The 121896-nt window shown below is 55.1% G+C and overlaps 5 protein-coding genes across 5 annotated transcripts; 1 reads left to right on the top strand and 4 right to left on the bottom strand.

Moving 5' to 3' along the window:
• Positions 1-441: 441 nt before the first annotated feature.
• Positions 442-29418, bottom strand: NKAIN1 (sodium/potassium transporting ATPase interacting 1; the record flags this gene model as incomplete). Its single annotated transcript, XM_084274102.1, has 6 exons — positions 442-527; positions 3364-3424; positions 4154-4351; positions 6283-6363; positions 6557-6694; positions 29365-29418. 6 exons carry the CDS (start codon positions 29416-29418, stop codon positions 442-444), a joined length of 618 nt encoding a protein of 205 aa, XP_084130228.1.
• A 9831-nt stretch (positions 29419-39249) lies between these two features.
• SNRNP40 (small nuclear ribonucleoprotein U5 subunit 40) lies at positions 39250-51222 on the bottom strand (the record flags this gene model as incomplete). Its single annotated transcript, XM_084274139.1, has 10 exons — positions 39250-39847; positions 42053-42156; positions 45468-45529; positions 45956-46038; positions 47064-47184; positions 48139-48261; positions 48708-48873; positions 49861-49954; positions 50638-50770; positions 50959-51222. The coding sequence occupies 10 exons, from the start codon at positions 51220-51222 to the stop codon at positions 39798-39800; spliced, it is 1200 nt and encodes a 399-aa protein (XP_084130265.1). The 3' UTR covers positions 39250-39797.
• A 353-nt stretch (positions 51223-51575) lies between these two features.
• Positions 51576-68285, top strand: ZCCHC17 (zinc finger CCHC-type containing 17). Its single transcript, XM_084274304.1, has 7 exons — positions 51576-51883; positions 53497-53554; positions 54240-54340; positions 56511-56602; positions 57299-57399; positions 58800-58948; positions 67586-68285. Exons 1-7 carry the CDS (start codon positions 51842-51844, stop codon positions 67763-67765), a joined length of 723 nt encoding a protein of 240 aa, XP_084130430.1. The 5' UTR covers positions 51576-51841; the 3' UTR covers positions 67766-68285.
• An 889-nt stretch (positions 68286-69174) lies between these two features.
• FABP3 (fatty acid binding protein 3) lies at positions 69175-72473 on the bottom strand. Its single transcript, XM_084274404.1, has 4 exons — positions 72284-72473; positions 71483-71655; positions 69587-69688; positions 69175-69467 (listed from the first exon to the last, which is right to left on the bottom strand). Exons 1-4 carry the CDS (start codon positions 72354-72356, stop codon positions 69414-69416), a joined length of 402 nt encoding a protein of 133 aa, XP_084130530.1. The 5' UTR covers positions 72357-72473; the 3' UTR covers positions 69175-69413.
• Positions 72474-76235: 3762 nt separating this feature from the next.
• On the bottom strand, positions 76236-76552 carry LOC311200139 (cAMP-dependent protein kinase inhibitor alpha-like; the record flags this gene model as incomplete). The annotated part of the gene is made up of 2 exons (XM_084274317.1): positions 76236-76318; positions 76408-76552. 2 exons carry the CDS (start codon positions 76550-76552, stop codon positions 76236-76238), a joined length of 228 nt encoding a protein of 75 aa, XP_084130443.1.
• Between the last annotated feature and the right edge of the window lie 45344 nt (positions 76553-121896).

Below are 121896 nucleotides of genomic sequence, written 5' to 3'. Positions count from 1 at the left end.
TTCCACCACAGCCCTCTCTTTGCATCTCTAATTGCCTGGTGTGCCCTTGAATTTGCATAGAAGGCTTAAAATATAATTAATTTTTGGCACCCGGCAAAGCTAATCCCTTTAGACTCTGCAGCCTTATCGCCTTGGAGCCTTTATCTAGTTAAGCTTAATGGGTGAGGGAGAGGAAGGAAAAAACTCAGCTGCACTTATCTGAAGAGCTGCTGCTCCCCTGGGCAGCCCTGGCACGTCCAGGCTCAGCAGACAAGAAGCAGCAAAAAGCAAAGCAAGGGCAGGACATCACCCTCCCACCCCCCAAAAACAACCATCCCAGCCCTGCCAGAGCCTTGGGGCTTTACAGCAAGGCCCCAAATGCTGTGGGTTAGGATGGTGTGATGAAGATCCTGCATCCTGGAGCATCCCTGAGCATCCCCAGGACAGCCCCTGGCTGTGGACTCACGTGTAGAGCGGCTGTAGCTGTAGGTGTGACGTCTTCTGTGGCGCCTGGTAGCCGTAGGAGTCAAACCCGCCAATGAAGTCAACTGAGGAGAGGGGGAAGAGCAGTGAGGTGAGCTGGGGAGGGCAGTGGGGCAATTTCCCCACCTCCCCCTGTCCCGGTGGCATCCACAGGTCATGCTGTACCCTGAGCTGGTGCAGCACCCCCAGGGAAGCACAGGATTAGAGTTTGCAGCTGCATCCCAGGGAAGCGCAGCATCCCAGGGCAATGCACCATCTATCTCAGTTTGCAGTAGCATCCTGCATCACCCTGGGGATTTGCAGCATCCAGTGTCCCAGCAGCATGCCAGAGATGTGCAGCACCCCAGGTTGCTGCAACAACCCAGGACACCACATCCTTGGGGCACTGCAGCATCCTGGGCCACCACAGCATCCTTGGGGCACTGCAGCATCCTGGGCCACCACAGCATCCTTGGGCCACCACAGCATCCCAGGTCCTGGCAGCATGTCAGGAAAACGCAGCAGCCCAGGGAAGCACAGCATCCTGCATCCCCAGAGCATCCCAGGTTGCAGCAACATCCCATGTCACGGCAGCACCCTGGGTGACTGCAGCATCCCAGCAAAGTACCAGTGCAAGTCAGAGGAAAGGAGCTGGAGTGACTTGTAAAGATCTCTCAGGCTCTCTTCTCCTCACCACAACAGCCCTTGCGTTTCAGGCTGGTCAAAGTGGGTAAAATTACCCTATCATTGTCTCCTGAGTGGGCATTTAAGGAGAATTATGGGGGAATTACGGCTTGTTTAAAGCCTGTCATTGAGGGGAATTGCAGACACCAATATATCAGTTTCCATGGCTGTGATTTCCAGCCCAGCAGTTCATGCCCCTCCAGCTGGCAGAGCCCATCACCCACCCAACCAGCCCTGGGGCACTCGCTGGACACAGTGCCAGACCCCCCAGACCCTGGCTTGATGCAATGGGTGGTTACCCCAACTTGTCCCACGATCATCCTATGTGCCCCTAGACCCCAACTCTCAACCAGGGGTTTGCCAGCGCTGGGACAAGCACCACGCACAGCCAAGCTGGGGTTTCCAAACTACTGTGGGCACCCCAGCACAACCCATCTCCCCAAAACAAACACATTGATCCCCATGGAGCCATCATCTGGGTGAGTCCCCACATGGGTGTCCATGAAACAGCAGCGAGGTGTGTGGGTGGGGGGGGGGAGCCCAGTTCTCCCAGCATATTTATCTTCCCAACTTAATATTCAGCCAGCTCTCAATTTTGATGCCATCCATCCATTTCCAAATCTAATAAGATATTCCATTAAAAAAGATGCATTTGAATCTCGGGCTCCAGCAGCATTAATATTAACAGTGTATTGAATGCAGGGGTTTGTTGGAATGCAAACACGCTCCAGAGCCGGCGGCGGGAGATAAACCCTTTTGCCAGCTCCCTGGGTGCAGAAACAAGTCATTACCTCAGGCAGTGTCCAATTTCACAGGGAGATTTTCCTTTTCCACTACACTGCTTCCCAGCAGGGGGGGAAAGCAAAAACATGGGGATGCTGAACCCCAACATCTCCTGGGCTGGGACCATCTGTGGGTCCGCGGCATCGATGGAGATGCTGAGCCTGATGCTGTGGGGATGGAGCTCGGTGCTGAGCGCATCTCGGTGCCTTTTGCTGTGCCATGGTTGTGGCACATCCCTGCCTGGGGTTGGGTGCTGGGAGCTGCCAGCTGGTGAGAATTAATTAATGGCAGATGAGCATTTAATGCAGTTGGATGGCGACAACCTTAACGGCCTGGTTAATTGGGGCTGGGGTGCTCAGTGCTTCTGGAAGGGTGTTTGTGGGGATCGTTAGGGCCTGGAACAGGCTGCGCAGGGAGGGGCTGAGTCACCTTCCCTGGGTGTGTTTAAAATAAGGGTGGATGAGGTGCTCAGGGGTCTGGTTTAGCTTAGGATGGGAATGGTTGGACTTGATGATCTTAAAGGTCTCTTCCAACCTTGGGATTCTGTGAAAGCACAATACAGCTTGTATAAAAATCAGCCTGGAATTGTGCTTAAATTGTTGGGTTTACCCCTCAGACCTCAAGGTGGGAAGGAGAGACCAGCCACTCCACTGTCTGCAGGGATCCTGGCCAGGGAGGATGTAATATTCCCATTCCATGGCCTGGGTGGCTGTCAAAAGGATGAGGCAGATGATGGCTGGTGCTGGGAGATGGGAGCGGTGAGGACAGGACTCCCACATCCCCCACGGGCCAGATCCACTCTTGGAGGAGCACTGCTGTGGCGTGGGAGTGGCTCTTTACAGCAAGGGCCATTCTCCCTGCTGCCAGGCTGGACCTGGGGGGGGATGCTCTGTCCTGGAGGAGATGCTCTAAATTTGGGTCAGAGGGGAGTAGCGGGAGAGATGCTGGCCCTAAACCCAGCCCTGAGCAGCTGCACATGGGGATGAGCATCCTGGCTTCAAGAGGAGCTGGGCTTCTGCCATGGTGCTGGTGTGCAGACTGGGGATGCTGGTGTGCAGCCCAGGAAGTGGGGACCATCTCCACCTCTTGTGTGCTGGTGTGGGGATGAACCCTGACCCCAGCCCCATCCCACTCCTGCAGCTGAAGGCTCTAAGCACTGCAGTCCCGTGGCAGCTCAGGGCTTGGTGTCCCCGTCCCACTCCTCTTCCAGCCCTGGCCAGGGTGCAGCACCCTCCCAGAGGCAGATCAGGGGGACCACTGGTGACATGGGCTGGCACCTCGCACATCCCTGGCATCAGGGATGGAAAAACGGGGCAAGAAACCCAACTAAAGGGATCCCTTTGCCTGCCTGTGACCCAGCCATTGCTCCCCTGTCCCTGGGGAGGTGCTGGCCGAGGCTGTTGGGCAGCGCTGCATCGCTCCCCCCTCCCCAGGACCGACAGCCAGGGCACTCACAGCTGTCTTCTTCCTCCAGGAACACTTTGCTGACGTAGCAGGCGTAGACAAAGCCAAAGAGCTGCAAAACAACAGTGGGCAGAGAGAAACGGGTTATCAGGGTGATGGGCAGCACAGCATTGGGAGGGGATGAGGGTGGGTGCTGCGAGGAGCCTGGGAGCATACTGGGGGGACTGGGAGCATCCTGGGGAGGGTCAGGGCTGCCTCCAGGCTGGCAGTGCTGGAGCCCATCTCTGGTGGGTCCACATGCAGTGAGATTGATGGTTTCAGCTGCTGCAGCAGGACAAGGTTGGTGGCTCTTGGGAGGATGAGGAGGCATTGGACTGGGACGGGAACACAGAGGGTGCTGAGCCCCGTTAGTGCTGGGTGCCCCTTTGGTGGGTGTGTGGCAGCTTCTCCAGACCCCAATTCCCTTTAAAGCTTGATTTTCCCACAGAGCTCACCAAGAGCTTTGCTTCCAGGTACATCTCCTTCCCACCTTTCCAGGGAGTGAGACAGCCACCGGGAAAGGGCCCCCTCCCCTTTCTAGCCAGCAGCATCCATCCCACAGCCAGGTTTTGGGCTGGGCAGCACCCCTAGAGTGCTGGCACAGGCTCCAGCTGCTCCTTTCTTCCCAACCCCGAGCCAACACCACCACCCTCCATGCTCTAAAACGGATGCGTGATGATGGGGCATCTCCAGCCAGGCCACAGCAGCTCTGCCCACCCCAGGCCCTGCCATCATTCCTCCCCTCAAGCTTCCCAGTTTGGGATGAGGGATGAGGAGGAAAGGTGCCTGCAGCTGCCCTTACCGCCAGGAATATCTGTGTGGCGCTGCTCACTACCTCAATGTACTGGTAGTCGAGCAGGCAGCCGCTGACGGTGATGACGTGGTGGTCCTCAGGAGCCAGGTTGGAGTTCATCACCGGTGTCACCAGGCAGCCCGGCCCGTTCTCCATCCACCACGAGCGATGCAGTGAGGTATTGAAGGTCATGATGAAGTCTCGGTCCTGTGGGAGGGGAGTGGATGAGACACAGGATGGGGCTGGGGCTCTGTGCAGACCAGGTGGACACAGGGTGGCCATTCCCCACCCAAGGATGCTCCAGGCACCCAGACCATGTTAATGCCTGCACATCTCCTGAACCTGCAGCCAGCATCCCCAGGGGCTGTGGCTTCCTCCCATCCCAGTGTCACAGACCCTTTGGTCACACAGCACCCAGACCAGGTGTCCAGGTGACATCACGGATGTCACAGCACAGTCCCCAGTGATCCATTCATCTGAAACATGGGACCACAGCATCACCTCACCAGCGTGGTCCAGGGGTGCAGAGCAGAGAGGGTTTCAGGGTGCCACCTTGCAGGGCCCCCCTCACTCCATCCCCTCCTTGTCAGCCCATCACCAGGCTTTAGAGGACTCCCTGTTTGATCCATGCCAGCTTTTAGGTGGCTGTGCAGCATGCAGCAGCAGCCTCCCTGTCCCAAGGGCTGTCACTGGGGTCAGGTAAGACACAGCGCTCACCCCCAGCCCCTGCCTGCCCCCTCCCTGTACCAGGCTCACACAAAACTGAGCTGCAATTTAATAAGCAGCAAGATGGGGTGTGGGCTTGATCCCAGGAGGCAACACATACCAATGCCCCCCAGATCTGGCAAGGAAACAGGGGTTGAGTGGGTTGGGATGCAGCTCCAGCACAGGGCTCTTGCAGGCAGCAGCAGCATGGCTGGGTGAGCACCCATCTTGTGGAGGGTCTCCCCAGCATGGCAGGGTGTGTGCCCACCCCACAGAGGGTCCTCTCAGCCCCTCTCTGCACCGCCAGCCCCTGGGGCTGTAAGGGGGCTGGGAAACCCACTGAGCATCTCTGGTAGGAAATCACCGATCTGGGATTCAAAGATTTTTGTGGGTGGGGGGTGGAAAATATAGAAAGAAAGTGGGTTTGGGTTTCTAAAACCAAAGGATGTGGGTTTAAGTGCTGGGAAGCACAACGAGGGGGTGTGCTGGCATTGCAGCATCACTGGGAAACAGGGGATTTCCACCAAAACCACTCAGTGGGAGCAAATTCTCTGTGCCTGCTGCACGTATCCGGCATTTCAGCTTGTTAGAAGAGCCTCAAACGACCTGTAGCAACACAGGAAGGTGGTTTTGTCCTTACAGCCCCCCTCTGAAGCCCCCTTCCCTGCTGCAGCAGCTGCAGAGCAAACTGGAGCCTGTTGCCCCGAGCCCTCTGTCATGCTGTGAGCACAGCACAGGGAACAGCATCCTCGGAGCCCAGAGCAGGACGCCAGAGTGGGGCTCACCCCAGCCATGGGCTGAGGATGCTCACACCATGTAAGGGTGCATCATTGCTGCCTTAAGTTGTGCTTTTCTCTGTGTGTATGAGCTGTAATTTAATAGCCCAGTGTGGGGTGGGGTGGGGAGACCCGCAGAGGCACAACTCCCATCACATCCTCACCCCCATCGCCCCTGGGAGACTTTTCAAGGCCATTAATGCTGTCTAGCCACTATCCTGACACTGCTGGGTGCTCCAGGGCTGAGCAGAGCCCCAGAAAAACCTCCCATCATGGCCCTTCTCCACTCTATCTCCTTGCTGGCATGTTGGGGAACGCTGCTGTCTGGTTTCTGCACCCCATAAACCCCAGCAGTGCCAGGGGTGTGCCACGACTAACGAGCGCCCTGACTCATCAGCCTCATTAATTTTGCACTCCAGCTTCAAAGCCCACCTCCACCCACCAAACTGTCCATCTGTCTGTCCCATGCATGCCCTGGGTGCTTGGTGCTGTGGCTGGGACCCCCCCCATGGAGGCATCCCCAGCACCCAAGTGGGTGCTCAGCGGCCAGGGTGGGGGCACCCACAGGCTTTTAGGGAGAGAGGAGGAGGAGAGAACAGCAGGAAAGGTGGAGGGAAGGTGGATGGGGAGGAAGAGGAGGCAGGCAGGGGGTGTTACCTGCGACAAGCGTCCGACCTCCAGGTAGAAGCAGATGATGAAGGCGTTCCAGCCGACCCACAGCACCAGCCACACCGCGTACTGCCGAGAGGAGAGGCGGTCAGGGCATGCCATGCCAAACCTCACCCCCCATCCACACCCCTCTCCACCCTGCTCCCTGGATCCCAACAGGGATTTGGGGTTGGATACGGGAGGGGGACGTGGGCCTGTGCCATCCCCGGGGATGAAGGTGCTGCACCCAGGCGTGGGGAGCAGCCCCTGCAGTGGTACCTACCATCATGAGGTATCTGGATCTGTACTGGATGGTCCCAAAAATACCCAAAATAACAGCCATGATGTGTAAAAAATTAGCCAGGATGGGTGCCCACTGGTAGCCCAGGAAATCAAAGATCTGCCTCTCCAGCGCCGCTACCTGCAAGAGAGCAAAGAGGGGGGGCTGGTGTTAAAGAGGGGGGGCTGGTGTTAGAGCAAAGAGGGGGGGGCTGGTGTTAGAGCAAAGAGGGGGTGCAGGTATTTAAGCAGGGCTGGTCACCACAGCAGCTCCTGGGATGCTACAGGCAAAGAGCAGCCAGTAATTCCTGGGAAATCCCATGGAGGAATAGTTGCAATATGCTGCAGCTATTGCAGCTATCACAGCTATCACAGACTAATTATCCCACGGGTAATTAGCGGCAATAGCCTGTGGGATGCACCGGTCAGCAAGGCAGCAAGGGATGGGTTATTAGGAATAACTGGAGCTCAAGGGGGAGCAGAGGGGTGCCAGCACCCTCCAAGACTCAGTTTCCCCCACTGCTCAGATCTCAGACACTGCTGAAAATCACCCTCCAGGCTGAGCTTATCCCTGAGCTCAGCTTACCCAGGGAAAGGCTCCTGCCCAGGTCATGCTCAGGGTCCCTTGGGATCTTCCAAGTGATTTTTCTGCCTCCTCACATACCTCCCCATTGGATGCTGTGGGGTTTTGGTCACTGTTACCTTTTGTAACCCACAAACAAGGCCATGCTGCAGCTTAATTAACCTCAGGGCAATCAGAGAATGCAGCCAGTGTGATCCTCCTGTTACCCCAGTGCTGGTTTATGGCTCTATTTCCTACTGGCTTGGGGTCCATTACTCTTAATTACAGGATTAAAGAAAGCTGAGGCAGGAGTGCTGGAGCATTCACCAGCAGTTTTAAGTTAAAAAATGGAGATTTGATGGGGCTATGTTTTTTAGAGGGAACTTTGAGGGAACTTAGGGGTGAGTGAGATGCCACACAGGGACAGGACTGCAGCAACATGAGCCTCCAGCAGCCTTGAAAACAGAAAACCCTCTTTACATTTATCTTTCTGACAGCCCAGCCCTGTCTCATCACTCTTTGAGATGCCCCAGATTCACCTGATAAATCCCATGAGCTCTGGGGACCCAAGTCCTCCCCATGGCACCATGCCTCAGTTTCCCCTCCCAGTGCCATGACTGTCATCCTGGCAGCGAAGTAGGAGTTTATCCAGAAAAAGCACAGGAGGAAATGAGCTTTACATCCCCTCTCTGCTCACCAGCAGCTTCCCCTGGTTATCTGGATTTAGGGGAGCTCCATCCTGGTCCTCCCTGAAGATCCCATGGGTGTTACAGCCGCAGGGCTGCCCCAGGGCCCCGCAGCATCCCTGCCCATCCAGCCCGACTTAATGTGTCCTAATTACAGGAGGGAAGTAAATGAGGTGGCAAAAGTCCTTCCCTGAGCATTTTGTGAGGATGCACCATGGGTAATGCCTCTGTGTGCACAACTGCCAGCCGTGCCTCAGTTTCCCCACCCATTGAGCATCACACACTCATTGAATTGGCTTAACGAGGGTTCTAATTAATGCCTATCTTAGCCCAGCTCCATCCTGCCAGTAAGGAGGAAAGGCAGAGCCGAGGACTGGGGTATCCCACCTGTCCTTATCCCCAGGACAGGATCAGCTGGCCCCAAGGATCCCAAGTTCAATGAGAGGCAATATAAAGCCGCAGAGCAGCCGAGCCCCAGGCAGCTCCTGGCTCCGCAGGGCTGGGGCTGTTTGCATGGAGGTTTAATTCACTTCCGTGCTGTTTAAACTCTCTGAGGAAACAGCCTTTGGAAATACTTACAACTGGCCCGTAAATCTTTTCAATTGAGGGATGTAAATAATAAATGATACAAGGAGCGTGGTGCTCGGGGCTTTCCAGCCATCCATCGATCTGCTGCCTGGTGACAGAGCTGCTTAGCAGGGCAGGACACAGAGGCTGTGAGTTTTGGGTACCAGTGAGTCTGTGAGGCGAAGGATGGGGCTGGGAAGAGCCTCGGGAGCATCCCGTGGAGCCATGGACTGTGACACCTCCATTCCAGCCCCTCAAGCAGGGAGAGGCTGAAGGAGAAGGGGCTGGGAAGAGGCTTGTTCAGCCTGGAGAAGAGAAGGCTGTGGGGGGACCTCATTGCAGCCTTCCAGTCCCTGAAGGGAGCAGAGGAACAGGAGGGGAATCAGCTTGTTAAAGGGTGGATAATGGCAGGACAAGGGGGATGGAGTGAAGCTGAAGGAGGGAAGGGTGAGATGAGATATTGGGGGGAAGTTCTTTCCGGAGAGAGTGGTGAGGGGCTGGAACAGGCTGCCCAGAGAGGGGGTGGGTGCCCCATCCCTGGGGGTGTTCAAGGCCAGGTTGGATGGTGCCCTGCGCAACCTTGTGTAGCTCCAGGCCTGGAGGTTGGTGTCCCTGCCTGTGGCAGGGGGTTGGAGCTCTGTGACCCTTGGGGTCCCTCCCAACCCAGCCCAGTCTGGGATTCTATGATTCTAAGAGCCTCATTGGGCCAAATCCTTCTTCATCCCAAGGAGAGGGCAAACACCGTGGTCTCCCCACAGATAAGCAAGGGCTGCTAATTGCACCTAAAGGCTTTGCCAGAGCCACCCAGCAAGGGGAACGCTGCTCTGTGTGTGCCAGAGTGTGAGCACATCCATGTGAGCAGCAGATCCTGGGGGGATGTTCAGCCTGCTGGGATCCTGCTTGAGGTTAAGGGAAATATGGAGACGTAGCACAAACATGGCTGGATGGTGGCTGCAGCTCCCTGGCACTTGCTGAGCACCAAGGGCATCCCCAGCACACCTCAGCAGCCTTATGCCCAGTTTCACAAGTGGGTAAACTGAGGCACAGCCACACTCCAGGCAGAGGTTCAACAATTCTCACACGGGGCATGGCAAGGCTGAGAGAGCATCTTCTTCAGCTCAGCCCCATGCTCCTGGCTTGCCCCAAGTGTTTTCTTGTGGGTCCAGCACCTGGGACATCCTCACCCCATCTTTTGGGGGTAAGATGACACCCGGGCTTGGCCACTGTTCATCAGCAGTGGCCCCAAATGAAGCAAGAGCAGTGAGCAAGCTTGTCCCCAAGCAAGCAAGGCCATGGGGCTCAGCACTGCTGGCGAGCACAGCAAGGGGCTACTCCACAGCCACTTGGGGACAGGCAGCACCCAATCTCCCCCCCAGACCGAGGTGACTTACAGAGCTCAGAGCATCCTCCCCAGGCTGTCCTGGGGTATGTCCCATGCTAATAGCAGCCCCATTAGCCACACACCCCTCATTAACACCCTGTTCTCCCATTCCAGTGCTTACTGGAAGCCTGCTGGCTCCCAGGGGGGTGCAGAGCTGGGAACCACACACACCACCCCGCTGCTAATTAAGATAAACCATTGCAGCCGATCAATGCAACGAGTTTTAGGGCTCCCTCTTAATTAAACACTCTCTGGTTTATTGATCGGCCCCAAAAGTTCCCTTTGCCAGCAAATCATATCAATTAGTCGGGGGCAGGCACACGCCAGGGCTCTGCTAATTGAAGCTTGCTGCCTGCAATGATTTCATTTTAATCAAGAAATCGAAGCAGGAGAGATGCAGGGACCAGGCACCATCTGTGTGTGGCAGCCCCCAGGGAGGAGGGGACCAACAGCCCCCTCCCTGGGCTCAGCCCTGAGGCTCTGGATCTGCAGATCCAGCGAGGAAAATGGGGTTTTTTAGGAGTGCTGATGGCAAATTCCTGTAGGAAGGAGCTCGCCTGTCCCTGGATTCACCTCTTGGTTCACAGAATCACACAGAATCACAGGGGTTGGAAAGGACCTCCAGAGCCCATGGGGTCCAACCCCCTGCCAAAGCAGGGTCCCTAGGACAGGTCACACAGGTCGGTGTCCAGATGGGGCTGGAATCTCTCCAGAGAAGGAGACTCCACACCCCCTGGGCAGCCTGTCCCAGGGCTCCCTCACCCTCACCAGGAAGAAGTTCTTCCACATGTTGGTGCAGAACTCCCTGTGCTCCAACTTGAAACCATTGCCCCTTGTCCTGTCTCAATGTGTTCATGTTGCCTCTGTGTCAGTGGAGAAGCACCGTCTAGGTGCACCTCAGTGCCCAGGAGAGGACACTGGCCTGGCTGTGGCTCTTGCTGCCCCGGGCTCTGTGGGGGAGGTGGCACTTTGTCCCTCCCCGTGCTCCATCCTCTTGCCTTGGCTGTGATGGGGATGACACATTTGCTGACACAGATGCATAAATACATTACTGCATCCCTAAAGCCTCAATAATTAATGGCTGGGGAGAGATGGGAGCTCACTCCAGTGCTGGGGCTGGGGGGGGCACCTCCTGGAGCTGGGGAGGGGACAGTCCCTCCATCCTGCTCACTCATGGCTTGTCCCTCCTGCCTCTCCCTGCTGCCCCTCCCCAAAGCTGCAGGGTGATGTGGTTGGGTGCTGGGTGATGCTCTGGGGACATCCCCACTGCACCCTCGCCCAGCCAAGCATCACCCCAGGGTGCACCAACACCCCAGGGCGCAGCGGCAGGGAGTGATGCCTGGGAACATGGGGCAGTGCCTCCCCCAGCTGCATCACAAACTGTGCACCCCCAACCAGGACACCCCTCAGCACTCCCCCCCCCCGTTCACCAAAACCACAGCTTTTCTGCTGCTGGCTCCTTGGGGATGCAGCTCCCTCACCCTTCTGAGGGGCTTCCCCGAGCCACAAGGTTGGAAAAGACCTTTAAGATCAAGTCCAACCATTCCCATCCTGAGCCAAACCAGATCCCTGAGCACCTCATCTACCCTTTTTTTAAACACACTCAGGGGGTGACTCAGCCCCTCCCTGGGCAGCCTGTGCCACAGCCCCACAACTCTGCCAGGGAAGAACTTTTCCCTCCCATCTGCTCTGCCCCTGCCCTGGCACAGCTTGAGCCCATTGCCCCTTGTCCCATCTCCTGTCCCCTGGCTGAAGAGACCATCACCCACCTCTCTGCACCCTCCTGGCAGGGCAGGGGAGGTGGGGAGAAGGTCTCCCCTCAGCCTCCTCTTCTCCAGGCTCAACACCCCCAGCTCCCTCAGCTGCTCCTCAGAGGATTTGCCCTCCAGCCCCTTCCCCAGCCTGGTTGCCCTTCTCTGGACTCGCTGCAGGAGACAGGTGACATTGCCCCCCAGAATGGGAAAAATCAGGGGGTAAATATCACCTTTCCCCTGCAGAATGGGAAAAATCCCTTTTTTGGGGGGTGGGGATATTCCTCCCTTGCAAATATCACTGCCTAAAGACTGAGAAGCCCAGACAATCCAGCTGCGTATTGTTTCCTGGAGTTGGCGAGGCCAGAGGAGGCAGCACAGGCAGGATGCTCCTCCCGGCCGCCTGCTGCCCTTGATCTCAGCAGCAGCATCTGTGCGCCGGGTTTAAATAAACCCTCTGCCCTCCACTCCACACGCTGCGGCGTGGCAGGAGCCGAGCGGGGCTTTCCATACCCCCCGGTGGGTTATTATCCTTCAGCCGGGTGATTCTCTCCCGCACACCATATGCCTGGGGCTCGCTGGGGATTTAACTTTTCATCTCGCTGCATTTTGAAGAGATTTGGGGGGTGGGGAGGGGGAATAGGGGGTTTATTCCACCTCCAATTCCCCTCTGCGCTGCGGCTGAAGATGTTATGAGAGCATCTCTCCCCGCCCTGCTGAGCTTGTCCTGGCTGTTTGGAGCAGAAATGGCTTTTTAGAGAGTTTTGGATTCAAGAAAAAAGGTGGTTTAGGGAGAAAACATCCTCTGGGCAGAGCCACAGGGCAGGATGTGGCCCATAGCAGGATGCAGCCCATAGCAGGATGCTCAATGCTGTCGGTCCCCATAAGGGAAATTTCCCATGGCAGATGGAGCATCACTGAGGAAGCTCACTGGGCTCCCAGGATCCAGTGAGATCCTGTCCCCAGTTCCCAGGAGGTAATGCAAAGCCCAGCTCCCAGCCCAGTTCACAACCAAAGGATGCTCCACATCCCCACCCTGAGCCTGCACAGCACCTGAGAACCCCCTCATAGGTTCACCCAACCCCCCCTCCAAACTCTCTTTTTGAGGCTGTTGAAGGTGTTTTGCTGATTTTCACTCCTCCAGCACCTTCCCCCTGTTCCTGGGGAGCTGGAGGAGCCATCAGAAGCATTTTCATCGTGCGGTACCCAGGAGCTGCCCATCTCCATGGAGGGAAATTGGCTGGGGTTTCAATGAATGGCAAGTGAGCGAACTGACTATTAAGAAGGTGCAAACACCGCTGTGAACCCAGGGACTTCATTTAATGACTTGGAAACAAGTTCTTGACCTACTTCCAACTTGCAAAAACCTTCGTGAAATCGCAGAAGAAAAGGAAATTAAAAGGCACCGGAGCCTTGATCCCTCTTGTGTCAGGCTGTAACGCTCAGGATGTGGCCCTTGCCTGGCAAGATGCTCTGGGACCAAGCAGCCCCAGTGTAAAATGTGGCAGGAGCAAGAAGTGGGGTGAAAGAGGCACAAATTGGGTCTTTCCCTGGGTGTTGTACACACACACACACACATGCACTGCTCCCCGTTGATGCCAGCAGGATTGGGAGGGGGGGCTGGCCTCTGTGCAGCACCTTGCTGCCCTCCAACAGCATCATCACTGGATTTAGGGCCTCCCAGCACGTGGCTCAAGCATCCCAGATCTCTGGGATGTGGCTGCGAACACTGGGGGCACAAGCAGAAGAAACTTGGGGTGCACAGGGTCCCTCATCACATCCCCCAGCACCCCCCACCCATCCGATGGGCTTTCCTTCCTCTCGCCTCATACACCCCCCCCAACCCCCCATCCCTGGTTATTTATTTCATTTCCCGCATCCGGCAGCGTTGCCATGGCAACGCAGCGGCAGCCCCGGCTGGATGCACTTGTCTAGACTCTGCGCCCTGGGAGCCCACTGCCAGCAACCTGCTCCGTGGGCTGGATACAGCCCTGGGGCAGGCTGCACCCTTGGGTGTCTGGTCACCCACTGCACCCCTCCCCAGGAGACCCCAGCACCTGTAGTGCTGGGTCCCCTCCAAGCCCTGCACCCCAGATTTGTGTTCTCAGCTCCAATCTGGGCCTGGGAGGTTCCTCCACTGTACAAGGAGGGCTGGGAAATGCAGCCTGGGGGCAGCTAACGGCAGGAATAGTGATAAATAATAACAGTAATAATGATAACAATCCCCTAAACCCAGCCTGAGGGTGGCAAAGTGCCCTTTGCATGAGGCAGATTGAACCCAGCCCCCTCCCATTTTCTCCATCCTAGAGAAGGGAAACTGAGGCATGGCACAAGGAGACACCCCAACACCTCTGCAGTGCTCCGAGATGCTGGGAACACCAACAGCCAGAGCACTGCCTGTCCCCCCACGCAGAGGGATGCTCCATCACCGTCCCAGGCTCCTGATTTACACACACTCTAACAAAGCCCCGAGGCACTTGTGGGGCCTCTCTGCTCCCCAAAGTGTGGATTTGGGGTGGGTTTGGCTCTCAGTGGCTCCCATGTCGCCAGTGAGGACCCGCAGCAGGTCAGGACCCCTGAAGGAATTTCAATAGGGTGGGTTTGTCTCCAGTAAACATCACAAATCCCACATTTCCCCACAAGTGGGCTGGAAAGACCTCGATGCTGAGGGAAAGCCGAGGTGGTTTATTCACCTTGTCACCCATCCCGAGCCATGGCCTCCTCTATTCCCACTGGGAATTGCTCCATCCCCTCAGGAACTGCTCAGGAGCCACAAACCCCCTTAAGTGCCCCCGCAAATGGGAGATGGGATGATCCCATTAACCCCAAGCTTGACCTTGCAAACGACCTTGAGAGGACCCAGGACTCTGGGGTGCCCTGACTGGGGAGGACATGGGGTGGTGGCACCCATGATGTGGAGTCAGGAGGCACCAGTGTTCCCAGGGGGAAGAATGGGCACTGGCAGCAGCAGTGCCTGAGGAGATGCCTGCTGTGGAGGGGAAACTGAGGCACGGGGCTGCAGACCCAGCAGAACCCATCACTGTGAGCTTGGGGTGCTTTTAGACCTGCAAGGGTGAGGCACCAAGGTTGCCTGGGTGTGTGCACTGCTTGCCGTGCCTCAGTTTACCTGGAAAATGGGGCAAAGCTTGCCTGGCCCTGCTGAGCTCTGTGCTGGGAAGTGATGTCGTGGTCTGAGTGACCAGCTCCACCAGAGCAGGGAAACTGAGGCACAGCATAGGAAATCCCTCTGAATCACAGCCTTCAGCCTAAGGAGAGATCCAGAGGTTGAGAGACGTGAGCAATGGGCATCACCACGGGGCTGGAGGAGGAGTGGGCTCAGGGGAGGGGTGGGACCCAGGGCCAGAGCCTGGCCATGCTGCCTCTGGATTGGAGGAAATCCATCTGGAAGCAGAGGGGGATGTGAAGGGGCTGTACAGCCCCGTGCTGTGCCCAAATAACCCAGCTTGTGTCTGGGATGGAGCCTGAAGGGGAGAACCTGCTATCCCATCAGTCCCGTCTGCCTCACCCCATCTCACTGAATCCCACCCCATCCCTATCCCATCACACCCCACCCCATCCCACCCCCATTCCCTTCCCTACCTCATCCCACCCCACCCCAATCCCATCCCTATCCCATCCCACCTAATCCCACAGCACGTAGCCCCTGTCCAACACAAACCCTCCATCCCTGGCCCAGCCTTGGAGGCACTTGCTGTCTCCAAACCATGGGCAGAAGTCCCCCTCCTCCCCAGCTTCAACAGCCTTTCCCATACAGAGAACCAGGATTAATCAAGCGCCTCAATTAGCCACAACGAGCCATCACGCTGGAGACTCACAGCAGAGAGCACATTAGCAGCACGGCCACTGAGAGGCTGAAAATTAATTAAAATGGAGAAAAAAAACCCTAAAAAAACCCCACCAGCAAATGGGGAATCGCTCTGAGCAGGGGGATTTCTCCCTGTGAATCCCAAGGTGCTGAGTGGAGCCTCAGCCTGACCCTGGCAGAGCATCTCCAGCACCCAGACTGGCATCTCCTCTGGTGATGCTTGTCCATGGGATATCCCCCACTGCCCATGGAGACCCCACAGCTCACCCATCCCCTTGACCCACCATCAGTTGGGAGGGTACCCGAAGCTCAGTGGTGATGGAGCAATCAACACCCCGCAGGGGAGGATGGTCCTGCCCCACACAGCTCAGGGGGAGCTGGGGCTTAGACTTGGGGGACCTTGGGTTTGAACCTGGGATAGCTTGGGCTTAGATGTGGAGGATTTGGGGCTAAATGTGGGGATCTTGGGCTTAAATTTGGGAGATCTTGGTCTTAAATCTGGGGGATCTTCAGTTTAAATCTGGGAGACTTTGGGTTTAAATCTGGGAGACCTTGGGTTAAATCTGGAGAATCTTGAGCTTAAACTTGGGAGATCTTGGGCTTAAATTTGAGAGACCTTGGGCTTAAATCTGGGGGATCTTCAGTTTAAATCTGGGAGACCTTGGGCTTAAATCTGGAGGATCTTCAGTTTAAATCTGAGAGACTTTGGGCTTAAATCTAGGAGACCTTGGGTAAAATCTGGAGAATCTTGAGCTTAAATTTGGGAGATCTTGGTCTTAAGTCTGGGGGATCTTGGGCTTAAATTTGGGGTCTCTTGGGCTTAGATCTGCAGTATATTTGGCTTAAATTTGGGAAGCACAGGGGAACAGCAAACAAGATGAGGAGCCAGTAGAGATACAGGGAGTCTAACCCCATAAAAAAACTCAAATCCTGGGGTTGGACTGGTATGGGGAGTGAGCAGGAACTGTGTGCTCCAGGAAAAAGCAGCTTTGGGCTATTGGAAAGAGCAGGAGTGGGACAACCAGGAGGAAGGACCCCAGGCACTGCGCTGGGATGGATCCTGTCCCCTCCACAGCCTTCGGTGACTGAGCCCATTTGGACAGGGATTAAGCCAGAGGCAATTTCGATGCTAATTCTCCCAGTTAAAGTTCTTTAGCCCAACGTCTGCGAGAAGCAAGAGGTAATTTCCCCGGGATCACAAACGGCGCCTCAAAGATGCTGTTAACATAATCCCATAGAGGGGAGGGAAAAAAATATATATAAAAATAAATATATATATAAAAGAATCCAATTTACTGACTTATTTAGTGACACCTTTCGTAATCAATTCTCCCAGGGAAGAAATACTGATTAAAGCCAAGCACATTGCTATGGAAACCGGCGGTCCCTCCTCCCACGACCCCGCAGGCTGGGAAGGAGAAAATGGGGTGAGGAAATCTGCCTGGTAACAACCCCGTTAATGAGCTGGGGAGCAAAAATAATCCCTGGGAGCGATGGTGCTGTGAAAGGAGCAGCCGGCAGCAGCCGGTGGGGAGGCGAAACCGCCCGGCTCCCGAGATGTTTGTCTTTATGGGAGGGTTAGAGGTGTTCTGGAGGAGGAGGGGATGCTCCTGCAGCCGGGGGGGATGAAGGGAGGTGGTACCCAGGGTGAACTGGGTGCGCCCACCAAGCCCTGCACTGAGTGTGGGTGTTTCTTCCAGCGTTTATCCGAATTTGTAGCCTCAAAATACAGGATGAACCCACGCTGAGATGGGAGTTTAAGAGATTCACCTGCCCTGTGGCCAAGGAGAAGAGAGCTGCCAGCACAAAAGGGTTTGATAGCATAAACCCCTGGGGGGGACTCCTCAACCCACAGGCAGCCACGATGCCTGGTGAGGGGCATCACTGCTGGGGTTTGATATCATAAACCCTTGGGGGGGCTCCTCAATGCACAGGCAGCCACGATGCCTGGTGAGGGGCACTGCTGCTGGCAGGGCTGTCATGCCCATGCTCATCTCCCGGCGAGCGAAATCCCCACGGGCCAGAGATATTGGGAGAACTGAGGATTTATTCTTATGTCTACACTGAATAATGTCCCTGAGCTCCTGAAGGCTCTGGAGGTCTCTTCCTGGCTGGATATGGACAAGGGTCTCCTAGCACCCTGCTAGGAGATGCTCGAAGCACCCATGGGTGCATCTTCCCATGGGCTGAACACAAAAGCACCCAGGCAGTGGGCAGCAGCTGGGCTGGCAGTGAGTGGCATGGGAGAGACCTGGCTGTCTCCACAAGTGCCCACGATGCTTTTTTGGGGTGCTTTATGGACATCATTAGTGCTGCTCATTATCTATTGAGGGATTTAACAACAATCCCATCCGGCACTGTCCTGACATTGCCCCCATCACCATCACTGTCCCCACTACCAGGGGTGGGAGTGGAGCTCCACTGCTCTGGACACAGGTTCAGCCCAGAGCTGCGATCCCACAGGACCAGAGCATCCAACTGCTGCCATCACCCAATCCACAGCATCCCAGGGCACTCCTGAGGCCCCAGCTGGAGTCCTGTGTCCAGAGATGGGGCCCCAGGACAAGAAAGATGTGGGACTGGTGGAGAGGGGTCAGAGGAGCCACGGAGATGATCAGAGGGCTGGAGCAGCTCCCCTGTGGAGAGAGGCTGAGGGAGCTGGGCTGGGTCAGCCTGGAGAAGAGAAGGCTGTGGGGGGACCTCATTGCAGCCTTCCAGTCCCTGAAGGGAGCAGAGGAACAGGAGGGGAATCAGCTTGTTAAAGGGTGGATAATGGCAGGACAAGGGGGATGGAGTGAAGCTGAAGGAGGGAAGGGTGAGATGAGATATTGGGGGGAAGTTCTTTCCAGAGAGAGTGGTGAGGGGCTGGAACAGGCTGCCCAGAGAGGGGGTGGGTGCCCCATCCCTGGGGGTGTTCAAGGCCAGGTTGGCTGGGGCCCTGGGCAACCTTGTGTGGCTCCAGGCCTGGAGGTTGGTGTCCCTGCCTGTGGCAGGGGGTTGGAGCTCTGTGATCCTTGGGGTCCCTCCCAACCCAGCCCAGCCTGGGATTCTGGGATTCTAAGAATGCAAAGCGAGTAGCAGAGCGGAGAGGCATCCGAAGGGATGAACTGTCCTAATAAAATCAGACACCTGAATGTTTGGAACAATTCCTTTGGTGAAGGAGCTGCTCAACCCCACCATCCTTTTCCCATTCATGGCAGAGAGGATTTAATAAGGTGCCTGAGCAGAGCGTGCCGTGACCACCGGCGCTTTATTAAACGCAGCGATTAGCAGCTGCCACGGATGGGAGCTCATTAGAGACTTCTTAAACATCCATAAAAATTGCTTTTATTAATTGGTTCGTCCTCTCTCTATACCCACCACACACAGGGTGGGGGGAGGCAGTTTTGAGGTTGATTTTTATGAACCCCTTTGTTGCATGATGGGGAGCTCCCAGGGCCGTATCCGTCCCAGTGCCTGCCCTGGGGCCATCCAGCTCTGCTTGGTCCCATCCTTTAAGGACAAGGGGTGACACTGGGATGGGTGACAAGGCTGTGGCTGAGCAAGCAAGGGGACAATGCTGCCCCAAGCATCCCAAACCCTGCAGCGGGACTGCGGCACAGCCATCAGTCCTCTGCATCCAACAGGGATGTGAGCCCATCCCCCTGGCATCCGGGCCAGCCCCACATCAGGGAATCCAGGATTTTCCCTAAAATCCCATTTCTCCCCCCATAACCACATGGGATGGCTCTGCTGGCTGGGAAATGGGGGTTGCCCATTAATTTGGCACCCGCAGGGTGCTGACCCCAAGCCATCCCCCCTCTGTTGCTGCACCCACAGGGGAAATGAGGATTTCCATCCCAAAATGTGGGGGGTAAAAATGATCCCAGCAGCACCCACAGCCTGGACACAAGGCTGGGAGGGGACTCCCCATGGCATCTCCTATGAGAAATGGGGCTCTGGGGATCTCCCTGTGTCCCCCTGCTACCTGCTCCCCCCCCTCCCAGGAGAGGGGGGAACACCAACTCTGCCATCCACCCCGTTAACGAGGGTGCTGCTAATTGCAGAGCAGGCAGTGAGCCCGTGCCCCATGTATAATTCAAGCCCCTTCATTAGGGCTGGCTTTGCTTTGTCTGCCCAGTGCTGCTTCCCTGCGGGACCCCCCTGTTCCCCCCAGTCCCCGTCCCATCCCAACCTGGCTGCCACGTAGCTCCTTCTTTGGGGAAGGCTTGATTAAAAATAATTAGGGCCTGGGGCCATTGCAAGGCAGGAGGTGGTGTTGTTAGTGGGGCTGGGGTCGTTAGTGGGGTCAGAAGCTCCCTAGGCAGAGGAGAAGATGGAGCAAGAGGGCACAGATCCCTAGAGATCCATTTCCCAAGGGGGGTATCCACATGGGCACCCCAGGAGCTGGGGGGAGCATCAGTCGTCTGCCCAGGCTACGGGTGCTGCTGAGCTGGGTCTTCCCCTGAATTTGGAGATGTGTGCACCCATCCCTCCTGAGGGTGCACACCAAGGGGCAGCAGCACCCTGTGGGTGCCAAAGCTGGGGGCAGCACCCATCTCCTGGATGGTGGGGTGGGAGTGCTCATGGGATGATGGGGAGCATCTGCACCTGGTGGGGCATAAACCAGCCCAAAATGGATGAGTGTGTCCCTAAGCAGGGACTGACCCCCCCACACTGACACCCCAAATTCACCGCAGCATCGCTCACCTGCGCTCCCCGACCCAGCCATCCCCAGGAGCAGGCAGTGCCAGCACCCCGGTCCTGAGCTCAGCCCTGCAGCCCCAGGGCCAAATCCAGGCTGCAGAGCCCTGGCAGGGGCTGCCTTGAGATGGAGGAAGGATGCTGGCCCTGGGCATGGCACTGGGATGTCCTGGAAGGGACCATGGGGACCTGCCCCAGCCTCCACTCCCCATCACCCACCCAACTGCTGGGCTTCAGGGAGGGGAAGGAAAATAACTTAAAATATATAAGAAATTAATTGAAAATATGTTCAAAAATAAAATACATAATATATATAAAATATATATCTATAGATTTTAAATGTGTAATTACACCTTCAGTGCTCAACGGGTGTTTGTGGAGCGGGTGTAACAGCCAGTCTGCTGCTGCCAAAGTAAATCCCTGTTTGGAGCCACCGGGTCAGAGAAACGATGCAGATTCCCAGGAGGAGCAAACCAAGTCCTGGCACTGATCCTGCAGACACTTCCCTGCCCCTCTGGGCTCAGCCCCGTGTCCTTCTCAGCAGAGAGGGAGGTGACAGCCTGGGCATCCCCAGGACACGGGGTAAGGGGATGTGACCACATCCAGTGGGAGGGTTGGGAGACAGAGGGGATGGAGGCACTGCCAGGGCATGGGGACTCCCAGCCCTTGGGGACTGTCACACCCTGTGAGCTCCACGCCTAGTCCCAGCCCCACAATGTTGTCCCCACCATGTCCCCACCGCAGCCTGGCTCTTGTACTTCTGGCCACAGGGCTCCAGGTAGCCACAGTGCCATGCTAGGGGATGCCACCACCAATACACATGTGCCACCTCCAGCCCTGGTCAGCAAACAGGCACCCCCAGGCTCCCCCAAACCTCGCTGCACTCTGAGCACCCCAGCAGCCACCCTGCCAGAGGTAACCACAATGCCATAGGGACTCAGTGACAGCCCAGTGCCACCCCAGAGCCGGCCATGGGGCTTGCTGTGTCCCCAGCCAAAGGAAAGCTGTGCTGGGAGCTGTGACATGGATGGCTTCACCCCAGAGTCCTGGGAATTGTGAGGGGAATTGGCACCCAGCTGGTGGTGGGCTGGGAGTGGAGGTGTAGGAGACAGGAGGGGATGGGAGCAAAGAGGGGTCCAGGAGGTGCAGGTGGGGGTGCCGTGTCCCCAGGGTGGGTAAGGGGAACAGAGCTGCCAAAGCTGGGCAGGTGAAGAGAAAATACAGATTGGAGCCTGCAAAGGGCTCTTGTACAGCTGCTTGCACCCTGCCTGGCTGCTGCACCTGCAGGGTGGGCGCCAGGTCCCTTCCTTGGGGCAGGGAGGTGGTTCAAGGAGCAGGGACCCCAGTTGAACCCCACTGTGCTGCCCAGCCCCCCACAGCTCCTGGCCATTTGGTGGAGAGGAAGAGGAGGGGGAGGATGAGCATGCGGGAGACAGCCCTGAGGGGGATGGGACTAGGACTCTCAGCCTGACATTTGCAGGCAGTGGCTGAGGACCACCATTAATCTGAGCCATCACTGCACAGCAGCAGCCAGCAGCCAGGTTTTCCCATGGGCTCCTGTTCCCCTCAGCACTGCTGTGCTGCCCCAGCATGCTCCACTCACACTCCAAGCATCCCCCATGCCCACCCCCGAGCACTCTCCACTCTCGTGCAGAGCATCCTCTGCTCCCACCCCAAATATCCTCCATGCTCACCTCAAGCACCCTTCACTTCCCAAGCAACCTCCACAATCACCCTGAGTACCCCTTGACTCCCACCTGAGCATCCTCCATGACGACCCCAAACATGCTCAACTCCACCCGGAGCACCCACCACTCTCACCCCAAGCCCACTCCACTCCCACCCTGAGCATCCTCCTGCACCAGCTCCCCTCTGCTCCCAGGTGCCCACGGTGTGCCCCCAGCATGGGCTCTGCCCCATGCAGAGCAGTGGGAGAGACTTCCCTATCAACCCAGTTATGGGACAAGACCAGACTGACCCAGAGCACTAATTAGCCCTGATCACATTAATTAGCCTGAGCGCCAAGCATCAGGCCAGCTCTCAGAGCTTGGTCCCTTCAGTTGAGTCCTGCGTGGCCGTGACCCTGGACAGGCATGGTGTGTCCCCTGCTGGGATGACACCCAGTCTGGGCAGGGAGGATGATGAGAGTGCCAGGACACAGCCAGGCTGGCAGCACAACAGCTCAGCCAGCACCAGTACCTTTGCAGTCCCCAGGGTGCCCAAGGGATGCTCAGCACTGGGGGCTGCACCACCTGGCAGTGCTGCCTCCCTCAGCATCCTCCCAAGGGGAACAGGTCCCTGCTGCAGGGCTGGAGCCAGGATGCAGTGGTGACCAACAGCTCTGGATCTACCCCTCCAAACCCAACCTGCACCCCCCCTAGGCTCCTGCTCCCTAAAGCCTCCCCAGCATCACCAGCCCATGCTGAGCCCCCTGTGCAGGGGGCACATCCTGCCCTGCCTCTCCCACACAGCAATTGCCTTTTTCCCCCCCAAATCTCCTTCTGCCACAGCACAAAACCCCAAGATGGGTGAAAATTCCCAGCCAAGCACACGGGACCTGTCATTAATCTTCTTAATAACCCACTTGGGGTTTAATGTCCTGTTTAAATATGGCCAGGGCTGCTCCCTGCCAACTTTGCCTTCCTGTTTTTCCAGGCCATTACATATGTATTTGGAAAATGGAAACAAATAGCTGCTTTCAAATGGAGGGAAGGGGAAAAAAAGCCCACCAAGGGGGCTATACTGAGCCCCCTCTGCCCTGCTATGCATCCCTTCAGGATCTGGGCAGGATATGTCCTTCCCACTCAACCCCAATGCTCCAGCACTTTCAGCCAAAAACCACCCCCAGCTCCACACTGCAATGGGGACAAGGACATCCCTGGGCATCCCAGGAGGATGAGGGATGGGAATACAACCTGGACCACTGGGAAGAGAAGTGACCCACCCACTCACTTGCCGCTCAGCTTGGCCAGGCACTGTAGTGATCAATACATCATGAGCTGCATCACTGGAGGAGCTGTTATGATGGGGACATCAGGGGTTTGTGGGTCTTTCACCCCTGCTTTGTGCTCCTGGCCATTTTCTCCCTGTTCCATAGAGACATTCCCTTCTCATAAGGATACCTCCCAAGCCTCAGTATCCAGGAACAGCTGCAGCATCCAAGGGGTCCCCAGCCCCGCAGAGGGAGGTGGTGCTGGCAGAACCCTGTTCCACAGGAGATGTGCAGCAGCTGCCAGCTTACAGAGCCCTTTTCCAGCCTTGGAGCACCAAAGCCAGGCTGGGAGGATGCTGGTACCACAGCACCCCGTGCCCAGCATCCTCCCAACAGCCTTAACCCACCACCAAATTGACATTGGTGGGCAAAGCAGGATGAGAGCAGGGCTGGGCCTGATTCCCAGAGAGAGATGTGGGTCTCCCATCAGGAACTGAATTGCTCTGCGATGAGTTTTGAATCATGTGTGCCCTGAATCCTTCCCCCTATTGCATTTCTCAGCCCCAAAGAGGCTCCCAGTGCTTCCCAGCTGGAGGATCCAGGCAGAGAGGAGCTGATGGATCCATTGCAGGGGGAGCAAGAGGTGGGAGCCATCAGCCTCCGGGCTGGGCAGAGCATCCCTGGGGGGCTCTGAGCCTGTAAACACAGAAACCCAGGAGGAGCTCGGCTGAGATGAGATGCTCATCGATCCACAAGCAGTGAGTCCCCACAGCAAAACTAACCAGCTCACTGCTGATACACAGCCCAGGGCACTCAGCACCTGCCAGACGTGTCTGCTTCTCCCCAGCACCTCTCTGCCATCCCCTGCTTTCCCCCCCAGAGATGCACACAGCATCACTGGCTGAAGGCAGCAGGGAAAAGCACCCTGAGGTAACTCCTGCTGCAGCCCATCCCCATCCTGGGTGGGCAGTGGCTTCTCTCCCACGCCGCTGTGCTCTCCACCTTCCTTCTCCTGCGTTAAGGGTGGCTGTACTGGGAATATCCTCCACCTCTGCCTTCCCTCAGCCCAGCCACAGGGATTGAACACCTCCAGAAGCAGCTTTCCCTCACCTTCCAACCTCAGATCTCTCTTCCCATCCCCCCTCCCAACATCTCAAGGGTATGTTCTGGGATGGGAGAGCCAGCTGCCCCGGGGCTGGTAGGGATGGGGTACCGGGGTGGGGGTGGGGTACCCATCCCCGACTCACCCTGCACCAGGCAATGCTTGTCACCACCCCATCCGCCCGTGTGTTGTCTCCAGCAGTGATTTTTCTCCCTCCTCTCCTTCCTTCCTACCACCGAAATGAGCATCATTGATTTTTTATAGCGCTAATTCCTCTCCTAACAGAAAGCCACCTGGGATTAAACCAAATTGCTTATCGGCATCTAAACACTATTACGGCAGCTGAGTCCCTTTCAGCAGCCAAACTTGGGAGGCTGAGGAAGAAACAAGATCAAGTTTGCTACACGAGACTCCTTCTCCCAGACATCAACTAGGCCACCGGCCTTTCGGCTTCGCTGATCACATCATGCATCAGCCTTCCCTTCCCCTGGTCTCACGCCTTTGGTGTCAGGTCAGGCTGTTTCCTGGCTCATCTTCTTTATTTTCTCTACAGCCCAGCCCCCTGAGACATTTATTTCCCAGTCCCCATCGCTCCCAGCTCTGTTATGAGCCACCATGAATGATTTAGAGAGTTCTTCAACCAGCCTCGTTAATACTCTTGGGTGCACATTAGCTGGTCCTGCAAATTTAGATGTACTGCACTTTAATGGTGGTTTTAATTGCAAGTGGTAACGCTCTGCCTTCCCAAACGTGCACCAATAAACCTTTATAGTGGCCTGTCAAGCAAAGCTCTGCCTGTGAATAATGAGGATGCACTGGAGGATGCACATCCACACGGAGGTCTCGCCAGGCTGAGATGCTTCTCCACCCCCACCCTCCTGTGGCTCTCAGGGTGGTCACCCAGCAGAGGGGGGGGATAAGGTGATTTGGGGGGTTTTCATGCCTCTAACCCACACAGTTTTCCACCCCTGAGATGTCTGCAGATCCAGCCCTGGAGCATCCCCATCCCTCCACAACAGCACCCACCACTCTGCAGCATCCCCAGGCACGGGGGCATCACCGCACCCATCGCGTCCCATCCCATGGAGATGGGGTGCAGGGAACCGAGGGGCTCAGCATCCCCGATGCTGCTGTCAGCCCCCCATTGCCATGGCAACCATGCAAATGTGAAAGCTTTCCATAATCATTAGGGAGCGGAGCTGAGCAGTATAAACAGTGACTGCAGTAGATTACATGCCTATTATGAACAGTCGCGCCTTCTGAGCGCTGGTAATTATACCTAATTGTGCATTTAATTGTGTAATTGAAAACCCCCATCCAGAGTTCAGCCCGGGCTCCTTTCCCCCCCTTTCCCCAGTGGTGGGAAGGTGGCTGGGGGCAGCCCCCAGCCCCGCTGTCCTCGTGCCGTCTCCGCGCCAGGGTTCGGGCACGGTGGGAACCGCGCGAGGACAAAAGAGGCTGGCAGATGTCGGAGGCAGCCACCTCCCACCAGTGCTGGAGAGGGAGGGTTGGTGGCCCAAATCAGGCAAACCAGGACAGGAGGGGTGGTGGGGACGGTGGGGTGGGGGCACCTGTGATGCTTCAAGGGTGCAGTGGGATCCCCTTGGGAAGAGGATGGCACACAGGGCTGGGGGGTGATTGAGGGATGCAAGGGATGGGACCAGCCTCTCTCCCTTCACTCATCCTCATTGAGCCGACCCCGTTAGCTCCTTGTCCAGGGTCAGTGATGGGGATTCACATGGGGCACTAAGAGCCTCCAGGATGCTCATCCCAGAGGCTCTTGGTGCCCCATGCGAACCTCACAGTTTGAACAGGCAGGATGGGGTGGACCTTTGTCCCCTCTCCCTGCACCCCGGCCCTTGGGAGGAAGGATGCCAGTCCCAGCATGGCACAGCACCCCACACAGCACCCCACACAGCACCCCACCAGGCAGGTGGTGCCAATGAGCTTTGCTTTTCTGGCCAATGAAAGGAGAAGGGGAGAAACAAAGAAGGAAATGAAACCCTGGTCCAGAGCTCCACCAGGCAGAGGTGGGAGTGCTCAGCACCTCCTGCCCCCACCCAGCTGTATCTCACCCCCCACGGAGACCCACACAATGGGGTCACCACCTTGGGATGGAGAAGGAGCCCATCTGACCAAGCCAGTCCCATGCCAACGCCCAAGCGTGGCCCTAGCACCCCAGGGGACAGACTGGGATGGCCAAGGGGCACGTCACAGCAGCCAGACCTCTGCAGCCAGACCCCCTGTACCACCGCCCTGAGGGTGGGTACAACCCCCCTGCCACAGCACCGCTGTCCCGATCCGCAACCGACACCACTCAGCTCCAGAGTTAACAGGAGCTGCAGCTCACAGCTCACACCCCTGTGCGGGCACCCAGGTTCATTTACCACCCAACCACCACAGCAGCTTTCGTCTCCCCATAAAGAGAAACCCCCCCAACAACAACAGGCACATGGGGAAAGGTTTAATAAGGCACCACGAACCCCCACAGCTGGTTCTTCACCACCCTGTGCAACAGGGTTTTGATTTCGTCCCACCTCATCATCCCACCTCCTATCTCCCAGCAGCCCATGTCAGGGTGGGGCAGGGCTGGTATGTGCCTGGTAAGGGGATCCTTCAGCTTTTTCCAGAGAAAAAAACATCAATGGAGGCAAAATCTGGTGGATGCTGCTCGCCCCCTGGGAGCAGAGGCACCCAGCACTTGCAGCATCACCTCCAAGTGCAGCAGGAGCACATAGGATATTTGGAAACTCCACGGCAGCTGCCCAGGCTCCCAGCTGTGTCGTGGCCCAAAAACCAGTTTCCCACACTGGTTGAGGTGCAACTGCTGCCCTGAGGTCTGGGCTGTGCTGAGGGGAGCAGGCAGGGCTCTGCCAGCACTGGGCAGGGTGGGTGGCCTCTCCAGACCTTCTTTCTCCCACCCAGCACTGGGATCTCATGCCCTGTGGGTGCCAGCAGCATCCCAGCACCCTGCAGCCATGGAGCATCCTCTGCCACCATGAGCATCCCCAGTATCCCAGAGGGACAAGGCACCAAGGGTGCATTCCCTGGGGATGCAAATACCAGGGAAGCCAGTGGGGACACAGACGGTGCCCACAGGGAGAAGGGCTGTGGGAAGGTGCCCACGGGAAGGTGACCTGGCAGCGAGGACCAACCAGAGGGGGTGGCATCACCCCAGGGCAGGCTGTGTCACACCCATACATGTCACACTGGTCTTTTCAGGGAAGATGAAGCACCACTGTGTTCAGCAAGCCAGCGTGCTCGCTGGGTAGCCCTGGCACAAACCAACCCCACAGCAACGGGGCACAGTTTCCTGGGCAGCCCCAGCACACACCAGTCCAACCCCAGCCCCAGCTGCTGGGGGCACTGGGAGGACAGCTGTCCCCTCCCAGAGGGCCCAGTTACAGGCATCTGGGCTACCTGGATTTGGGGGCCGCCCATCATCCCCTCCCAGGCCTTGGCATCAGCTGTTCCCCCACCTTGGGGATGAACATTGGCCTCAGTCATGCAAGGGACACCCTGATGGCACCTTTCCCCTCTCCAGCACCTTTCCCAGATTGGTGCCACTGCTGTGGGATAGGGTGCTGGGGGTGGGGGACATCTCCCTACAGCCAACAGGATGCAAGCTGCTGGCTCCAGGGCCAGAAGGGAGGGTGGGAGAGCATCCAGCAGGCTTGGGGGGCAGTGGCGGGGGGGGAGGGCGGGTGATGTGAGGGTGGGGGATGTGTAGGGCTACAGGGAGAGCCTGGGGTGGAAAGACGACCAGAAAGGAACAATTCTGGAGCCAAGCCTCTGGGGACCCCATCCTTGCTGCAGTACACCAGGAGGGATGGAGAGGAAAGTGTGACCCCAACCTGCAGCACAAAGTTTCCCTGGGCATGAGCAGGAGCTGCTCTCCCAGCCGGGAGTTCACACGGTTCCTCCCCTAAAACAAACAGGTTAAAGCCCCTTGGATCTGGGTTTTGTCCGTGAATAAATGCCAACAAACCTGTCTGGGAGCTGAGTGGCAAAAATCAAGTGACTGAAACCCAGGAAACTCCCGACACACCCGGCAAAGGCTGGGTTGGATTCGTCCTGCCCCAGGGGGAAGGTGAGCGAAGCGCAAAGCAACCGCGGGGACAGCTGGGGACACGAGAGGCTGTTCCCGCTGGGAACGGCGGGACTCCAGCCCGGGGATGAGCCCACCCCGGCTCCGCTCCCTGGGGTTGGGAACCGGCTTTGAAGCTTCCCCTGTTCCCCCGCCTCCCAGGGAAGCTGGATGCCCTCCCCTCCCACCACCACCCCTATCCAAAAGTGGGGACCCCTCCCCACTCACTGCTTTCCGAAGGATGGAGAATGAACAAGAGCAACGCCAGGAAGAAAGTGCCGGTCAGCAGGATGCCACCATCATCTCCAGAGCGGCTGCAGAGCCCGTCTCCATCGGTGCCTCCATCACCCCCCCCCCCCCCCCCCCCGCAGCCCCCGGGGACACGGCGAGCTGACCACCACTCATCTTCCCAAACACCCCCCTTTTCCTCGCCCCGACAAGCCCCGGCATGGCCGCAGGGGCGAGTTGTAGGATGCTGATTCCCCGTTAACAAACCACCTGGCCGGGATAATTAACCGCGACCTCATCAGCGCCGGTTTTAACAGGAACCCCCCCAAAATACCCCACACGCTCCCTTTCGCCTGCTCCTCTGCCAGCAGCCTGCTGAAGATTGATTCGTGGGCGACGGCAAGAACGGTACCTAATTATTACGAGGATTGACAACCCCTCCCAAATGAAACCTCTCCCTTCTCTCTGCCCCAGCATCCCGGCGCCCCCCGGCCGCAGGCGGGGAGGTCCCGCTCGGAAGCGGGAGAGTTTACAAAGTGCTGGCAGCAGCTCCAAGTTTCCCCTCTTGCCCCGAGTCGGGGGACCAGCACCCCCTAAGAAACATCCTCGGAGTCACCGGGACGTGAAACCGCTGGCGGGGAAGAACTCGGAGGGGAGGGATTGCAGTTGGAAACAAAGCTCACACCTGCTGGAGACGCATCCCCAGGCGCTGACAGCACAGGGAAACTGGTCGGCATCCATCTCCCCAGCCGCAACTCCAGGGTTGAGGCAGGGGACGGGGTGGCATTTCGTTCCTCGCGGTTGTTTGGGTGGGGTTTTCCTTCTTTTTTTAAGGGTTTTTTGGGTTTTTTTTTTTTGTTGTTGTTAAATCGGGTGGCAGTGGAGCATCCCTAAGCCGCTCCCACAGCAAGGTCACCGCCAAGACAGAGTGTGTACCGGTGACAGCCAACATCTCGCACAAAGCACAACCCGGCATGCTGATGAGCGCAGACGGCCCCTCGCCTTACCAGCTGCAGGCAGCAGAATCCGACCAGCGTACATCTCCCATTGCATCTCCCCATGGTTTCCCAGCCGGAGCCTCGGCTTTCCCTCACCGTGGCCTCGCGTCGCCGTCCTCCGGCTCCTCACCAGCCGCCCCTTCGCCAGCAGAGCCGCCACCCGGGGAGCATCAGGGGGGCACCAGCAACATGTCCCGCTCTCCAGCCTCCGGCCAGCCCCGGCACTTTCTTCACAGCAGCAGCCCTGCCGCCTCCCGCATCCTGCCAGGTTAGCACAGAGGCGGGCTGGGCTCAGAAAGGGGCATCGCCCCCCTTCTCCGCCTTCTCCCCACGCCAAACCCCGCTCCCCCCCCCCACCCCAGCTCCAGAGCCCGCTACGGCCCCATCATCCCTCGGCGCGGGGACCCCGGGGCCGCGCACACCTCGCCATCCATCCCCGGGGCGCGCAGGTTTGCGCGGAGCCCGCCCGGCCGCTCTATTGTCTCTCCCGCACAGCCGCGCTCCGCGCCCCGGGGGCGGGCGGGAGGGAGGCGGCGGCGGCGGGTGGGGTCGGGGGCGCGCCGGGCAGGGCGGGCCGCGGCCGCCGGAACAAGGCGAGACGCGCTCCCGGCGGGGGCCCGACGGGCGGCGCGGCCGGGCGGGGGGAGGCGAGGCCGGGACACGCCGCGCCGCGCCGAGCCCTTGGCGGCTTCCGGGGGCAGCGCGGCCCCTTCGCCGCAGCCGGCGGCAGCGCGGCTCCCGGCCGGGCTCGCTCCTGCTTACCGCCCGCTTCTCCTTACCGCCGCGTTCGGCGTTATTAGTCGCGGGTTTATTGTTTTACTGGGGTCGTTCCCCTCCTCCTCCCCCGGCCGGCCCGAGCCAAGGGGCGCTGGGGTAGATCCCGGCCGTTGCCGACGCGCAGAGGGCAGGTGAGCCGCTGCCCTCCCCCTTCCCACAGCCCTGCGGCCCGTGGGTGGTGCCTGGACCCGCCGCGCAGGGACCCCGCAGCCCCCATGGCTGCGGAGGGGGATGGGGGTGGGTTACACACCCACCCACCCACGGGCCGGCGCTGCCCGGGCAGCAGCTGGGCTGGCAGCGAGGACAGATGGCCCAGCCCGGGAGGGGAAACCCCGCCACCCCCCTCCCCATCCCCTGCGGAGCCCTGTTCTCAGCCGGCACATGCGGCTCCGGGGCGGGGAGTGATGCCGGGCGGGAGGCGAGACGGCCCCCGGGCATCCTGCACCGGGGCTCTGCCCCCGGAGGGATCTCAGGCTCTGATCCGGTGGGTCTGGGTGAGGCTGTGGGTGCCGGCGGAACTGGCAGGGTCCGGCCCCGACCGCCCACCCAGCCGGCTCGCCTTTGTTCTTGTTTCGCAGCGCACCTTCGGGGCAGCGCGTCTGCCGGGGGAGCAACTGGGATGCTGCTTTTCCAGCGCTTCAGAAAGCTCATCCTGCAGCCACCCAGCACGAGGACTTGGGAATAGTTTGCTGCTTTTCAGTTCTGGGATTTCTTAATCCTCAGCCCTGATTTTTATAAGGATGTGTCTCCTAAACCAGCCCCACACACCCTTAGGTACCAGTGCAGCTCTGCACGGGAACCCAGGGCTGCAGCCTTCCCTGTGCTTTGTGTGTGAGTGTCCCTCTGGTCATGGTCTAGCCTGGCCCATCCAAGCTTTCGAGGGATCACTCATCCCTGTGTGCTGCTGGGACCAGCCCACAGCACCTACCCCACTGGGAGCTTTTCCTTCTCCCTCTGGGGTGGGGATTTCTCTCCCTCCCAGTTGTTCCTGCTCCCAGGAGCGGTTTGGGGGACTTTGCAGAAGGGGCTGGGCTTCCATGAACGCAAACCCCAAGCTGCAAGCATGTGGTGGGTTGCCCAAGCAATGCCCTTAACCAGGTCTGGGGTGGTTGAATCCCCACAGAGACCGTGTGTGTTCCCACTGCCGGGAGCTCTGTGTCTGCTCTCTGCTGTGCCAGGCTGGTTCAGTGGGCACATGGTGAGCTGCAGCCTGTCAGTCCTGTGTACACCCCTGTCCTGCTCCAGGGATCCCACCCATGGATCTGCCCCCCCCTATGACCCCTCCACCCAAGGCTTGGCTCCATCACCTCCGTGGTCCTGGCTCCATAGAGTCCCAGACTGGTCTGGGTTGGAAGGGACCCAAAGGATCACAGAGCTCCAACCCCCTGCCACAGGCAGGGACACCAACCTCCAGGCCTGGAGCTACACAAGGCTGCCCAGGGCCCCATCCAACCTGGCCTTGAACACCCCCAGGAATGGGGCACCCACCCCCTCTCTGGGCAGCCTGTTCCAGCACCATCATCTCCATCTCCTCACCAAGAGCCTGAGAGAGGTTGTGTCACCCCAGAGGGACCAGTTTCACCCCACGGGGCAGAAGAAGGTGAGGATGTGATTGCCCCACAGCACCTTGTTGGCAATGGCTGGGCAGATCTGCTCTGCTCAGCCCTCTCCACAAGCTCCAAAAAATGCCCAAGGCCAAACAGCCCGATGTAGAACGCTGGAGCCCGATGCAATGGCACTGAGCCCCTGCCTGGCTCCTGACCTGGTGGGTTTTTGTGAGGAATCAATTTTAGATTAAAACAGGTCAATATAACATGTCAAGGCGCTGCCTGAGAAGGAGAGGAGATAACTTCATTTGCCAGAGGTGGGAAAGGAGCCCAATGTGTTGCCTCCAGACCCCTGAGCTTTGACTTTTCTTATTTTTGCAAGAAAAAAAAAAAACAATGACCAAAATAACAGAGGAAGTGTGAAGAGGACATGGAGCCCAGGGCAGGTTATGTGTTCAAGGGGATGGGATGCTTTGATGTGCACCTGGGGTTGCCTCAGTTTCCCCACCACCCATTGTGATGGCCACACCAGAGCCTCATCCCAAGTCCTGCATCCCTTGCAGGACAAGGGGGATGGAGTGAAGCTGGAGGAGGGAAGGGTTAGATGAGGTATTAGGGGGAAGTTCTTTCCAGAGAGAGTGGTGAGGGGCTGGAACAGGCTGCTCAGAGAGGGGGTGGGTGCCCCATCCCTGGGGGTGTTCAAGGCCAGGTTGGATGGGGCCCTGGGCAACCTTGTGTAGCTCCAGGCCTGGAGGTTGGTGTCCCTGCCTGTGGCAGGGGGTTGGAGCTCTGTGATCCTTGGGGTCCCTCCCAACCCAGACCAGTCTGGGATTCTATGATCCCTGCCCTGCAGGAGCCTGGCATGGCTCTGGCCCTTCATGATGGAGATGGAGAGGAGCTGAACCCCCCCCCAAGGGCTGCAGCTCTCCACCACCCAGGGGGGGCTCACAGGAGATGTGCCCCAGCTATGGGCAGATCACCTCTCCGCTCACCCAGGGATGCTGGCAGTGCCCTGGGACCAGCAGCGGGGATGAATCCAGCAGGGCCAAGCCCTCCACCCCCAGGGCAGGAGGAGCCAGGTGGGGTCATGGCCCCAGCTACACAAAATCACCTGCTTTAGCAAAAAATCATCTCCTTCCATGAAAAAGGGTCATTTTAAATAACCCCCCTCCTGGAACCTCCAGAACACATAGAAACAGGGCTTTTTCACTAAACTGGTGTTTTTACCCCCAAATTTCTATTTTACCCCCAAATATCTATTTTTTGCTCAGGAAAATAAAAAAACCAACACAAGGGTTTATTCCCCCTCCCCTTAGTTCCCCTCAAAGAATTTTGGAGTGGAAAAAAAATCACCCCACTGGCAGCTTTTGCTGCCCTTCCTCAGGTGAGGGCAGGGATGTGCTATGGTGAGCTGAGCTCCTCCAGGACACCAGGACTTCGGGTGCTTCCTCACTGGAATTACTCAGTTACTTTCAGATAGAGCCAAAATACAACCCCTAAGTATGAGCATCAGGGACATTCCCCATGCAGCCAGCAAGGAGTTGTTTGAGGGAAGAAGGAGGCACAATGCTGCTGCAGGGTAAGCCAGGCTGGGGAGGCTGTTTGCTGCCTTAAAAAAGATAAAAAAGGGGAAAAAAAGGGGGTTTAGGTTAATGGAAAGCACCCAGGGGATGCCACAGTTCTGTAGCCCTGAGCTCTGGCATTGGAGTTGTCCTTTTTTCCCCCTTTTTTGACTCATGGGTTTGATTTTTTTTTCCTTTCTTTTGGGCTGACACCCTTGCCCAGGTTTGGTGATGATTTGGAACATGAATTTTGGGGGTAAATTTATACTGAATCTCTGCTCAGGGATGTTCTCAGCAGGGATGCTCCATCCCATGGGAGCTGCTGTGGAGACAAAGCCAAGGGAGCTGGTGAGCATCTCTCACCCATTCAGGCAGTAATTAACAGCACTAAGTCATCAGAACAAGACAGAATGATGATTTTTGGCATGTTTATTAGCAAAGAAATCTTCAAAGGGACCCCATCTATCTGGGTTATGGTGATGGGGAGAAGATATTTATCCTGATGCATTATGGAAATCATGCGGGGTAAATATGTGCAAATCACCAGCACAGGCTGCACGTAATTAAGCTGGATGGGTAATTCCCCTTAATGAGGAGGAGCAGGGAGGGGGTTTGTGCTCTGCTCAGGCTGAATCCCTCCAGAGCTGATGGGTGGCTGGATGTTGGCTGAGGAGTCATGATACGCACACCTCTGCTGCTCAAGGGATGAAGGTATCTGGGACTCATGTTAACGAGCCTCTAATTAATTGGAGTGGCAGAGCAGCCCAGGGAGTGTGAGGGAGAGCCAGAGAATCCCAGAATCTCCTGAGCTGGGAGGGACCCATCAGGAGCATCAGTCCAGCTCCTGGCTCCACACAGCCCAGCCCAGTCAGAGCTGCACTGAGGGCATCGTCCAGATGCTTCCTGACCTCAGCCCAGCTCAGGGCTGGGACCCCTTCCCTGGGGAGCCTGTGCCAGTGCCTGACCCCCCTCTCAGCACAGAGTCTCTTCCTGCCACCCAGCCTGTCCTAACACAGGACTCCAGCTGGGGCCTCAGGAGGGCAGAGCAGAGAGGGACAATCCCCTCCCTGTCCCTGCTGCCACCCCTCTGCTGATGGAGCCCAGGATCCCATCGCCCTTCCAAAACTCCAAGAGCACACTGCTGGAAAGAAGCTATTTAACATCTATTTAACCCCCCTTTCCCCTGATTTTAACATAATTAGCCATCAGCCTGCCAATCAACGTCAGGCCCCGTGGATCACTGTTAATGGGTTGCTGCTGTTCAGCCTCTTACCCAATCGATACAGAAACTACACTGCATTCACCCCATTCTTCCTCAGTTGTCATCTTATCTCAGGGTATAGTGAAAAGTGCAGCAGATTACAAAACCCATCATCATTTAGCCTTTGTAGCTCGCAAAATTCATAATTAACAAAAAACTTCTATTCACTTGCTCATGTAATTTAATCAGTTTCCCATTAAATGGAGACTAAATATCATCTAATCCCCCAGCAGAGCAAATAATTGTTTTCCATTCTGTTAGAAATTATCACTTGCTTATTGTAACTATCAAAATTCATTAGAAGCCTGGGAGCAGCAGTGGGAAAAGGTGGGAAGAGTGCCCAAGGAAGGACAAGGAGGGAATTAGAGGGGATGGCAGAGGGGGACAGGCTGCTCCTGCCCCAGCTGGGACCTCCCAGTGAGGCTGGTGTGGGGATCACCAGCACACAGTGCAGGATCCCAGGTGCTCTGGGTACCACATCCCCCTCCAGCTGAGAGTATTTGCTGATGCTCCCAGCCATGGATACAGCCTGGGAGAGGAGCCCCTGGAGAGCAGCCCTGCTGAGAAGGACCTGGGGGTTCTGGTGGATGAGAAACTTCCCATGAGCAGCAGTGGCTCTGGCAGCTGGGAAAGGCGATGGGATCCTGGGCTCCATCAGCAGAGGGGTGGCAGCAGGGACAGGGAGGGGATTGTCCCTCTCTGCTCTGCCCTCCTGAGGCCCCAGCTGGAGTCCTGTGGCCAGAGCTGGGGCCCCAGGACAAGAAAGATGTGGGACTGGTGGAGAGGGGTCAGAGGAGCCACGGGGATGATCAGAGGGCTGGAGCAGCTCCCCTATGGAGAGAGGCTGAGGGAGCTGGGCTGGGTCAGCCTGGAGAAGAGAAGGCTGTGGGGGGACCTCATTGCAGCCTTCCAGTCCCTGAAGGGAGCAGAGGAACAGTAGGGGAATCAGCTTGTTAAAGGGTGGATAATGGCCGGACAAGGGGGATGGAGTGAAGCTGGAGGAGGGAAGGGTTAGATGAGATACTGGGGGGAAGTTCTTTCCAGAGAGAGTGGTGAGGGGCTGGAACAGGCTGCCCAGAGAGGGGGTGGGTGCCCCATCCCTGGGGGTGTTCAAGGCCAGGTTGGCTGGGTCCCTGGGCAACCTTGTGTAGCTCCAGGCCTGGAGGTTGGTGTCCCTGCCTGTGGCAGGGGGGTTGAGCTCTGTGACCCTTGGGGTCCCTTCCAACCCAGACCAGTCTGGAATTCTGTGATTCTATGCTTGTGTTGCTGAAGGGTCAAGGAGCAGGATGGGGATAGTGTTTGGGACAGCCACACAGAACCATGGCAGGGGGTCACTGACAGCTCCCCCCACGCCCACGGAGAGGCAGGGAAGCAGCTGGCAGCCCCCAGCTCAAATCCACAGAGGTTGTTTATCTGGATCCTGGGACAGATTTAATTTACAGTGGAAATCTCTCAAGCAAATACCTCCCTTGGAGGAATGAACCTGTTTAAGAAAACAATTTTCTCTACGCTGGGATTATGCCTGTAACAGTTTGAGGCTGCAGTGCCCTGGAGCTGGCACAGCTCCACGTGGGATGGGAGCCAAGAGGGGCCCACACTCGCCTGGGGGCAGCCAGCAGGGGTGGGGAACCAAGGGGAACTGAGGGGAAACTGGTCCCTGGAGCTGCTGAGCCCCACAGCTCCCCTACCCTCTGCTGCCCAGGGGCATTGCCCTGTCCTGAGGGCTGCTGGAGGTGGCCCCTCACAGCATCTGTGGGGACATATGGGTGCACCTATGTGGGTGCCTGTGCCTGTGCACGTGTGGGCACACGTGTGTGTGTGTGTGCACCAGTGTGCAGGGGTGTGTGCACACCCTGACAGAGGTATTTGTGCAGGTACATACACGTATGTGCTTGCAGGGAGCAGCACCTACTTGGCACAGCAAGGGTTTGCCACAGCCCTGTGCCAGCCAGCCCCACAGAGGGTGCTTGGCTCCCCTGGCAGCCCCCCACCACCCCCAGCAGCGAGCCCAGGGCAAGGCCAAGCCAGGGGAGGGCACACAGAGCCAGCTGTGCCTGGGTTGGGCTCTGCAGAGCACTAAACCTGCTCAGCTCCCAGGAACCCCCACAGCAAATGACATTAAATCCACATCCTGTCCTGATGGTGCCTGTTGGGATCCACCAAACCCATCTGCTGTTAGGAGCAGGTAGGTGCTTCTCCTGAATTGGCTTTCACCTCTCCCCAAGGGCTGGGATGTCAGCCCATGGCCTGATCCATCACCAGCACAGGCAGGTGGGCATCAATCCAGCCCTGACCATAGGGGGGAATTGGGGGCTGCCCCCCACCAGCACCTCACTCCCCACCCCCCATCTTGACCCAACGTGTGTTTGATCCACAAGCTGCCTGGCACTGGAGAGCAGAGATTTCTCTCACAGCACTAGGATGGGCACAGAGTCCTGCCTGGGAAGCTGGGCTGTGTGCTCACTGCTGCAGTGAGTTTGCTAGTACTCAGGTGGCCGTGGGGCATGCAGCAGGGAGATGCCCTGGAAGCAAACCCTGCGCCTGCCCCAGCCCCAGGCTCACACTGCCCCGCTGCTGCTTCAGGGCTGGGGATTTAGTGCTAATCCAGATCATTTCCTGGATCTGGGTCACAGTTCCACTCATGCTGGAGGGGTGTCTGAGGGCACCAGGGGTGGCACCCACTCACCCCAAGGTGAGGTGGGATCCATCCAGCCCCCACTGCCTCATGCTGGGAGCTGCCAGCTGCTGAGCATCCTGCTCTGGACCCCTAGGTGCTGCAGGACCCTGGGATGCAGCAACCGCTGCCCAACAAAACCTTCCAGGATGCAGGGCAGGGGGAAGAGCAATGCCCTTCCCTGGCTTCCCTGCAGATTCCTGGGATGGGAATCAGGAAAAAATCCCCCATTTCCTTGTTTTAAATAAGCAAGATTCAATAAACTGATAACCAGGGTTATCGTCCTGGCACCGCTGGCTTGGCTCTGAGTCTCTCTTCCCTCTGACACCCAGGCATACACTCAAAGGAAACCATAAAACCCAGGAGGATTGCAGCTCTAATTAAGCTCTAAATCCACATGCTGGCACCCTCCTGGCTGGACAGCCCCTGGTGAGGGGGCAGAGACACACTGTCAGTCCCCAGGCACGGGGCTCCCACGCCAGCAGCTCTTGGAAAGTCTGTCCCAAATCACAGTGCTCCCAGCTGGAGTCTCAGCTCTCATTTACAGGGCATGTTATTTAATACTCTGAGGAGTTAAAAATAAACCTCCCCCCCCCCCAGTTTCCAGCTCTCCCCCCCCACCTCTTCAGCTGAATGGTGATTTGTTTGTGTTCAGATACATTCATTCTCTGTGACCTGGCCACAGGTCTTTCCCCCACCCCTCCATGTGCCTTCCCCAACCCCTGGTTACAGCTGGACACAGCTGTGTCCTCCCTGGGGACAGATGTAGGGACAAGAGGGCTGCAAGCAGCCCATCCTGTGGGCTCACACTCACTGGGAATCAGGGGGAGGATGGGAGGTGGATGTTGGCAGCAGAGCAGGACCAGGCTGATGTTCCTTCCCTGCCTTTGGAGCTGGAGCTCTGCTGAGTGTGAACATTCAGAGCTGATGCTCAGCTCCATCATCCTGTGGATGGAGAGGGGCAGTGAGGGAGGCACCAGCAGGTCCATGGTTTCCTGAGACTTAAACCCAGCTGCTCCCTCCAGCCCAGCCCTGTCTGCACCCAAAGCCACTTTGGCTGTGATGATTTAGGAACCAGGACCAAGACCAGCTCTGAAACAGCCCCAGGGCCCCAAAAGAAACACCGTGGGATGTGGGCAGCCTGCAGCCATCTGCTGAAAGGACACCGTGCTGGGACAGGAGCCATCCTAGGTGCTGGGGACAGAGATCATCCCACACCCAGGAGACATCACCTTGCCTCCTGGGGAATGTGCAGCCACATTTCCCTGCCTTTTCAAAAGCTGATGGATCTGTTTTGACACCACGTGCCACCCTCAAGCTCTATTCTCCCCACCACAGGGAATGCAGGGACAAGAAACGCTACCAAGGGGACCCTGTGCTTCTTCCCTTTCCCCTGCACAAACTGTCCCAATTTCCCAGCTCTTAAATACCTGGAGGCTGCAGCAGGTTCCTCCTTGTCAAATGCTGGCCAAGACCTTGCAGGACAGTCCTACAGCACCATCCTGCTGGGCTGGGAGCATCCTGTGTCCACACTCCATCGTCCTGCTGAGCTGCAGCCTCCTCTGGGATGGGGCAGAGGGGTGAGAAACGGCTGATATGGCAAGTTAATTAATGTCAACAAGGACCTGGGGAGCACAGGAGGAACCCCCCACCTCCTTGTGTGTTCTCCCAAAGGCCAGCCAAGGCTCAGACCCACGTCAAGAGCTCGAGGCTGGTTTCACCCTTGGCAAGAAAAAAAGCCAGGGCAGACTGCTCCCCTCTGGCCTAAACCCTGGGGGACTGGAGCACAGCAAGCTGTGAGCCAGACAGAAGGGCAGGACCTGGCAGAATAAATCCCCTAAATACACCCCCCAACACACACCCCCCATCCAGCAATCAGCCACGAGACCTGAGCTGCTCCAGGAGCTGCCACCATCTCCTGCCACCAGCCTGGGTACAGTTCCCCCACTGCCAAGCACTGAAAACACTGTGCCTGTCCCAGAAAACTCACTCCCTTTACAGTTATTTATAGGAGGAGGCTGGATTTTACTCCAAACCACAGGAATAGGATTCAGCAGTAGCCCAATAATTATTTCAAGTGAGGTCATTTTTATTGCCATGAATAAAAAATAAAGCTGCTCCTCTGAAGTGAATGTCTGTGGGTTCCCTGGGTTGTATATGAGTGAGGGACTTGATTTAGTACTGTACAATAGAAAAGTAAACCTGAACAATAAATCCCATCCACACAGTTCTTGTAAAAAGCTATCTATTTCAGTTCTGACCATATAAAAAGGAAAAGCAAGAGAAACTTGACAAGGAATATACAAACCACATAGGGAATTTAAACAAATTTTACCAATTTCAAGTGATCTGGGTAAGGGTTTGGTACAGCTGAAATTAAAATCTTTACAATTCCCAATTTTCCTGCCTCCCCAAAGGAGGGAGGGAGTGGAAAAAGAGCTGTATGGTGTGACCACCCAGACACTGCAGCCTGTGAGGGTGGCTCATCTCAGCAAGCTGCTTTGTTTCCCCACTGCCACGAGCAATGAGGGGGACTGGCACTGGTGAGAAGCCAAGTGGATCCCACTTCTTGTAAACCAAGGATCTCCAGGGCATGAATCCCACCAACTCCTTGGTCAGCATCACTGGATCTCCCCCATGTAGAGTCTTTTGTCACTGGATGCAGAGAGGACTGTGAGAGAGAGGGGAGGAATATGGAAGTTAAACCACAATACCTAGTTTTGAGCCCCTCATTGATGCCACACTACTTCAACTCCTCTTGCTGTGACCCAGAAAGCCAAATTTCACTCACTCCACAACCCCCCCCAAATGGAATCACTCTTCTGACACCTAATCACACACCGTGGGCCATTCCCCTGTCCCAGGGATGGTGTAACAGTGTGTAAGGTCGGAGCGTTGCAGTGGCAAAGGGAGCAGCACAGACAGGCTGTGGGGATGCTGGAGTTACAGTGGGATTGTGCCGGGTGCCGCTAGAGGGCACAGGCTGCCCAGGGAAACCTCACCCGCTGGAATCACAGCATCACCAGGTTGGAAGAGACCTTTAAGATCATCAAGTCCAACCATTCCCATCCTAAGCTAAACCACATCCCTGAGCACCTCATCTACCCTTTTTTAAACACACCCAGGGGGGTGACTCAGCCCCTCCCTGGGCAGCCTGTGCCACAGCCCCACAACTCTGCCAGGGAAGAACTTTTCCCTCCCATCTGCTCTGCCCCTGCCCTGGCACAGCTTGAGCCCATTGCCCCTTGTCCCATCTCCTGTCCCCTGGCTGCAGAGACCATCGCCCACCTCTCTGCACCCTCCTGGCAGGGCAGGGGAGGTGGGGAGAAGGTCTCCCCTCAGCCTCCTCTTCTCCAGGCTCAACACCCCCAGCTCCCTCAGCTGCTCCTCAGAGGATTTGCCCTCCAGCCCCTTCCCCAGCCTGGTTGCCCTTCTCTGGACTCACTCCAGGACCTCCATGTCCTTCTGATGGTGAGGAGCCCAGAACTGGACCCAGCACTCGAGCTGCAGCCTCACCAGTGCCCAGTCCAGGGGCACAATCCCCTCCCCAGACCCACTGGCCACACTATTTCTGACACAAGCCAGAATGCCATTGGCTTTCCTGGCCACCTGGGCACACTGCTGGCTCATATTCAGCCTGCAGTCACCCAACACCCCCAGGTCCTTCTCTGCCTGACAGCTCCCCAGCCAGTCTCCCCCAAAATTATATCAGAACAGGCAAAATGCAGCCAGCACCCAGCTCCCAACACACCCCCTGAACTCACAACCAGCTCACTGGGGAACTGAAGACAGGAGCACCAGGAGTGCTGCTCTTGGTACCGGCTTCCTTCGAGCCCAGGAGGTTTGAGATGTCTACACCAAGCAGCAGGCTGGTGCCTGCTCCCCACAGCACCCAGACAAGCACCAGGGGGTGGGTGTGGTGGTGTGCACGATTAACACTCCCAGACTCTGACAGGAATCAATCATGTAACTTGTCTGCAACACCCAGACAGGTTTTTAATTTGTATTTTAAGCTCAGTGATCGATTCTCAGGGAGGAGCTCAGCACCACTGTGTGCCACCCTCTCCAAACTGGAGGAGAGATCGTGCTGCTCTCCCAGCACAACCTCTGATCTGAAGGCAGGACAATGAATTACCAAGGAACAAACCCATAACTCACTGCCCTGCTGCACAGACTGTCATCCCAGGCACAGACAAGCTCTTGGCTCTGCTCTGGGGTTGACTCTTGTCAGTTTTTGGCTGGAACAATGTGGTGACCTGGCTGTTGGTGCAAGTGTTTCCACAGAAACAACCCCCCTGTGGTCCTGCCTGGGCCACACACCACAACACAAAACCTGGTCTTGGCTAATCCATGGCTGGTAACATGGTTCTGAAACAGCCACCACGAGGGTTGTCTCACCCAGTGCTGGTAACACAGTGCCAGACACCTCTAACAGGGACAAATCCTGCTGCACACAGAACCTTCTTTGCTTCCTACAGCTTTTGGGTAAGCCCAAAAAGGCTGGAGACACACTCTGGGTCATCACTCTGGGTGATTGCTGTCCTCATGCTGTCACCAAATGTACAGTGTCCAAACTGGGGTAGCCCAAAACCTTTTGCACAGCCCTTGGTGAGTCAGGACAAGCTCAAGGATGGCTCACAGCTCACGGACACCCAGAGGCCCCCACCCAGGCATCCCCCCAGGCAGGAAGCAGCAGCACAGCACCCCAGGGCACATCCAGCCCAACTCCTGGCTATAGGAGAGAAGCAAGCAGGAGTCCACTACCCCTCCATTTGTCTGATGCTCAGGGCAATTTTGGGGTCATTTTCCAGAGGATCAGCAGTTCAGCCAGCCCTGAAACTATTTCCCCAGCTGACTTGAGGAGGGGAGGACTTACTAATGGGTTCCTCTGGATGGAAAGCCAGTTCGTTCACAGACCCAGCATGGCCTGGCAGCTTGTACAAAATCCTCCTGGATGTGGTGTCCCACACGTAGACAAACCTACAGAAGAATAACAAGAGCAGGTGTTTGAGAAGGGAAAGCAGCTGCCCCCACCCACTAACGGCTTCTTCCTGCAGTGGTTCACCACCACCCGGGCTGTAAGAGCTGCAACTGTTAGTGTGGATAAACAAGGAGCCTCTCAGGAGTGAAATACAGCACTGCCAAACCCAGAAGAGCAGAGGGCTGAGGAAGTCAGCTCAGAGTTAGTGGCCTTGCTGCTGTCATGGCGTGGCAGCCCCATCCCATCCCATCCCATCCCATCCCATCCCATCCCATCCCATCCCATCCCATCCCTCACAGCACAGAGATGGATTTGAGACCCTACAGACCCTCATATGGCAGCAACTGTGGGCTCAGGGAGAAAAACAGCATGGGGAGTGGGGAGGAGGGGTCTCACCTTCACAGATCCCTGCCTGCAAGCCCAGCAGTCATCCTTGGTTTGACAAGCAACAAGGAGGAGCCCAGGTGATCTGCCAGCCCCCAGCACCGTGTAACCCCTCACAGCCACCAGCTTTCTAGGTGTTTTTCTTCCTGCTGTGCTGCTACAAAGCCATGGTTCACTTCCAGCCTTTACCAGGCAGCTGCTCAGATCACATCACACCCTTTGCTTAGCCCCCAGCAGCCGAGCTCTACCCGAGCACCACGCCTTGGCTACAGGGAGTACAGAAGCCACCAAGGTCCCTCAGGAGCCTCCAGGGTCCCTCAGGAGCCACCAGGGTCCCTCAAACAGGACAGAAACAAAACTGTGGGCACAAGGCACAGAGCAGCTTTCAGGTTCCTCTTACAAACCGTCTCAGAGTGGGGGGGAAGGGTGTCTTGCTGTACATCACACCGTACCCCAGCTCACTGCTGGGTCCCTGCAGACACCACTGCACATCTCCATGTCTTGCCTGCACAAATTCAAACATGTTGGGGTTCACCAGCCCGTTCACCAGCTCCCCCCACAGTCCAAGCTCTGAATTAACCACGGCTGGACCCTTTCAGGCCCATGCAACGCTACCACTGATGGGTTCCAGTTTCACCTGGGCCTGTCCATTTGTCAGGGCTTTGCAGATCAGATGAAGAACAAGATCTGCTTTTTACAACTAGCCCTTTGATTGAACTGACCTACTTTCCCCCCCAAAAAAGCCCCCCACTGAATCATTTCTAACACCTGCTGGGTTGTTAGGGAGGACACTGGGTACACACACAGGGCTGCTTGTTAGGAGTGCTCAGTTTTCAGGCTGGTGATATTCTTTGACTTATTTTCTTGAAACACATGAAAGAGAAAAATTCAAGCCTGCAGCTTAAGTCATGACTGGAAGCAGCACTTCCTCAAGCCCAACTGTTTTATCTAGCAGGCCAGAACTGTATTGGATGCTATCTCAAAGCACTTGGCTGCTGTGGGTTTAATTTGGCATTGCAAAGTGGGCAAGCACTTGAAGCAGCTGATTTGAGTATAACCCTTCTGAAGGGCTCAACAGCAAGTAAGATATGTTTGGGTAATCATCCCTGTGACATAGGCACACTCCAAGCAATGCAGGAGAGACTCATCGCTGGGGTGCTGCTTTGTACTCAGACAAGTGGAAGGTTTGTTCCAGCTCACTTTGTTTTCCCAGCAGAGCCTTTCCTCAAAACAAAACAAAAATAAACCATGAAAAGCTCAGAGATTGCAGAAAGATTTGGACAGCCTGGTCTAACCTGTCCTGGACCTTCCAGTACTTGAAGGAACCTACAGGAAAGCTGGGGAGGGCCTTATTAGAAGGGTCTGGAGTGACAGGATGAGGGGGAATGGGTTTAAATTGGAAGGGGAGAGATTTAGACTGGGTATTAGGAAGAAATTCTTCACTCTGAGGGTGGTGAGGCCCTGGCACAGGGTGCTCAGGGGGGTGGTGGCTGCCCCCTCCCTGGAGGTGTTCCAGGCCAGGTTGGATGGGGTCTTGAGCAGCCTGGTCTGGTGAGAGGTGTCCCTGCAGGGGGGTGGGAATGGATGATCTTTGGGGTCCCTTCCAACCCAAACCAGGCTGAGATTCTATGACCCAGCTGCATGCTGGTCCCCACGAGTTGTCATCACACCAGAGAGCTCCATCAGCATCTGCAGGGCCACCCAACAGCCCAGGATGTCACAGAGCTGCCACGGCCCCACAGGGGAACACGCAGGACTCTATCCCCCACCCTGGCACAGCCGGGATTGCGCAGAGGGACTGGAAAGGAGAGTCACCTCTCAGCCACTTGCTGTGACAGCTGGCCCCACCATATCTGGGCAGTGAGAACTAAAGTCCTCCCTACCCTCTATCAGAAACTCATTAATTTGCTGGTTACTACTGCTCCGTGCCCTGGACTCCAGCCTGCAGGAATTCCTGTCTCCATGTCACCGACAGCGTGCCTGGATCTGCTCCAGCAGAGGTTGGTATCCTTCAGGGTGACCTTCAGTGCCTGGCACAGACCCCTTCTGCTGGGTCCCTCCCTACACATCTTTTACTCCTCATTATAGAATATCTCATTATATTCTCATTATAGAATATCTCATTTCAAAGTCCAATAGGTGCACATTTAGTCCCATCTGAATTTCTTCTTACTCGTTAATTAAAGTAAGGATCTAGAACGATCCTTGCAACACCAGTGGTGCCCCTTGCAAGGCACCAAGCAGTGATTTAAATGGTATCTGTGGTCCTTACCAGTGTGACCCCCCCCAACACACACTTCCCAGACTCCCTGCTTCCAGAAGAGTCTCCCAAATACATGCCAAACTGCCACAAGGCACCCTAGCTGCTGACAGCCACACTCCTGTCATCTCCTGGACCTGGCACTAGATCCTGAGGTTGAACATAAGCAGTAACACACTTCTCCAGTCAGCTTTGGACAATCATAGCAAAGATTTTACACCTAGACGGTGCTTCTCCACACAACATGAACATATTGAGACAGGACAAGGGGCAATGGTTTCAAGTTGGAGCACAGGGAGTTCCACACCAACATGGGGAAGAACTTTTCCCCAGTGAGGGTGAGGGAGCCCTGGGACAGGCTGCCCAGGGGGTGTGGAGTCTCCTTCTCTGGAGAGATTCCAGCCCCATCTGGACACCGACCTGTGTGACCTGTCCTAGGGACCCTGCTTTGGCAGGGGGTTGGACCTGATGAGCTCTGGAGGTCCCTTCCAACCCCTACCATTCTGTGATCGCAGACAGAGCTCACAGAAGACCACAAAGGCTTGTTTGGGTCTTCACACCTCTGTGCACAACTCTGAGTCTTTGGATCAGGATCCTACTCAGTCCAGGAGTGCCTGCAAAGCCATTAGGGATTCACAGCACCGGAGGAAGACAGTGGCAACTCACCTGTCAGCTGATCCCCCGGCGATTTTACTCCCATCTGGGGACCAAGAGCACCTCAGAAGATTCTAAAATAAAAAGAGCAGGCACAGATCTATTTCTAAAGGAAGATTTAGTTTTCCCCTTGTACTTGAATTAAAATTGCCATGAGGCTTTAAATATCACGAGCCCCACTTCAGTGATCTCCCTTTGGAAGAGGAGATGGTGATTACAGATTTTATTGTATCACTAGAAACATCCAGTGCCTTGTTATGTTATACAAAGTAGATAGTAAATGTAGAAAATACTTAATTTACAGCTAATTATAGCTGAACAGAGCAAAGAAATCTTGTTACTGAGGCTTTAATTGGAATCCCACTTTGTGCATTAATCTTTGTTTGAGTTCTTATTAAAGCCTTTGTGGTTTAAAGCTGGATTTAAAAAATCAACTCCAAAGAATTTACAGAGGAAATGAATAGCAGCAGCACCTCCCAAACAGCCTGCAGGACACTCACCTTCTCAAAATTATGTACGTTCCCCTGGAAGATCTTTACACATCTCTCTTTAGGGGCAAAGGGTCGCACATCCCAGATACGAACTGCAAGAGAGAGCTCACAGTGACCAGCTGGAGGTGGCAGAGGCACCAGGGCAAGGGCAGCTTCTGGCAGCATTCCTGCTCTTCAGACTCACTGCTAAAGGGCAAAGACCTGCTCGTGCTCCTTGTTCTCCTCATCCCTAAGTTTCCTCTGCAGCAAAAGGAAACCACCAGCTTTTCCCAGTAGAAGCTTTGACACAGAAGGTCAAATGCAGATATTCATAATTACCCCAAGCCCACTGCTGACAGGAGAGGGGGGAAATCCTAATCTATCATACAAACGAGCCACCACCTCCTTACATGAGGATCTGCTTTATTCTAACACCCTCCACGATCACGTTTCTCATCAGAAACGTTCCAAACTGCCCATCTCCTGGCTTGGGGCTGCTGAGAAAGCTCTCCATGCCACAGAGGGCGTGCCTGGATTTGCTCCAGCAGAGGTTGGTATCCTTCAGGGTGACCTTCAGTGTCTGGCACAGACCTCTTCTTTAAACATCTCTCTTTAGGGGCAAAAGGTCGCTGAGAAAGCAGCCTCAAGCCAGGAGAGGGGCGGTTTGGAACAGTGCTGCCAAACCACCATGACAAGAGCCAGACTGAGACTGCATTTAGCTGTCTGTGCAAGTTACATGGGCCACAGCTTGCACCCTCACTGCCCATCTGGAGACACAACCAACCCTTCTGATGAAGCTGCTCCCTCCCTGCAAGGGACGTGACTGTCACCAGCATCACAAGAAATATTCCAGCTGTCTCTCTGGAGACAAACTCCCTTCAGCCCATCCCCACGGCTGGTTCTTGGTTCTTAATGTTGAACACTTTAAGCTGTTCCTTCTTGCATCATCAGGACACAGGGTGAACCTAATGAGGTTCAACACTGCCAAGTGCTCAAGGCCAGGTTGGATGGGGCCCTGGGCAACCTTGTGTAGCTCCAGGCCTGGAGGTTGGTGTCCCTGCCTGTGGCAGGGGGGTTGGAGCTCTGTGATCCTTGGGGTCCCTTCCAACCCAGACCATTCTATGATTCCATGACATACCTGTGTTGTCCATGGCGTTGGAGAGCAGGTAGGAGCCTTCTGAACTCAGGCTGAGGCCTGTCACCGAATCCGCGTGTCCTCTCATCGTGTAGGTGAGCTTGTTCTGGCGAAGGTCCCACACCTGCAGACACAACACCAGGGTTTAACAAAAAGACAGCCAAGACCAGTGGAACTGCCACCTCCAAAGCAGCCATCAGGCAGCTGAGGACAGCAGCTTTCCATTCTGGTTGGAATGGCTACAATGGAAGGCTAGAATTTCATGTGTCTTGTAGGGAAAATGGAATTTGTCCCTTCAAAGGCTTCTTACCTAACAGTTCAACCACCAAGGTGTTAAATGTCAGCAGCTCTGTGATCACAGAGCTCTCTCTCTCTGGCTATAGTTCCCCCTGCTCCCAAATTCCATTGACTGATGGCACAGAGCAGTTGTCCAGTCCCCAAAATTTCACACTGTTCTCTTCCCAAGAGTCGCTGCCTTTCCGGGGCAGTTGGAACAGATCTCATGTCAGCGCTACACTTAGCTGTGGCTCTCTGACAAGCACGTGGTCCCCACACCTACGTAACACTAAAGCCTGAAGCTGAAAGGACAGTATTACAGCCTGAACCACACAGCCATCAGGAGAATCTCAGTCACCAGCTGAAAGAAACACTGAGCTCACTCTTAACTACAAACTTTCCACACTAGCAGGTGTCAAAGTAAGTTGCAAACTGGAGCAGAGGGCAGATAGCGTGGATGTGTCACCACATCTTCTTTAGTTTACCTCATACATGGCTCTGGGACAGGCACAAGCTGCCAGAAGAGCCAGCACACTGCATTGGGTGACAGCCATGCTGGGATGCCTGGCCAGGAATGCCAGGGATGCCCAGGCTGTCACATGGTAATCAGCCCTGGAGCAACGCCCTCAGAGTTTACTGGCTTTGTAGCAACAGTGAGGTCGGACACAGCAGGTCCACAAGGCTCTTGTGACTGTGAAACTAACCAACAGGCTTCCAGGTTTGTCCCTGACCAACACATGATGTGAGGGGATGGAAGAGGCACAGGCAGTAGGAAAGGCACATGAGGACACAGGAGACTCACCTTAATATCGTTGTCGATGCCTCCGGATATGATCTGATCACTGGTGTCATTGAAGGTCACAGCCAGGACCTGGTATGTGTTTTGGAATGTCTGGACAGCAGCTTTTTTCCTGATATCCCACAGCTGAAAAGACAAGGCAGTTGTAAAGTCACAGAGATACTTGGGAGAGGCTCAGACTGCTCTCCTGAAATTCCTTCTTTTACATTTCGGGGTCTAAACTAAATATTAATAATAAATGTCTTGGGGGGGTGGGGGAAGAAGGGGCTAGTGGTGAGATTTCATCAACAGTTTGCCTTCCTCATGCTTTGTTAATGCAGATGGGCAGAAAAAGTACAATGGAGAGGATGAACCTTCTTACACCACCCCCAAAGAACTACAGAAAAAAGGAGCAGACAAATTCAACTTCAACCTTTTTTACTTCTGAAATCAAATTTATCAGGTGGTGAGGTTACTAAGTGAAACATATTTATAAACAAATTTACTCCACACAAATGGAAAGACGCCTCAAATCCTTTCAAAGGCCCAATCTCACTTCCATTCCAGACCATCTCCTTACCCAACACACTGACCTTCACTGTCCCATCATCGCTGCCTGTACACACGAGCTGGGGTCCCCGTCGCGCTGGGTAACAGGAGTTAACGAACGACGTGTGGCCCTTGAGTCTCTTCACTCTCTCTCCAGTCTCACTGTCCCACACAGCCACAGTTTTGTCTGTCGATGCTGAGAAGAGCATGCTGCAGAGGAGGATCATGGAATCACACACTGGTCTGGATTGGAAGAGATCCCAAGGATCACAGAGCTCCAACCCCCTGCCACAGGCAGGGACACCAACCTCCAGGCCTGGAGCTACACAAGGTTGCCCAGGGCCCCATCCAACCTGGCCTTGAACACCCCCAGGGATGAGGCACCCACCCCCTCTCTGGGCAGCCTGTTCCAGCCCCTCACCACTCTCTCTGCAAAGAACTTCCCCCTGATATCTAATTAAACCCTTCCCCCCTCCAGCTTCACTCCATCCCCCTTGTCCTGCTATTATCTACCCTTCAACAAGCTGATTCCCCTCCTGTTTCTCTGCTCCCTTCAGGGCTGGGAGGGCTACAATGAAGTCTCTCTTCTCCCTCTTCTCTCCTCTCCCTCTTCTCTTCCTCTTCCTTTCACTGACCCAGCCCAGCTCCCTCAGCCTCTCTCCGTAGGGGAGCTGCTCCAGCCCCTCTGATCATCTCCGTGGCTCCTCTGACCCCTCTCCACCAGTCCCACATCTTTCTTGTCCTGGGGCCCCAGCTCTGGCCACAGGACTCCAGCTGGGGCCTCAGGAGGGCAGAGCAGAGAGGGACAATCCCCTCCCTGTCCCTGCTGCCACCCCTCTGCTGATGGAGCCCAGGATCCCATCGCCCTTCCCAGCTGCAAGAGCCACTGCTGGCTCACGTTAAGCTTCTCCCCAACCAGTTTTCTTTCCCTCCCCAGTGCATCCCACATGACTGATAGTAACTCTCCTCCATTCCTCAAGACTGAAATCAAGTGGCTCACAGGTGCCCTGACATCTTTTGCTCAAGCTCAGGAAGGCAGCACTGCTCACCTGGGAAACCCACACTGCAAACATTCACTGTGCATGGAGTGGGGTTGTGCTCGAGGGACTCCAGCCAGCAGAAAGCCCCTTCCTCCAGAAAGCCCTTCCCTCCAGAAAGAGCCAGGCCTGACACCAACAGCCCCTGCTCCCTGCTCACCTGCCGTCCGTGTTGTAGTGCAGCTCCATCACGGCCCCGCTGTGGCCCTTCAGCGTGGCGTAGTTGTCACAGTCACCGTAGACGTTCCACAGCACTGGGGGAAAGGAGGGGAGAGGTCAGGGCAGAAAACGTGGAGACACCTCCCTGGAAGGGATGGAATGATGTTCTGGGAATCCAGCACAGGGCTCCATCAGCAGAGGGGTGTAAAGAGTGAGAGTCAGGAGGCTGGAGCCAGGCTCTGCTCAGGGGTGGCAGCGACAGGACAAGGGGCAGCGGGTGCAGCTGGAGCAGAGGAAGTTCCATGAGAATATAAGGAGGAACTTTTCTCCTATGAGGGTGTTGGAGCCCTGGGACAGGCTGCCCAGAGAGGGTGTGGAGTCTCCTTCTCTGGAGACATCCAAACCCCACCTGGATGTGTTCCTGTGGGATTTAGTCTGGGGGATCCTGCTCTGGCAGCGGGACTGGATGATCTTTCCAGGTCCCTGACAACCTCCACCCCTCAGTGAGTCTGTGATTCACACTTCTAGGTCACGAGGAGTTCTTTTAAAAAGAACAATAACGACTGCACTTCTGCAGCCAAACACAACCCACCCGTGACCTCTGCGAGGGACCCGGGAACACAGGGCTGGGACGAGCGAGGCGTGGGAAGGCCCCGCAGGACAGCGACCTGCTGGGGGAGCAGCAAGACTGAGGCAGAGATGAAACCTGTCACGGCACAACCTCCCCCCGTCCACAAGCCCAGCGCAGCGCCGGCTGGCAGAGGCGCCCGGTACTCACGGATGAGCCTGTCGAAGCCGGCGGAGGCCAGGGTGTTGCCGTTGGGGTGGAACTTGCAGCAGTACACCTCTCCTTCGTGCCCCGACAGCAGCATGATGGGGGCCTGGAGGGACGAGCAGCGCGGCGGGCCCTGCTGGAGGCAACGGCAGAGGGGGATGGCAGGGAGGGGAAGCGGCATGAACCCCGCGGCCCGGCCGCTGGGCCCCGCCGGCCCCTCCCGGGCCGGTTCCCTTCACCCTTCACACCCGCCGGGCCCTCCCTCCTCCCCACAGGCCTTCCCCCCCGCCCCGGCCCCCGCCAGCCCGTTCCCACCCGCCGTACCGCCTGCAGCAGGGCCCCGGGGGGCGGCTGCCCGGCCCCGCCAGTGCCCGGCGCCCCCGGCCCCTCATGGCGGGGCCGCTTGGCCGCCACCGGCACCAGCGGGAGGTCGGGGCTGGGGGCGGGGGCGGGGCCTGGGGCGGGCCCGGGGCCGGGAGCGGCGCCGGGAAGGGCGGCGGGAGCGGGGGGGGCGGCGCCGGGAGCGGCGGGGCCGGGGCCGGGGCCGGGGCTGCCGCCCGGGGCTTTGCGCTTCTGCTGCTCGATCATCGCCGCCGCCGCCGCCCGCCCGCGCTCCCGCCCGCTCCGCCCCGCCCCCGCCGCTCCCCCATTGGCCGGCCGGGCCGCTTTCTGCCGCGCTGATTGGCGGGGTGCGGCCGCTTGACCCGCCCTCTTTCGTCGTACTTCCCGTGCGCGTGTGACGGGAGGAGGAAGCGTCGCGCGCCGGCAGGCGCCCCCCGCGAGGATTGGCGGGGGGGGGGGTGGAGCCGGAGGTGAGGGAGAGAGTGAGACGCCGCCTAACACGCGTAGCGCTGATTGGCTCAGAGCTGCCACCCGCCATCATTGCGAGCGGTGATTGGCCGAGCGGAAGATGAGGCGGGGTGTGGAGGCGTCGAGCGATGGCGGCGCCTGAGGGCTGCTGCTGGGCCCCGGCTCCCCCCGCGGCCTGAGGGCAGCGGCCGCCCCAGGCTGGGCCCCGCGGGGTCCCCGCTCCTTCCCCGGCCTGCGGGCGCGGGGAGCTCTCCGCGGCTGCCCGGGAGGAGCCGCTCGGCCGCCCGCGCTGCCCGGGCGTTTCTCTGCAGGGCGCCTCTCGGCCCTGGGCCCGCCTTGGCCGCCCTGAGTTCAGCCGGGACCGTCGGAGCGGCTTTCGCCTGAGGGCCCCGCGGCGATGGAGGCGCTGCCCGAGCTCTACGCCATCTTCCAGGGAGAGGTGCGCGGCGCTCAGCCTGCGGGCCTGGCCCCGTGGGCGTTGCAGCGGGCGGCTCCGGCTGCTCCCTTTGCTGGCTGCGGGCTGAATATGAGCCAGCAGCGTGACCAGGAGAGCCAACGGCATCCTGGCTTGTGTCAGACACAGTATGGCCAGTGGGTCTAGGGAGGGGATTGTGCCCCTGCACTGGGCACTGGTGAGGCTGCACCTCGAGTGCTGGGCCCAGTTCTGGGCTCCTCACCATCAGAAGGATATTGAGGTCCTGGAGCGAGTCCAGAGAAGGGCAACCAGGCTGGGGAAGGGGCTGGAGGGCAAATCCTCTGAGGAGCAGCTGAGGAAGCTGGGGGTGTTGAGCCTGGAGAAGAGGAGGCTGAGGGGAGACCTTCTCCCCACCTCCCCTGCCCTGGCAGGAGGGTGCAGAGAGGTGGGCGATGGTCTCTTCAGCCAGGGGACAGGAGATGGGACAAGGGGCACTGGGCTTAAGCTGTGCCAGGGCAGGGGCAGAGCAGATAGTAGAAAAAAATTGTTGCTGAAAGAGTTTTTGTGGCCTGGAACAGGCTGCCCAGGGAGGGGCTGAGTCACTTTTCCTGGGTGTGTTTAACAGAGGGGAGATGAGGTGCTCAGGGGTCTGGTTTAGCTTAGACTGGGAATGGTTGGACTTGATGGTCTTCAAAGGTCTCTTCCAACCCTGTGACTGTGATTTGCCTCAGTGGTGGTTGGGGTGGGCAGGTGCCGTGCGGGTCAGCAAGTGGTTGAAGTTGATCTGGGTTCCCAGAAGCCATAGGCTCTGGCTTTCCCAGGGCTGGGGCTCCTAGGTCCTCTGCTGTGTGGAGCTAACTACACACTGGTGCTGTGAGTCTGGGGACAGACCAGCTGAAAAGCTGGAAGAGATAAAAATGGCTTTGCTTCTGGTGTGGAATTAGATTGGCTGGAGTGACTGTCAGACTGCAGTCTGACCCTGCAACGTGGTCAAAGCTGAGCCAGAAGCACCTCACCTTTCTTCACACCAGAGCTGTATAACACAGGCATGTGATAAATGGGGCTGGGCAGGTGATGGAGTTCAGAGGGTGAATGAATCCTGTCAGATGTGAGCGTAAACTCAGCCCTACCACCCTTCAGCTGGGTTCTCACATGCCTTGAGAATGGAATAGATCAGCTGTCAGTGACCCCAGAGACAATCTGCACTAACATCAGCTGTAAATCCACCTTACTAAACTGGTGTCATTGTCCCTTCTGCCCCCACATTCCTCATGGCAGAAAGATACCAAGGACTGGGTATCCCTGGCTGGCCCTGTGTGGAGCCAGGAGTTGGACTCAGTGATCCTTACGGGTCCCTTCCACCTCAGGAGGTTCTAGGGTTGGTATACACACCTGTGTCCAAGCTTCCCTACAGCTGTATCAGCTTATACATCCAAGATGAGATAGGATTTGTTGGCTGGCCACACCCACTCCATATTTATGGAACACTGCAGTGCTTAACCTGCCTTAAAATCCAAGACTGAAGGAAAGCAGGAGTACCATGTAGATTCTTTTGCATGTATTCTAACTTGTGGTTTGCAGGGAGGGCTTTTTGTGAAGGGCTTTGCTTTAGGTGATGTGTTGGGTTTTCTTCCCAGGTTGCTACAGTGACTGAATATGGGGCGTTCATAAAAATCCCAGGCTGCAGGAAACAAGGTTGGTTTCTCCTGTTTTATTCAGGTGTAACTTTATGTTGGTTTCTTTGAGCCAGGTGGTTGTTCTCAGAGTTAACAGATTGCCAGATTTTTAAAAAAAAAAGCTCAGAAAAGGTGGGTTTGAGGGGTTTTTTTTTCCCTAAATGAGGAGGAAATTGAGCTTCTCAGTATTTAGAATATGGGGGGGTGTTTGCATAAAGAAACCACTCAGAGGGTGACTTTAGGGAATCACCTTCAGGTATTGGAGAAATAGAGAAGCTTTCAATAATTAGGTAGTTTGTTCCACTTACTCCTTTTATGGCCACCATAAACAAGTTAAAAGAGAAAAAGAAGCTGAAGTAAAAAATAAACCAGAAAAGTTGACTTAAAGCTCTGCCAGTGGGAATCTGCAGTCAGACAGGGAGGGGATTGTCCCTCTCTGCTCTGCCCTCCTGAGGCCCCAGCTGGGGCTGTGTATGTTATAAAACCTACTCAGAAATTAAAAAGCATCAGCTAAAGATGAAATAAGAGTTAATTATTTTTTGTAGATTTTATTTATTAAAGGTACAGAAAATACTTTATCCCTGAGGATTGTCCCCCCACACTTTGGAGATCACTGTCCCAGAGGACACAACTTTGATTCAATAGAGACTTTTCTTCATATTTTTGTTTTTTTTCCCTTTCTTCTCTTCCAAAACCACTCTCAGGCCTCGTTCACAGGACTCACATGTCCTCCTGCCGTGTGGATAAACCCTCAGAGATCGTGGATGTTGGAGACAAAGTGTGGGTGAAGCTCATTGGAAAGGAGGTAATGCTGATTCTTGTTCCTTTGGTGCTGTGGAAGGGAATTGTACTGCAAAACCAGGGACCTGAGAACTCCTGAGCACAGAGGCTGTGTGTGGCTGTGGCTTTGTCGGGCTCTGTTTCACAGAGGGGTGAATTCTCCTTACCTCCAGGTATGACTTTGGGCCCTGACCTTCTGTGACTCAACAGAGAAAGGGAGCTTGGAAAAGCTGTGGTTTAAAAGCAACAAACTGCTCCCCTTCCTTCCCCTGTGCTGCTTGTATCACCTTAACCACGTGTTTTGGTGGCTAAGTGAGCAACTGGAGAGGATCCCAGGGTAAGAGCTGGTACAAACACATTTCATTACTTGTTTTGAGAGACAGGTGTGTTCTTGGCAGATGAGACTTGGGTTTGCTTTCAAGAAAGCATCAGGAGCATTGGTTTGGAGTAAGAGCATTACACATCCCCCCCTCTACAGTCTGCATTGCCCTGTCCCCTACAGAAGAGGTGAACATAGGCAGAGTGTCTGTATCAGCAGAGGGGTGGCAGCAGGGACAGGGAGGGGATTGTCCCTCTCTGCTCTGCCCTCCTGAGGCCCCAGCTGGAGTCCTGTGTCCAGAGCTGGGGCCCCAGGACAAGAAAGATGTGGGACTGGTGGGGAGGGGTCAGAGGAGCCACGGAGATGATCAGAGGGCTGGAGCAGCTCCCCTATGGAGAGAGGCTGAGGCAGCTGGGCTGGGTCAGCCTGGAGAAGAGAAGGCTGTGGGGGGACCTCATTGCAGCCTTCCAGTCCCTGAAGGGAGCAGAGGAACAGGAGGAGAATCAGCTTGTTAAAGGGTGGATAATGGCAGGACAAGGGGGATGGAGTGAAGCTGAAGGAGGGAAGGGTTACATGAGATATTAGGGGGAAGTTCTTTGCAGAGAGAGTGGTGAGGGGCTGGAACAGGCTGCCCAGAGAGGGGGTGGGTGCCCCATCCCTGGGGGTGTTCAAGGCCAGGTTGGATGGGGCCCTGGGCAACCTTGTGTAGCTCCAGGCCTGGAGGTTGGTGTCCCTGCCTGTGGCAGGGGGTTTGAGCTCTGTGATCCTTGGGGTCCCTATTTAAAAATTACTTGGAACAAAAACTAAAGACACTTGCATTGTTGAGCCATGGAAACAAAACAGGCTGACTGTAGTTTGCTGGGATCAAGGTGGAAGCATTCATTTCAGAGTTCCATGGGATTTGGCCATAAATGCTTTGCTTTTTGGTTTTTGTTTGGGTTTTGTGTGGTTTGTTTGGGTTTTTTTGGAAGAAGATGATCAGGTTGATACATTAAGCAAGGACTTGGTTTGATGTGAGATAAGGGAAATGGTTTAAGAAATCCACTCTTATTTGCAGGGTATAGAAAATCTATGTGAAAGAGTCTGTAGGTTCTTTTTAGTTATCACTGGGTAGATAAGTCTTAATTAGGCTGCTATTTTCTTTATCTGGAGCACAGTTGCTGGGTTCCTGACTTTGCTGTAGAGGCCAGGGGCACAAGCATGTGAGAGAGGAGCAGAGGAGGAGTTTGTTGTTCAGTTGCCTACAAATTACTTCTATGTGCCATAAGCAGGCAAACCAGAAAGACCTTTGCTAGCAGCACTGGTAAAAATGCAGAAAGTTGTAAGAAGGCTTGAAAAAACCTCAAAGATGTGACTTCTGCTCTTAACTCTAGAGTGACAGTGTGGACAGTCAGGGGCTTACTGGGATTCAGAAAGGACTAAGCTCCTAATGGAGACACTTAGAGCATTTTCAGTCTCATAAGAGGATTGAAATGGGAAAAGCAATATGAAGTTTTATTTCTTGGGATGCCAAAGTGCTGGTCCAGGGGGAGCTGCCTTGGGGTGGGTGAGCTGAAAATTACAGCAAAGCTTCCAGGCATACACCTTGTTGACTGCTCTTGGGTTTGGTCCTACTGGAAGCAGAACTTAACCTGAATGTTCCTGTCATTTGATTCTGCCTTGCTGCTGAGAGCTCTGCATAACAGCAGCTGTTTGTCAGCTAGAATGCTCTAAACACAGCTAGAAAGACAACAGAACAAAAGCATTTTCATGTAGTATCCTCTGTGGTGTTGCTCTGTGGCAACTAACCCTTTCCTTTCCTCACTGCAGGCCTCCAGACACAGGGTATTAATTAACATCATGCTCATTTAGACTTCTCATTCTGTATCTCTTTCAGATGAAAGATGACAAGCTGAAGCTTTCCCTTTCCATGAAGGTTGTTAACCAAGGCACAGGAAAAGACCTTGATCCAAACAATGTTTCCCTTGAGTAGGTAAATCTTCTGAGCAGAATAGAACAGATCAGGCAGGCTGCTGCCTGCCTTTTCCTGCCATGCTTCCTCTCCAGGTCCTTCCCCTTTTGCAGGGTGAGGGTGGGCTCTTCCTGAGCCCCCAGCCCACGCCAGCTGGTGGGCAGGCTGCCTGAAGGAGGCAGGCAGGAGCTGGTGGAGGCTGCAAGGAGTTCAGCCCTTCACTGCCTCAGCTATTTTCACTCCTGTGTTGTGATTGCTGTGTGCTTGTACTGGAAGGGCTGTTTGTCCCAGCTGGGTGTCTCCCTTTCATGGCCTATGAAATCAAATCTGAACTGCTGGGATGTTTCAGAGCTTTCTTACATACCCTTTTTTTGCAACATCTCTTGCAGATCAATTAAAATGGCTTTATTTTCCTACTGCACAAGTCTGTGTTCACATACTTGGTACAGGGGTGTTAGCACAAAGGATGTACCTGCAGCTCCTCAGGTTTGTGTAGAGTGCCCAGTTAATCTCAAGAATAGATGAGGATGGGTAGTAAGCTGTTCACAATGTAGTTTATTCAATGAGCAGTTGGGCAGCTCTGCTCTTTGACTGAACTAAGCAGTGCTTTTAGAGCAATGCTGGAAAAAACTTGTGTATAGATCATGTCTGTATGAATATACAGGGTTAAAGAGTAGAGTGGATTGAAACTGGAACTGTCCTCCTCTTTCCAGTCAGGATGAGAGGAAAAAGCGCACGTTCAGAGACTTCACCAGTCAGAAGATCACACTTGAAGCTGTCTTGAACACTGTGTGCAAGAAATGTGGCTGCAAAGGTATGTTCATGCAGGGCTGGCTTGTTCTTTTCATAGAATCACACACTGGTCTGGGTTGGAAGGGACCCCAAGGATCACAGAGCTCCAACACCCTGCCACAGGCAGGGACACCAACCTCCAGGCCTGGAGCTACACAAGGTTGCCCAGGGCCCTATCCAACCTGGCCTTGAACACCCCCAGGGACGGGGCACCCACCCCCTCTCTGGGCAGCCCCTTCCAGCCCCTCACCACTCTCTCTGCAAAGAACTTCCCCCTAATCTCTCATCTCACCCTTCCCTCCTCCAGCTTCACTCCATCCCCCTTGTCCTGCCATTATCCACCCTTTAACAAGCTGATTCCCCTCCTGTTCCTCTGCTCCCTTCAGGCACGGGAAGGCTGCAATGAGGTCCCCCCACAGCCTTCTCTTCTCCAGGCTGACCCAGCCCAGCTCCCTCAGCCTCTCTCCGTAGGGGAGCTGCTCCAGCCCCTCTGATCATCTCCGTGGCTCCTCTGACCCCTCTCCAACAGTCCCACATCTTTCTTGTCCTGGGGCCCCAGCTCTGGACACAGGACTCCAGCTGGGGCCTCAAGCTTCCTGTAAAGAACCTTCCTGCTGTGTATGGGACCAGCACAGGTTCCCTTCTTGCATATTTGCATTAATCTATCTTCATTTTGGTTTAACCTGATGAAGTTTTTGCCTAGCACAGGGATAGGGTGTTGGCATACTTGATGCCTTCTCAGTACCTTTTACAAGTCAGGCATAAAGTAGCTTTTTGTACACTGAGTTTTTGCTGCACCCTGCTTATCTCCTATTATTTACCCATAAACAGTTAAGCTGGAGTTAATTCTCTTCTGGAGAAGGCTAATGAAAGTGGCTGTCTAGTGCAGATGACTGTCTTTAAAATACCATTTGAAAGAATCCCCAAAGCTTTAAACTGGATTCTGCATATTTCCAGTCTGCTCTTTAATGCTGGTGTCTACTCCTGTCAGGCAGGTAGATGTTACCTGTCTGTGGTTTCCAGTACAACTGTTCAGAGGTCTCCAGACTAGAGAGGGCAGAACCAGAACCAGTTGATTTCCCCCATATTTATGGGTTTGGGTCTCATTTACCAGGTGCCTCTCACACCAGCTGACCCCCTTTCCCATACACTTCTCTGTGTTTAAGGCATGTTTCTACCAATCACCCTGCTCAGAAAAGAGTGTCTTTGGTTTTGCCTGACTGATCTTTCCAGAATGACCCAGGTTGTGTTTGCTCCTTGGCTTGTTCAATCAGTGTGTGTTAAACTAGCAGGTCAAAAACTGTGCAGCTTATTGCAGCTAATAATAAAATGATCATTGGCAGCACTTCAGGTGTTTGCAATGTGGGGTTGTTTATTTAAACAAAAAGGGGGTGATTTGCTCCTTCAAACATTATTTTACAGGTCATTTTGCCAAGGAGTGTTTCATGCAGCCTGGAGGTACCAAATATAGCCTCATCCCAGAAGAGGAGGAAGAGAAGGTGGCAGCAGGAGGACATGAAAGAGATAAAAAGAGCAGCCTGGCTGAGGATTCTTCAAAAAAAAGGAAGAAGGTATGAGGTTTCCTGCTGCTGGCCTGGAAAAGGGAGACAGAATTTAATTCATTCTGCATAGTTACATTCCTACAGCAGTTGTGCTTATGAGTAGCTGGTTCTGGGCTGAGAAGGTGGCTTGGTTTTGTGCAGGTTCTGGAGCAAAACAGGAATCTCCTCTGCAGACTTCATAGCAATTCTTAGGCTTTCTCTCTTTATTTTTGCTAAACTGCCTTCAAGACTGCTTTGTGCTGTAATGCACAGTCCTCAAGGTATTAATATACAGGTGGGTTTTTCCCTGGCCTTTGTGAGGCTCTGTAGAAACTGCTTCACTTTCATGGAATCCTGTCTTTCCTGCTGATAACCCTGCTGCTTTTCCCTTCTCACTTCTCTTGCCCTAGCACCTTTCTTTAACCTGAACTCAGTGCCCTGCTGCATTGCTACAGGGGGTGTCCTGACCCAGCCAGTGCGATCTGATCTGGGCTTATCTCTGTGTGCCAGCAGAAAATCACTGGCTCTGTTTGCACAGGGAGCATACTCTTTTTCCAGGCTCTAAAGCTGGTTTTGTCTCTGTGAAAATGTCAAGAGATAAGAGACCTTTTACATCCAGAGTTTGAACTCTGGCCTCAGAGTGTGCTGGGGAGAGTGAATCCAGACCAGGAGTTTTTGATGGTCAGTCCCTTTATACAGCGAGGAGTATTCCAGTTCTGAGCTTTAACAACAAAACTGTTCATCAGCCCCTTTGTGACCAGAATCTGACTTGTAATTACACTTCTGAAACCTTCTTTTATGTCCTGTCTGTACCCCTGGAGAGAAGCATCAGGCAAGCAGAGAAGATGGTGGGTTTGATTTTTACCCAAGAGTGGTAAGGACAGTGATAACGATTGAACAGTGAGAGCTGACTTCTGAGGGCTTGGTTTTCCCAGTACTGGTAGGAGAGACTGCAGATGCTGGTGGTCAGCAGTGCAGAAGTCTTGTTTGATAGCAACACTCTGCACTGGTAGCTGAAGTCTCACTTCTAGTCATGTTTTTCCCTGCTAATGTGGTACTCTCTGATTTGAGAGGAGTCATGGGGCTGTTTGTGGGGTTGTAGGTGGTGACTGCACTGGAGAAGAGGAGCCAGGCGTGTTGTGACTTCCCTTGGGGCAGCCCCTGCCCTGTTGCACCTGTTCCTGCCCTACAGTCACTGCAAAATGAAGTTAGTGTTAATTTGATGCCTAATTTTCAGTTCCTGTTTGCTCACTGGCGCTCAGGATCCAGTAGTGGGAACAGGCTCTCTCTTAGAATCATAGAATGGTCTGGGTTGGGAGGGACCCCAAGGATCACAGAGCTCCAACCCCCTGCCACAGGCAGGGACACCAACCTCCAGGCCTGGAGCTACACAAGGTTGCCCAGGGCCCCATCCAACCTGGCTTTGAACACCTCCAGGGACGGGGAATCCACTACCTCTCTGGGCAGCCTGTTCCAGCACCTCACCACTCTTTCTGTAAAAAACTTCCCCCTAATATCTAATCTAAACCTTCCCTCCTTTAGCTTTAGTCCATTCCCCCTTGTCCTGCCATTATCTGCTCTTTTAAAAAGTTGAATCCCCTCCTGCCTATAAGCTCCCTTCAGGTACTGGATCTATGACTCTTGGTCATAGATCCTGCTGGCTGGTTCCATCCCACGGTGTGGGCTCTTACTCAAGAATGCCTTGGACTTGTCTGCAGACTCTCATTACACTGTGGTAGAAAATATACCTACTGTCCTTCCTGTTCTGATCTCAGAAGCATGAGATTGAACAGTGTCATGTCTCAGATCCCAGGTGACCTTCCTGAGCTCCACACGTTGGGCTTCTCTCTTGCTGTGTGACAGCAGGCAGTGGTACCTCACAGGGCTGTAGCTGTTAAATGCTGTGGGGAACAATTAACTAAGAGGTGTGCTAATAGCTCCTTCTCCTATCAGTGCCTACCCACCAGGGAGGGGTTCCCATGGAGTCTGGTCCTGCTGAGACTACAGGATCTGTGGGCCCCAGTCCTGAATTTGTTACTAATTTTATTTTGGGGTGGGGGGATATGTCTGTGGATTAGCAGCCTTCTTTTAAATCTTGCTTGTTCCTTTGATCTTCCTTCCTTCTCAAGGAGGAGATCAAAAGTTTTCAGATGTTTTCCAGTGCTGGAAAATAAAACTTCTGAGCTTTTTGGAGGCAGGATGTGGGATCCTCAAAATGAATAGCTCCCTTGTTGTCTCGAGTGCCTGCTGTGATCTTGTCTGGGAGCCACCATATGCTTCCCTGGAGCCCCAGGGGGTTTTACACAAAGTAGAAATAGCTCAACCTGCCTAGTAACAGTGGCCCTGCTGACCCCATCCCATCCCATGTTTGTAACATAAATGTGGGGCTTACATTTTTAAATGGGTACTCAGGGAGCTGCTGTGTCCCAGGCATCTGCTGTCAGAGCCATACTGAACATCATGGTTTTGGTTGTTCATGACCAATGCATTGTTTCCTTGATCTGATTCTTCTGTGCAGTCCCTGGGTGCTCTTTGCTCTCCCAAGACTCATCTCCTTGCAGGAGACTTGCTGGACTCCTCACCCCCTCTTCTCTTGCTTGGCTTGCCTCTCCTCCCCCATGGTTCCTCAGTCCCTTTTCTCCAGCCTGCACCCCGCAGCATTTACAGCTTCAGGCCTCTGCCCAGGCTTCTGGCATGAGCATGGGCACGAGTCTTTCTGGTGACAGATCACCCTGTTAGTGCTCTGCAGGAGCAGGCTGTCCTGCATCCCATAATCCCTGAGAAAACATAGGAGCTGGGGGTGAAGAGGGGTGGAAGTACCCGAGGAGTCACGGCTGCTGCCAGCTGTGCTGCACAGCACTGCCCCCTGCTCACCTCTACTCCTCGGGTCACAGGGTGAAGGAGCTCCTATGGGAACGTGGCAGCATGTGTGGGAGGGAGGCATGCTGAGCAGGAATGAGCCCTTCTGCTTATCCTGTCTGTCTTTTCCTGAAAGATCTGCACTCTTGACACTAGGAGTAAGCCCTTTAATTTGAATTCTACAAAAAGCATCCCATCTTCTGCTCAGATACATCCCCTTACTTATCCCTGGGGTGGTTTGCTGCTGGTCTTGGGGATTGCATAGTAAATGTGACCTGAATTTCAGCAGACTTTGCTGCTCTTTCTCCCACATGTCAAAGGTTTCCAGGCAATCTGCTTGCAGATGTTGTCACTTCATGTAAAAACCACACCTCCTTAATTGGTGTTTTTTCAGTGACTTGTAGTTCATCAAGCCTTGGTCCATCCTTGCTTGCAGCTGGTACTTGTTACACTAGTTCTTCAGTGGCATTAGCTTAGGCTGCAGCTCTTCACACACTGTGCTCTTCTCTTGTTGCCCTTCTCTGGGCTTTGCTGGACTTTACTGTATTTATTTAATGACCTAGATCGATCTCATCAGAATAATTCTGACTGGTCCTCAAGTATTATTGGTCTGATCTAACAGTATCTTTAGTTTTCCATAATAAATCTTGTTTGGAATTAAGTTTGGTGGGTGATTTCACTTCTTTAATACTTAAAAATCCCTAGAAGGAATACTGGAGACACAGAAAAACACATATATGGGAATCCGTTCTGATTTGTCACAAGCACAGGCATAAAGTCTCTGAATGAGACAGTAACTCCACAAAAGGCTCTGTCAAACACTTAAACTTCTTGACACTCCCTTCTTATCTCAAAATCAAATACCTTCAGGAGGAATGAACTGTTCTAACATTCTTAAAGCATAGCCCTGAGCAACTTCCCTTACAAAAGGTGGGGGCAGCCTAGGGTGGTAACTGGCCCCTCTTGGTGCCAGCTTTTTAGAAGTAACTGGAGCAGTGGTAGAACCAGCACAGTGGTGGAGGGTTTTGTAGAGGAGAGATTTTTGAAGTGAGTTTGTTGTGTTTGGGTACAATTGTTACTGTTGCATAAATAGGCTGGGATGTGCAAGGAGCTGTGATGCACACGTCTCTGTACGGGTTGGCTCTTGGCATCTCTGCTGGGAGCCTGTGTGGGCAAAACCCACTCAAAATATTTACACAAATGCAGTGTTTGCAGTTCTGGGGGAGTGCCTGGGTGTGCCTGAGAGCTGAGCTTCATCCATCAGCAACCATGGATTCTGGAGACTAGTTTTAGGCTCTGGGTGTGGCAGAAATCTGTGTTCTCCTTTGGCACTTCTCTCCTGTCCCTGGACTTGTGCAATGGTGACTTGACCTGTAGCCAGTGGAACACTTGTGCTGGAGTTTAAAGAAAGAGAAGGCTGCTGCTTGTGTGGAATGATTCCACAGCAGCCCTGCCTCCTGCTACAGAAACTGTTAGGTTTCTGTGTTGCTGGCTTGCTTGGTGTTTGCATCCCAGTCTGTGCTGGTGCTGCCCTGAAAGCATTTAGTATGTGTTGGTGGAAGCAGTTCAGCTGTCAGGAGCCAAAAAAAGGGGAGGCTGAGAGTTAGTTAGGGATTTTTTTTGTTGGTTCTGATATTTTTTTCCAGCCAGCACAATGTCCACGTGTGTCCTTTTATTCCCCTGTAATCCTGAAGGGACTGGAGTGACATCCTGTCCTGTCTTCAGTCTTCACATGCTGAGAAAGTTTCCCAAGCTCTGGAATGAATCTCTGTTAGTTGTTAAGGTCTTGTCAAACTTTCTCACCATGTGCATGGGCTAGAAAAGCTTGAGAAAATGATCCTTACTGAATCCCTTTCTCTAGAAGATTTAACTCTTTATGATCCTTCTCTTGTAAAGACCATTAGGATTTGCTTCTGCCCTTACTCTGTGGGTTGGGAACATTCAAGTGATTCAGTCCAAGTTTTGACATAGTCAAATCTTGGGTGACTGTTCTGGGTTGGAAGGGACCCCAAGGGTCACAGAGCTCCAACCCCCTGCCACAGGCAGGGACACCAACCTCCAGGCCTGGAGCCACACAAGGTTGCCCAGGGCCCCATCCAACCTGGCCTTGAACACCCCCAGGGATGGGGCACCCACCCCCTCTCTGGGCAGCCCCTTCCAGCCCCTCACCACTCTCTCTGGAAAGAACTTCCCCCTAATATCTCATCTCACCCTTCCCTCCTTCAGCTTCACTCCATCCCCCTTGTCCTGCCATTATCCACCCTTTAACAAGCTGATTCCCCTCCTGTTCCTCTGCTCCCTTCAGGGACTGGGAGGCTGCAATGAGGTCCCCCCACAGCCTTCTCTTCTCCAGGCTGACCCAGCCCAGCTCCCTCAGCCTCTCTCCGTAGGGGAGCTGCTCCAGCCCTCTGATCATCTCCGTGGCTCCTCTGACCCCTCTCCACCAGTCCCACATCTTTCTTGTCCTGGGGCCCCAGCTCTGGCCACAGGACTCCAGCTGGGGCCTCAGGAGGGCAGAGCAGAGAGGGACAATCCCCTCCCTGTCCCTGCTGCCACCCCTCTCATGAGGGAGGATTAGGATTATGGGAGAATATGTTGTTTTTAAAGGAGATGTTGGCAGATTGGTCTTGGCTTCCCATAAGCTGGTGTATTATCTTCACAGGGAAACTGGGCTTGTCTGGAGGTGGTTGAAGCTAATGGAAGAAATGTCTCCTGGGGAGGAGATGGGAAGGCAGCAAGCCCTGTTCTTACTGCCATTGGGTCACTTCTGTTTTCCCTCAAGCAACTTTAAGACATTTTGTCTTTCTGGGTAAGATTGTGAGGTGGTACCAGAGGGTTACTGGTAACCCTGTGCCCTTGCTGTCAACACACACCTAAATGCAGCTCAGGCTTGGCTTTAACATGCACCCTGCCTTGGTGTGAGCTGCCTGAGCACCTCCCAGGCTGGAGCAGATGAAGCAGAGTCAGTTACTGCAGGGGATTTGTATTCTCTCCTCTCTGCCTCACTCTTTGTGCTGTGCTCAGCAGCAGCTTCTGGCTTTTGTTTGGAACAGATGGGGGCTGGTTTTTTTTAGTGTGGACTCTTCTGGATGAATATGCACGTGCTGCTGTGTCTCAGGCCTCTTTCTGTGAACTGGTTTTCTTCATGTGGATGCTTTGCAATCCCTTGCCAGCCAGGGTTGTTCACTTCCCCCTGGCTGGGGTGGATGTGTAATAGGCCTGAGGGTAACAGCATCTTATGGGTGCCTGAGGGAGGAGGCAGGATCTCATGGTGGACCCACAAAACCCATGTCAGGGCTGGGTTCTGACCTGTAGCTTCTGTGGCCAGCCCTGTCCTGCACCTGGTGGTGTTGGAGCCAACACCAACCATTGGGGGTTTGTACAGGTATCTGTGTCTGCTGCTGCTGGCTTCATCCCATCATGATTTCATTTTCTCTCCTTTGGCTCAGCTTCTAGGGTGGCTGTGGGTGTCAGCAGCAGCTGCCCAAGGAGAACAGCCCTGTCCCCTCCTGCCTGTCCTCCTGTGACTGGCACAAACTGTGCCCTTGGGCTTGCTCCTTTCTGCTTCCCCTTGAGATGAGCTCATGGCATTAACCCTGCCAAGGCGCAGTGACTTGCAGCAAACCTCTCCCAGTAAAGCTCTCTGCAAGCCCAGAGGTGGCCTTGAGCTCATTTGGAACACTCTTGGCAAAGAAAAGAAGTGGAGCTGTTGGCTTGGGGGGCTCCAGGCTTCTCCCATTACGCTCCAGTCCATAGTGGAATGTAAAACACACTCATATGTTAGGTGTAGGACTGTCACTTGACCGCTGTCTGTCTCCCATTGTGCTGCTCCCCAAAGCCTGTGCACAGCCCTGCTCTGAACAAGCCATCTTTCCTCTTTAAATTAGGAAAGCCTTGCCTTGCTGGCCCCTCTCTGCTCTGTGAAACCCTGTTTTGCTTCATCCCTTGTGTGCTCTTTATGTCCCTGAACAAAATTCACAATAGCTCTTTGTATGGGAAGGTCTCTCTTTGGTGGTGGTGTGGCCATGGGAGGAATCAGTGGAGCCTTGTTGGAGGCCACTGTTGCTGGGCTTGAACAGGAAGCTGGAGCTTTATATTAACCATATGTGAAATCAGATTGTCTTTAGGGGCCCACTCATGTGCAGGCTGCTTTTTTTGTCCCAGAACCGAAGGGTATTGGAGGAAACACTCCATTTGCAGGATGCTCACTTCCTTTCCAAAGCATCTTCCTCTATAATATACCTGGAAAAAAATATTTCCATCTTGTTCCAAGAATTGGTCAGCAGGATAAGTCTGTAGGTGTTCAGGGGATGAAAAAGGTCATGTGAGTGGGGATCAGATTTGGGTCTTTGCATGTTTGTGCCCAAAAGCTGACTGTGCCAGCTGATGCCTTCTGAGCCACTTGTGTTCCTAGCACTGGGACTGCTTGGATGGGTGCTGGTTGCCCATCTGCCTCCCATGCTGGCCAGAGGGCAGTGATTTACAGAGCCCTGAGGCTGTCCTGGTGCTGGAGGGCATGGCTGGCTCCTGAGAGCTGCAGTCAGCATTTCTCCTCCTTGCTGGAAGAGGGGTGAAGCAATGCACAGCCTGATGCCAGCACGGGCAGATTGGGTCATCTCCCCTGGTACTGCTTTCCCATTAAATGAGAAGGGAGGAGTGAAGGGGCAGGTGACAATCTCCTCTCTTTGGGGAGCAGGGATAGAACCCGAGGGAACAGCGTGAAGCTGCACCAGGGGAGGTTTAAGCTGGGTGGCAGGAAGAGGTTCTGTGCTAAGAGGGGGGTCAGGCACTGGCACAGGCTCCCCAGGGAAGGGGTCCCAGCCCCGAGCTGGGCTGAGGTCAGGAAGCATCTGGACGATGTGCTCAGTGCAGCTCTGACTGGGTTGGGCTGTGTGTGGAGCCAGGAGCTGGGCTGATGGTCCCCACAGGTCCCTTCCAGCTCAGGAGATTTGATGATTCTATGAAATTGCTCTACTGTGTCATGACACTGTCGGTGTCTGCTTTGGGCTGCTCTGCCTGATGTGGTTCAGGGGGTGTGTGTACCACGATACTGATGGTGGAGCAATCGCTGCTTGGGCTTACTGCAGGTGCCCCCAAATTGGGGATGTGGCTGTACTCCAGCACCAGCTGCTCTTATTCTGCCTGTGAGCTCTGCTTTTGAGCTCTGCAGAGCTGTTGCTTCTGGACTCTCTCGAGGGAGAGGGTGGGAAGCTGCGGGAGCCAGAGGGTGTGCAATCTGCTTGGAGGTTGTGCAAAGACTTGCTGCTTGCAAAAAGGAGGGCACTTTCCTCATCCCAGCTCCCCTCCAGGGATGTGTCTGTGGGAGACTGACCAGCAGTTCCTGGGCTTGGCCCTCCCTGCAGGGAGAAGGGCGTGTGGTCGCTGGGGCTCAGCACACCAGCGCTCATTTGCCGGCAGTCTGTGGGCCGATGGGGACGTGGCGCTGGACCAGCTGGTGGCTGTGGAAACCCACCTCTCTGGCAAAAAGGCTTCACCCTGACAACCTCTATTAATAAAGACTCAGTAACAGAGTCAGCTCTGACCGTGGAGGGCTGGGGCCAGGGAGGAAGGGCTCTCTTCTTGGGGTTTGGCTAACACTTTGCAGGCTTGGGTTTATGTTTTATACTCCCTCCCCACGCTGGTGGCTGCTGTGGAAGGACAGTGTTCTGGACTCACTGGGGTGGCAGCTGAGTGTCCTGTCTGTGTTGGAACACACCCCTCACAGTGTCCTGCTGCCCTGGTGAGAGCAGGTAACAGTTTTCTCCACGGGCAAAGTGTTTTTTTAACTCATTTTCCTTCATTCACCAGGAGAAGAAGAAGAAAAAGAAGCACAGGAATAAGCAGTCTTCTGACTCGGACTCGGACAGCTCAGACTCAGACAGTGAAGGGGCTCAGCCAGCCAGCAAGAAGGCCAAACATTCAGGGAAGCCCAGCAAGGCTCAGAAGAAGAAGAAGAAAAAGAAGCATAAGAAGAAGCCCCAGGATTGAGCTGGGAGGTGGGGGTCCTGGCACAGGCAGTCTCTGGTGCATGCCACCAGGAGTGAGCAGAACTGAACCAGTGTGCCCCTCGCTCCAGGGACAAGGAGTTCCCTTCTCCTAAGAGTCACGCTCAGCATGTGCTGTTCCAGGTGTTGACTTTGATATAAGCTGTTCTCTGTTCCCTGAGGTGTGGGCTGCCCTTCTGTCCCACCTGTACGCATTCCTGCCCCAACTGGGGCTAACTGCTGCCCTGTGTTGGCACCTCTCCCATCCCATCACCTCGTGTTTCGCTTGGCAGCTCTTCCCTCCCTGCACCTTGGGGACAGGGGTGGCTGTTTCTGGGCTGCATCCTTCAGTGTGGAGCTGCTCAGCTTTGGGCTGCAAACCCTCCCCCAGCCTCGCTCGTTTTGTCTGCAAACATTGGGAGTGGAAGAGTAAGAAGCAAATGGGGGAGTGGAGATATTGTAAGTAAACATTAACTGTGGTGTGTTTGCCGCCTTGGTAAGTGATGAAAAATAAATCTCTCCAGGCTCCAGTTGTACTTTGTACTGGATCTTTTATATGATCCATGCTTCATCTTGGGCAGTGGAAGCAAAAGGGCCAGCGGAGTGGGAGGGGATGTGACCAGAATTGAAGGTTCAGGGGGTTCTGAAAGTCCCAGCTGCTTTTGGAGCCTTGTCTGGGTGGGAAGGGGGTGTGTGATGAGGTGACCCCTGTGAGAAGCCCAGTGCCTTCTGGTAAGGAGCAACTGGAGCATCAATCTTGTAAATGGAGCTGAAGGCAGGGATGGCAGAGGGCCCAGCTGGGCTGCCAGGACAGCAGAGGAAGTCGTCTGAGCTTGTCCCTGGGCGCAGATGTGCCAAGTGGGGGGAACTGAGTCACTGCTGCTGCCTCTGGCTCCACGGGAGGTGAGAGCAGGAGGAGGGTGGGGGCTGGCTGGAGGCTTTTCCCTGAGCTGCTCACCCTGTTTCCCTACCCCAGAGTCATTCCTTCTGGGCTAAAACCCTTCCCAAACCCAGACACAATGCACTTGTTGCCCTGACTCCCCCCCACGGGTGCTGTGGCCGTACACTGGTGCTGGGGTGCACTGTCCCTGTGTCGGGACCACCCGCAGCAGTGGCAGGATGATGGCTGTTGTTGGGATGGAGTGGCCCTGGACCCTGATGGTGGAGCTCCAGCAGCAGTACACCAGTATCCCCCAGCAGAGCCGGATCCTAACCACAACAACCTTTACTTCCACAGCTCCAAGAAGACCTGGCTGAGCTGGGCTATGGGGATCACTGGTCATTAAACCCCATCCCTGCCAGGCTGGCAGGATTTAATCCCTATGCCCCCCCAGCCTGGCTGGGGCTGGTGGGCTCCACGCTGTGAGTGTGAACGTGCCCCAAGAGTCTTTCTTGCCAAGGACACCAACCAGAGAGGTGTAACAACACAGGGTTTATTGTTTCCATGGGGCTTTTCCCATTCATAAAAAAAATCCCAAACAGAGCACGAACCCCCCACCCAAGCCCCCTGCAGCCCCTCAGAGGCCAGGGCTGGTGGCAGCTGGCAGCCCTGGCTGGGGCAGTGGGCTCCCAGGCCCTGGCACAGGCGAGGACAGAGGAGGTGGAGGGTGGATGCAGCACCGGGTGACGGGCACGGGAGCTGGGCACGGCGTCTATGTCGCCTTCTCGTAGGTGCGGGTGGAGACGACGCTGCCCATGGTGAGAGTCTGGTGGCAGAAACAGGGCTGGTGGCTGTGCCAAGCTGGTGCAGCCCCCAGCTTGCCCAGTCACAGGCTGAACTCCCCCCCCCCCCCCCCCAGTTTAAAACCATTTCGTATTTCCTTACCAGAATTAATTTCCCATCCTTCAGCTCCCGGACCAGCGTTGTCTCCTTCCCCTCCCACTTCTGCGAGTGGACGAGTTTCCCTCCATCCAGCGTGACGATGGACTGTGGGGAGAGAGCAAGGACCAATGTTACCCCTGTCTCCAGCTTTCTCTGGGCTTTGTCCCTGTGCCTCCTCAGAGGGGGTTATGCTGCATGTCCAAGTACTCACCCAGAGCCCCAGGGAGCTCAGGGCCCCCGCTGCAGCTGTCCCCCCTTGGGATGCCTGGCCGGCAGCATCCCACTTGCTTCCTCAGGGGGACAGATCCTGCTCTGGCTGCCAGCTCCTGGCATCAGCTGCCCCCCAGTAACCCTGACGTGGGCACTGCCATGGTGACCCTGCCTGCCCCAAGCGTGGGGCAGGCACAAGGAGCCCTGCCCAGGGCCGCATCCTGCTGCAGGGACGCTGAGACCTGATCCCGGCCGCTCGCTGGCTCCGGGATCAAAGAGGCACAACAGGTCTCGGTGCTTTGAACCGGAGGGCCCCGCGCGGGTTTTCGGAGGGGCTGATCTGACAAACACGCCTCCGGCTCGCTGGGGACGCTGTTTGCTCAGTGGCTGCTGTTGACTCAGCCGCGAAAGCCCGGCCGGTGCCAAGGTGAGTGTGACAGCCAGCTGGGCACTGCCACGGCCAGCGGGGTTGTGCCGGGACAGACCCTGGCACCGGCTGCACAGCCCCATCCTGCCCTGTGCCCCCCACCCAGCTCCTCGAGGGCCGGGTGCTGCCCCTGGGCTGCCCCCATGGCTCGTGTCTCCCCGTGGGTGCCTGGGTCCTGCAAGGCTTGGGGGTCTCCTCAGAGCTGGGTTGTCCCCACACACACACACCCTGGGGGTACCCCACAATGTGCCACTCGCCTCCCGTGCAGCCCCACTGCTCAGGCAGCCGTCCTGGCCCTGCTGCCCCTCCACGTGCCCTCTGGCCACAGGCCCAGGGGCGGCTGAAGGACACGTCCTGTGCTGCGGGCAGGAGCTCTCAGGGGTCACACGTCTCCGCTGCTTTGAACGCTGCTCCACCAGCTCCGTGGGGCTCAGGGCAGGGACAGGCTGCAGGGACACGCTGCTGTGTCTGCTCAGCACCACCACCACCTCGGAGCTGCTTCAGGGTTGGGAAGGGGTTTTGTGTCCAACGAGCCCCAAGGACCCCCTCTGAAGTCCCTCATGTGCCAGGTTGGGGCAGGGGGCTGCCAGCTGCTCTACACAAGGTGTATTTAATGATGCCTGGCAGCTGGGAAACTGGGGGAAGAGCAGGGCTGGGGCAATCCTGTGGGGGAATTCATTTCTGCAGGGTGGGAGAGGCCATGAAAGAAGCTTGAACTCCTCTTCAAGTCTTTTTCTTTGCTCTGACGTGAGCAGGGATGTGTCAGCCTGCCTGGGGACCCTGAGAGGCATTGGGTAGGCAGGACCCCCCAGCTGCACCACCCCATCCCTGCCTGCAGAACTGCTGGCTTTGTAGGGCAAGAAATATGTGTGTGTGGGTGTCAAAAGTGGATCTTGTATCCTCCTGCCCTCCTCCCATAGTGGGGACAACACTCAGCACCCCCCTACCCTGTCCCCTCTTGAGCAAGCCCCGGGCAGGAAGCTGGAATTCGCAAGCCCAGCTCTTGCACAACCTTCCCGGCAGCTCCAGCCCTGAGGGGGGGTCCCCAGAGGAAATCCCAGCTGCAAAACAGGGTGCTGGGGAGGGGGTTCAGCTGGGTGAGACTGGGCTTGAGCACCAGCCCTGGCAGGTGAAGCTTTCTGAAGCCAAGAAGGGCTGGAGTCCCACAGCCAAGAGCCGATGGGCAGACCCAGCACAGCCCACGAACGCATTTTGGGGGGGGGGAGGGGGGGTTGACATAGGGGGCAGGGCTGGGGGCTCACCTTGACGTGTCTGTCATCGGCCGTGGTCTCGTCAAACTCCTCACCCAGCTTGAAGCTGATCTCTGTGTTCTTGAAGGTGCTCTGGGTCTTCACTGTCACCTTGTCCCCCTGCACCTCGATGATGGTGGTGGGTTTGGTCAGGCCGGCCATCTGCCGGGTGGCAAAGCCCACGCCTGGGGGGGGACAGGATGAGGCCATCAGCCTCCAGCATCGCTCCAGAGCCCGTTTGCCCGAGGGGGGTGGGGTCAACTCTAAAACTGCTCCCCACCCTCAGTCCTGGGGGGTCCTGTGTGTGCCCACTGTGTCTGGGGGGGGACCTGGGGCATGAGATGGGGTGGGGGTCCTGGGTTGTGCGCCAGCACCCACCAGCTCTGGGGCTGGGTGTGGTGGCATCACGGTCACCCCCCCATCCCATTCCCCCACCCCAGATTGCTCTTTGGTGTGGGACCCACCCTGGCCAGGAGCTCTGATGGAGATGGGTGACTGGGGGAGATTGGTTGAAGGCTGAAGCACCCTGGCAGCACCCTGGAGGTGGGGGGGGGATCCCCTCCCTCTCCCCTCTGCCAAGGGCAAGGTAAGGGGTGGACAGGGGCAGGACAAGACCCCCTTACCCAGCCCAAGCCCCCAGCACAAAGCCCCAGTAAACTGCATGCAGCCCCCCCCCCATACTCCAGCCAGAGCCCCGTGTGTGGGGTGGGGGTGGGGTGGGGGGGCTTGGACAGGCAAATTGGGAGGGAAGTAAGAAAAAAAGAGGGTGATGTCCAGACTCCAGACCCCCCCACAGGCCCCCCCGTTACTCACCCAGTGCCTTCATGTACTCATCAAAATTGGCTGTATCCACCAGCTTCCAGGTGCCCACGAAGGCGTCGACCATGGTGAGGGGGTGCAGGTGGGGAGGGTGACCCAACCAGACGTGCGTGGGGTGGAGGTACCCTGGGGGGGGGGGGTGTGGGTGTGCGTCTGTCCGGCTGTAAGTGTGGCTCTGCACCGCCCAGCTCGCAGCTGCCTGCCGGCCCTGCAGCCGCCTTAAATAATGTCCTCATCACATGATTGGAAAGAGCACAACCGGCTCCAGAAATACTCCTCGGCAGCGCTGCCAGCGGCCACCGCGACCCTGGACACCCGTCACCGGCCACCAACCCCCTGCCTGGGCCCCCCCACCCCCGGTCATGGGGAGGGGGTGGTCAGGTCGGGTCAGGTCAAAGGTGGGGATGGCAGAGTGAGTCAATTGTGTCCTGGGTTGTGTAGGGTGGTGCAGAGACCGGGCACAACTCATGACACGGTTGACCGCTGGCAGTGCAGAGTGGGCAAAGGGGATGGGATGTGGGGAAACTGAGGCAGGGCAGAGCTGGGTAGGGCAGCTGTGTGCCTGTGCCCAGTCCATGACTCCATGTCATCCCCAAAGTGTGTGGGGCAGGTTTGGGGGGGTGTTGGGGGGGGGGGAGGGGCTGCTCCCCACATGCTGTAGGTCATGAGGACCTGGGGACACCAGCAGTGTCAGTGTCCCTCAGGGCAACACATCCTGGGTACAGGGAAGCTGAGCTGGGGAAACTGAGGCACGGGGCGCAGCAAGTACCAAGGTGGGGGGCGTTCAGGTATCCAGGGCATTGTGGGGACATGTGTGACATGACCCCTGCTCCGTGTGTGCATGGGGACATGTGTGCCCCTGTCCCTACCCTGTGTGTGGGGGGATACACATGTGTGCCCCCAGTGATGCTCTGTGTGTCAAGGGGATGCTGGGGACAAGGACAGCCTGGGGGCCATGGGACCCACAGCACATCACCCCCTGTGTCTCCCCCTTGCTTTGGGCTCTGAAGGAAGCAGGGTCGGGGCCAGCACAGCCCCCAGACCCTTCCCAGCAGGCGAAGGGGTCACCTGTGGCTCTGGGGTTTGGTGTCCCCAGCTCCCAGGGAACACGGGGTGTCATCCCTGGGGGCAGCCTCGAGCCCTGAGGCTGCGGTGGGTCCCCCCCCCGTCCTGGGGACATGGGGGTGGAAGTGACAGGATCCAGGAGGAACCCGGAGACACTTTCTCCCTCTCCCTGGCCCCAAGGTGCCACCACAGGCACCCAAAAATAGCCGGGAGTTCGTGTCCAGCCTCCTCCCACCGGCACCGCCTCCGAGCGGGACCCCTCGCAGGCGTCCTCGGGTGTGGGGGGGTCACAGGCACCAGACCCCGCGGGATGGGTGGCCCCGGCCCCGGCCGGTTTCATCTCCGACGGAGTCCCGGGGAGACAGAGCCCCGACTCACGGCCCCCCGCATGGCCCCGGAGGGACAAAGTGAGTGTCGTGTGTCCCCCCCCGCCCCGCTGTCAGTGTCCCAAATCCGCCCGGCCCCGGGTCCCCCCCCATGCGCTGCCAGGTCTGCCCCCGAGACGGGACACTCGTGCCCACGGACACGGACACCCACCCGCAGGAGCACCCACGGCCACCTACGCTGCCAGGCACCCACCATGCACATGGGGCCCAACACGTGTGACACCCCTGCACATTAACACGCGTGTGCACGCTGCCCAGGGACATGGACACGGCCCCACAGGGACACACACACCACCCCCCCACGCACACCCCCCCCGACACCCCCATCCACAGGCACCCCTGCAGATGGACACCCCTACCCATGGCCACCCCCCACCCACAGGAGCACCCAATGCGCATGGACACCACCAACCCACGTGCACAACACACACACACACGGGTGCACAAAGGTGCCCACACGTGTGGGTGCTCCATGCTCAGAAGCACCCGTGGGCACAGGCTCCCACGCCCACACGTGTGTGGATGACCACGCACACGGATGACCACGCACACGGATGACCATGCACACACATGCTCACGCACAGGGATGCCCGCACACTCAGGTGATCACACTCAGGTGCCCACGCACACGCATGGCCACACGTACGGATGCTCACACACACACATGCTCACGCACAGGGATGCCCGCACACACAGGTGATCACACACAGATGCTCACACACACTCAGGTGATCACACTCAGGTGCCCACGCACATGCATGGCCACACGTACGGATGCCCATGCACAGGGATACCTACGGACACAGCTGCCCGCACACACGGATGCTCACCCAGACGGATGCTCACGCACACGGTTGCTCACGCACACGCATGGATGCCCGCACACATGGATGCCCACAAACACGGATGCCCGCACAGATGGATGCCTGCACACAGAGGGGTCCCTGCACATGGATGCCCGCACACCCGGATGCCCGCACACCCGGATGCCCACACACACTGATCCTCGCATAGGGATGCCTGCACACATGGATGCCCGCACACACAGGGGTCCCTGCACATGGATGCCCGCACACACAGGGGTCCCTGCACATGGATGCCCGCACACCCGGATGCCCGCACACATGGATGCTCACACACAAAGGATGCCCCCCCGCCCCGCCCCGGCTGCGCGCCCCTCCGCTGCATCCCGCTCCCCGCGGGCAGCCGCGGTCCTTGCGCGGGAGCCCAGCGCTGGCCGGGGCCGCCCCGCGGTGCTGGTTCGGGGGCTGCTGGGGTCGGTGGCCGTGCGCGGCCCTAAACAGCAATCCCGATCCCCCCCCCGACCCTCCCCCGTTCCGGGGATGGCCAGAGCGGCCCTGGGCTGCATCTGCTGGCCCCACAGCGACAGCTATAGGTCACCCTATAGATCACCCCCACGACGGAGCGGGGGCCGCCCCAGCCGCCGCCTCCAGCCCGCAACCCCCGGCCCGGGAAAGCTGCCTCTGACGGGGGGCGGGTGACCCAAGTCCCCCCGCAGCCCCTCGGTGCCTGGACAGGGGTCCCAGCCCCTCCCTGCCCCAGCAGGAGCTGGAGGTTTTGGTGCAGAGCCCGGCCCATTTCACGTCCCCGCGGCGCGGCAGGACCTGGCCGGGCCCTTCCCAAGGCTGTTTCCCCCTGCGCGGGGGGTTCCCGGGGCTGCTGGGGCAGGGGGGGGGGAGCAGACGTGGGGACCCACGGGTGGCCCCAGCATGGGGGGACGGAGTGAAGCGCGGGGATGGGGATGCTCGAACCGGCATCACCCTGCTCACCCCTCCCAACACCGTGGGATGCCGGGCATCCTCCGGCACGGATGGGCCTTTCCCCTCCTACACCCCCGCCAGAGACCCCGGGCCAGCACAGGGGAGGCTGGACATGGAGCTGAGACCCCCCACCATGCCCCCAGGGAGCTCTAATCTTGGTGGGGGGACCCCTCAGCTGGCTGCTGGCTGCCGTGTGGGGGTGCTGCTGGGGGTGTGCAGTGCATCCTCCCCCCACCTTCCTGAAAAAGGCTCCTGGGTAACCCAGGAAGAAAGGCCAGGAGACGGAGGTGGTACCCAAAACATCACAGTGAACACCACACTCAGCCAGAAACACCCTTGGGCTGCTTCTGCGACGAGGAGAAAGCCCCCCCCACCCCCCCCAACCCCCCCAACCTCCCTCCCCCTTCCCCCGGTGAAACCTTGCGGTCGGCTCTGCCAGAAGTAAAGTGTTCCTCCCCCCTGGGGAGGCCAAATCATCCCACTCCCCGGGTCCTCTCCCAGGGTGTGGGTGGGAATCGGCCCCTTCGTCACGGCAGGTCCCCGCCACGCGATGCTCCCCCCGCGGCGGGGTGGGGGGGGGATGGCACCCAATGGTCTGGCCCCGGTAGCACCGAGGAAAACCCAGCGGACTCCGGCCGTGCCAGGAAAGCTGGGCTGATGCTCCGCAGCCTCCTCTTTCCTCCGCTGGTCAGCAGTGGGACCCCCGGGAGGGGGTTAGGATGTGTCCTTCAGCTCGGGGCTGGGGGGCTGCGGAGGGGGCACCTCTGCCGAGGGTGACTGCATCTCCTGGGCGCTGCCTGCGAGGAGAGATGAGGGTGTGAGCGGCCTCAAACAGGTGGGTCCCTGCCTGCCCCCTGCTTCCTCCTGCGTGCTCCCCAACACCCACCTGCGTTCAGGGACATCTCGGCCAGCTTGAGGGGCAGGTCGGAGGGGCTGACGCCGGCCGGCGAGCCCAGGATGTCGGGCAGGGCATTGCGCCGGCCTGTCCTCCCGGAGGATGCGAAGTCCAGCACGGGTTCCACCTCGGTCATGCCAACCCTGGAGAGACACAGCCCCTCCCCATCAGTCCCTCTGAGCACGCAGGGCAATTTGGACCATGCTCCGGTCCAGGCACGATGCTCTGGTCCCAGGCAGGGGGAGTGAGGTGAAGCCAAGGAGGGTACAACCCCCACTGCCCACCCTGACTGCAGGCTCTCCAGGAGTGAAGGTTGGGGCCACCCTGCCCACAGGACTCCTCCAGCCCCAGGGCTGGCACCTTTGGGTGCTGGGATCTCTGCTTCCCACTGCATCTTGGAGGAAGGGGGGTCGGGGGTCCTGCAGCACCCCTGTCCTGAGCAGCCTTACCGGGCACCCTCCAGCCTGGCCTGGCACTCTGTCTCTCCTGTACCCAGGTCCTGCTCCAGCAGTTTCCCCTCCAGATGTCTCCCAGACAGCCAGGGATCCCACGGGAGATGGGCTAGGTACCCCTCCAACCTGGGTGGGAAGCAGAGCAGGGGGTCAGCGAGGGGGCTGGTGCCATGGGCGGGCAAAGGAGGGAGCAGGGAGCAAGCTGGGGGATGGGGAGGCTGTGCCCCCACGCAGGGCAACCACACCACCCAGCACCCTCCTCCCTGGATGGCTGCACCAGGAGGGGTGGGCAGGAGGAGGGGGCAGCAGCAAGGATGGAGAGCAGGGATGGGGACATGGAGGTGGGGCACCCAGGGAGGTCAGAAGGGCACAGTGGGACCAGCTGTGGTGCCAGGGGGTGAGGACACATCATCCCCAGCCTGGAGACCCGCTGTGTCCCTCGGAGAGCGGCTCTTGATGATCAGGGCAGGCAGCAGCGATGCTGGGGTCTGCCCACGTGGGTGGGGGGCTCTCCTGGGAAGCCCTCGGCACCGTGTGGACCCCACCAGCATGGAGCCATCCCTGGGTTGTGCCGCTGCCAGGCCCTTCCTGGGGTGTTTGCTCAGCTCAGGTAAATATTTTGACCTGCTGGAGGGTTCTGCAGCTGCAGGCTGGGGGTGGCATAGGGGTGGCACAGGGCCTTGAAGGGACAGGAGTGACCTCCACCCTCCCCAAACCCCCTCCAGCTGCTCATGGGGCACAGGCCATCCCCCCCAGCAGTCCCAGACACCAGCAGTGGTGCTGGGACTGGTGTCCCCATGCCGGTGGCAGCAGGAGCTTGTCCTGCTGGGGAGGGGGACACAAACTCACCAGTGTTCCCCTGGGAATCGCTCTCCAGTGGAGGACAAGCCAAGGTCCCCGAGTCCTTGGGAGCAGGTGCTGTGCCGAGCGGGACGAGTGATCCTGGCTGCGTGTGAGGAGGAGAAATGAATGATTAACCTGGGAGGTGATTAGTCACAGGATGGCTGCCCTGCGTGGGGCAGGGCCCTTCCCAGCTGGGGAAACTGAGGCACGGAGCGAGGTCTGGGTGTGTGACCAAAGCAGGGCTGGTGGCCTGTGAGTGGGGGCTGTGTTGTGGCAAAGACATGGGTGGGGGGGTGTGGGGGTGTGGTGGTCCCTGTGCTGGTGTCTGTGCACACATGTGCATCATCTACAGCACTCTGGGGCTGCGTGTGCCTGTGTGTGCATCACGCCTGGCTGCTGTGGGGGAGTGTGTGTGCTGAGCCGAGCCCAGGATGCACCTGTGGTGCCCTGAGTGATGATGTGTGGGGTCCCAGGGCAATGTCGCAGTATGTTTGGTTACCCTAACCATGTGTATGTGCACACATGGACTCCTGTGACCACATGTGCACACACACACACACACACACACACACACACACACACACACACACACACACACACAGGGGTGTGCACGTGCCTACACGACTCCAGACAGATGCACACATGTAGTCACCCCCCAGCAAGGCAGGAGCTCAGCAGATCTGGATCAGAGCCGCCTTCCCCACAGCCCCCACTAAGCATCTCCAGGGTGCCAGGGAGAAGTGCCTGGGCCGTGGGCAGGGTTACACCTCCTGCACTCACTGGAAAGCTGTGCAGGGAGACCAGAACTTCCATGCCAGCAAGGACAGAAAAGCTACTGGGACCCTAGAGGGGACTGAACCCCCTGGGTGGGGGGTGGGGCTGTGCTAGGGGGAATTCTGCCCACTCCTGGGATGCAGTGTCGGTGTCACAGGGAGCCTATGGCACTGTGCCCTGTCCCCTCACATCCCTGGGCTCCCAATGCCTGCCCCATGCTGAGCACTGCTGCATCCTCCTGGCATCCTCCTGGCCCCACAAACCCCACCCCAGCGCTGTGCAAACATGTTGCATAAACCCCAGTCCTCCGCCTGGCAACCAGAGATTTCCCCCTGTAAGCAGGGGCTGTTTCTGGGAGGCTTAATGTGGTCTCTACTTTAAAAAGCTCCTGGAGTCACATGGAAGGTCCTCGGGGTGGCTGGCTCCTGCTTTAATGCCCCTAATGGGATATAGGAGGGTAGGGCAGAAATAAACCTTAATCCCTCCTGGAGATGGGCTGTGGTGGATGGTACTGGGAAGAGGTGGAGGGAGGACATCGCCTTGGGATGTGTTGCATCCCCTTGGTCCAGTCCTTTGGGAATCGAGCCAGCCCCACCATGGCAAAAGCTGCCTCTTGCACAGAGGCTGCCAGGAGGCCAGAAAATGTCCTGCAAGTCCCTAGGCAGGGCTGAGATGCCCTCACACCTCGGGCATCTTCATGTAACGCAGCGGCCTCCCACCAGGAGAGCTGCATCCCCGTGGTGCTGCTGAGCCCTGAAGCTCTTGTGCCACGTGGGTGAGAGCCACAGGCTCAGGCTGGGCTGCTGAGTTTGGTAACGTGATTTGGCTGTGGTGATGCTCAGCTGAAGCACAAGGGAGGAAGGCGATGGTTTGGCCAAAGCCAGTGGGTGAGGTGCAGTGACCTCGAGAGGAGAGAGAAGGGCACTCGTGCCATCCCACCACAGCTGGGATGTGCAGCCCAGTGTCCAGGCTGCCTTCAGCATCCCAGCTCCTTGCAGGATGATCTGCTGCAGCAAACATCTCACCCTGTTCTGGGTGCCACCCTGCTAACTTGCCTTTGAGTTTTAGGTATGAACCCCAAGCCTGGAGCATCCTGGGGCCATCCTGTGCCTGCAGGCAGCAGAAGGGCTCCAGCCCCAGCACCTGTCCCCCACTCTCCTGCTCTTTGCTCCAAACCTCCTCATCCCAGCTAAAAAAAGCCCAAATCCATGTCTTGTGAAGGAGATGCTGGACACCCCTGCTGAGACTCCGAGCATCAGCCCTGAGAAGGAGAGTGGTTTGGGGTGAGGAGCACCCAACCTCCCTCTTCCCTTTCCTTATCCTCCTTTCCCAACCTTGGGCTGGGAAAGCTGCAGGATGGACCCAGCCAGGATGGAAACAGCCCCCCCCCCTTCCCTTCCCACCCACAGGCTGAGGCATCAGGCAGAGGCAGTGATGGGCAGGGACACGCTATGGCCACTCCATGCCAGACCTGGGCTTTGCCATCAATGGTGTTAGGAGGAGTTCACTCCTGTCCCATGGGGGATTGAGGAGGATGGGCAGCAGGGTTGGGCAGTGAGAAGTCTTCCCTCCGGTGTGGCATCATTCCTGCTCAAAGATTTGACCTCATCTCCCATTTCCCTGGACATAAAAACTCTGGAGGAAGGAAGGAAGATGTTGAGTGGGCAAAGAAAGGTGTGAACCACCCCAGGGATGCTGGAGCTGAAGACACCAAGGGTTTAATTCAGGGTTGGAGCACCCCCATGGGCAGTCCATGAATACCCCCAGGCATTGAGGCAGGGATGTCCCTGCTAACACAGCAACTTGGGCTGGGAGGGAGCAGGCCAAGCTCACCCAACACAGCATCTATGGTTCTGCTGGAGCCAGTGCCTGGAGCGTGGGGACATCTCATGGCTCCCACCATGGTCACATCACGTCATTCCAGCTTTGCCAAGCCTTTCCCTCTCCCAGGGCACACGAAGCAGAAGCGCTCCAGGGTGTTGGAACAGCGACTCAGAATGAAGGTTCATTAAGGGAATCTGTTTCTTCATCTCCCAAGTGGCTGATGGGTCATCAGCTCATCTGCAAGTCGGGGCTGGGGCCATGGGGTGTTCTTGGCTTTCCTCATGAGGAGGTTCTCCATTTCATTCCATGTGCTGACAGGCTGGGGAGCCCTGCAGCCCAGTGTGAGCCCTCCACAAATCCACCAGCAGCCCTGCGACGTCGTGGAGAGATAATGAACGGGCTGGAAAATGGGAAGGATTTAACTGTCACAGTGAATTCACATGAGTGCTGCAAGCTGGGAAAGAGGGAGCTGCCCCAGATCGGAAAGGGATGAGACCATCATCCAGGGAAACCAGGGAAGAGAGTCCACATGGGAGGAAAATCCAACCGGGCTGATTTAACTGGAGACCGACAGCCACCAGACAGAGCAAGCAGCCCCTGGAGCCTGGAGCAGCAGATGGCAATAATTAAACACAGGATAAAGTCTGGAGAGTCGGGAGATCTCCCACAGAGGCAGCAGGTTTGGGGCCCGAGGTTCCTTCTTGAGGGATGTGGCTGCAGGCAGCAGCATCCCTGCCTGACGCTGCCGGTGCCAGAGCCCAGGAGATGCTGAGCAGGCACCCACTGCCACGTGGGAATGGGCTTTGTCAGCTGTCAGCATCCCATAAACAGCTCCCAGAATCCAGGCAAAAGGAGAGGATGGGAATAAATATTGTTCCAAACTCGTTGCCTCCAGGGCACTGGGGGAAAGGTCCCAGGATATTGGCTGGGGCAGGAATATTTAGTGCAGAAGGACACAGAGGAGAAGGTTTTGCTTCAGGCCCAGAGCAATGAAGAAGTCTCATCCCAAGTGTCTGGAGGTGATGATCCATCCTGGAAGTGGTGCTGGGTGGGACGTGGCTGCTGGTGCCTGCCCATGGAGGGATGCTGGTACCCTCTGCCCAGACTGGCCCTTTGGTCCCAGTTGTGTCTCCAGACAGGCTGGGAAAGTGTCCAGCCCAGCTCAGGTCCTGCCTGGCACCTTTCCAGTCACAGTGCAACAGCTCAGAGCCAAGTGATCCAAGGATCCAAGTGAATCTGTGCCCACCTCAGAGCATCATCGAGGTCTCTCACTATCCCCCCCCCCCTTGTTTTCCCTCAGCTCTGTGTGGCCTCAGCTCCTTCCCACAGCTCTGAGGAACTGTCCCAGCAGGTTTTCAGAGGATGTTACACTGGAAGCTCCCCAGATTCCTGGCCCAGCCTGAGAAGGTCCCACACATCCCAGTCCCATGGGGCTGGCCCTTCCATGCCATGCACCCCCCAGCACACACCACTGGCCCCTTGGGCTCCCACCACCTCCCACTGCGCAGTGGATCTTCCTTGTTAGCCTAATGTACTTAGAGCAGTAATTCCTGGGCCCCTCTAAGCCCCTTCCTGTCATGTCCTGCTTTGCTCTTTGACCTTCCTCCCTGCTCTTGCCCCTGCACACCCATCCTCACAGCCTGACCTGGCTCCCATCCTCTCCGTGGTTCCCATGTGCTTCAGTTGCCTCATCTGCTGCTCTGGGGCATGTTGAAGTGTTTCTTCCTCCCCTCTCATCACAGAACCCCAGACTGGTTTGGGTGGGAAGGGACTCCAAAGCCCCCCATGCCACCCCCTGCCATGGGCAGGGACACCCCCACCAGCCCAGGGTGCCCAAAGCCCCATCCAACCTGGCCTTGGACCCTGCCAGGGATCCAGGGGCAGCCCCAGCTTCCCTGGGCATCATCTTCACACCCCTCCTCTCCCTTTCCCCCACTCCCTCCCCGATGCCCAGCAGAGACTCTCTGCAGGTGGGCAGGACCAGATCTAGTCTCAGTCCCATCCCTGCTCATGCCCCACTCTGGAATTATCCCACCCAAACCTCTTCCTGTTTTACAAGGATGCTTTTAAAGGTCATCCTTCACCTGCCTTTATTCACCCTGGTGCCTTTTTTAGCATGCTTTAGGGCTGGCTTATTTCTAAATCACCTCCTCTCCAGCTGCAGGACTTAGAAACTCCTCTTTCCCACTCAAACCTGAGACACAGCCTAGCTAATACCAGCTTGGGCTGCACACAAAGCCTGCCCTTTGCTGGTTCTGCAGTGGGGCTCATCCAGGCTTGCTGGATACTGGTACCTAAATTCCCATCAAGGAAGAGTGAGATTGAAGGACTCCAAAACAGGAGACTGGCTGGTAATCTTCTTTCCAGCTAATTGCTGGATCCCACCAGGGAGATGAGCACAAGGCATGCTGAGATCCATGGGAAGGAGTCGCTGGGAGAGAAAGAGGATGTGTTATTGCTCCCTCAATCCTGGTCTTGTTGTGCTCAGGGATGACAGCAGAGTTCAGCTCTGTTTCATACCCTCATGAAAACCAGGGATGGAGGGGGGAATAAAATCCAACCTGAGTCTCTCCAGATGAGATTTCAGGCTGTTTGTACCAACTGTCACTGTGGTTTATAATGCTGCAAACACGAATCAGAGCAAGTCCTGCTCCAGGGTAGGAGCAAAACCAGCTCCTGCACTCATTGACATCCAAACCCAAAGTTTCCTTGGGTATCTGGCAGGGCAAAGCCCAACGCTGCCAGCCTGAATCTGGGTACCACCAGACACCAAGGTGCTCACCACTGTGCCCCCACCATGGCTTGGCTTTCCCAAAGGGCAGCGACCACAGAGAAAATCCCCTTTTCATCCTGCAGACCTGGCTTGGGCTGGGGAAAAGTGGTCCAGAGGACTTGGAAGTTTAATCCCAACACAGCCCTGGATGAGCACAGCATCTCTTACAAGTCCATAGGTGAATAAAGGTGTGGTATCTCTTCCACAGGGGCAGCTCACAGGGCATCCCAGGCAGATGTCGAAAGGACCACAGAAACCTGAATAGGTGATGGCCTCTGGATCACCTTAATTTAGTTCCTGGACAAGCCTGAGTTGCTCTTATTAAAGAGTAAAGCACTAAAAGCTCCATGGGCAGAAGCCTGGGGATGTGGGCTGACAGCACAGCATTGGTGCTGGGCTTTGCCAAGGGCTTTTCCTGCACCCAAAAGCTCCCAAAATCCCCGTGCAGGAGGGAGGGGATGGATAACCTCAGCTGTGTTGGGTGGGGGGTGCACTGGGGTAACCATATCCCAGGTCCTCTTCTCCATCCTCCTGGAGTCAGGGGCTCCCAGCTCTGTGTACATCACTGTCTCCCATCCCACCCCATCTCCCCTGGGACACTTAGAGAGGAAAATCTTTCCTTTGCTTTGTGCTAATAGCAAGTACCTTTGGCTTTTGCCATCATTGAATGGCATGGGTTGGAAGGGACCCCAAGGATCACAGAGCTCCAACCCCCTGCCACAGGCAGGGACACCAACCTCCAGGCCTGGAGCTACACAAGGTTGCCCAGGGCCCCATCCAACCTGGCCTTGAACACCCCCAGGGATGGGGCACCCACCCCCTCTCTGGGCAGCCTGTTCCAGCCCCTCACCACTCTCTCTGTAAAAATGTTCCATGCAGGAGGATGTATCCAGCACGAGCTCAGCAGTGAGACCCCCCCAGGCTGCACACTGGTTTGGGTGCAGTTTGGAATCACCCATTAACCAGCAGTTTCCACCAGCTCACACCTGTCCCCACACACCAGCAGCTTGTGTTCCTCTGCCCAGGGCTCCAGGAGGGGAGATGCTGTCCCACATCCCGGGAAGGGCTGGAGGCATCCCAGGGAAGGATGCAGTGAGGGATCCCACTGTGTCCCAGGGTGGGAAGGAGGCATCCCAGGGAGGGATGCATCCCACTGCTACAGCCTCTCCCAGGCAAGCCAGTGTTTGCCAGGCTGTGACCTCTTCCAGGGCTTGTGAGTATCCCTACCTACACCCCCATCAGTTAATTACCTTTAATTGCTAGTGTGATGGGAGGCAAACAGGAATTTCCCCTGGGGGGGTTCAGGTGCCCATCAGGGACCCTGCAAGGGTGCTGGGTGCTGCGTGGGAGGGCTGAGCCCATCTCCTCTGTGCCCTGTGGATCTACAGTCAGTCCCATCATCTACATTTGGGTCCTTTTTGAGACTACGGAGGAAAACGCAAGAGGAGGTTACAGAAACCCACCCTCAGCCCCCACAGAGAGGGACCTGGCATTGGGGGTAAATCAGTGTTGACTCCTGTAGCCAAGGGAGGTAAACAGGAGCTTCCCCTTCCACATGCCTCCATTGCAAAGCAAGTGATCTAATGGGAGGTAATTAGGATGATTGAGCCCTGGGTAATAGAGTTCCCACTGTAACCTTTAGTTAGCTGTTCCAACCACAGCACAAACTGTAATTTTGCATAATAAACGTGTCACCCACATCTAAATCGGGTTCACTCCTTAGCAGTTGCAGGCCCCCTTCCTCCCCAAATGGCTCTTTGGGCCTGAGCATCCTGGGTGGGAGCTGAGGGACCTGATGGGAGACGCTGGGGACGAGGACACCGACGTCCCCGATTCTCCTCGCTGCGGGCGCCGAGCGCGTGGGTGGGCACGCTGCTTGCAGGGATTTGTGCCAGGGGAAACCCCAGGATGCTGTGAGGATGCTGTGACACAGGCTGTGAGCTGCTTGGGACAGGGGCTGGGACATCTGCAGGGGGCAGGGTGCCAGCTGGGTGCCACCAAGCTGTGCCGAAAGCGCCCTGGGCTGGGTGACATCAGTCGCCGGGCGTTTCTGAAACGCAGCCAGGTGGCCCCAGGCTCAGCCCTGCATCCCAGGAGCCTCATCTCCCAGCACCAGGTCCCTTCTCTCCATCTGCCACTGTCCCTGGTTGGCACTGGGAGAGGAGCGTGATCCAGCTGGGTATGGAGGACAGGGCAGCAGGGTGCCCCGAGGAAGCGGCACTCAATTCACATGAGGTCCCCTGGCTCTGCCAAAGCAGCAGGACGTGTTCAGGCACCCAGATAGTTTTGGGGAGCAGAGCCAGCAGACAGCTTCCCAGGCCACATTCTGCAGCTGGTACCTCCGGCTCCCCAGGGAGCCCCTGGCACATGTTTCCTCCCCGTTCCCATCCCCGGCTGCTGGCAGATTTTCTCCTTCCCACTGTAACTCATCCCAGAAGGGAGGTGGAAATCTTCCAGGGTGTTCTGCTCCCCAGGCAGCAGCCCCCTGGGAGGGGACTGATGGGTCTTCCCTGTGGCGAAGCCTGGGGTAGAGGCAATCCAGATGTTTTCTGGATTGGATGCTGGGAGCATCATCAGGATTCCCCAACACTGTGGCTATCACATCACCTTCCTTGCCACCCTGTGACACCCTCCTGGCCCCAGGGGAGATGACAGGGAAGGGACTGAAAGCTGAGGAGGGAAGGAAGTTGTGTAGACACCCTAGGGTCAGAGGTACAGCCAAAATCCCCAGCCTGGACGGAGCAGAGCCAGACCTGTCACCCCTTGGCTGAGCCAGGCCCTCGCACTGCCTGACTGAGGAGCCAAGGTGAGAGCAGAGCTGTGGCCCCTGTCCCCATCATCCTTCATGGTGCCATGTCCCCGCAGGGGACCAGAGCCCCCCATCCCATGAGGGAGAGTGGGCCAGGAAGGGGTGTCAAAGCTTTGCCAGCTGAACCAGGACCTGAAGCCCAAGGCTTCACTTGAGAGCAGCTGCACCCATAGCTACCCACAGCCTCCCACCCAGTATACCCAGCTCCCAGCCTCCCCCTCTGCCCTCCAGCCCATCTGCCTTCGGGGACACCCTGGCCAGTCCCCAGGCTGGCACATGAGCCACCCTGGCAGTCCCCAGTGGGGCTGGAAGGGACAGGGTAGGGAACAGCAGTGCTTTTAGAGCTGCAAACTTCTCCACATCCAGTTTAGACCCTTCTGAGGTCTGTTGCTCCAGCACAGTCCCCTGGGGGGGGGGGAACAGCTTGGGGACAGTCTCCCAGCAGCTCCATCTGGAAAGAAATACTGTGGCTCCCCCAGTTTAAAAAAATAGAGGAGACCCTGGTTCTGCCACCACCTATCCCCCCTGAAACACTCCTGCTCTTTGGGGAGGGATGCTGCTGAGCAGATAAAGGGTGGAGGCAGTGATAGGGCTTCATTATATCACCCATCACTCCTGCATGGCTGTGACGAAGGGGGACATCCCTGGAGGAGTCCAAGCAGCACTCCAAGACAACAAGGGTTGAGGTGTCCCTTGTTGGACAGCCCCAAGGTCATGGGCTGTCAGTATTCGGGGTGAGCACAGGACATCCTCCCTGAGATCTCCTTGGTGGCACTGCCACCCAGCCAGGGGACAAGAGCCAGCTCCAGGGACCAAAGGGACCAGATCCAAGCATCTACAGGGGCAGCCTGCCAAAATAAAGCCCTGAAGGCAGCAAGGAGGGCTGTCCCTGGGGAAGCCCTTTCCTCTGGAGAGGATGCTGCCTGGGAGGAGGCACGAGACCAGCGTGGCTCCTGCATGGAATGGTGCTCAGCCCCACGCTGGCTCCTGCTGCCTGGGACCCACCCAGCTCCATGGGCCTGAAATGACCCAGGAAGCTCTCCTCTGGGAAGCTGAGGGATGGAGCTGGTGGGGCTCTAGAGGGGTCAGGATAGCTGAGATGATGATGGAGCAGGGTGGAAGGTGGAGAGGGTAGTGGTGACCCCAGGACCTGTCAGGAAGGCGGGCGCAGGGGGTGAGGGAGCCAGGGGTGGGTGCTGGGCTGGTGCCACCACCATGAGGGTTGACCTGAAGTGCCCACCCCAAGATGGACATGTCTTGCTCAGAACCTGATCGCTGCTCACCCTGATCCTCCCAGAAGCCACCTGCCCCTGGTGGGATGGGCATTAGACCCCCCCCAAGCCCTTGACAGACACCCCACCACCCTGCTCAAGCACTGCAGCCTGCTGCAAACTTTCATTCCCCCCAGACCCACCTGCCCACCGAGGCCACTGCCCTGTCCTGAGCATCCTGCCTGAGCTTCCCTTGGCTCTGATGTGCTGCCATGGAGATGCCCAGGGCGGGCACCCTGTCCTCACAGGGAGCACCCAGTCCCCAGCACCCCCAAGCACAGGGCATCACCCCCAACTACGGCCTCGGTGCGACCACATCACCTGCACCCACCACCCACCGCGGGCTCACCTGGGCTCTGCCGGACCCGGTGCCAGCGCTGTTACCGGTCCTGGTACCGGTGTCAACGCCGGTGTTGATGTCGGTGCTGAGATTGCTGCCGGGGCCGCTGCTGGAGCCGGTGCTGCTGCTGATGCCGATGCTGATGCTGGTGCCGGTGTTGGTGCCGCTGCCGGTGTCGGTGCCGCTGCTGGAGCCGATGCCGCTGCTGGAGCCGGTGCCGGTGCTGATGCCGCTGCTGATGCTGGTGCCGGTGTCGGTGCCGCTGCTGGAGCCGGTGCCGATGCTGATGGTGCCGGTGCCGATGCTGATGGTGCCGGTGCCAGCCGCGGGCAGGGAGAAGGATGCTCCGCGCTGGGCAGGAGCCCGGGGAAGCCTCCGGCTCGCAGGCAGCCCTTGGGGCACCCGGGGCCGAGCCGCCCGCCGCCGCCCGCCCAACGCCGCCGCTCCCCCCGCCCGGCCCACGCTCCGCGCGGGAGGGGGATCAACCCGCCCCGCCACCCCCCCCCTCCCGCCGCCGCCCCGCCCGCCGCCTCCCCCCCCCACCCCCCGCCGCCGGGTCCTGCCGGGGGCTGCCGGGGCCGCTCCTCCCCCTTCCCCGCGGTCTGCCCGCCGGGCATCGCCCCCCCCACCCCCTCCCCGCGCTCGGGGCCGCCCCGCAGCCCCCCCCCCCGGGGCAGGTGGTGCCGGCGTGCCCGGGGCTGTGTCCCCTGTGTCCGGAGACAGCTGGGTGGGGAGGGGGGGATACGACATCCCCACCCCGGGGGCACATCTTCCCCTAAGGCTCCATATGACATCGCCTGGCACCCAGGAGCCCGGGAAGGGGGGCTGTGGCAGGGGGTGTGAGGGGCCCCCATCGGGGCAGGAGCCCAGGAAACCGGCTCAGAAAAGAGTGCAAAACCCCCAATTCCTTCTGCACTGGGACCCCTGGCTGCAGCGCTGGGGAGGGGGAGCCCCATGGCCTCCGTGGGGGAGGTGTGTGTGGAGGGGGGTTCTGCTTGCCCTCCACATCAGCTTGGCCACATAACATACTGCCCTGTGCATTTATTTCAGCCAAAAATAATTTCCAGGCTCAAAACATTTGGGGAAAACAAGAATTGGAAAATAGGTGGTTGCAGCCCAAGGGTGTGTGGGGTCTTGGGGGGGGGGGGGGGGAGTAGGGCAAGTGGGTGGGTGGGCTTGCAGGGCCCAGGATCTGGCTGGTAAATCCACCTGGTCACCTCACAAGCCTGTGTTCTGCACGAGACAAGGCCTGTGCTTGTGGCAGAAGGATGCTGGGCAAAGCCTGGGCACAGAGCAGATGCCACCATCTTGGCAGCCCAGGCTGCTCCTGGCCTTACTCCAGCATCACCTCGAGGAGGAGATGCAGCCGACACTGTGATGAGGGTCCCCCTCCTGCACCCTGAGCTGGATGTGAGCAGCAAGGGAGGGGAGAGGCAGTGATGAGCTGAGCCACCCCAAATGAAAAACAACTTGAATTTGCCTGCAGGAATGGTGACCCACCTCCTTGGGGGCCACTGGCACTCCTGCCTGCATGGGCAACTGGGAAACAGCCTAGGTTTGGTGAGAGGCTCCAAAATGTGCCCTCCTGGCTCTCAAGGTGGATGTCCCCAGGGGCTGGGGAAGCAGGGTGTGCTTTTGGAGGGGAACCCCTCTGGGTGATGGAGGAGGATGGTCCCCTGGCCCTGCACTGGGGTGCTGGGGGCACATTCCCAGATACATGGCTCTGACCAAGCTCCTCTCCCCACTGATGGTGAGGGGTGATGCTCAGCACCCGGAGCAAGGTGCCCATCCCATCCCTTCCCCAGGGATGCTCAACCTCAGCCAGGCCCAGCAGAGCTTGCTGACCAGGGAAGGACAATGCTTCCCTGCCCTCCACTCCCACAACAAGGCAAATTCAGACGTGCCTCACCATGCCAGGGCTGCAGAGGGACAAGACCCACCGAAAAACAGCCACGACTTGGCTGCTCTCAGCCTGGCTTTCACCCCTGGACCCCCAAAACATCGTGGTGGGGGGCTGGAGATACCCGACCTCATCAGGCAGCGGGAGGGACATTCATCCTGCCTGCTCGCTCACGCGTGGTGACGGGCGACTGGCAGCTCCGGCGGCCGCCGGGGAGGGGGAGCCTTCGCCAGGCGCTATTTTTAGCTCCTCACGCTCCGTTTTCTCCTTGACTGTCTCCCCTCTCCGGAGCAGACTCGGCCCCAGCACCGGCGATGTTTATCCTGCCTGGCACCTGATCGGATGTGACACTGGCTGCCGCCGAGGAGGGGGGGACGGCTGCCATCCCTCTGCTCCTGGAGATGGGTGGGAGCACTTGAGGAGATGTTGGGGGGATGGGGAAGGAGAAGGGGGCAAGGGGAAGCCCAGAGTGATGGAGGAGGGTCCTGCTGGAGCACTGTGGGTCTGTGTTTCTCCAGCTCCTGGGTACCCCCAGAGCATGTTCTTCCCTGGGAGAGCCTCTGCATGGTCCCCATTCCCACCTAGGCTGGATGCTTCCAGTGTGAGCCCTTGGGGATGGCTGGGCTGGGGGAGCTGGGTAAACTGAGGCACGCAAGCTCTGTGCCTCCACGTTCGGCCAGCAGCCCCCAGTAACCTGTCTGAACTTGCCTGCCCCCAGGCCACAGTCAGCATCAAGAGCCCAAACTCCCAACTGAAGCCCACAGCTCAGTCACTGGTACCAGCCCCAGTGATGGACACACACAGCAGCACGGCAGCTGGAGAGGTTTATCAGGCAGCACCCGTGCTGGGCTGTGCCTGTGCTGGGTGCTGGACCCACACAGGAGCAAGGCTTGCTCTGCTCTTCCTCTGCTCTTTCAGATGTTGGGATCCTCTTCCCAGAGTGCTCCCAGTAGTGTGAGCATCCCTGCTGATGGGGGAACCTAAAATATACCAGCTGTGCCCTCCCAAGCACATGGAGAACCCCTGCTTTATCCATCAGGGAGGTGAGGCCAGAGAGGTTGGGGTCAAACCACTCCCTGCCCTGCCACCTGCTGTAAATCCTATTTTCTCCTTAAAAAAAGGCTCTAGAATAGGAATGAAAAGGGTTCAGGAGAGTCTGATCTCCTGGTGCTCCTGCTGCCAACCTGCTTTATCCATGAAAAGCCACCGACCCCCAAGCAGCCCCCCAGGGATGCAGGCAGCATCCCAAAGCCCAGGGATGTAGGCAGCATCCCGCAGCCCCCCAGGGATGCAGGCAGCATCCCACAGCCCCTCAGGGATGCAGTCAGTGTCCCCCAGCCCAGGGATGCAGGCAGGGCAGGAGCAGGGTGGTTTTCCACTCGCCTGCCCAGCGCTGCAGGCTCTTATCTGGGGTAGAAGTCACCTCCAAGCGAGAGCAGCACTCTGCTGTTCCTCTTTTAGATGCATCTTTCTAATTTCCAATCCACTTTAAACCCTGATTTCTCTCTGGGTACGTAGGTGACGTGGAGGAAAGGTTATTCCTGAGCTGAGGTCGCCCTGGGCTGCGTCAGTCTCTCCGTCGAGGTGGTATTTTTGGACATGGGTCACAAGGTTTGGGGACCTGCAGGTTGTTCCCTAGCTGGGGACAGGGACTTTCCATGACCCTGGGTAGGACACGGTCCCTGCATGGGGGGCACCAGCCCTGGAGCCACAGAGATGGCTCCTCAGGGATGGATCTGCAGAAAACGTGCTCAGCCCTTGGGAAGAACCATCCTGCCTGTGAGATCTTGGAGGCTAAAGGCAGTGAGAGCATCTCATTGCCTGGAGGATTTAAAACAAGAGGGAAAATGCCAGCAAACACCTCCCAGGGAGGCTATTTGTCACCAGGCAGGGTGGAGTGTCATGCTGAGATGAAAGTCTGGACATCTCTGCCTTGACAGGAGATGTTAAGGTCATAGCAGATAGCAATGCCCTTCCCAGGCATCCTCTTTGCTCCGAGTACTCAGCCATCTGGATCTGAGCTTGCTGCACCGTCCTTCCCAGGGCACATCAATTATGCAGCACCAGATCCCCCCTGGGCACGACGTGATGGAGGTGTGGAGATCTTCCCCTGGTCTCCTGTGCCATGCAACTGAGCAGCCCTTGGGTGCACACACAGCCCAGAGCATCCCTTCTACCATGAGGACAGCACCTGAGCTGCTTTTCCTGCTGGCCAGGGCAGTTTGGGTACCTGTGATGTGTTGCACAGCTCTCTGCAACACGCCTCCAACTTTGCCATTTGCAGCAGAATGGGAAAATTCAACCCAAAATGATGCCTTTTATTTAAAAGCAGAAGCCCTTTCCTGACCTGAAGCCTTGGTGGATCATGCAGCCAGGTGCAACCACAACTTGGGAGGGTCTCTTTCTGCCTCTACATCACTGGACCTGCAGTCCCACCAGGGAAACAAGGGCCCCGTGGAGTGACTCTGGAGGGCATCAAGTGACACTGGAGGGCAAATCCTCTGAGGAGCAGCTGAGGGAGCTGGGGGTGTTGAGCCTGGAGAAGAGGAGGCTGAGGGGAGACCTTCTCCCCACCTCCCCTGCCCTGCTAGGAGGGTGCAGAGAGGTGGGCGATGGTCTCTTCAGCCAGGGGACAGGAGATGGGACAAGGGGCAATGGGCTCAAGCTGTGTCAGGGCAGGGGCAGAGCAGATGGGAGGGGAAAGTTCTTCCCTGGCAGAGCTGTGGGGCTGTGGCACAGGCTGCCCAGGGAGGGGCTGAGTCACCCCCCTGGGTGTGTTTAAAAAAGGGTAGATGAGGTGCTCAGGGATGTGGTTTAGCTTAGGATGGGAATGGTTGGACTTGATGATCTTCAAGGTCTTTTCCAACCTGGTGATTCTGTGACTCTGCTGTCCTCAGGGCTCAGCCATCACAACATTCATCACCAGCCCAAATGGACAAGGGGAACGTGCACATTTTTTTTCTGGGACAAAATATCTACAACTTGGGAATCCATCCACCTTTGTGGTGTGTTGACTCCTGTGTTGGATTAAATCCGTGTATCTGGGCAGCAGCCTGGTTTGCAGAGGCTGGAGGTGGGTCCAGGCAAGGTCAGGGCAGTGCAGGAGAGCTCAGAGGAGCACAGGAAGGTTTGGGATGTGCTGGGATTTGCCCAGTTTTTGCTTGAAGAGACCAGGTTGGGGTGGCAAGGAGAGCCTTTGGAAGAAAGGTGTGTTTGAGTTAACTGAATGTGAAGGAATCCTCCCCAAAAGATATCTTGATGGGCAAAACACCCCAAGCTTGATCTGTCATTCATGCTCCAGTAACTTCCAGATGCCTGGGTGGGGATGCAGGGAGCATCACTAACACCTCCCAGCTTGGGGACCAGGCTGTCACTCCTGCCTACTGCAGAGGACAGGGTGGGGTCCATGCCCCAAAAAGCCCTGGGATTTAACCAAACCCAGCAGGTTTCAGGCCCTCTTCTCCCCCAGCTGCCACGTGCCACCCTGCTGAATGCCGGGCTGCTGCAAACCAGCCACATCAGCTGAAAAGGCAGCAGGAGGATGGGTGTGGGGTGGGGACACACACACACACACACAGTGAACAGCCATCACCCAGCACTACCCACCCAGGGGACGTGTGGGTGCTGCCTGCAGCCCTGCCTGCCCTCTGCCTGCACCTCCAGCAGCCAGAGGGATTTGTGCAAAGCTCCCAGCGCCCGGGCTGGGCTTTTTTTATCCCTGGCTGCTTTTACGTTGACATTCTTAGCTGTGCCACTGGCTCCAGCGCCGCTCGCTAACCCCTTTTACAGGCAGCTAAATATAGCCCAGGCAGCTAAGCAAAATCTGCTCGGCGCGGCCACGTGGGGCTCAGCGGTGCTGCCGTCGCCTCGGCTGGGGCTGGGGTCTGCCAGCGCCAGGGCAGGGGTGATGAGGTCCTCACTGGTGGCATCTTGCACCCTGTGGTGTCTCATCCCCAGCTGGGTGAGCATCGCTGGTGCTTCGGTGCTCCCGACATCACCTGTGAAGCTTTGGTTGGCTCTGTTCCGCTCCCACTCTGGGGTTTCATGGGATCCTTCCACCCAAGCTGGGGTCTTTAATGCTATGGAGCATCTGGATCCCTAGTGTTCCTGCAGAAACATGGTGGAAAACCCCAGCTCACTGCTGTGCTTGGTAGATAAAACCCAGCTGGGTGGCTCTGGGCATCCCTGTGGGTGCTGTGCAAAGCATCCAGTGCAGGGAGCAAACCCACAGCCCATTGAGGCACCCTCTGTGCTCACCCACATCCCACAAAGCTCCAAGGAGGAGGCAACACAACTCCAACCCCACGGCACGCTCACCCATGGGTGCAGCTCGGTTTCTGCCTCCCCTCTCCAAGGCAGAGGGTTCTGCCAGAGGAGCTCATTAAGCAGCCACTGATCTAATTGTCTCCACGCCGGCACTTCTGTTCTTTCATTAGGGTGGTTTTTTTTCCCCCCTTTGGTTTTAAATGGTGAGGAAGGAGGTGAGAGGCTGGCTGGAGAGATGTAATTGGATCCCCACGGCTCATTAGCCATTTCTCTGGGAGGAAGAATCGTTAAGGCTGAAAATGAACAGGCTGGAAAGCCGCCTGCCCCACGCACAGCTTTCTGTGGGCACTCTGAATTTGAGGAGTCCTCCCCTCTACTCCCCCCCACCTTGCAGAGCACTGGCTGGCAGGCCACTGGGGATGCCCTGTTAACCAGGGGATGTGGGAAACCCTGGTGAAGGGCTTGGAGAGGCTCGTGGTGGAGTTTGGAGGAAGGATGGAGCCTTTGGGTGCTGGCAGAGCAAACTGAGGGGCTCAAATACACAGCTGGGATGAACTTCAATGCAGGAACCCCCAGCAGTGCAGGGGCTGCAGGCTGGGGATGACAGAATAACCAGGTCCTCCTTCTGATCAAGGTCTCATCTTGCTTTTTACTCCCCCAACCTCCCTACTCTAGCTCAGATCCTGGCAGATCCAGGTGCCTTGAGGAGGACATTTAGCTCAGAGTGGAGTCACCTCCTCCCCACATTTTCCACCTCATGAGCAGCCCAGCAGTGGTGACAGCTCAGAAACTCCTGCGTGACACCCCCATCCATCACTGGCCAGGCATCTGGCCACCACCATGAGAAAGACAAACAGCGTCTGTCCAACCCAGCAGGGAAATGCTGAAGCTTTTCCAGCCAGTTGCTGTGTCTCTGAGCCCAGGCTATATCGAGCTTCAAGGACAGAGGGTGGCCAGCGTTTCTTGGCCTTGCAGCCCTTTGCTCTTCTGGCTGGCAGAGGCTTTGGGGAGAAGACCCCAGCCTATTGGATGACAAGTGATAGGTTTGGTGATGGCCCGTTACAGAAACCACCAGCTCTGTCAGCTCTGCATCACCACAGTGGTGTTTAAGGCATCCCAAAACAGCAGCAGGTCCCAAAGAGGTCCTGAACACAAATCCCAATGCTCGGTGGGTTTCCCAGGAGCAAGGTGGGATGCAATCGCTGGGTTCAGAGGGTTTTCTGGGTCTCCATCAGGCTGCTCTGCTGGGCTGGTGTCAAGGGCTGCTGCATTCCAGATGCACTTGGCTGCTAAGCCAGCAGCGTTGCAGGACAGGAGGGTCCTGGTAAACCAAAGGGACAAAGCAGGAGCTGAAGCACAGAAGGTACTGCAGGTGCCTGCAGTGGCCCTCCTGAAAGTCATCCCTTTTATTTTGACTGGGTTTGAATCTCAGCTCCCCTGACCCTGAGCACCCTGCCTCTGTCCGTAATTAAAGGCCATGCAATCACCCATTTATAGTCCTCCTGTGTCTCTGTTTATTACAGAAGAGCTTAGCAGAAAACTAATTCCCTGACTCAAAGGCATCCTTAGACCAGGCTGGGGGAGGGGGCGGGGAGTTGCTTCAATCTCAGGACTTTTGCATTTGTCCTTCCCATTGCAGCCTTTCCCCCTCCTCTTCTGGGGGCTGGAAACCCCAGGAGAGGCAGCACGGCCAAGAGAATATATTGCTGGCAGAGAGCAGGGGGTATCATCATGCCTGGCCCCCCTGGGAAGTGCTGGGGCATCCTCCACACCTCCCAGCAAGGATGAGCAGCACCCTGAGATCACGAAGCTGTTCCCTGAAGCACCCAAAACTGTGAAGTGCTGGTGGCCAAAGGTGCCCAGAAAGCCCTGACCAGGAGCTGGATCAGCACCCAGGGCGCTGGAGGTAGGGAAACCCACAGACCAGGGGTTTGTCAAACACTCATCACCCCAAAAAGGCCACCTTACCCCATGCCTGCATTTGCCTGCTCTAGATGACTCTGAAGGAAAGGTGCTTGATGGGTTTAGCGGGTTTTTTCCCCCAAATACAAACTCAATTATTAATAATTATTAATTACTGTAATGTGGGTTTATCCATGAATAGCATTGCTTGGGCTCAGCAGAAACCCTTCTGGCTGCACCCACGGTTAAGCCAGCATTGTCCCAGATACAGTCACATGAGATCATTTGTTTTCCCCCCATGTCCCCAGGGCGGGAGAGCATCCCTGGCAAGCTGTGCTTTGCTTTGCTGGCTGCTGGTCTGACAGCCTGGCCCTGTAATTCCACCACTGCAATCAGAAAATGATCCCCCAACCCCCTAATGCACCCGGTACTGGGTGAGGGGGAAAAGGAAATGCCCCCAGCCTCATGCCTCAGGGATGCTGAGTGATGCAGGGGGAGGCAGAGCAGAAAACAGATGTTTTATTGGGGTATATGGGCAAGGGTGCTCTCAGCCCTGCTGAGAGGTGGGACATGGGCTGGGGGGCTTCTGCTGCAGAGCCATGTGTCCCTGGGCTCTGGCAGCATCCTCATCTCCCATCCCTCTTCTTCCCCACGTGCAGGGTGATGTAAAACCAGCGTGTCCCTCGGTGCACAGGGGACTGACAGAGCTGCTGTCCCCCGTGACACTGCCACCTGCCCCGGTCCGTCCCGGGGCAGCTCTCGCCGCAGACAAGCCACCTCCCGAGAAGGGCACAGCGACGGGCCAGCAAAACTCAGCCACGGGGGACACCCCAGGGTGGGGAATCCCTCCTCTCCCTCCTCTCCCGTTCGGAGCGGGCAGGGATGGAGCCCGGCCCGGCGCCCGGACGGCACCGCCAGCTGCCGGCACCCTCACAGGGGCTGGGGCACTGCGGGGCGGGGGGTCTGTCCCTCCGGGCACCGTGGGGGCACTTCTGCTCCAGCGGGCTCAGGGTCCCGCACAGGAGGACAGCAGGGCCAAAGGGACAACACCCGCCCGGCCGGCTCGCCCTTCCTGGGAGGAGAGGGGGTTGAAGGACACTCCTGCTGCCGGTGTGCCCAGCCGGGAGGAGATGGGAGCTGCCGGAGCCGCCACATCCCACACTGGGGGGGGGCTGCGCCCGGAGACGGCGCATCGTGTCCCCGAAGCCAGTGCCAGACCCGTGCCCGCAGACACGGGGGCAGGGCAGGTCCCGAGCGCACACCCCGGACACCCCCGGCAAGGAAACGCCACCTGAGATGGGATGAGATCAGCGAGCAGTTCTGGGCGCTGACCTCTCGCCCTGCAGGGCTGTGACGAGCCAGCAGCTTTTGGGACCCCAGGGAGGCTCAGAAAAGCCTCTATTTAATTTGTGCCAGTGCTCCTGAAAGGCCAAATCCTGGAGCTTTACCTCTGGAGCAAGAAGCGTGGCACCCTCCTCTTCCTCAAGGACACTGGGGACACGTCAGGTGCCCGTCTGCCCCAGCTCTGTGCCCCCCAAGGCCCACTGCTGCATACTCATGTACCTTCCCTGCTGTCTAAATTTAGGGTCTGGCAGTGGCCTAGCACGTCCCAGTTTATCTCAGCCCCTGAATTATGCATGCCAGCAGCAGAGAAGCACTCACTGCTCCGGGCCAACATGCCAGCATCCAGCCAGGCAGGCAGAGCAGGGAGACCCACTGCCTGCCCAGCCCCAGATCCCACCCTCAGCTTCCTCAGGCAGGTGCCCCTCAGCCCCCTGTGCCTGGGATCTGGCTCCACAGGGTCGGTGAGTTCAGGCTGGTGGGTGTGCTGGAGCTGCTGGGTCTGCTGGAGCTGGGAGGTGAGACGTCAAAGCCAGCAAGAAGGGCTGCTCCAGGCAGCAAAAGGAAGAGTAGGGAAAACACAGGCCCATCGCTCCATGAGAAGGGGACATGGTGCCACAGGTTGTGGGAATGGCTGAGGAACTGGATGCTGGCTTTGCTTCTTGACTTGCACAGCCAACCTGAAGGAATCCCAGGTGCCACAGACCATGACAAAAGGCTGGAGCAAGGAAGACATACTTTTGGTAGAAGAGGATCAGGCCAGAGGATCCTTAGCATATGGGATGTACCTAAGCCCATGGACCTGCTGGCTGCACCTACAGTGCAGAGGGAGGTGGCTGATGTCATTGCAAGGCCACTCTTGACAACCTTCAGTTGGTCATGGTGACTGGGAGAAGAGCCCAAAGGCTGGAGGAAAGCAAATGTCCCTCTTATCTTCAGGAAGGACCCAGGGAACTATGGGTCTGTCAGTCCCACCTTGATCCCTGGGAAGGTGATGGAGCAACTAATCCTGGAAGCCACTTCTGGACACTTTAAGGATGAGCAGCCAGCCTGGCTTCAGTAAGGGGAAGCTGTGCTTGGCCAATTTGATAAACTTCTAGAGTGAAAAGACTGGCCTGAGACTGGAGGGGAGAGCGGAGGGTGTTGCCTACCTGGCCATCAGGAAGGGCTTTAACACCACCTCCTGTAAGATCCTCACAGAGAAGCTGCTGATGCAGAAGAATGAGCAGTGAGGTGTGTGGAAAACTGGCTGAATGGCCATGCCCAGGGGGGTGATTGGTGGCACAAAATCACTAGTGCTGTACCCCAGGGGTTTGTGCTGGGCCCAGTCCTGCTCAACATCTTCATTAATGATCTGAATGTTGGAAGAGAGCACAGCCTCAGCGAGTTTGTAGATGAGACCAAGCTGGGAGGGGTGGCTGGTATAGTAGGGAGACGTGCTGCCATCCAGAGGGACCTGTGATACACCACTCATGTCAGCAGAGCCACACCTGCTCCTCCAGCTGCTTTTAATCCTGCTGCAGGCAGCATCCTCCCCTTTCCCAAGGGACTGTGGGAAGGGCAGTGGGTGGGACCTGGGGTATATAAGGCCCCTGCCTTGCCGGGGGGAGCTCATTCTGCTTTGGGTCTCCTGTCAGAGGGTTCTGGTTTCCCTGCTGCAGTTGGAGTGTTGGAGGTGCTGCTCTCCTCCTGGTTCCTGCATTTAAGGTAAGGGCTTTACTAGGGGTTGTACAGCTGGTGAGGTGTGACATGCATTGCCCATGGGAGTGGGGGTTTGTCATGAGCATGAGAGTGAATTGGCATCTCCTGGGTGGTGGGTGCCACAAGTGGTGACAGGGAGCTCGTGTCTTTGGAACAAGCAGGTGACCTGACTGGCCTGTCCCTTCTGAGAGGGGCAGGGTTTAGAGCTTGGGGTGACGTGTGAGACGCTGACTGATGGGGCTGTTCTGTTTTCCTGCTTGTCTTTATCCCAGAGGCTGAAGAATAACGCGGCAGCTCCAGGAACATCCCGTGTGGCCTCCGGAGGGATGCGCCGTGTTCCTGGAGGATGGAGATGGATCCCCAGCGGCCTGAGAGCTGAGCGGAGGGAGCAGGGCCGGGGAGGGGGCAGGAGGAGGTGAGAAATGACTCGGTCCCGCACAGGGTTATCGCTGAATTTAACGATTTATTAAGCAGAGGAGAGCGAGCAGCCAGCGCCGGCTGTGCCGGAGTCTCCGCTCCGCCGAGGCGCTCGCTGTGCAGCTCCAGCCCCGGGCTGAGGTGTCTCCCAGGGACAGGCACATCATCTTCTTCCTCCGCGGGCCCTCTTCCCCCATCTGCTGGATGTTTCGGGTGCTTCACCGCCCGCCGGCTCCGACTGACAGGCTGGAGTGCCGGCCGGGCGACCCCCCCGGGACACAACCCCCAGACACCCCCTGAACTGCCCCTCCCAGCCCGTGGGCACCCACACTCTGCAGGTCTGAAACACGTCATTTCCTAACGGCACCATGTTTATCGCCTTTACTCAGTATTTATGGAGTTTAACCCTCTCTTTAGTGTTTCCTCTCCATATTGTAGTGAAGTTCTGGGTATTTACATACCTGGTTTAATCATTAGTGTAAAGATTCAGCAGGGTAAGAATGTTTTCAGCCAGAATCCCTTTCCCCATTCAGCATTCATTCTCTGATAAACAGCTCAGCTCAGCAGAGCCACCCCTGCTCCTCCAGCTGCTCTTAATCCTTCTGCAGGCAGCATCCTCCCCTTTCCCAGGCCCCTGTGGGAAGGGCAGTGGGTGGGTATATAAGGCACCTGCCTGGCCTTTGGCAGCTCATTCTCCTCTTGTAGTGTCCTGGTTTTCATTCTGCAGTTGAAGCATTTGAGTTGCAGCTGTTGTCTTGGTTCATGCCCTTAAGGTAAGTGTTTTAGGACTAGCTAAGTGTGACCAGTGTCTACCTGGTCAAAAGTACTGACTGATGCAGCTTTGCTCCTGTTTGGTTTGTGTATTTTGCTTTGCCTTCTGAGGGTCTTTTTAAGGCACCTCAATCCTATCTAGTCAGCTGTTGATGTTTTGCTTCTAGATGCACAGCATCCCACCAGCACTCCTGGCTTTGCACAGGATGGGCTGTTGGGGGTTTATTTCCCCAGCTTTGCTCTTTGAACTGGAAGCTGTTGGGACTGGAGCCCAACGCCACAAGGAGCTGGGCTGGCCAGCGGTGTTGGTGGGGCGAGGGGGTTGGTGGCTCTGGCTATTCCAGGACTCATGTCTGTCTTTCTCTTCTGAAGCTGCAAAGCCAGGAGGAAAGAGGGATAGTTCCAGGGGAGGCAACTGCGGCTGGGTGAGGTCCAAGGGTAACAGTCATTCTGCATCTCTCAGCGCAGTAGGAAACCCCAGCGATGGCAGCCAGCACGTCTGTCTCTGGGACCAGCAGGTGAGTGGAATGCCACATCCCTCTGGAGAAGGGGAGGAGGAGTTGAGGTTGGGGAGGAGGTGCCAGTGCCAATTGCCTGCACAGTTTGGATTTGTTTTCTGTCTATCTTTATTATAGATGCTGAAGATGTCAACTGCCAGCATGTCCCAGTCAGCCCACGCAGGGGATGGTGTGTGTTTCCTTCCAGGTGCTGGAGTGGTAGAATGGCTACCTTGGAGCAGCAGCTTATCCCCAAAGAGGACCAACTGCCAGTGCCATGGAAGTACTGGTTGGAAGCAGGCAACTTGCCTTGCAGCGTTCATTTGGGTTTTTCAGATGCAGATGATGAGTCCTGAGCTGGAGGCCAAAGGAAGAGGCCGACTGAACTGGCTGGTGGAGTATCAGAGGAAGGCTGGATGGCATCCACCATCAGAGCAGTGGTGCCTGTGTCAATGGGGGGAGTTCTTCACCCTCAAGCGTCATTGTCACATTTGAGCCTTGCCCTTCTGTCACCCAGCCCATGGACTGTCTGTCATCTTGCTCGAAGTCTAAAGAGCCTCACAGTGCAGAGGTGACACCACAGAAATGTTTGCTGAGCCTGAGCTGGAGCAACAACTCTGCTTTGGAAAGTTCATCCTCTGGAGTTCTGTGCAACCCTCGATCCCCACCCACTCACCAGCGTACTGTACCAGTGGATTTCTTGCAAATGGACTGGTTTGGTGTTGTATTGCAGCGCAGCACTCTGTACTGGTGTTCATTGTTGTCTGAGACCTTGGTAGTGTTGTGTCCTCTTGGATTGTCTTGCATAGTAGGGCTTTGTCTTGGGGTGGTGTCTCATGCCACCTCATTCTGTAACAGGGTAGTGTAATCCATATCACTGACATCCTGGGCTGCTGTCTTGTGCCATCTGCCTCTGTATGTGAACTGTTTTGTGCCATATGACTCTGTAATGGGGTGGTGTAATCCACAGCACTGTCATGTCCTGGGATGCTGTCATGCGCTGTCTGGCCATGTCCCTGGTGTCTGCCACTGACTCAATGTGGACTTGGCATTGTGTGTGGTCTGGCTTGGTCCTGGGATGGTGTAAGCAATAGCATGGTTGTATCATGGGGTTGTAAGTTGCTGTCTGGCTGTGGTTCTGGATTGTTTTGCATTGCATGACACTGTCTTGGGGTGCAGTCTTGGACTGTGCAGTGTCTCTAGTAGGGATGTTTTGTGCACTACAGGGAGGTTTGGATTCCTGCAGGAAACTCTGCAGCAACTGTTCCCAGAGTGTAAATTTCAGAGCAGCAGGAGGCAGCGTGCCACAGGTAGTCAAGTGCTTTCCTAGGCTTTGGCCTTTGAGGTCTGACACTTCAGTGTCACAGCCCTGAAGCTGTTTGCAGGGTGAGACCCTGCCCAGCACGGCTGCAGACTCTGGCTGATGTCCCACTGCGGCGGCTGGAGGCGGGATGGCTCTGGTGTCGGTGTGCAGCAGTAGGGGGGGCAGGCTGGTGGTAGGTGAGTGTGGCCAACTGTGTGTGCTGCTTCTGTTCCAGGTTTGCTCTGGCCTCAGGAATTGGATATTTAAGAATAAAAAAAACCCAGCTGGGGGCTGATTTTTTTTTTTGTCCCCCAGCTGGGGTTTTTTTCCCCAGTCCCGGCTGGTCTGCGAGGTGACTGTTGTCACCAAAGTTTGGGTGCAGCCGGTGCTGGGACAGGGTTTTGGCAGCCCTGGGGACCGTGTTCCCAGGTTGTGCCTTGCAGGGCAGGGGGTGCAGAGTGAGCAATAGTGTGTAAGCATAGCTAATGTGTGGTGTGTGTGTGCTGGTTCTGTTTCAGGTTTGCTCTGGCTTCAGGAATTAGAGATTTAAGAATAAAAAAACCCCAGCTGGGGGATGTTTTTTTTTTTGTCCCCCAGCTGGGTTTTTTTTCCCCCAGTCCCGGCTGGTCTGCGAGGTGACTGTTGTCATCAAAGTTTGGGTGCAGCCATTGCTGGGATGGGGTTTTGGCAGGCAGGGTGATGTTTTGGGAGGCCCCTGGGGACTGTGTTCCTGAGGTGTGCTGTGCTGCTTGGTTTTTTCCATGGTATGCTGTAGGGGTTGTGTTGTCTCTGGTAGGCTTTTATGGCTTGTCACAGCTGTGACTTCTTGCAGGAAGGTCTGTTGGTTGTTAAATGGTCACAGGGAGAGACTTGGGGGAGCATTGGTGGAAGGGCAGGGAGTTCTCCTAGAAGGATGGCCTGAAGAATGGATTGTAGTGTAGGTGGCCCTAATTGGGTTGTGACCTAGGAAGCACTTGTGATAGGTTTTGTCTGGTGGTGTAACTTACAGTGCAAGTTTTTCTTGTAGTTTAAGCATAGGCACGGGGGGCAACAAGGTGTCCTGTAGAGCAGAGCCATTACCTGGTTCCCAGGGGAAAAAAGAAAGAGCAAATTGGGGGTTGAGGCACACTAAGGCTGCCAAAAGGGAAATGAGCATAGTTCAAGAAAAAGTACAATGCTAATCTGTGTGTGCTTGTGAGCACTGTCCCCTGTAACCAGTAATTTGTTTATTGTTAACTCTGACTGTATCAGAGTCCTAACATGAAGTCCTCAGTAGGAACTTGAAAAATAGAGGTGACAACAAGGAGCACTAATAAAGGATTTGTGGTCTCTGGTGTGACTCTTCTGTGCAGTAGCCAGTTTCTTCGCTGCTGTTTGCAGGGCTTGTTGGCAAAACTGTGATCTATCCTCTCTTGCTCTCTTCTCCAGCTCCTTCTACTTAGGCTTTTGGATCCCTGGACTTCTCCAAGCTTGCTTTCTTGACAGGACAAGATGTCTACGGGATGCCTGCTTACTGGGATGCTTTGCTGTGTCACACCTCGGGTGGTGCCTGTGAAGTAGGAGAGATGGTTGGAACTTCACTGACACCAGCACAGCTGCCAAACTCTCTGCTTCAGCCTGGAAAGCAGTGTCCTGGAACCAGGAACAGGCTACCCTGATCCCTGTGACTTGGGAAAAGCTAAAGAAAGCTCTCTAGGCTAACACCAGGCTTGCCCATCTCCTCAGGCCTGTTAGGAGAAGTGATGCTCACAACCAGCTTTGCTCTAAAATGGGAAATTCTCCCTTCAGGAAATTGCCACATGCCTAGAGCCAAAGCCCCACAGAGGACTTAACTTAGGGGAGGTTTCTTTGGGCATACTCACAACCTGCAGGAGGTGGTGGTGCCCAGCATGAAAAGAGACTTCTGTTGTCTGAGAGCGGTCTCAGAAAGCCCACGCCAGAGGGACTCTCCTCGGCGATGCTGGGGCTGACTGCATGTGTTCTAGTGGCACCTAGAGGAGACAAACGCTAGTGCAACGGCTACTTTAGGCACTGTGTAAATATACTCTTGACCCTCTGGGCTCTGACAGCTTGAATTAAGCAGCTAGGTACCAAAAAAGCCGAGCTGTTCCAGGTACTGACAAGGCTAAAAGTTCTAAATGATGAGGCAAGTTTCCCCCAGCTGTGGCATGAGAACAACAAGAAGTATTGTGTGTGGGTGAGGCAGCTGGCAATCTGGAGAGTTGCAGTGGCACCAGGTGGACAAGTCACTACAGCTCCCAGCCTGAAACCTGCTTTACCTCACTCAGTAGTCCTCCCTCACCAACATCTCTGGCTAAGAGAGGAGCTGAAGAAGGTGGGGAAGAATGGGGTCACACAGGGAAGAGGGACAGGATACCTGTTATGCCAGGTATCAGAATTGTGACGATGGATGTGCAAGAAGCCGAACTGCAAGACCTAACGATGGTAGGATGTGGGGAAGAAGCCTCAGTCTGTGAAGATGGATGGCTAGAGAGCACAGCTCCCAGAGACAGTGATTGTGCCCCCAAGATAAGACCAACCAGATACTTATGAGACATGAGGATGAACCGTGCTGTGAGCTTGCTAAGCAAGTGAAGAGCCCAATGGGCACTGTGCCTGTGAGCACATGTGGGTGTTTGAGACCCTAGAGACTGCACCCAAGGGGCAGGCTGCGCTCCTCTGAGCACAAAGAGGATGCCGACACCTGGAGAAGGACGAAGGCACAGAAAACATGACACACAATGAGTATAAACACAGAGGGAGGCAGGAACTGCTCTGCCTGGCACACCCCAGCGACACACTGACAAGTAACCAGCTCCCACTTTGCCAGCCCAGAGGGGAACCTCACCTGTCCTGGAAGGAAACACATGCCATCCCCTGCATGGGCTGACTGGGACATGCTGGCAGTTGACACCTCATTCTTCAGCATCTATAATAAAGACACACAGAAAACAAATCCAAACTGTGCAGGCAGTTGGCACCAGGACATCAACCCCTCCTTTCCTTCCCCAAAGGGATGTGGCGTTCCACTCACCTGCTGGTCCCAGAGACAGACGAGCTGGCTGCCATCGCTGGGGTTTCCTGCTGCACTGGGAGATGCAATATCACTGTTACCCCTGGACCTCACCCAGCCGCAGTTGCCTCCTCTGGAATTATCCCTCTTTCCTCCTGGCTTCACAGCTTCAGAAGAGAAACACAGACATGAGTCTTGAAATAGCCAGAGCCACTGACCCCCTGGCCTCACCAACACTGCTGCCCAGCCCAGCTCCTTGTGGTGTTCAGCTCCAGTCCCAACAGCTTCCAGTTTAAAGAGCAAAGCTGGGGAAATAAACCCCCAACAGCCCATCCTGTGCAAAGCCAGGAATGCTGGTGAGATGCTGTGAACCTAGAAGCAAAACATCAACAGCTGACTAGATAGGATTGAGCTGCCTTCAAAAGACCCTCAGAAGGCAAAGCAAAATACACAAACCAAACAGGAGCAAAGCTGCATCAGTCAGTACTTTTGACTAGGTAGACACTGGTCACACTTAGGTAGTCCTAAAACACTTACCTTAAGGGCATGAAGCAAGACAACAGCTGCAACTCAAATGCTTCAACTGCAGAATGAAAACCAGGACACTACAAGAGGAGAATGAGCTGCCAAAGGCCAGGCAGGTGCCTTATATACCCACCCACTGCCCTTCCCACAGGGGCCTGGAAAAGGGGAGGATGCTGCTGCAGAAGGATTAAGAGCAGCTGGAGGAGCAGGGGTGGCTCTGCTGAGCTGAGCTGTTTATCAGAGAATGAATGCTGAGTGGAGAAAGGGATTCTGGCTGAAAACATTCTTACCCTGCTGAATCTTTACACTAATGATTAAACCAGGTATGTAAATACCCAGAACTTCACTACAATATGGAGAGGAAACGCTAAAGAGAGTGTTAAACTCCATAAATACTGAGTAAAGGCTATAAACATGGTGCCGTTAGGAAATGACGTGTTTCAGACCTGCAGAGTGTGGGTGCCCACGGGCTGGGAGGGGCAGTTCAGGGGGTGTCTGGGTGTTGTGTCCCGGGGGGGTCGCCTGCCCGGCACTCCAGCCTGTCAGTTGGAGCCGGCGGGCGGTGAAGCACCCGAAACATCCAGCAGATGGGGGAAGAGGGCCCGCGGAGGAAGAAGATGATGTGCCTGTCCCTGGGAGACACCTCAGCCCGGGGCTGGAGCTGCACAGCGAGCGCCTCGGCGGAGCGGAGACTCCGGCACAGCCGGCGCTGGCTGCTCGCTCTCCTCTGCTTAATAAATCGTTAAATTCAGCGATAACCCTGCTTGGGACCGAGTCTTTTCTCACCTCCCCCTGCTCCCTCCCCGGCCCTGCTCCCTCTGCTCAGCTCTCAGACCGCTGAGGATCCATCTCCATCCTCCAGGAACACGGCGCATCCCTCCAGAGGCCACACGGGATGTTCCTGCAGCTGCCGCGTTATTCTTCAGCCTCTGGGATAAAGACAAGCAGGAAAACAGAACAGCACCATCAGTCAGCGTCTCACACGTCACCCCAAGCTCTAAACCCTGCCCCTCTCAGAAGGGACAGGCCAGTCAGGCCACCTGCTTGTTCCAAAGACACGAGCTCCCTGTCACCACTTGTGGCACCCACCACCCAGGAGATGCCAATTCACTCTCATGCTCCTGACAAACCCCCACTCCCATGCACAATGCATGTCACACCTCACCAGGTGTACAGCCCCTAGTAAAGCCCTTACCTGAAATGCAGGAGGAGAGCAGCACCTCCAACACTCCAACTGCAGCAGGGAATCCAGGACCCTCTGACAGGAGACCCAAAGCAGAATGAGCTCCCCCATGCAAGGCAGGTGCCTTATATACCCCAGGTCCCACCCACTGCCCTTCCCACAGTCCCTTGGAAAAGGGGAGGATGCTGCCTGCAGCAGGATTAAAAGCAGCTGGAGGAGCAGGTATGGCTCTGCTGACATGAGTGGTGTATCAGAGGTGGGATGCTGCATGGAGAAAGGGATTCTTGCTGAAAACATTCCCTGCTGAATATTTATGTTGATGATTCAGCTGGGTATGTAAATACCCATAACTTTATTAAAGTATGGACAGAAAGCTCTAAAGGGAGTGTTAAACTTCATAGAAAAAAATACTAAGTAAAAGTAATAATAAAAAACCAAAACCCAGGTATGCTTCCAATTCAAAACATGCCAAACTTCCAGCAATAGCTCCCAAACCAAAGGAGCCAGGACTGAAAGACATAGCTGGCCTGAAACCTCCCCAGGCAGTTCACAAGCAGCCCCTGGCATCCGGGCTCTGAGGGCTTTTGTTTGCCAGGAAACAGGCAACACTCCAACCAGCTCCCTGGGTGCTTTTCTCAGCAAGAACAGCACTCTCTTTCTGTTACTTTTTTCTGTAGCAGGAGTTCTTGAAGAAGAGCCTTTATAGATGGCCCACAGGCAGCTGTCTTCCCTTCTGCACAGTGGGATGGATGGGTTCTCATTTGATTAGGTGATACTTTTTTTGGTGGGACTTTTGTCACATCTCACATTTGTTGAACCGATGGCTTCTGCTCAGGAGGAGAAGTGTTGACAGTTCAAGACAGACAGGGAGTTACTGGAGAGAGTTTAACGGGGGGTACGAGGATGATGAGGGGCCTGGAGCATCTCTGGTGTGAGGAGAGGCTGAGAGAGCTGGGGCTCTGGAGAAGACTGAGAGGGGATCTGATCAGCACTTATAAATATCTAAAGGGCAGGTGTCCAGAGGCTGGGGCAGGGCTCTTCTCAGTGGTACACAGCAACAGGCACAAACTGGAACACGGGAAGGTCCAGCCCAATATGAGGAAAAACATCTTCACTCTGTGGGTGCCCTGGGACAGGCTGCCCAGGGGGATCTCCTTCTGTAGGGAGACCCCAGACCCGCCTGGATGTCACCCTGTGTGACCAGCTCTGGGTGATGCTGCTTTGGCAGGGGGTTGGGCTGGATGATCTCCAGAGGGCCCTGCCAGCCCCCACCAGCCTGGGGGTCTGTCATTCTGTGATTTGTTTTGCAGCAGTGCAGCAGAGGTACGTCCTCTCTTTCATCTTCTGCTGTGACCCCAGAGGGGATATGCTGCTGAGACAAGGTGCACTGCTTGTTTTCTTTCCCCAGAAAGAGTTGGTGAAGGGGAGAGGCTGCCCCTGGCTCAGTTAAAGAGCCTGCACTGAAAAGGATTATCCCTGCAGTGCATCTGGAGCACGCTGGCAGCACAGCTCAGGGTGTAGTTGGTGTAGTCTGGAGGACAGGGTATGAACAGCTTGCTGAGCAGCCTTCTCTAGCAAATACATGGGAAAGCACCTGAAGACCTGCCCTCCAAAGGGAAGAACAAGGCTGATCAGAAAGATGTTCAGGACCTCCAGGTTCTCTTGTCTGTGATGGGCTTGTTCTGGCAGTATGCCTAGGAGTTTGAGAGTCTACCAGAGGCTAGAAAATCATCTTCCCTTCCTTCCCAAAGAGAGAGACCCCCCCTTCAGCAAAGCCGTGCATTCATTTTATTATGACCCTAATGGCACATTATTTGCAGGATGTGTTAACCAAATCCAATAAGTCACCCTGATGGCTTTTGCTTTTCTTTTCTCTCTTAGTTTTCAATACATGCCATGAAAACCTCCAAGACTTCAGTTTAGCAGAGACACCATAACAGTTTAGACAAGATCTTAAATGGTGAATAACCCTCTCCCTGGAGATTTGATGGCAAATCTGAGGTATGCCTCTGTGACTTTATTATTAAAGCAGAATGATCTCCCTCCAGCTCCGTTGGAGGGGGAGGAGGAGGGAGCACACATGGAGCGATTAAGAAAAATGTCTTTGACCTTCAGCAACTTAATCAGCTGCCAGTGTTCTTCCTAATAGTGTGCTAATGGTTAAGTTCTTCTGGATGCCATAAAATGTGCTATAACTGGAGGCTACAATAAAGTGCTGATCAACCCATCAAGTGAGTCAATCCAAAAGTAATATCTGTCTTTGTAATGACTATAATAAAACCTATGCCAAAGCCAGGAGATGACGTGAATAAGAATGCTGCTTAATTATGCTGGGTGAATTTGCCATACTTCTGCAGACTTGCTCTGGGGTGACATTCCCCCTCCTGCCTAGGAAAGCCAAACTTGACATTTGTGTGGCCCATGCTCCAAGGATCGTGCTGAGAGGTTTGGGCAGGTGACACTTCCATCCAAGCTGACTGGAGTTTTGGTACAGAAAAGGTTGTAGAGTTTGGGCTGGGGATGTTCATCCCAGCTGTAACTACACTGACAAAAAGCAGGATGGAGGCATGGCTGTGGTTCCCTTTTTGAGAAGCTGGGGCTGGGAACAGGAGAAAAAAGTGCTTATAAATCTTATGTATCCTGGTACTACAGATAGCCTACTGTTTAATGCTGGGGTATTGAAACTGGGTGAAAGTTCACTGCAGCACCCAGTACAGCTCCATGGGATGAGGTGGTGGAGCACTGTGCTGACACCTTGGTCCCCAACTCAGCTAAGGGGAAAGAGGTACATTGAATGGGATTGATGACAGCACCGGGTGCAGATCCTGGTCTGTAAGAGATGCCCAGGTTGGGACCGTGTTAGTGTCCTGCATGTCCCAGCCTTGGGGCTGCTCAAAGATGACTCTGGGAGTTGGATTTGGACCCTGCAATGGCTGTCTGTGATTCTTTGCACAGTCTATGCTTTTTTTTCTGCATAAGTGGCCTCCTCCTTGAGTCTTCTCCAGCAGCACAAGACTCTGGTTAGTTCACTGACTGGTTGGAGGAACAGACACTCCTCTACTCAAAGATGGTTAAGCCTGCCTCTCCAAAGGGCCTGACCATCAGGCTGGGAAGTTTTCTGGGTGGAAGGGTTTGCCACCCCTCTTGCTCAAGTTTCTGTGAAGCTGGGACTCTGCTGGGATTCAAGCACTGAATGGTCCCACTCTGGAGGTGTGGGATGGAATGACTTTTGGTTGCTACACACTGGAGAACCAGGGGAAGAGATGCCTGCTTTGTTCACCTCCAATGGCCTTGAGTTACAAAGATGTGGCAATTCTGTTGATCATAGGCAGGAGGTGCCTAGGGAGGTTTCTGCCCGAAACCTTTGTCCTCTGGGATATCTGAAGGGCAAAGCTTTCCCCTATCACATTCCACATTTGCCTACCTATTGCCACTTGTTAGTTCCTGCCCATCAATATTTGCATAACCTTCTGGGTTTCAGCTGTCTTTATCTAGGAAAAAGAGGCTGTCAAATGCCTGACTGGCCATAGTAAATTGGAACAGCCTTCTCTTCAGCCTCACAGATAGATCCGTCAGCAGTGGAAGCTGTTTTGTGCTCGACTGGCTCATGTGACCACGTCCAAAGAAGCAGAAGCAGGATGCTATTGCTGGGCAGGGCTGGGATCCTGGTACTGCTGCACTGGAGGAAACTCTGATAGGAGAGATTGAAACCTGGTTTTGCTTAGGACTGTTATCAGCCAGGAATGAAGTGACAGTTAACAACATATCCTCCTGTTGACCTGTGACACTGATTTAGAAAATTGTATGGTATTTAAAGAAGACATTCTGAAAGCAAGGGAATGTTTTGCAAGGAAATTATTATGGTTTATCATCAGTCAAGCATTGTAAGTCTTGTCCTGCTTTGAGACTGTGAATGATTAACTCTCTCTGCCTCACTGTGGCATGAAAAAAGTTTTATGCATTTTTTTTTGCAAGACATTTGTTACTTGAAAAGCTCTGCACCTGCTTCCTAGAGCACCAGCAGCTGCTGCTGCTGACAGCTAGCTGAATCGGACCTTTAACTCCACCAAATAAACCTTGGCTTCTTGGCTTTTACATTTGTTGTGGAAGATCTGAGCTTGAATCACAGAATCAGTAAGGTTGGAAAAGACCTCTAAGATCACCTAATACAACCATCCCTCTACCACCTATATTGCTAACTAAACCGTGTCCCCAAGTACCTCATCCAACCTTTCCTTGAACACCCCAAGGGATGGTGACTCCACCATCTCCCTGGGCAGCACGTTCTGATGCCCAACCGCTCTTTCAGAGAAGAAACTTCTCCTCATTTCTCACCTGAACCTCCCCTGGCACAACTCAGCCATTCCCTCTTGTCCTGTTGCTGGTTATCTCTGAGAAGAGGCTGAGCCCAGGCTCACCATAACCTTTAAGAGAGCTGGAGAGAGCAATGGGGTGTCCTCTGAGCCTCCTCTTCTCCAGGCTAAACAGTCCCAGTTTCCTCAGCCACTCCCCATCAGACTTGTGCCCCAGCCCCTTCCTCAGCCTGGTTGCCCTTCTCTGGACATGCTCCAGAGCCTTGAGGTCTTTCTTGTAGTGAGGGGCCCAAAACTGAACACAGCACTCAAAGTGCAGCCTCGCCAGAGCTGAGTACAGGGGGATGATCACCTCCCTGGTCCTTCTGACCACACTCTTCCTGATACAAGCCGGGATGCTGTTGTCCTTCTCGGCCACCTGGGCACACTGCTGGCTCATGCTCAGGTGAGTATCAACCAACACCCCCAGATCCTTTTCCTCTGCACAGCTTTCCAGCCACCCTGCCCCAAGCCTCTAGCATTACCTGGGGTTGTTATGACCAAAGGGCAGGACCCAGCCCTTTGCCATGTTGAACTTCTTCCCATTGGCCTCTGCCCATGTGAGCAGCAATGAACTAGTTGTGGTGGAAAGCAGAACTCTGACACCTTCCTGTCTTGATCACTGGCATCCACATCATGCAGACAAGGCCCAGTCAGTCCTTCACAAAAGATAAAACACTTTAATTTCACTTGAAAAGTTTCAAATGTGTTTAATGAGTCTTTCATTGACTCCCTTAGAACCTGTGCCTTGACTAAGGAAGGAGACACCAGAGACTGTTCCCTCTGATGCTCTTTGTGGCTTGACTTGATTTATTGCAAGTTTAAAAAAGCTAGGATAGACTCTTTGGAGTGAAGCAAAAGTTTAGTTCAGGCAAGATGAATGAATAAACATTCCAGTTACTTCAACCACTTTAAAGTATTTTTACTCCTTCTGCAAAAAAACCCCTTTGAAACTGGAGTACTGAAGTGCTTTTTTATTTACATTTTGAGACTACTTTCTTCTCATTTCTATGTAAACAATTTTTGAGGTAAGGATGAAATCAGAGTTGCTCCCCAGAAAGTCAGTTAAGTGGCCTTACAGATGCACAGTGATGTAACTGGAAGTCTTGATGCAGCAGTCAGAGCTTGCTCTGGCACAGAACATGCCCTCTGGATTCTAAAATGCTGGCTCCAGTAGTAAATCTCACCAATTTAAATATGGTGTGCAAATGAAGAAGGGTTATCAATAATTGTTCAAACCATGGATAACTGCTCAAAACTATTGAGGATGGAAGGTCAGCTGACTTGGAGTCCTTAGAAGGACAGTCATTTAAGGGGGCTGTTGAAGACAGTTCTGTACATGGTTCTCATGTTTGGTCCTTTGAAGACTTTTGGAAAAGGCAGATGTACTGGGTGGGGGGGAGGAACAGTAGCTGGACTTGGAGAAGGGATGTGATGGAGAGCACATCCCCCTCTTAATGGGGAGAGGCACAACTGGGAAGGTAGAGCAGCATTTCAGTTGGGCAGGTCCTGAAGAAGCACATGTATTTTGCAACATATGGAGTGGACAAAAGACAGCAGAAGAGAAACTAGTCCTGCTGACATACAGATAGGCATTTAATGGTGAGAGAAGTTTTCTGAATCCTCTGGGTGAGGAGAAAAAGTGCAAAGGACAGCAAGGTTTTGTTAAAGCTGAAAGTAGCACCTGCTCCATGGGCTCTGATCTTTCCTCAAAGAAGCACAATCACTGCTCCCTCTAAATTATTCTGCACTAATCCTGAACTCTGGTTCCATTTACGCCTTCAAAGTATAAAGTAAAACACAAATCCAGGCAGGAATCAAGGGCTTTTGTTTCCCCAACACACACTTTTCCCTGTGGTTTTGATTGCATGCTTTAGACCCCCATCAAACCCACAGCAAAATGAATTCCTGCATCCAGAGTATCTGCACATCACTCGTCCCACTGAAACCATAATAAATGTGAACACAAGCTTAGGACGTGCTCCAGTGATTTATTAGCTGTCTAAAGCCAGGGCTATAAATCATTGGAGACAGAGACCAAATCTTTTTTCTTGAATGACTGTAGGACCAGTGCACAAGTAATACTACAACAGCTCTCTGCTGTCTGTCCAATGTGGGGTGGAGAGTACAGTTCTTCAAAGAGTAAAATGAGCAGAAGCAGAGATGCCTTCTACATGCAAAGCTGTGCCTGCCAGGAATAACTAGCAGCAGGAAGGGGATGAGGAGAGGAACCCTCTCTCATTGGGAGCTCAGCAACTCTCAGTGTACTCCATATTTTGGCCTTGTGCAGAACTTTTTGGTTCAAAGGACATCAGAGCTCTGTAGCTGACTTGTATGTGGAGGAAAGCCTGTGCCCAGGAAAAGCTTCAGGAGGTTTGAGGAGACAGCAAGTGATTAGTAGGTGGAATTGGCCCAGATGTGCAGCTAATGCACAGGCATTTGCATAAGGGCTCTTTAATGACTGCCTCAGATCAAGTTTGCTTCACACCCAGAAATTTGCCTACTGTTGTGACTTGCACAGTAAGGCTCCTTGTGCTGCCAGCTCCACTTCTCCAGCATGTGCTCACAAGCTCTTTGGGTCAGGAACCTGGTATCTTTTTGTTTGTACTCATGCAATGATCTCTGTCCTGGCTCCCATCCCCAATTCCCCCATCCTTTGCTATATCTCAGGAACGGGAGTGGAGCTGAAGAAAGTGGAAAAAAAAAGGCAAGAACATAGTTAGGAAAGGAGCTTCCTCATAGCCCTGCCCAGAAACAATCCCACAGGATGCCTTGCCCAAAGCTAACTACTGCTTCTCTCTCTCAGGCAGTCCTGCTGAAGTAGTCTCTACCTAGTCTTAGCTTACCTGAGATGTTTATGCCCTTAGTCTTCCCCTGGACTCTCCTCTTCTCCCTTTCTCTTGTGATTTACCATGCTGGAAGCTGCAGATGGAGTGACCACCAAGACCAAGCAGGAAGTGTTATTTGAGTAATTCCTTGCAGACAGGTTCTAACAGCAGCAGCACTGTTTTGAGCACTCCCCACCAGCAGCTGCCACATCTCTGAAGTCTCAGGGTCTGGCTGATCATTTACAGTCAGCTCAAACCACAGCTGTCTTCACAAACTGACTGCAGTGAAAATGATCCTTGGCCAAGCAGCAGCATTACATCTAGAGCACCTGTGCATGCCCAGGAGCTGCTGAGATGAGATGGCATCATAGCCATCCTCCTGCTCCTTGGAGGTCCTGGGGACTCAGCAAGCACAATTACCCCATGCCCCAATGTCTGCTCCATGCAGGGCTCATCAATAAGCCTGTCATGTTGGCCAGCCTGGCTCCATCCCATTTGTGCTGTGCTCAGGGCTGTCATTGCCCTGGGACCTGCCCTGTGCAGCTGAAGACAGGTCTCTTAGGTTTCATCTGCCCCTTTTCAGAGACTCTCAAGCTGTTTTTATGGAGTCCAACAGCTGAGTCTGCCTCAAATGTGTGAAATTTGATATGTTCTGAGTTCTGTCTGGATGCATATTTTACAGTTTGCAAAGTTAATATTCATTCTTTCTCCTGTCTAGCTTTTCTGTATTATAATAATATATGTCCTTGTCTGATTTTGTTGGAGGAGATATAAAAATGTGCAATCAGCTGATCTGAATTTCTTTATTCCTGGCAACATCATCCAATTAGATACAGAGAGCAGTTCTGCTTTCATTTTATTGTCACTATCCCCCCACTAGCAGGTCTGTACACCACCTCTCTTCTTTCTTCTACTGCACCTAGATTTCTGAAAGGCTTCTTATTTTAAAGCCACACTTCCCAGTGTGGCAGCTGGGAGACCAATGACACAGGATCATGAACCCCCAACCTGTCATTCTGAAGAAGAAAAATCATTTTAATGGGTTAAGAGTGGGGGGAGGGACAGCAAACAGCGGTGTGAGGGTGAAACAGGACTTGGCAGCATGCTGCTTTATGATCACAATACATAATCCATTTGTACACTTAAGCAAGTTGTAAAACTTTGGAGCCCTTGCAAGCTGCAGAGACCTGTCCAGCTTGTTCCAGAGAGAACAGCTTGTCAGGAGAACAGGGACAGTGGAAATGGCTAAAGGACATGACAGCAAGGACATCCCTCCATGAACACATCGATTCTGCCCTTCCATGGCACAACATCACCTCTATCTTGGTCTATGCAGCTCCATTAATGTGGTGTTAATGCAGTTGCTTTACATGCTGATGCTACAGAATCACAGCATCACCAGGTTGGAAAAGACCTTTAAGATCATCAAGTCCAACCATTCCCATCCTAAGCTAAACCAGATCCCTGAGCACCTCATCTACCCTTCTTTAAACACACCCAGGGAAGGTGATTCAGCCCCTCCCTGGGCAGCCTGTTCCAGGCTCCAACAACTCTTTCAGTAACAATTTTTTTTCTAATAACTAATCTGCCCCTGCCCTGGCACAGCTTGAGCCCATTGCCCCTTGTCCCATCTCCTGTTACTCAGCTGAAGAGACCATCGCCCACCTCTCTGCACCCTCCCTTCAGGTAGTTGTAGGTGGTAATAAAGTTTCCCTTCAGCCTCCGCTTCTCCAGACTAAACATCCTCAGCTCCCTCAGCTGTTCCTCATATGATTTGCCCTCCAGCCCCTTCCCCAGCCTGGTTGCCCTTCTCTGGACACATTCTTCCATTTTGAGGGAGAAAAAGAAACCATCAACCAAAAGACCCCTAAACAATTGATAAAATAAAGGATGGATGTTATGTTGCATGTTATGCTATGCTCCATCACATTATGGTATGTTATTCAAACCCATGCTTTTATTTTCAAGCTCCCTATGTTGACTGCATGTGCAGACATAATTCCTGCTTTGGTTGATTGCCATTGTGTATTTGACTCGTGGGTCTGACTCCCTCTCCATCGGCGTCGTGTATGATCTTGAAAGGAAAAGGGAACAATGAAAGATTTGCAGATCACACAGAATTATTGAGGTCAGTCAGAAGAATGGGAAAAACTCCAGGTGGATCTGCCAAAGGCAGGTGAATGAATAGACTGATGTCAGATGAAATGTGAGATGGAATAACCACCAGATTAGGGGGAATAACTGGAGCTTTTTTTTTTGTTGTATGTGGCTGGACAAGGAAAACCTGCATGGGGTCAGTTACAAGAGCCCCCAACTGAAAGCTTGGTGGTAGCAGAACAGAAAGAATGCAGCGATGATGGGCTGTATAAAGAATGAGACAGAAAAGTGATACTGAAAATATGCTAATATTATTAGATAAATCAATGCTCCTCTCTCACTGGCAAAATGCTGAGCAGTTTGTCACCTTGTTTAAGGGGGGAAAAGAAGTAGTGATTTCAGAGACAAGCAATGAAGATAAGTGGCCTGAAGAAATTTCTGTAAGAGGAAATGCTGAAAAGCCCCTTGCCTACCTCTCTCTGATAGGTGCCACAGTCTCCATTTATCTTTTTCCTTTGCCTGCAAGTAATTTTGTTCCCCTTCTGCTTTCCATTATTTTGATTAAGCACTTTTGGAGACTCTGATGTATGAAAGACTATATGTGAAGTGCACCAGACCAGTGTTGCCCCTTCAGTTCCTGCTTTGCCTTAATTGTACTCTTAGCCCTTTGTTTGGGTATCCACTTATTTCATTTGTCAGGATGTTGGAAAGTCGCCTTTGCTTTGAAAATTTTTTTCCCAGCTAATTTTAGTTTGTTTTATTACATACACATTGTCCAAGAAAGTGATTAATAATCCTGCATTGCCTTCATGGCTTGCTGAAAAGCTTGGCTGAAACTTTTCTTTTTTGACAAAATAACGAGTCTTTGGGTTCATGAAACCCTTCCCAGGAGTAGCAGCTTTCTTCAGAAGTCTGATATATTATTTTTTTTTTAAGAATTCAAAGCCAAAGTGCCTGAAAACTGCAACTTTTCTTTTAATCTAGAAATACTGTTACTTTGATACCTTTAAGAAACTGTGAGTTGTCCTTTTCACGTCTCTGATGTCTTCTGTGCAATATTCCACAGGCAGGTTTGTGCATCCCATACAATGAAAAAGTTATCCCTGACTGTTGAATCCAAGCCACCAGCCTCCAGCTAATGCAGCCCTGCAATGACAGGTCTTTAGCAACTGCAGCATCCTGTATCACTGTGGATGGATTTCACCTGCTGCAAGTGCTGTAGCAACCGTCCTCTTCCATCACCTTCACAATGAACACCCCTTACCTTCAGGGTTGTTTCCAAATGCCTCTAATGAACTCTTCCAGCACAGCTCAGGTGTGTCTTTTAAAGGATTTGAAGAACAACCACTATGTTTTAACTCCAACAAGATAAAAATCATCCAGCCCTGAGCATAATGGACCCCATGACCTCTTCCTGTAACCCCTGCACTAACAGCTGCAGTCTGTGGCTTTATGGCTGTAGGGTCTCTATGCAGTTGTCCACCTGAGATGTCTTAGGCAGGTGAACACTTACCCAGGTGAATATGAGATGGGGCAGATCAGAGCTCTGCCTGGCTGGAGCAGCAGCTCAAAGCCAGATGTATCTCAGGTGGTACAGGACATTGTGTGTGGTGACTGAAATGGTATTTGAAGTTGGGATCCAGATTCCACATCAAACTGTAAGTGCTTCTGTGTGAGCTGGGTGTCTCTGCTCTGACCACAGCCAGTGGAGAGCAGATCAGTACAGATGGTGGAAGCTGGGAACCAACCTCTCACCACAGGCAGCTCCTGAGGATGTGCAAAACCCATTTCTAGGTTTCCACTGATTGACTGGAATGGGAACCAAGATAACCACATATAGATATCAACATGCAGCTTTCTTAATCTGTACCTGTCTCCTCCTAAGTGAAGTAGAACTTACCATATCCCTGGGGACGTTTGATCTAATGCAGGTTTTCTCCTGCATGACAATGCATATGTCCCATTTTCTTTCTTCGGATGTTTATGTATTTAGCCTGGCAGCAACAGCCAATCCAGGTACATCCTCCAGTATCACATATGACACAGTGAACTTCCCTGTGGCTCAGAATTTCAGATAACCTGCTGAAAACAACCACATCCATAATAATGACACCTCTGGCCTTGGCATGACTGTACCTTTGGGCTTGATTAAGGTGCCTAAATGCAGACTTCTAGTGACCTTTGAGACACCTTAGGGTATCTGAGACATATTCAGGAGGTAGCAGACATGACAGGTCTACAGAAGACCTATTTTCTTCTTGGCTGGCAGCTGGTGGGCAGGTGGGCTGCCCTTGTCTCTTAGGAGAGACTAGATTCCTGTGTGTAGGTTACTGGACTGAACTGACCGTGCCCATAGATTTTAGGGCCAGAGTGGACTACCATGTCTTCAGGATGAGATTCAACTCCTAGGTAAAGCAACTAAATGTAGGTGTCCACATCTAAGATGCTATAGCTCAGCTAGGGATGTAAGGGCTGTTTTCAGCCACTGGAGGGCTCAAGTCAGTTGAGTACAGTGTGATGCTGGAGAACTAGTAAGTCAGTGGGGTAAAGAGTATTGCAGTTCACCCTAAATGGACAGTAGGTGATCAGCTGCATTGCTCTTTAGGCAAGGGTTCAACTCATTCACTTACAACTCAGGTTACCTGATTACCCCATCCAGTCTCCAGCTCTCACTGTAGAAAAGCAAAGTCACCCAAGGCTCTTATGACATGTCTGCTGCTTGTGGATGTTTGGGATACCTTAAGATGTCTCATATTACAGTTGATGTCTATGTAGAGGAAAGTGAAGAGCAGTCCATGTGTCCACCAACTTTATTGTCAGCTTGGAGCTCTAGTGCACATTCACTGGGCTGTGGGTGTCTTGATTCCAGACTGCACCTCACCCCTTTCTGGTTTTACAAATAACCCAGAACAGATACTTTTTTCTTCCCCTGAGGAATACTGCATTAGATTTTAGAATTTGGGCAGTAAGAAAAAGTCTCTTATAATTGTGGTGTTATTCACAATAGGCTGTTCTATTGCTACAGCAAAAATGTTTGTCATTAATGCTTCTGTACAGACCATCCCCTGGGTGAAGTGGTAGACAGAAAAAGTAGGGGGAAACTGTAGAGTCACAGAATGGTTTGGGCTGGAAGGGACCTTAAAGATCAGACCTAATTCCAACCCTCCTGCCATGGGAAGGGATAACCCCCCACCAGCCCAGGGTGTCCCAAGCCCCACCCAACCCAGCCTTGAACCCTGCCAGGGATCCAGGGGCAGCCCCAGCTTCTCTGGGCACCCTGTGCCAGGGCCTGCCTGCTCCCCAGGAAGGATTTCTGCCCCCAAGCCCCTGTCTAGCTGCCCTCCTGCAGCTGAAAGCTGTTCCCCTGGGCCTGGCCCTCCCTGCCCTTGGCACCAGCCCCTCTCCAGGTTTCCTGGAGCCCCTCGAGGGACTGGAAGGAGATTGGATGTCTCCTCACAGCCTTCTCTTCTCCAGGCTCAACCAGCTCAGCTCTCCCAGCCTGGCTCCAGAGCAGAAGTGCTCCAACCCTCAGATCATCTTCACAATGTCTAATGTAAATGATCACAGAAGACAGAAATGCTCTGACTGGTTTTCCTTCCTGGATTTTTTCCCCTATTTTGAATGGAAAGATTTTTGGGTAAGGGCTTTTCTTACCCTGTGCATGCACAGATTTCATTAGCTTGATGTGGCCTGAATTGTTATGTTGTACAGCCAACAAATACTAATCCTTGTTGTGTGTTTTCCAGCACACTACATAAAAGACTCAGTCGTTGGTTCTTTCTGCCACTTCCCTTAGGAGACTGTTGCATATTCTGTTTGCTCTCATTTGATGTATAATTCTGGCTGATTATTCTTGATGGTGTTGCGTGACTAATTACCAGTATCATAACTTGTTTTCTAGCATCATAACATTTTTTCTATTTGTGTCTTTGCATCTGATAACAAGCCATTATCACCCTAAGAAATGATGTTATCATTAGAGTATGTTGTAGTGGGACAGAGAAGAACTTTCAGCTAGCTGGTGGTAACATTAGTTTATATTTTAATTTTCTTACAAAGCACTTAGTCTAAAGCCCATTGTGGTTAACTGGCATCTTTCCTTTGGCTTCAGTGAGCTTTCCACTGGGCATAAATTCAAGACCATCAAAATCTCCAGGGATGTAATTCCTTTGGATTTTGGTGGATCTTATTTACAGACCTGGCCCTACCCTCTTAAGCACAAGTTAGGGTGGAAAAAAACAACACACAGAAAATTATGGACAATTTTAAGATTTTTTCTTCAGTGTTATTGTTCTTCCTCATCCTCATTCCATACTTAGGAATTATCTATTTGGGGCTTCTTCCTAAGTTTCTTGCAGCATCATCCTGAGAACAGGGATAATTACGATTAAATGAATATAAAGAAACGAACAATCTTAGTAAACAAAAATAAATCTTAAAGTAGCATCTTTCAAATGGACAACATGCATTTTATAGCCTGATCACCTTGTATTTTATAGCTTTTCTGCAGTTAATAGGGCTTCATTCTGCAGAACCCATCAGAAATCAATGTTCATGAGTAGGTGGTGAGAGTAACTGAATGGGAGTAAAGAAGTTTTCTTGAAGGGGAATTTGATCCAAGTATGCATCCCAGTGGATCTGAACTTATTTTCACATCCAGAGTGTATTCAACTAAGAAGATTGACAAAATAATGATGTGGCATTGAAAAAATGCCATAGATTAATAAATGGATTGTCATACCAAGCTAACATTAATAGATGGGTTATAGTACTAAGTAACAATGTTTTGCTGGTGCCAGTCATCTTAAGCCACTGGTGCTCTACCATATCCACATTTTGGGGATGGATTAGTGAGAACTAGAGTCTAAAGTGACTTTTTCTGGATCACATAATGATAAATAGAAAAAATATGCCTAATAACTCATCCCAAGCTTGTTGTACTGAGTCTTTCCAGCTTGTGATGCTCACCTCTTTCCAGAGCCTGCTAGATGTTCATATGTCTGTTATGAGAAGAAATTGATGTCTACCAGGTATATTTTTGTGGCCACACTGTTTCTTTACAAGGAAGAGGAACACCACTCTGTTTCCCAGAGGTATTTGGGAAAAAACCTGCCTTCCCAGTGAATATCCGTTATCAGAGAGTTCCTTTCCTCCTACTTCTCCTCAAGACCCTCTTTCAGAATACATCCCTTTTCTGCTTACTTTTCTGCTGTTTTTTGTGGTTTCTCTTTACATACAGACAACTAGGCAAAGAATTTCCTAGCCCCTGCATTTGCCAACATGTTGTACACATGCCCAATGCTGTCCAGATCCCACCATGCAGTCAGTTGTTCTGGATGACTTTCTTTTCATCTCCTTGGATTGATCCCAATGAGAAGAGGGGTTGATGAGGCCACTGATTTAACTTGATCTTTGATCAGTGATAACAGAGTTATCTTCTGGCTCAACAGGGTGTAAATATGAAAATAAATGAGTTAATTTTCTCTGGAGTCTAAGCTATGATCACTATTGCTCAAGCCTCTTCCATCAGGACTCCTGCTTACAGTCATTGAGGTAATGCTAGACCTTAAAGACAGGTAAGAAATATCCTCTGAAAGTTCAGAAGCTGTGATAGTAAGAAACTCTAGGCTAAGAGGATATTCTTTATGTCCTTATATAAAGACAGATATGAGCATCTTTTGTGTTGTCCTTAAAATAACCCTTTATCATGAGGAGGTAGCTAGAATAATCATCATGAAAAATGGGACCACCCTGGACACAAATGTGCATCATATCCTGCATATTTTGAAGGGATATTTATCTGCTTTATTGCAAGGTCACAGAAAAGTTCAGAGCATTTTCTTTATAAAGCAGAGAGCCGTGGTGGAAGCAATTTGATGATCTGCATTTAGGTCTCAGCAGAGCCTGGTTGTGTGACTTGTGTGGTCACTCTCCATTCTTACAAACACTTCATATCTTTTGTGGTCAAAAGAGTTCTGGCTGGGTGTAGAAAGTTGTGTGAATCCATGTCCAAGAGCAGGACACAAACACTTGATCAGCTGGCTATAGACTTTTCGGAAGTTCTGGTCACCAGAGAATCACTGTGAAAGCATCACCTGGCTTTCACCATTTCTATGGTCCTTTAATTGCTGGCCTTATCTTTTGCTGATGGCCACAGTTAACCTCTCCAGCCTTGTTCAAATATTCCATGAAGAATTAGATTTGAATAAGACTCCTAATAAACAAGATAGTATGACCAAATTATAGTATAGGCTTTTCTATTCCCAAACACATCTAAAGAATTTGGCACTTTCCAGAG

Source organism: Gallinula chloropus, assembly GCF_964237585.1.
Source record: "Gallinula chloropus genome assembly, chromosome: 22".
Taxonomy (NCBI): domain Eukaryota; kingdom Metazoa; phylum Chordata; class Aves; order Gruiformes; family Rallidae; genus Gallinula; species Gallinula chloropus.
This window is presented reverse-complemented; position numbering and strand designations above follow the sequence as displayed.

Bases quoted from the DNA above. Each gene is read 5' to 3' on its own strand.
- ZCCHC17 (XM_084274304.1), top strand. From the start codon at position 51,842: ATGGAGGCGCTGCCCGAGCTCTACGCCATCTTCCAGGGAGAG. The intron at 56,603-57,298 runs GTAGGTAAATCT...TCCTCTTTCCAG, and splicing joins CCAAACAATGTTTCCCTTGA to TCAGGATGAGAGGAAAAAGC. The intron at 58,949-67,585 runs GTATGAGGTTTC...TTCATTCACCAG, and splicing joins CTTCAAAAAAAAGGAAGAAG to GAGAAGAAGAAGAAAAAGAA.
- FABP3 (XM_084274404.1), bottom strand. From the start codon at position 72,356: ATGGTCGACGCCTTCGTGGGCACCTGGAAGCTGGTGGATACAGCCAAT. The intron at 71,656-72,283 runs GTGAGTAACGGG...GTCCCCCCCCAG, and splicing joins TGAGTACATGAAGGCACTGG to GCGTGGGCTTTGCCACCCGG. The intron at 69,468-69,586 runs GTAAGGAAATAC...TTCTGCCACCAG, and splicing joins AGGATGGGAAATTAATTCTG to ACTCTCACCATGGGCAGCGT.